The sequence below is a fragment of the Ammospiza nelsoni genome, chromosome 10 (assembly GCF_027579445.1).
Source record: "Ammospiza nelsoni isolate bAmmNel1 chromosome 10, bAmmNel1.pri, whole genome shotgun sequence".
Taxonomy (NCBI): domain Eukaryota; kingdom Metazoa; phylum Chordata; class Aves; order Passeriformes; family Passerellidae; genus Ammospiza; species Ammospiza nelsoni.
In genome coordinates this window covers 11,160,826-11,303,952 of record NC_080642.1, presented here as the reverse complement: position 1 = coordinate 11,303,952, position 143,127 = coordinate 11,160,826, and the positions used below count along the sequence as shown (strand labels likewise).

Genomic DNA, 143,127 nt, shown 5'->3' with positions numbered 1-143,127 from the left:
TACAGCAGCTCTGGGGCAGAGCCCAAGGCCCCTGCAGCTGGGAGAAAGGTTCATCCAGCCAAGGGGCCCAGTGGGGACTGACCCACCCAGAGAAAACCAGGTCCCTTGGATCTTTCTCCTGTGTGAGAAACCTTTTCCCTGAAGTCATTTTAAATATGAACACTGTTTCTGTCTGTTCTTTCTCCCCACAGAAAATCCCTGCTTTCATCAAAGACTTGAAAAGGGAGAGAGAAAAGGGCTGGCCATGTCAAAGGCTGCTATTATTGCTGCCTCCTTGTGACAGGCACAGGGGAAGGTGGCTGCTTAAATTCCTAAGACAGACAGACAATGATAGGTAGCAGATGGATGGACGGGCTCCTGCCGGGAGCAGACAATGAATTTCATTTTGTTACAGCACATCTACTGCAGAAGGGGGATGATACTGCAGTGTGTGTGCCAAGTTCCCTTCGCTGGAATGCATCCTGCACAGAGCAGGCTCGCACACGGCAGAGATTTTATATATTAAACAGCAAAGAAAAAAGGGCTGACTTACAGCTTTTGTCTTCACAATCCATTCACAGTAACAACCTAACGGGCAAAGGAGGACTGTCCCACTTTCTGCGGCGCCAGGAGATGCTTTCCATAGAGCCAGTCCCTCAGACGCTCCCGGCTGGGCACAGAAATCGCTTCTCCCTCAGCGGAGCTCGAACGCTCCTGGATGGAAACTTGGGAGCGCTGAGCGGCCCCGGCTGATGGCAGGGACACGGCTGGGACCCGAGAGGGGACAGTCAGGGAGGGGACAGCCCGGCTGATGGCAGGGACACGGCTGGGACCCGAGAGGGGACAGTCAGGGAGGGGACAGCCCGGCTGATGGCAGGGACACGGCTGGGACCCGAGAGGGGACAGTCAGGGAGGGGACAGCCCGGCTGACGGCAGGGACACGGCTGGGACCCGAGAGGGGACAGTCAGGGAGGGGACAGCCCGGCTGATGGCAGGGACACGGCTGGGACCCGAGAGGGGACAGTCAGGGAGGGGACAGCCCGGCTGATGGCAGGGACACGGCTGGGACCCGAGAGGGGACAGTCAGGGAGGGGACAGCCCGGCTGACGGCAGGGACACGGCTGGGACCCGAGAGGGGACAGTCAGGGAGGGGACAGCCCGGCTGATGGCAGGGACACGGCTGGGACCCGAGAAGGGACATCCAGGCAGGGATAGCCCCGGCTGATGGCAGGGGCACGCCTCGGACCCTAAAAGGGACAGCCCGAGAGGGGACAGCCCGGCTGATGGCAGGGACACACGGCTGGGGTCCCGAGAGGGGACACCCCGGCAGGAACACCCCCGGCAAGGGGACACCCGGTGCCATTCCCCCGTCCCCGGCAGCCCATCCCGCCCCTCCGAGCCGTGCCGAGCTCTCCGGAGCCTCGGGCCGCAGCCCCTCCCGTGCTCCAGCGCTGTCCCCTCGCTGTCACAGCCGCCGCCACCCCCTGCTGTCCCTTCCCCCCGATCCGTCACATCCCGCCACCTGCAGTCAAGGTGAGGTGTGAGTGACACGGGCATGGGGAGGGAGGGCTTCTGCTTGAGTCATCTCAGGCACTGCAAGGCCTTTTAAATTATGTTGCCGCTTTGAAAATGGGTTTAGAGCCTTTCCATGGTAAATTTGAGTCTGAGCACGCTGCTTTGGCTGTCTGAAATACGGTGTGTACACACACATAAATATCTCCAGGCTGCAACCAAGCCCATCCATCCCCATCCCGGGGCTCCCTATTAGCTCCAGAATCCTGGCATGCAGCCTAAAGACCTCTCAAGTGATGCATTTGGGAATGATTGGTTATTATCTATAAGAAAAATAATTCCCTGTGCTGGGGGAGGCAACTCAGCAATGAAGACTAGCATAATCCACCTTTGCCTGCTTTTCAGCTCCAGGATGTTCCCTAAATGACATGTCTGCACAGCACAGAGATGGGCCGTGCTCCTGACCAGTGCCTCCTCTGCAGAGCACCTCATCCTCGTTGTGGCCAGCTAAACCATCCTGTTGGAGCTGTTACTCCTCATATAAAAGCCTTTAAGCACTCCTTTTCCATGTGTTTTATGCTATTAGGATGCAAATCACCTGTGCCTTCCCTCAAAGAACCAAATCCATCTCCCTCTGCAGCCCTTGCAATGTCACTGATGGCCCCCGGCACTGGAGGCTTTCTAAGCCTCACTACTTAGGACCAGCTAAATATCAGCTCTGTGGCTCTCACAGTGTCATTAAAAATACTTTTAAAATAAAATAAAAAGGAGAGAGCTGTCCTCAGTGTAAGCCGTTAACTCCTTCAGCTCTGGAAAGTATTTTAATATTAAGGCAACTCATTCTAATAAGCCCAGAAATGCAAAAATGTGTAAGGCTGAAGGCAAGATGTGGGAGGGTACAGAGGTAAGGAAATTAGCACGGACCTCTTCCTGAATTCTTTTGCAACCTATTCCAAGCAAGATTGATCCCCTTCCTTCCCAAGAAAGGCCCAGCCCTTCTTTTCAAGTCCCCAGACCAACAAACATGGCAGTGTTTGAAACCTGCATCTCGGTCCCCTAACCTGGGAACAGCAGCTCTTGCTCCTGATTCCCACTGGTGAGTCAGCAGGGGAGTGCCTGAGGAGAATGAGCTTGGGGATGCACTGACAGCACTCTCATCCCACTCCAGAGATTGGGCATTCCCTGGGAGGCCCCCAGCACATCCCAGGGAGCGCTGAGCAGCCCCGGGCTGAGCCCCGAGCCCTGGCTGGCCCCGAGTGCAGGGAGGCTGTGCAGCTCTGTGCTCCCAGCTCCCTGCGCTGCAGTCCCAGCTGGGATGGCTCTGTGCCCACCTCTGTGACCTGCCCCGCTCAGTGACAGCCTGCACACCCCACAGGTTAATTACCAGCAGGAATATTGCTCTCCAGAGACCAAAGGCAGCTGCCAAACGGGGACTGCTCTGGTTTGCAGCAGAATTGAGTGCTCCATGTGCACACCCTTTGAGCACATGTCCTACTTCCTATGCCTTTGTCCACATTCCTGCAGAAATCTAACAGGCACTGAATGCCAACATCTAAAACATTGCTGCTCCAAAATTTTTGCTCTTCTTTCCCCTCATACATTGACTGATCATTTGATCCCACTTTTGCTTTGCAATAAAGAGAATAAGGACAATGTTAAAGAAATGAGATGTGACGACTGACCTTCCCTATAAACTCCATGGGCAGAAAACGAGGTTGAGCAATAAATTAGAAAGTACCTGTCAGAGCTGCCCTTCCAGATCACTTGGAACCACAAGGGAGGAATTGCAGCCATCACCACGGCAACTCTGCAGACTCTATTTTATATTGACCTTAAGGTACCACTGAGTGGACGGTGCTAGAAGTGAAAATGGGTATGGATGGAGCGGAACCATATGTACTTCTCTGATTACCCTTCCTGAAGAGACTCTGAGATTCAATGGGGGGGAAAAAATCCTGCTTTTTTTAGTGGCAGTGACCCCTAAGGACAGGAGTGCCTGGATCCTCCAAGTATTTCTCATCCTCACTAGAATGACAGAGGAGTTTGGTGCAAGCTGGCAAGTAAAATATGCTACAAGACATCCATCACCAGTCAGTTTTAGTTGTCAAATTACAATAGATGCCTCACATTTCCATGCACAGCAACTATTTCCATAAAAGAATTAGAAAATATGAACTGCAGTTGCGACACTGTTTGACTTTTGGAAGGTTTTTTTTTTTAATTTTCCTGCTCTGCACAAAGATCTTTTAACTTGCAAGTTGAAGCAATTTATCTTCATGATGCCACCTGCTGACCACAGGGAAAAGGTCACTGCTGTTACCAGTGACAGCAGCCCAGCAGAACGTCCTCTCCTAGCATTTCTCCTCCTCCCTTCCCTCTTCCAAGAGAAGGTCAAGCATCACCTCTCCTCCAGGGAGGAGTGACTTCTAACATTTCCTCTTTGCATTAGGAGCAGTTAATGGAAATGGTAATAAATCACAGTTCATCTGCTCATAAAGACAGCGAGCAAAACCTATCTGCCCCTCTGGACTCCCAACAAGAGCCATAAGATAAGGGGGGGAAAAATCATCTTCTGCACACAAACCTCAATTTTAAATCCACAGCATGACTAAAACTCCTATTCCAAGCCTCTTTCACTCCTGTCCTGGAGGAGATGCAGGTGGAATATTTTGTGTGGCATTGTTAGCTATGTCATAGCAGGGTGTGACTGCTCTGGGCAGAGCCACTGCACTCCACACTCTCACAGACCAAAACAGGGCTATAAAGTGTCCTTTACACTCATGAGCTCAGTGTAATGGACAAGGTGGGAGTGGAAAAACCCACATCAAATGGTTACTGAGATCCCAATGTGAGGCCACACCTGAGCTGGACACATCATACCAACCCACAGCCACATCACTGCCAGCCCCAGACTGCAAAGCTCATCAGCTTTCCTGGACTTAGACCTGTAGCAAGGTGTGGGGGGGAGTATGGAACAGTCCCTGCCTCTGCTGGGGGCTGCAGAATGGGATTATCCTGTTAGTCAGCACAAAGATTGCTCAGGAACACAGGGCAAGAAGATGGAAAGTGATAAAGATGAGCTACATCCAGTCCCTGCTTCCTTTTCCAGACAGATTTTGAACTCAACAGAAAATACAGAGGACAAATTCAGGTGCCTGGTGAAATGAAGATGTGCAAACGTTTTAAAGTCTCTGACAAAGAACAGTAATGGTAGTGCAGTACAGGTGCCAGCTGTGGAGCGCTGTTAATGAATTTCCTTTCCTCTCAGATGTTAATGGATGCCACAGACTGGCAGTACAACATATTTGAAACCCCATATGAGTGTTCATTGCATTTTTAAAGCAAAGCTGGTGGTACTTGTATTTTATCACCTCATTTTTGTTATTATAAGCCATTTCATTTACAAGGTATGTGGCATGAAACAAGATGCACATGGACTTAGGTGAAGGCATATTTAAATAGGTTATGTTTAACCAGCATCTAAGTAGGTGACAGGTTGTTCTTAACATGTTTAAATAGGCTATTTACTTTTTTCAAGTTTAGCACTTAATCAAATGGTTTGCTTGGCAAGTATGGAATGAGAGTCCCCAGGGCAATAGGAGTCAAACAGAAAGCATAAAGATTGCCTCTTCTGGTGCTTCTGTGGTGCTAAAATTGCACATAGGTTTTTCACACACACATTGGCCATTCAAGGAAATCAGGAACCTCATCTGTCCTCACATGCTTGCTTGGTTTCTTTATTTACTTATTTTTATGTGGCAAACCATTTGGAAAGCCAGCTTCCAGCTGAGCACATCCATCCCCTGGCCCCTGGAGCCATCCTGCAGCCCTGGGGTGCTGCCCGCTCACAGCCCAGGCACCTCACACATCTCACAGCCTTACAGAGGGAACCTCCAGCTTTGTCACCACCCTGCTGCACTGGAAAATGCACAGCAAACATCAGTATTGCTCCTGCATTCCCTATTTACAGGTATTTCTGATGGAGACCATCTTCAGTCAGGAAGAGAAGACTCAAATATTGAAAAGCATCAAGGCTATTAGGATCTGTACATCCCACATCAAACAAGATCCCCAAAATTTCAGCTCATCAGGAATTGCATCATCATACATTGGTGCACCCTACCCCTTCCTTGCCAGAAGTGTTCACAGATTTATCAGTTACCTTTGTGTTTATCTGCCAGCACACTGAAAAACGTGGGATTCTAGAAAATTAGTTTCTAAGCAACACCAGCAAGTGAACAGTGAACTAGCTTTAAACAGATGGCACACTTGTATGGTGACAACTAGAAGTGATCACTGACCAGCAAAAAAAACCTCTCATATTTCTTTCCTTTTCCTGACCATTCCCAGAATTCTTTCAGACTGGACTGGCATTTGAAGAGTAAATCAAGGTGGGGGAAGACTAATACAGGTCTGCATTTCAAAAATATTGGATTTAAAAGTTATTGGACATTTGCTCCTGCTGAGGTCTCCTAAACTGTTTATTAGATATTTTACCACCTCCACCTGCCTAAGATCAGATGACCTGATGAAGTTACAACTTCTCATTCTGTTCTTTTCTAATATTTTTTGTCCTTAATTCCAGAATAAGAGTGCTATGGGAAAATTTAAAATAAAAACTTTCTTAGTGATTTTCAGTTTGTACCATGAAAATACAAAGAACTGGTTCACTGATAACAACAGGGGTTGATAATTCTTCTGTTTGCTCTTTCCTTCTAGAATCTCTCTGTCTTTCTCAAAAAAGGCTGTTGTCCCTGACATCCCATGTTCAGTGGCGCAGCTGTGACCCCCAGACTGAGGAAGAGGCAGGAAGGATATTTTGACTTACTAACCAAATAGGAAATTTTGCTGTGAACAGCCTAATTTGTTTCCCTTTGTGTCTATAAGAAACCAATGAATAATCTGCTGTGTTCAATCCCATCAAGCTTTGAGGGTTGATGTAGGTTTCCTCTTGCTTTCCTTGTGTTGCTTTGAGGGCTTATACTAAAATAATGAGGCATTTAAAAAATTTTCAACCTACCTGAACTCATCCATTTCAGACACTTACCTAACTGTGTCCCTTTGATCCCCTCACACTGGGAGGGGAAGTGAATTTGAAAGACAATAGAACTAAAAAAAAAAAAGAGATTATTTTCTGAGCCCAACTCACTTTATGTCCTACTTTGTGGAGAAACAGCCTCTAAAACAGCAGATAAAAGCCTGAGCTTCCTGTCTTGCTCAGGGAATTCTGGTTTTATGGCTGAATTATAAATAGTTTTTCTTATTTTAAAACATGTGAAAGACATCAAAGAGACACAGCCAGTCCCACTCTCTGTGGCAGAAATACAATTAGTAAACTGAATCTTTCCATGGTCTACGAGAGCTCTGCAGCATCTTGGTCACTCAGGGCACTGGGAGGAAACCAAACCCCGGTTCAGCACTGCCATGTGGGCCTGGATGAGCCCTTCCCCTGCTGTTTCCTCTTGGTTTTATCCACATTACTGCAATTCTCAGTTTCAGCAAGACAATAAACTTATGGAAAAGATTGGCATTAACTTCTGATAATGCCTTCAGATGTTTTCAGAAACAGTTTTTGTAAACACCCCTCTCCACAGAGCCTGGCTTTGTGGCTTTGCTTTGCCTTTGGGAAGCAGATCCCTGCTCTTGCTTACAGGCTTTGATCCCATCATCATTCCTCCCCTGCAGGCTTTGCCCGTCCTTCCTCCTGCACAGAAAGGGCTCAGAGAAAGAGGCAGCACCTCTCCTTTGGCTGAGCTCTGAGGGAAAAAGCTGAGTGGGAGCTGCTGAGGACACCCTGACCTTCCCCCTGCTCAGGACCCCATGCAGGAGGGACGGAGGTGCCACCACCCTGCCCTTGTCCCATCCCAGCCCCTGCAGCTGCCACCTTCCTGCCTATGTCCCATCCCATCCCAGCCCCTGCAGGTGCCACCACCCTGCCCTGTCCCCATCCCATCTCATCCCCTACAGGTGCCACCACCCTGCCCTTGTCCCCATCTCATCCCCTGCAGGTGCCACCACCCTGCCCTGTCCCCATCCCATCCCGGCCCCTGCAGGTGCCACCACCCTGCCCTTGTCCCCATCCCATCCCAGCCCCTGCAGGTGCCACCACCCTGCCCTGTCCCCATCCCATCCCCTGCAGGTGCCACCACCCTGCCCTTGTCCCCATCCCATCCCATCCCGACCCCTGCAGGTGCCACCACCCTGCCCTGTCCCCATCCCATCCCCTGCAGGTGCCACCACCCTGCCCTTGTCCCCATCCCATCCCGGCCCCTGCAGGTGCCACCCTCCTGCCCTTGTCCCATCCCAGCCCCACCTTTGCCCTGGGCGTGGGGCAGGTGCTGCTGTGCCCCAGGGCAGGAGCAGGGCACGGCTTTGCTCTGCTGCCCAGAGCCTGCAGCACCTCAGAACTGCCCCTTGCAGAGCTGCCCTTGGAAGGTGAATCAGGCAGAGCTGCTGTTTGCCAGCACCTCTTGTGAGGCCCCTCCTTGAGTCTGAATTGTTAGACAGTTCAAGAGCTATTGGCCATGGGGCCAGGCTTTGGCAGGGCTGCTGCTGCTCAGGCCATAATCTCTCTGCCTCTCATTTGTTCTCATTTGCTCCAGCCAGCAGCTCCCATGACAACTCTGTGGCAGCACATCCTTCAAAGGCCTGCAGCCAGATAAACAAACTGGACTACCAGGTATTCCAGCAGCAAGTCTCAGCCAAGGAAGGAAAGACCTTGAGTCCTTATAATAGGGCAGGAGAAGATAAAGCTTCCATCCTCCCTGCACAGTTTTGACTCTTGAAGGTGGTTGCTATCCTAGAGAGGAGCGAGGATATTTGGGATTGCCTGGACAGGAAGGAGTAAAGTAGGGTGAGCAACAGACAGCAGCAGGAAAATTATGGCATTGTAGGAAAACAGGAAAGAAATTAGAGTTAAGTAGCAGGGAAAATTCCTTTTTCCAGCCCAGCTGTTAGATCAGCATGAGGCAAAGAGAGAAGCAGCAGCACCACTGGAGAATTAGGTGAACAATCTCTGCATTCCAAGGTGCTGGGGAGCACACACATCCCAGGATTGATTATTGCTGCAATTCAAGTGTGAGGCTTCCCCAGTGAAAGCTGCCAGTGTCATCTGCTGTGATTTCAATTCCAGAATCCTCTCCAGGCAGGTGTGATCAGTGACCCAGGCCAGGTTTGTTTGCACTCAGTGCCTGCTGCTGCTGCAGGGCTCCTCCCTTCCCTGGGCATCTCAGTAACACAGGGCACAAATCAGAATTTGTGTTATGGTTTTGCAGTGTAATGCATGCCTGATTACCCAGCAAATTTGGCCTTGGTGTTAAGGTAACCAAAGCACTATCAATTCCTTGGTGAAGGATAAGTCCTTTTTACTGCAAAGCATGGGTGTTCAAATATATTTATGCCAGTTTAATTAGTTTTCAAAAATGGCTTCAAATGTGCTTTAAACTGCTGGGGAAGCCCAATATTTTATCTCTGGGCAATGTGACAACAAATAACCTTAATGCCTATTCTTCCACATTTCTCCATCAGAAATTCCCACTTTCCCAGGGCCAAGCATGTTTTGTATTTATGTTACTGATTGAAACAAGTTTAGTCCAGCTCTCAGTTTTACAGATCTGCCTGGGAGCCATCAGTCCTGCTCAGCTCCATCTCCAGCCAGGACACGAGTGCCACCATCAGGGACAGCTGCATGTCCCTCCCAGGGGGGACAAGACCTTTGGGATGGCAATGCAGGTTCAGGCACTGGTCCACACAGGTCCATCACTGCCTCCAGACCACAGGGCAGCTCTGTGTGATCCCCATGACCCAGCAGGGGAAAATGATCAGAAAGGACAAGCAGAGGAGTGACTGCTGCCCTCAGGAGCACCCTGGAGGGAGTGATGGACCTGTCTGGACCAGTGCCTGAACCTGCATTGCCATCCCAAAGGTCTTGTCCCCCCTGGGAGGGACATGCAGCTGTCCCTGATGGTGGCACTCGTGTCCTGGCTGGAGATGGAGCTGAGCAGGACTGATGGCTCCCAGGCAGATCTGTAAAACTGAGAGCTGGACTAAACTTGTTTCAATCAGTAACATAAATACACAACGTGCTTGGCCCTGGGAAGGTGGGAATTGTGTGGAAGAATAGGCATTAAGGGTATTTGTTGTCACACTGCACACAGATAAAATATTGGGCTTCCCCGGCAGTTTAAAGCACATTTAAAGACACTTTTGAAACTAATTAAACTGGGACAAATATATTTGAACACCCATGCTTTGCAGTAAAAAGGACCTATCCTTCACCAAGGATAAGGCAGAGCACAGCTCACAGGATCCCTGGTGCTGACAGGGAGAGCTGCAGAGCTGCACACTGGCACTCCCAGGCTTTTCTCAGCAGTGGGATTTGGTTGGTGTGGGGAATGCCTCTGATCAAGCCCATTATTCTCCCCATTTCATTATCTAATGGTCCCTGGCTGTGCAGCAGCTGTATAAAGAGTTTGGGGGTGATTTAATTTGCCAGAGATTTCACCTGGCTAGCTGCAAACACAGGGCTGTCATTTCTGTGACATGGCACAGCAGCAGCAGCTGCTCAGCCCCAGCTCTGAGATGGCTCTAGCCCAAAATAAATATGAGGTGCTCACTTACATCAGTAGCAGTTTTGCTTTGGAAAGAAAATAAATTCAACCAGTAAAGCAGGACAAATCCCTCTGACACATGCACAGAAACAGCTGCCTAGGAAAAAAGAGCAGCTGCATGGGATTGTGAAAGAATAGGAAATATTTCCATGGATTGGTAAAGCTAGTCTTCCACTCCTTAAAAGCAAGTCAAATTAAGTCATTCTTGTAGAAAATACTGATATTCTAGGTAACCAAAGCACTTTGGCTGTGTTATCACTGTTCTGACCTCCAAGAGGACCCACACAGAGGCAGAAGTGGACAAATATGCACCTTTAGTGGCTAATTCTGACCCAGTTACACCCTCTGGAAAGCCAGAAACCCTCCAGGGTGAAGAAATCCCTCTGCTTCCCAGGAGTTAGAAACTCTTCCTCTTTACCCAGCGCTGCCTGGAACCACAGGTCAGAAATGTGTGGATGAAATGCAGGCTGAAATGTTCAGAGGTACAGAAAATTCAGCAAACTAGAAAAGGGTGAAACAGGAACTGTTTGGCTTAGAAAAACAGGAGGGGAAGCACTCATTGCTCTGCAAACAAAAGGTTCCTACAGAAAATAAAGTTACAAGTTCATCTGTGGTGGTCTGGGCAAGGAGGGAAGAGTTTGGACTGCAGTAGGGGAAAATCCAAAAGTATTCTTAATATTTAGGCAAGGGCGGAAAAATTGGGAAGGACTGGAAATTCTTGTGCTTGAGAGACCTGGATGCTCCAGACATAAAAATCTTACATGAACAGTTTAGAAAAGGAACTTTCAGAGGCACAGCAAGGTGAGTCAATCCTGTCTTTAAACAGAAGGAAAGGCACCGACTTATGGCCTTTCCAACCCAATTTTCTCTAACTCCTGTGACTTCTATTGTTAGTGCTTGCCCTGCTAAAATGGAGCAGTTTCTCATCTTCCTCAAACATACTTTGTCAAAGACAGAGCAAGGAAAAAAAGGAATTTTAATTGGAATCTTCTCCATTCACCTCCAGTACATCTCCCACAAAACAGAAAAACAGTTAAGTCATCCCTTCCTAACCACATTCTCCCATGAGGTTTTTGCAGAGAGGAAAAAACCCAGATCCATTTTAAAAAAGCAATATTGCTTTTTTATTGAAATGAAAAGAACCAAAATAGTTCTTTTCCCCACTGAAAAATAAAGAGGTGAATGGAGAAGCAGCAGACAGGCTTTATGGAGGCGTTTATCTCTGAACTCATCAAGACATCAGTGGTGCTAACATTGGAGAAGGACAAGGTCCTGTGTGCTCAACAGCCCAGAGCAGCACTGCAAATTGGGGAAGGCTTTCAAGTGCAGCAGCCTCCTGTAACCAGTGAAAACTCTGGCAGGGTGTGGGGGTGGATTTAGCTGAGCAGAAAGCAATTTCCTTCTCAGGTAAATTCAGCCCAGGTGTTTCTGAGGGCCACAAAATAGGCTCCAGAAAAAAACTCCTAAGAAGCAGCTTCAAATGGATTATTCAAGCATTTTACATTTATACTACAGTTTGCAACAAGTAAGGGGGTTTAATATTGTATGTCTTCATTCCAAAAAGAGAGTTGCCAAATTCAAATTGGGGGCCAGATTTTCCTAGAGGAAACCAAGAGATGAGGCTTTTCTGTGGGATCATACTGAAGTAATTCTGAAATTTAATCATGCAAACTCTTTGCAGACATTGACTTTGTGTCTCCATTCTGCAGCTGGCCAAGAAGAATGCTTATAAACTTTTGCATACACACTTACAGTTGTGCATTTTATTTCTAGCTGATCCCACATAAAATCCTTTTTGCAAATATTAATCTGAGAATTCTGGCAAGAAACAAAAGCACCAAATGAGGCAAATGGAACTATAACAGGGGAAAAAAAATAGGAATAGAACTGGAAAGCCACATGAAATTTCATCTGCCATCTCTCTTTTAAACTGCTCCTAACAAAATTCATGACTCTGGAAGATATTGAAAACTCACATGCAAGCACAGTCCACAGTCATCAATCCCAGTATTTTCTGTGCTAGGCAGAGTCTTGGGCTGTAACATTTTTCTCCTCCCACCCATGTTTTGACTGGTGAAGCTATCAAACTTCACCTGGTCCTCTCATTCCTTGGCAAAGCCCAGGAAAAAAGCACCAGGGGAGTCAGTCACAAAATAGAACCTGCCTTTGCCCAGACAAACCCAGAGGATTTTCCATCACCCCTAGTTCATGGAGTCCCTTTCCAGAGGGTTTTGGTACAAGTGCTGAGGAGGCCTTGACAGACACACACCCAGGCTGGGATCTCACAGCATCCCAGAGAGCAGAACCCAGGGAATTCCAAGGACCAGAGCACACCAAGCACTCCTCTTGTTTCCCCTTCACTGTTTTATAATAAAGATCACAGGGGGGAAAAAAAGGGCTGCCACTTATGAAATAAGTTATTAAGAGGAAAGGCTCCAAGAAATCCCTTTGCAGTTTCTCCTGAGGACTCTGAGCTGCCACAGCTGCCCAGATGGATGAGAGACACACCTGAGACAAGAGGCCTCAGGGAAGCACTAGAGGAGCTTTATTCAAGAGAATTGAATGACGTCTGATACAGGAAAATTTGTGATGACCTGATGGATGACAAGGGAGGAGTTCAAACACAATATCCAAGGTTTTCTTTAGCGTGAAGGTAGTGAGACAACGGCACAGCTGCCCAGAGAAGTTGTAGCATCCATCCCTTGCAGGGCCAGACTGAGAGGGGCTTAGAGCAACCTGGTCCAGTGAAAGAAGTCCTTGCCCTATCCAGGGGGCTGGAACAAGGTTCCCTTTCAACCCAAACAATTCTAATATTCTAGGATCACAGGACAGGCAACAGCTCTCTCAGAGCTGGCCAGCAATGTACATCCTCTGAGGCAATGCTCATTCTCTTTGCAACTGCCTCAGGAAATTTTAATTCAACTTTTTATCCTTTTCACTAGACATGTTCCCAGCTGGAACAAAATAAATTACCCTTAGCTATCCAAATGAAAATTAAAAAGCATCAGTAAGACTTGACTAACAGCTTAACACATTCCAAATTTCTTCCAAACCCATATTATCATTCTGAGCAGGGCGGTGTAATCAATCCCCTCCTACATTCTTTTCACTATTCCAAGTAGCCTTTCCCTTTACCTATGGCTGTGGTGTTGCACACTTGCAATCTACCAGAAAAAAACCTTAAAATAGGAAAACTATTTTTGCTCTTTCCCCCATACTCATCAGGCACAAAAACAGCACCAAAAAAACAAATCCTGCAAGGTCACCTTATTCATGTGCCCTCAGACTGGTCTGAATAGTCTGACTCCCTGTTATCCAAAGCTTCAATTTCTGAGAGTGGCACTGATTTCCCTGAACCTATTCCCACAGGTTAAGGACAGGCCAGTGAATGACGGCTCCACATACCAAGACCTTCATCCTGAGAAAGCATCAAAGATAGCTGAAATGGTTCCTAATCTAAGAACATTAGGTTTCTTCAATCGTGAAAAGAAACAACTAAGGGAAGTATAAAAATATCCATAAAACCAGGAGTGGCATGGAACAGGGAACAGGTACAAGCTGCACATGTACTGTCTCCAAATCAGAACTAAGGACTGTCAGACCAAACCATGAGAACAGCTTCAAAACAATCTAAAGGAGGTGGTTCTACATAAATGTGTATTGCAGCCAAGGAGCTCGTTGCTCTGAATGTTGTGCATGACAGAAGTTGACACAGGCTAAAAACTGGAACATTTCTCTGAAGAATAAAGTACAAAGGCACTGCCTTTGCTGTGCAAAAGCCCTGCACCACAGACTGCTGGAAGCAAGACTGTTTAGAAAACTGCCCCTGTACTTGTATGCTGCTGTAAATGAGACACTGGGATAGATCCAGCATGTTTATTCTTACATCCTTATGAGAGTTTTTTGAACAAGACAAAAGATTGCTGGAAGGGAAAAAAAAGGTTAGGAAATAATGTTACTCAATGCTTTCAGTATTCTGCTAAAACCAGAAGAGAAAGAAGTATTACTTTTCCAGAAACTTCAATGGAAAACGGTGCCTACAGCGTTTTATTCCAAAATGCAATCATGCTTCTTGTTCCAGTAGTAACCTTCGTGTCATGCCACATGCTCCTCATCACAGTTTTGAGTGCAGCTTGCTTTGAAGTGTTACTGTGCCATTCAAAATGCTCTTTATGTGTGTTCTCACACAAATCTGCTGGCTTAGAATATATTTCTGCTCCTCCTAATTCCTGCTTGCCCTAAAATTGAAGATCTTTGCCCTCTTCTGTGTGTCACCAAGAACACTGATCACAAAGACACAGCTGAGTACCCAGGGAAAGCCTTCATGAAGGGGTCAGATATTGCATAAGGAGTTTACATCAAGAATTCTGCAAGGATTTTATTGATACAAGTAAGTCACAAGGAAGAGGAGAGCCAGGACAGCTCCCAGATCCCTGGTATGTCTTTGGGATAACAAGCTAGCACAAAACTTGTAAGGAAATATATTTCTAGTTATATGGTCAGGCATTACTACAAGATTTTTTGTGTATGGAAAGTTCTTACTTCTATAAAAGCATGTTCAGATTTGCAATGCCATGTACAAATGTTATCAAAACTGAGGTGGGCCTGATGCTGCTCTCTATTCTAGAAGAACAGGTCTCTGTGGGATGAGCAGGAGATCCATCCCTCACTGCTCATCATTGAGTCTCTCACACACAGAGTGTGAGCTCTTCATGAGGCATTAAAAACAAAGGGAAATAAAACAAATCTACCATTTGGCAACAAAACTTAGGAGAAAGATCTCTCAATTTCATATTGAGGAAAGGTTCAGTTACATTTGGATGTAGCTCTTGTCAACAAGTCAAAATTCTGGCCTACCATTTCTCCAAGATATGGGAAGATGGAAAAAGTTAAAAATAATCCATGAGACTTCAAATTATATTTTTTTATAACTACTGTGGAATTTAGAAGACTTAACCCAAATCTAGGGTGTCCAAATAATACTTCATTTCTAACCACATGTCTGCAACATAAATGACATTCACAACCCTATAAAAACCCTCAACTCCTCCTCTTCTGATTTTCAGATTTATTCATAGGAGAACACTTCAGTCACCCCTGAGCTGTGATTGCCTCTTGGGTGGCAGGCAGCACTCAAACTGCTCAGTGCTCCAGGATGCACCCAGATGAGGCAGAGCCAGGAGAATTGTACCTGCAAAGCAGCCCAAATCCCCAGAGGCACTTTGGCTGCAACTCCCACTGCCACCCATGGCAGCGTGGCCCTAAATAACTGCAGGGAGCTGGGACAGTGCAGCTGTTCCGAGCAGGGTTTGTCAGCGTGCAGCAGTGAATGCCCTGTCCTGGGAATGGTCAGTGTGTCCAGTGAATCCAGGAGTGATGCTGGGCAATGGGAACTTGAGCCCCTTTGTGTTTTACCCCTCCTGCCAGCAGCAGCCTCCAGCCAGAGCTGTTGGGACAATCATGGCAGGGACCAGTGCCAGGGCAGCTCTGCAGGGTAGGTGACAGTGCAGAGGCCACCCCAGTGTCCACAGCAAGTCTGAGCATTGGCATTGTCTGTGTCAGCACACTCCAGCCCTGAGGAACTCACAGCAAGCTGCCAGCCCTGAGAGCCTGAAAAATTCCACTGACAGAACAAAGTGCATAGACAGACATGAAGGGAAGCAAATTATCAGGATTACTATGGTAACAACAGGGAGTGAATGATGACTTCAAGGTCATGACAACATATGCATCTTGTAGGAGCAGCTAATTGTCTGACTCTGCTCACTGACACCACAACAGATTTTTCACTAAATACCTTAGTATTTGAATTTTGCTGCCTCCAGCTACTATTAACATATTTTGCATTCATTCTTTGAATAAATCTCCACTAATGTTTCCAGTTAAAGTTCACAAACATATATTCAATTTATATTTAATGAGACAGTGTGAGTTAAGTAAATGAGTGCTAATTAATTGAAGCATATGTATAGTGGGCTGAGAGGATTAATTTGTTAATGTTTGCAGAGAGCTCTAAAAAATGTGAAAAACTATCTAAACATGAACTGTGCTTTGGAAGAAAGAAGGAGAGTGAGGAGGTGAAGAGATACAGAACATTATACCTAACATTTAATGAACACCTCAAAATCATGCATGGTTTGTCAGCAGTGTTCTCTGCAGTGTGAAACTAGCCACACAGTAGTTAAAATCTGGTTTACCAGTTGTTACTTTGCAGTTAAAAGTAAAATGGGCCAAAGTCTCCAGCTCTGTCTCCACTGGGACAGTGCCACATAACATGACTGGCCAAAGGTATCCAGAGTCACTGGACAGGCACCAAGGGGGGACAGCATGGCCCAAGGGCAGGAGCAGTGTTTGAAGAGATCCCAGTGGTCTCCAGCTAAGTGTAAAACACAAATTTCTCTGATGCTCCCACCCATTTCCATGGCACCCAGCAAATCCCTGAGCTGAGCACTGGGGCTTTGCTCCTCTCTTGTTCCAGGGCAGAAATCACCAATGCTCAAACCTGCTGTGCTGCTGCAACCCCTACACACATCCTCCCTCTCCTCCTTCCTCCTCTCAATGATTTCCACTCCTGGGCACTGTCTGTGTGCTTGGAGACCTGCCTGGCAGCACGAATGAAGAAAAAGAGCTCTTGGAGCTTTCTAGCACAGTCTGCCACTGGCAGCTTGGTCAGAGTCACCTGCCCTGCTCCCTGGGCTGTGCTCAGATCCCACAGCCCCAAACCCATCCAAATCCACCCAGCCCCAGGGCTGAGAGTCTGCCCTGCAGGCATCATTCAGGAGTGATGGACCCTGAGCCAGAGGCAGCCAAAGCTGCCCCATGTGCTTTCACTAGCCCTCCCCAACACTCAAAGGATATCAGGGAATATTTGTGGGCAGACAGCCAGAAAGATTGTGTTCCTTTGGCTTTTGCCAAGGTAGCTCATTTTATACAAAGCTGGAGAGAAGGGGCAGAGCAAAGTCTTTGGGAAGGCTTCTTTAGACAGTGTAATTGATGCAGGGCAGTATAATTGATGGAGGTTTGTATTTTAGAAGAGCTTTCCAGGACAACACACCAGTAAACCTTATGCTCCTGCTAAACAGCCCTAGAAATTAATTTGGCTGTCTGCAAGCATAGAATAAAACAGTCTGCCTGACCTCAAGGTGAGTCTTTCAACCAAAACAGGGCAAGGAATGTGCTCCCCCCTTCACCTCCTGAAAACTTAATAAAATATGATGAAACAAGAGAGCTTACCTGTGACAGGCTGCTCAGCCTGGGCTGGGCTGTGTCCTCAGCAGGCACTGAATGCACAGGAGCACAAATTTCTTCCCAACTTCACATGAGGCACTGAATAAGAGGGAAAACCAGCCCAATATCTGTGAGGGGTCCTGCTGGGGCTTAGGTGGCACTCAGGTGCTGTGGCAGCAGCTCCAATGCACAACTTCCCAGGCATTGTCCTGGGAAAGGCTGAGAGATCAGAGAAAAGAATGATAAACAATTCTTATCTTAACTTGCTGCACCTGTTGTTGTGAACATGTGGAATGTGTTATGGAGATTTGTTTACCATAGGGTGGTTTTTTATTAGCCAGTGGTGATGATGCTTGGATTGAAGGATCAACTGGGTCCGCCTGTATTGTGACTATCTGTAAGGGCAATGGGTTTCTTAATAAGTGTAGGATAATAAAATGATTGCTCAGCCTTCTGAGAATCATGGAGCCAATGCTAATCATTACCTGGGGCCTACAGTGACATGGTACCATGTGTCCCATGCAGGGGAGCTCCATAACCAGCACCCAGAATCCTAAACCAATCATGTACATATTGACCCTGAAGTCAGGGGAAACCTCCCAGCTCTAACTCCCACAGGATGGAACAGTCTATTAAACAGTTTCTGGTCTGCTGTGATCTACCTCAAAAGCCCAGACCCAAGACAACATATCCCTGGAAAGATTTGGTTAGTTATAAACTCCAACAAATGGCAGCCTCACCTCCATGGGTGCCTCCTGCCTGCTGCAGAGAAAGGCAGCTCAGTGCAGTCTCAGGGAGAGAGTGTGGCTGCTGCCCCAGGCACAGCTCCCCACAGGTCAGGAAAAGCTCCTGCAGCTTGTCTGGGTACAATTCTGCAGCAGTACCAAAGAGGAGGAAGGCCCTTGGGTGGCAGGGGCAGAGAAAGCTCAGTAGGCAGATGCTAGGATGCCTGGAGAACAAAGCAGCACAGGACAGTGTCATTTCTAGAATTGAATTTCTGCCACTAGGTTTCATTATCCCCCAAAAAGAGCTGATGACCTGCTTGCAGGATGCTTCTCCTGTCCCACCAGCCACCCTGCTAATTTGAGGGGCTCTCTGGGCAGCATCCCCCAGTAAAACATCCCTGTAAGCACCTGCCTCCAATGCCAGCTGCTGCCAGCATGCCTGGTGTGCTGCCCAGAGGAGAACCATGTCTTCTTCCAGGAGAATAATCTTCATTTGTTCAGTAGAGTTAGGAGGGTCTCAGTGGTAAGGAATGCTGCATGATTTATTCAGCAGTGCCTCTCTCCTGGAAGGACATAAGCCATTCTCTTAGGAGACCTACAAAAATCACATTAACACTAATGTGTTCTTTGATGATTAGAGAGTTTCCCTGGCAACACTCCATCAGTGCAGGCTGGCAAAATATATTGTCATAATTGGAGATAGACTTTTCCCCCTTTTGCATTACAAAGTAATCCAGCTGAAGGACTCCAACTGGATTCTTCCACATATGGTGCCTATTTTCAAATAAAACCATCTCCTCTGAGATTATGGGAGAAGCAAGTTTTCAGGAATTTCCCCACACTGTCAGTTGTGTGCTCATGTGGTTTTGCTTAACACAAAGCAAGAACTGGATCTCCCATCTGTTGCTCCATGGCTCATGCAACATTTAGCTGAGTGTTTTGTATTAATGATAATCACCATTAATAAAACAGTTTGTAGATTAGGAATTTATACCACCTTTATAATTAATAGGAGCTTCTTGCTAAATCTCCTCTATGGTACTTTCTGTCCTAAATTCTCAAAGCACTTTCTCTTCCTGCCTAGATCCCACTGGCAGGCCATAATCTACCATGGGGGACTGGCTCAGCTTCTAATTGGGGAAAAAATGGAGACATGGCAGGGCACCAGCTGGTGCAGCTACTGCAGGAAATCACAGCCATCAGACTTAATGAGAGAGACCACAGCAGCTATTAGAGGAGCTGTTGCACCAAACATCAGTAGAATTTCTACATTCTTCAGTAGATAAGTGCAGTCAAAACCTCAAACATTTGCTAGAAGCATTGATTAAGTTTGCAAGCAGCAGCACCCACTTGGGGATACCAACCTGACCATAATTATCTGTGTGACTAAGTCCTGACAAACACTTCCCTGGGAGAAGATAAGAGGCTTTAGGAACTGATACCTGCCAAGACCTGCTCCATATTCCCAGTCTGGCTACTGAGAAAATTCAAGCAGCTTCAAGCCTCAAAGAAAACTTGAGGCAATCACTGGTGAAATGACAAAGCCTTGATCTCTCCCCAGAAGTTGGACTTGAAGTCTAATAATGGGTCCTGAAGAAACAGAAAGCATAAATTATTTCTGTAAAAAATAGAGAACTAAAGTTATGTTAATAGAAGTCATTTAGCCATCTGAGCAGTCTCCCAGCAATTGCATAAATTACTGACAGAACAAGGAGTTTCAACCAGAGCATTATTTCACGGACAGACCCTGACTGATTTCCAGGCAAGCAATAACAAGCACTGTGGAGGGAGCTGCTCTATCCTCAGATGAATGGAATTAATAAGACACAGAAAGCTGTTTAATAAACAAAGTTCCCTTTTTCTCCGGTGAGCTGCACAGGAACAGACTATGTGAACAGGGAAGCCTTTGCTACTTCTCTGGATTTCCCAGACCGTCTCCTCCTCAAGCCTTTGCCACTCACTTTAAGCCCATCACTTGTAAACCCCAGCTGCTTTGATCTGCAGCAGAGAGCCCATGGCACTGCTGACACCTCCTGAGAGGGTTTGTCACCTCTGTAAATCCATGTGCTCCACTCAAGGCAGGGTTTTGACTGGTCTCTCTCTGCCTCCGGGGACAGAATGGCAGGGTTCTGGTTTAAATCCGTTATTCCCCTCTAAGACTCAGCCATTTGTAGCTCATAAATTGCAGTTTAGCAGATAGATTGAGATGTTCAAGTTTATCTTCCCACACAAGTAACAGCAAATTGTAGTGTGAGCCCTGTGTGCAATTTTGCTGGAGTGCCCTGAGGCTGGGAAGTGGCTCAGGGAAGATGTTTTGCTGGAGATGAGCACTTTCCCAGGCACCATCTTTCCAACAGAAAGCTCTCCTCCCTCCGAAGTGGCTCTGGGAAAAGTGATGGATACACTGCAGGCAGAAGCTCTGTAAATGGCCCAAACTGAAACCAGTGAGCTAAAACTGCTTGTTTGAGAAAAACGTCTCAGAACTTCTTAGTGAGTTGGAAAAAAGGTCATCGGACTTGTTTTAATTGTGCCTAGAATGGTTCTGTACATTCCCAGGGAACAGCAACAGTCCTGCTGAATCACCACGAGGAAAAGCCTGTATCTAGGCAGATCTGGCTTTGCAGAAAAGAAGCTTCAAATTCCTTAGGACTGGAAGGATTTGAAGGAAGAGCCAGCTGTGCACACATGAACCACAGGAGAGCTGGATCCTCCAGCCACTATCACAGTGAAGTTTGTCACCATGGGCAGAAAGGAGTATGGGAAACAACTTTTCCTGAGGCCCTTCCATGTGGAACCATGGCTGCAATCACATTCAGTTTATCTGTAAAGTGCCTGAAGCAATCTCAGGCCCATCCATGTCTCCACAGCTGAAGGCACAGAGATAGCACAGTCTGGCTGATATCACAGCATAGGTAATCTAGATTTTAATAAGACATTAGCTGAAGACTTGTGGCAAATGTTGTTTTTAGGGCTGTGATGGTGTCAGACTGGAAGGAGCATTTCTGTCCCCCCTGAGTTCTCAGTCTGTGCCAGTGTCATGGGGTGACCAGTCCCAGAGGACAGACTGGCACACCTGCAAGGCCACAGGATCCCCTCAGGTCTCCTTGTGACCCCACAGAGCTGGGTTTGCTGTTTGTGTCAGCACACAGCAATTCCCCCATGCCAGACCCCACCAGGCACTGGTGAGGATTTTGGCCTCATGTCTGCTAAGCCTCATCTTCTGCAGGGAGACACCACAACAGTCTGGCACCTTGGCCCCTTCTGTCTCTGCATTTCTGGGGAAAGCAGAGGGAGATGGGGCTGCCAAGGTTTCTGTGGCAGGTTTCAGACCTACAGCACTGGTGGGGGCAGAGCCCCATCAGCTCCTGTGGAAACTGGCCACCCAAATCTTCCTGGTTTTCCAATTGTCTGCAAGTCTGCAGCTCATTACCAGGAACAAGCAGGGAAGGGGAATGGCACAGAGCTCATCTCTGAGGAGCAAACCTACCACTGCTGCTGCTTCCATCCAGCTCCAGCATGACCTCTATCATTTACCACAGTTCTCCACAACCCACAGAGACATCAAGTGGCCAAAGAATCCAGTTGCACATACTGAGCAGACTGCAGACTTGCTGGGGAAGGTTTGGGAGGAGAGTGGAACATCTGAGCTTGAGCAATGTTGGGCCATTCACTGCCCCAGTTCATTGGCCAGTCCAGCAAGGATTAAAAACAAATAGAAAAGAAACAGGGTGATCCCTGGAGACTCCGTGTACACACCCACCAGTCCACACAGACACTGCCCCTGCAGGGTGCGTGACAAAGCCCCTCAACACAACAATCTGCAAAAGGAGACCCTGGCACTGCGGCCTGTGCTCAGGCAAGAGAGGCATCACAGTAAAATTCTGCAAATTTATTTCCTGGAGTCTGCCCTCCCTCTCCTTCTCCCTGTATAAAGTAAATTGGCTACTATTTTTTGGGGGGGGGTTGTTTGGGGGTTTTCCCCCTGAATCCCTGCTGTGATGTTATCAGCAACAGAAAGCAGTACAGAATAGAGGGGAGATATCTTTCTCTCAGAGCTGGAGAAAAAAAGCATTTCAAAGCTAATCCTAGACCAAAATTCATATCACTTGCTCCTTTCTACACCTTCCCCTCCGGCTGGGGACCTTGGCAGGACATCCAGGAGCCCCCGAAGTGCTGATAGGTACCACCAGCGGCTGATGGTGTTGTCAGGAGCCTGCCAGTACCTTCTGGGAACCAACTAATTAAATCTTGTATTAAATCAGTAGTTTCAATCTCACACCAGAAGCTAAGAGGGTGAGGAATTTATGGGACAAGTGTCTGTGCAGGTGTCAGAGGTGAAGGACAGTCACAGCTTTTGCAGGCCAGCCTTGCCGGTGTCCTGTGCTTCAGCTCTGAAACACCACAACAGGGTCTCTGCTCCCAGCAGTGCTATTTCAGAAGAAACTTTTGCTCTCCCACTCCCAAACAACTCCCATCACAGTGTGCCAAAGAGCTGAGACCATGCTCGTGCCTCCAGGTCTGCAGCTTCCTCAGGAACCTTAATTAGATGCACAATCAACCCCTCCTGCTTGAAACAAGTAACTCCTCAAGTTTTCAGTTTCCTAGAGGGAACAAGAAGGAAGAGTCCTGGGACAGAGACCATGGGCTCTGAGCAGAGAGGCCAGGCTGAAGGCTGAGGAGATCTGTCCCCAGCCACAGAGCAGAGCCTGCCTGCTCCTGCCTTGCCCCAGGAGCCACCAAAGACCTGGCTGGGTCAGCTCTGTCTCCTGCTGCTGTGAGCTTGCCAGTGTAAGAGGAGAGCATGTGTGATGGGATTAGTACAGAAAACCTGGGTTAAACCTGCCAAGAGACCTGTGTTCCACACTGAGGTTCAGGCAATCCTTTGAGCCAGCAGCCCTTGCAGTCCTGAAACATTAAATCATGAAAAATTCCCCCTAAGACACACCTTCACTTCTCCTTCTCCCACTGCTGCCTGTGGAGGTTTAATACCCAACTCAAATTCAGCTGCCTGGCTCTGGGGAGAATCAAATGTGCATTGCTTCCTTCCTGAGAGCAGAACATGAAAATCTATTTTCCTTCACAAGCACTACTGTGGTTTCTCCTGTTGAGCACCCAAGCAATGCCCAAGATGCCTCTGAAAAATTTCACTAAAGCTCACCTGTTGTAGGTTCAAAGGGTGGAGGAGCACTGACAGAGTTTCAGCTCAAACCACAGGAAGCCAGGAAGGGATAAAGGAATATCCCAAGAGAATTTCCACAGAGGAGAGTTCCTCCAGCTCCAACCAGCGCCTCCACAGTAGCTAGACAATAACTGTGTTTGACAGAGCAAAGCTGGTTTTACTGCACTTTAGGCGTCCTCTCTGGGGAGACCAGAGCTCCCCAGGGAGCTTTCATGCCCTTTCATACATATTTGGAAATAACATCCAGATCAACCCTTTCCAGCTGGATTTGTCTCCCCAGTTCAGGTTTAGGAGCTGTGCAGTCTGTAAGAACTGACACTGCTGCAGTCTGAGCTGCACGAGGAAATTCCAATTTAAAATGCAAAGTTTGCTTGCCATTTCCCTCAGTTCAGCCCAGGTTCCAGGAGTGCAGCTGGGGTAGACACCACCCAAGGCTGTTCCCTCTTCTGGCAGTGGCACCTCTCTGAAACTGCCCCTGTTTTCTGTAAGCCAGGACAGAGCTGCACAGAGCTGCTCCAGCCCTGTGGATGTCAGATAGACAACTCTATTAAACCCAAAGGACAATTGTCCTCCCTGTGTTTCAGATTGGTCTAAAACTGTGCTATAGGGGACAATTAATCTTCAGAATCAATGTTTTGTCAGGAGGCTACATTTCAGTTGTCTCAGGAATGGTGGTGCTGGGCTGGTAATGCCTGTCTGATGAGGCAGCCTCTGAATTGACTGCCCAAGAGAACACTTCTTATTAATAACTTTGTCACCGACCACAGGTCCTTTTTGTGACTTTGAGAAAACATGTTGGTTTATTTACTGTGTGAAAAACCTCACCCTGTCAGGAGTCAGAAGATTTGCTTGGAGTTTTCATTGCATTGTGAGACAGGGTGTATTTTAAATAAGATATTCCCTTTTCTCCAGGAAAACAAAGCAAACCCTCCAGTTTCTTCTAGAAAAAAACACGATAAAAATGCTCTTTTTTCTTTCCTTTGCATTTGTGGCCTTTCCCCCCATGCCCCACTCCACATTAATCCTGATTTCCCTGCATCCCCCTCTGATTATTTATCCATGCAGTTGTTTGCTGTCTGGCTGCTGTGTTTGGCCCCCAGGCTCTCTCCTTGCCACCATCCAGAGGGACACAGCTCTCAGAAGATCCTTGGAACCCTCATAAGCACCAACTCCATCCATGTGCTGAAGGTGAGGCTGCCCAGGACTGCCCATCCAGCCAGTGCTGGGCTTGGCTCCTACAGCCTGGACATGTCAGGGTTTAATCCAGTGACTCTGTCAGTGCCTGGGTCACTGCAGAGGCAGGACAGAGCCAGGGCTCCCTTCCTCCCAAGGGACACCAAGGCTCCCCCTTGCATCACCTCCCTTGCCCTGGGAGCTCAGCTCACCCAAGCCCTCAGAAGCAGCAGGGCTTGGAGAGCAGAGTGAGATCAGAGCAATCCTGTGTAGCCAGCACACTCTCCTGGCTCAGTGGAGACATGGCTCTGCATCTCGGAGTGCAGGCAGAGGAAAGCCCAGCGTTCCAGCCAGCCTCTCCTCTGTGGCTGCAGAATGCTGCTGTGCTCATGCACAGGGCGCTGCCTGGAGCGTGCCCGTGTCAATGCACTGACCTCCTAATTCATGCTTCTGAACCCCCAGATTTCCCCAGGAGAGCTCTGCTGGTGTGTTTCACACACCTTGCTTGGCACCAGGCTCCTCTCACTGGTACCCTCAACCTTGCCAACACTGAATTCCACTGAATGGAAGATGGCCCCAGATCTCCCATTTTCTGCCGCTTCTGTCCTTCCTGGGGAGGAATCCCCAGTGTTTCAGGAAATTTGGCTCTTCAGGAGCTACTTTTCACTAGCAGAGGGTTACTAATGAATTGAATTGCTTTAAGTCCCTGCATGTTCTTTATTTCCAGCTTACCCAGCTAAAGCTTATTTGATTTCAAAGATAATCCAATAAGCATCAGTTAATAAAATTAACTCTGCAAGGATTGGATTTCCCTCGTGCATAAAACAGATTAAGGGGCAGGCCAAAAGGGAAACAGAGCTGAAACTTCTCTTATAAAAAGGCATTTTTGTTAAATCCTGGACATTTTCCTTTGTGCAAGTGAAGGTTCAAAGGACTCCTGCCTGGCAGAAGGCCAGGCCAACACTGTCTGTGGGTGCATAAATCCCTCCCAGATGTTGAAACAGGCACTGCATGGGTTCTGAAGAACTCAGCCTGTCCAGGCTGGTCCTGCAGGCCCTGAGAAGCAGGAATGATGCTGCAGAAGTTACAAACAAGGCAGACCTGCCAGGTCCCACTCACTGTTACAGGTTCTGCTGTCCCCAGGTTCACTCTGAGCCCTGCCCAGCCCACCCAGGCTGGAGCACACCATGATTATCCTGAGGAAGGAAACAAATGGGAGAAACTCTCAGGAGCAGAATGGAATATGCAATATGATTCCAGGTGAGGACAGCAGTGTCCTGCAAGACCCGTAGCAGTGCTCCTCTGCATCCTGTAACATCTGTATTGCTGCTTGCATTACCTGATCACAGCTGGAAGAACTCATTAAGACCAAACTGAGCTTTCTATAAGCCCTGAAAACAAGGGTTTGGTAAAAGCTCTCTGCTGTCCAAATGTGCTCCTGAATGATTAGCACCAGATTAAGCTCTTTCACTTTTAAGCACAGAACCATTTTCCTACCACAGCCAGTGTAATTTGAGACAGTTAACTCCAAATGGCTGAAGGCAAAACCATCACAAGGACTCTCCTGGGCTGCTGCAGGATTTCCAGAGCAGGTTGGCTTCTGAGCACTGAAACAGGAGTAATCCCTTCAGTGACCCCAAATACATTCTCAGGCACAAAACAGACTTTGACACTTCAATTCACATATCATGAAAACACCATTTATGTCAAGAAAAAAAATAAAAAAGGAGCAAGATGCTTAGTTACAAGGAAATGCCATTTACCAGTAGTCTGGGCTTGCTGCAAGCCTGAGCTCAGTCCATGAAAAATTAAAGGCAACAGAGACCTCTAATGCATCACATATCAGGAGAACCATTAAATAATCAGTCAGCATCCAGTTTTATAGGCATTTTGGGCATAATTCAATCTCAATTCATTTTAGATCATTTCCTTAATGAAGTAATGCACTGGACATAAATATTTCAGTGCAACTCTCCAATGCTCTTTAAGTAGTAAGCAGCTTTCAGTAACACAGAACCCAATTAAGCTCTACAGGGTAAAAACTGACATACAAAAAAAGCTAAAGAAGGACTAGATGTAGGAATCTAGCTGCAGGAATAGTGATGTCCCCAAGTCCACAGGACTCTGGCATATAGATACAGCTGTGCTCCTGAAGAGCCATTAAAGATAAACAAAATCAGAACAGAAGAACAGTCTGGAGTTATAAAGATGCTATTCTACAGCTAGATTTCCTCTCCCTTACATGTGCACCTCAAGCAGTTTGAGGTAAGGATTGCTTTTCTGTTTCAGGTTTGCACAGCGCCAGCACAGTGGGATGGGTATTTTGAAGGGAATTTCCCAGTGGTGCTTTTCCTGCCTCCATGCTCAGCAAAAAGGGAATAGGTGAGTAATAAACAGGTTTCCTTCAGTGCTTTTTCCTGTCATTCACAGCAATAAGTGGTGGTTTTGCTACAGAACATCTCTCTTCCACAGGTTATGGTAAAACATTTGAAATACTTACTAGAAGGTTACTACAGCTGCCATGTCCCAGCCCATGACCCTCCTGCACTGCAGGACAGCCACTCCTGTCCCCTTTGGAGGGGAGGGGAGGCTGCCAGGCCAAGTTCTCAGACAGGGTGCTTGGCACATTGGTGCCCAGTACAGCTCTGCAGAGGTGCCACACATCCAAAGGTCCCTGCAGGCTTCAAAGCTGCAGCCACAGGCTTCTCTGGGACTCACACCACAGTATGATAAGAGTCTTCAAAGCAGAAAGCACTGCAAGTCCAAGAAAACCTTTTACTGCCTTTGAACCACAGGCTGAAGAATTTCACACCAAAAGTTACAACAAACACAGGGGAGGAGGTAAGTTGGGGAATTAATTTTAGCATGTAAGAGTCAGTTTTGAATCCTCTGAAGAATAAAACAAAACACTTCACAACAAAAGGAGAGAAAAGCTTAAATCCATCAGAAGGATGGGAAAGAGTCTTTCCAAGTGTGAAAAAGCCCATTCCCAGGAGAGCAAGCTGGGAAGGGCAGGTGATAAAAGGGAGGAGTCACTGGTGGAGACTGGCTCCCAGCTGGAGCTGGGTGCGAGTGCTTGTGTTATTTGTCAAGCAGAACTCCCTGTTCTTTGGGGACTTTTGCCTTCATGAAATACTTTAAAACTTGTCAAATTTTCTTTTTTCCCCCCAATAATGTCCTAGTAGCTGATGTGTTGTATTGGTGGTGAGCAGCATTCCTGTGGCTGCCACCCCAGCTCTGAGGTCATGGCATCCCAACTCACAGCTCATCACACTGTGAGCCTGCCCTGGGCCTGAGGCAGGAGCCCAGGGAAAGTTCTGCCCCTGATCTTCCCTGGATTGCACCCTGTGCTGGCAAAGGGGCTTCTATCGCTTCAATTCTGCTAACTTTTTAAGAGTTTTTGGGTGTTTGGCTTTGCCACATATTCAACAATATTAAAATCCCCATTTTCCTGCACAGTTTCTGCAATGAAATAAACAGAAGGTGTTCAATACTACAAATAAGAAAATTGCTTAAATACTGCCCTGCAAGCTCTCAATGCTTTAGGCGCCAATGGCTGCTACCACCCATGCTGCCAAATGATATATGTAAAACAAATTTAAAGGAACACGGGGCTCCAAAGACTGCTGGTCAGCCTGGAGAGGAACCCTCTGTGCTGTCAGCTCCCAGCTGCAGGGTGTGGACAGGCAGAGTGGCTGCCCAAAGCGAGCTCTGTCTGTGAGCAGCCTGCACAGCCCCGGGGGAACAACTGCCCCATCCAACAACAGCTGCTCAAGGGATGCTCAGCCCAGCACTGTTCCACTTCTGCGGCGTTCAAATGCCTTCATCCAACACAACCCCCTTGCACTTTTTTGTTTTACCCTGAGGACTTTGCAGGACCGAGTTTATTCCTCTCCCTGCACACCCCAAAATTGTGGGCTGCATTTCCCTGTGCCGCCCTGGTGTGATTAGGAGGCACATCTGTGGGAGGGGAGCCTATGAGGGAGAACACATCTGTGTGCTGGGGCTGTCAGCACCCAAAATCCCAGCCCCAGGGCGCACACACAGGTGTGTGTCCCTAAACCCACATACAGGTGAGGTGTCTGTCCCTGGGCGCAGGTGCAGCACTGCCTCCGCTGAGCTCCTGCCCGTCCTTTCCTTTCTGGCCACTAGAGAGAGCCCTGGGATAGAACTCGATGCTGCTGGAGCATCCCGGGCAAAAATAAAATAATCACTTAAAAGCACAATAAAGCATTTTTCCGCCTTCCTATTTTTTTTCCCCAAAATGGTTAAATTTTATGTTTATTAATCCAAATTGATTTTCAAGCTTTTATTTTTAATTAGCTCTTAATTTCTTAGGGGACAGCTGGATCAAACTGACAAATATCCCTTGTTAAGAAGATTTGGGAGAAAAAAAAAATCTCACGAGGAAGGACTGGACTGCACACCATGGCTGACACTAAAACCGAGTAAAGTTCACTTATGTGAGAAATGCCAAGGTTGTTAATGCACCCAGTAAGTGTGGGGTAGAGGTATCAAAGAATTTCCCTGCGAGTTTGGGAGTGCAGAGGTATCAGTGTGAGCTCTGGTGGAGTTCTATCTGAAGGGAAAATCGGGGTTTTTTGCCACACAATATTTGGATATTTGCCTTGCTGCCAGGCTAGGTTGGAATGCTGCAGCCCTGAGCTCTGCTCACACAGCTCCCACTTTGGGACTGACTCAAAGCCTGCACAGAGCAATGCTCTGCACACCTCGAGGTGATCAGCACTGTCTTCAGCGTGGGCTCTGGGGAACCAAGGAATACAATTTAAGGAATAAAGCCTCCAGCTTCTTGCCTGGCTTTGTACTGCTTTCATAAACAGTCCAGTAACCCACTAAAATAGTGACCGCACTTAAATTTGTTGTTGTTTTATTTCTGCTAGAACTGCCAACACTTTTAGGTTTAGATTTAAAACTTTTAAGTTTTAGATTTTTAGGTTTAGTAGCTCATTTTGAGTGTTTTCTGTTCAAAATTCAGGTGGGCTGGACTGGGTCACAAGGTTTGGCCATCCATATGGTGACATTTTGCCTTGGTCCTGGGGACTTTCTCTCCTTCTCTCCCAGGGGACATGTGCTCTATTTGCACAGCTGAACTGCATGAAATTAGGAGAATATATAGAGAAACAAAAGTTTTCAGCTGAGCACAAAGTGACTTCTAAATTACAGCTGGTGCTGGGGTCCTGTCAAGCAGGACATCCTGACTTCAAGCAGACGTCTTCCCAAGCCCAGCTACCACTGTGTCCCACAGAAAGGCAAACCACCCCCTCTTGGCTTACCTGCTTCCAACAGGAGCCTCTCCTATCAGCCTGGGCCCACAGCAGTCTGGTATTTTCAGAAAACAGAAAACAGCAGGGCCAACAGGGTCAGCTTTGGCTGGCTGTTCCAGCATCCTTGTGGATGAGACAAGCTGGCATTAATGAGCACATTTGCACAGCTGGTTTAATCCTGGCATCAGGAGAGCTGCCTTAGCTCCCCAGGGGAGAAGGTACCTGCAGAACCTGGCTTTCTGTTGCTGTTAGGCCATTCCAGTTTTCTCCAGCAGACACAGACCTGCCCGCCCCAGAGGCCTGCCCTGCTGCTCCTGGTCCCTGTTATCCCCTGGGGATGCTAACAGGACACAGCTGCTGTCAGATGTGCAGTCAGGGCCACCCTGGAGCAGCTGTGGGTCATCTCTGTCTCAGGTGTGCAGCAATGCATTCCTCTGCTCCTGTGGGATGCTCTGCACTGACTCTTGCAGGTTCCCTGTGGCAGCAGTGGCAGTCCTGTCTGTGCACAGGACTCACAGCCTGAGGCTGGGGACTTTTCCAGCAGGACAGTGTGTCTAGGAGCCTGGAAAAGTCACTTGGAAACCCTTGTTCTTGGTGCCTCCCTTTGCCTTTGGAGGAGAGGGCAGTGCAGGGAGCCCCTTCCTCCAGACCTGCCTGATGGGAGGGATCCTCCAGGACATTAACAGGCACTTCAGGCTGGCCTTCAGTGCTTCATCAGTTGTGAGCAATTAACAATTAAATAAAAATACACAGGTGAGGGGCTTGGGTGATGTTTATGTGTCCCTTGGCAGGCTGAGCAGAACCTTTTGGGATAATGTGCCGTGTGGCCAGTAACTGGGGGCCAGTGCCAGTGTGGGAATAAACATTGAGTACATCTCATCCTCTCCCCAAACTCCACCTCCCATTAGCAAACCTCCTACTGCTGTACCAGCACCTGCTAAAGCTTCTTTGCAGTTTGGCTGGGACAAAGCTCACAGACAGTCCCCATGCACATACATGGCCATGTCATCACCCTCTGGACACTGTCTGACCTAGGGAGGATGAAGAGGGGAGGAAGGCAGCACTGTAGAGCACTCTCGGGTGAGAACCTGTCCCAGCTCCAAGCTCAGCCCAGGAAAGGGGATGCTGGTGCACTTCTCCTCACCTGGGTATGAACCCCAGCAGGGAGACACACACACGCTCCTCTGGCTCACAACTGAACCCTGCGTATGTCAGCCATGTTTGCAGTAAAACAGAAACCATTCAAGTCCAAAATAGCCAGGAAAAGCCTGTCCTGTGACGTGGCAGATGCTGTAGACACATCAATAGGAATCATGTGTATCATGGCCTGGAGACCTCAGTGCCAGCCAGGGGCTGGCCTGGGCTGGCCTCAGGTGGCCACAAAGTGAGTCCCTGGTGTTGGGATCTGTCGGGGGGGAAAGGGCAGGGTGGGAGCTATTACTCAGCAAAAGCAGTGCCAGGGGAAAGGAGACTTTGTGAAAACTGGTGTCGTACTCAGAGCTGCCACTCACCAGCAACAACATGAAATAGGAGCAGGTTTTGGCAGAGCTGTTTGGGTGCTTGTCTGGGGCTCTCTGGGGTCAGGGAAGCACTGACATTCAACAAATACCCAGCTGCCAGACACAAGTTCTGTGCTTGTTTTAAACTTGGTTTGCAGCCTGATCCCAGGTCTCATTTAGTAAATCTAATTTTTGCCATTAACTGTGACAGGAATTCTGGCCAGAGTGATTCAGGATTGACTCAGGGCACTGTTCAAGGATCACTAAAGGAATCAGAGTGATGGACACGTGGACCTCAGAGCTGAGATAACTGGTGCCAGGAGCTATCACTTGTGTGCTAGCAGGATGGTGCAAAGAATGTAGGGATTAGCTTTGCTCAATACTGAAATTGAGAAGGAACAGTTTCAGGAATAAAGCAGGGTTTCACATGGCAGAGGGGATGTTCTCCACTTCCAGCCACGTTGTAACCCACCAGGTCTCTGGAAAATGAACTGGGAACAGTGCATACCTCCCATGTGTACTACAGCAAGTCATTTGTGCCTCAGATACCTCACCTGGCTTAAGTTCTGCATCTCTGCAGCTGTGATTTGCCTGCTGAACAAAAGGAGCACGGGTTCCAGGTAGGGAACCCCTACTAGCATGGAGTTGGGTGGGAAATGAGGACCTGGACACGCACACAGACAGGAGACTGCAGCTCCCACCTTGCAGGGCAGTGTGAAGCAGCCAAAGGGGCAGTCAGGCTGGGGGGCACCCAACAATGCTGACTTTCAGCAATCTCCACTGGCTTAACTTTTTTCACAGCTGGAGGATACATGGGAAGCCTTGATCCATCCCCAGTGGCACACTGGATCCACCCACCATGGCACACCCACAGCCTGGGAGCTGCATGCAACTTGAAAACTCAGAAACCAAAGTTTTCTGGTACAGAAAAAAAGTCCCCAGGGGCTCTTCAGTGTTCTTTTCGTGGTCCCCACACCCAGTTCCATGTGCACATCACTGCACCAGGTGGAAGATGTTTCTCAGGGCTCCAGCTGGCCCTGCTCCCACCACAGCCTAGTGCTTCAACAAGTGCCAAGGCTGGCATGAAAGAAGCCTTTCAGAGAAAACAGGCTGACCCAGCCACTGCAGACAAAAGGCTGCAATAGGTTGTAAGTTGGCACAGCTCTTGGCACTCCCAAGAGCCTTGTTTTTACAACCAGGGTCTTCCCCTGGCAGCCATGTGTGTTTTGCTGACTCCTCCTTCCACTCACTGGTAATGCCCAAGGGACTCTGAGATGCAGCTGGTGGAAGGTAAAGATGACATCGAGGCACTTGGAAGCACTGGGCTGGTGCTGTGACACAGATCCAGCCCCAAAGTGAACTCTGTTGGAGTCAGAGCACTCACTTGTGCAGTCCAAGGCCCTGGCCCATAGAGGGAAAGCCCTGTGCTGGGGTGCCAAAGGGCTCCCCGCTCCCCTGTGCAATGCTTATTCTTGGCAAGCAGACACAAATGAGTAAATGAGAATTTAAGAAATGTTTACATTCCAGATGCAAGATCCAGAATTTATATTGTGTGACCTCCTCTCCATTCCAGAATGCTCAGTCACAAACTGAGTTTGTGGGATCAGGTCTGCTCATGTTTGAGCTGCATGTGGCTGCATCCTCAGCTGGTGCCTTTGAAGACAGCAGTCAGTCCCAGGGCATTTGCCATTCCTCCTTCTTACATTCAGTCCCACCACTGTAGGTATGTGTTGTTTGAGGGAATCTCCAAGCAGGCTTTTTGCAAACTTAAAAGTTATGTTAATGGAATAAGAAAGAGCATCCTATCCTTGCAAATAATCATACTGCTTTATTTTTCAGTATCACAGTCTCAGGAAATGAAACAGTCCAGATCTTTTCCAAGATATTACATAGCCTTTTTTCCATCTGTCTGTCAACAAAATAATCAAATTAAATACAAATTTGTTTGTTTGCTACATCTATTACAGTGGAAGAACATAATTGTTGGTAGAAGCAGCTAGGTTCCAGGAATAAAGGGTGGAACAAGGTCTTATTTTCCCCTGCTTCTGTGTAACCCACTCAGGTTTCCAGAAAAGCACAGAGGGACAGAAGGAATTGGTGAATAACAAAATACAGCAATTTATTGAACAAAATGGGGCAAGGCAATGTTCCCTTTACATTCTATGACAATTCAGGAGTATGAAGCAAAACATGCTATACACACACATACAGACATGATACTTTGGTTAAATGTCATTCAGAAGTTCTATGCCAAACCTGGTAAATTATAGAGTGAACAGTCAAAATAAAACCAAGAATAGGCTTGCATAGACAGATTATTGTCAGTGTGCAATTCATATTTAAGGATTAGCTGTTACAATACAGGATACACTTGCAGCTCTGAGGAATTTAAGCCTTCTGACTAATCCACCTCATTGCATGGCTAATATTTAGATTCAACAGGCTGAAAGTTTACCCTGAAGAGCTAAATGAGACAACTGCAGTTATTTATCTGAGGCAATTAACTATATTGCAGTGCACAGATGCAGCTGGAGACAGACCATGGAGTCTACTCAGAGTGAACACTGATACAGTGGAACTTGTTTCCCATGAAGTAGAAAATACTCATTTGTGTGTGCCACTGTCCTCTCTGGGAGTCTCCTGAAGAGCCCAAACTGCCCAGCTGAGCCTTACCCTGTGCTACTGATGGGGAGGAGGTGGCTGGTAGTATCTCCAGCCCAGGAACAGAGGCTTGGGCAGCTCCTGAACACGATATCCATGTCCCACTGCCAGTCCTGGGCAGGGCAGTCCAAGTGGCACCTGTGTGCAGCACAGCCAGTCCCTCCCCAGCAGTGCTGCACAGCCACAGATGTGCTGGAGTGCAGCAAACTGGAATCTCTGCAGGTTTGTGCCTGTCCTCTGCAACAAAAAGAGGACAAGCTACACCCATGGTGTGCTCCATGCAAGGGATATGTCCCATTCCCACCTCCCAAAGCAGCTGCAAAACCAGGCCCTGAACACCTTGGGAGAGTGGGGCAAACCCAAGTGTGCACTGGCTGGGGACAGATAAAGAGCAAAGCTCAGCCACCACCACCCTGCTGGGCATTCCTGCCTGGCACAGGGCAGCCCTGAGCCCAGGCATCCACCAGGCAGTGGTGGAAGCTGTGCCCCAGTTCCTGCTGCATCCCACACAGCCCTGCAGTGCCAGTGCTGCCAGGAGGGACAGCAGGAGCCACCTGCAAACACAGGAGATTGCTCTCTGAAGGAAACAGTGAGTTTCATGGACTGGCTGTGCTCAGTTACAAGAGTGTAAACTAAGTAGGGGAATCCTCACACTGTCTCCAAGTGCTCCCCTTTATACATATATAAATTAGCAATCCACAGTTAGTTTGCATACAGGATAATATGAATTAAAATAAAAACCTTGATAATAAAAATATATAATATACACATTGATGAACAGCAATAAACTGAATGAAAACACTAGAATGTAACAGTGGCTGTAATTTGGCACAAAATAAACAAACAGACATCTAGCACTGTAAAAATAATAACCTATTTTTTTCCATAAGTAGAGAATGTTATCAATCCTGATTCAAATCCTGATAGATGGGAATGCAGAGATATAAAAATACTGTACATACAAGATCCCTTTTATAGAGAGAGAAGCAGACTGCAGCATCTGTAACTTCTATCCTTCTTCCCCAAGAGGAGAAATTCAATGATGAGAATTCATCTATCCCTTAACAGCTGATATTTCCTCACCCCACCAAGTTCAAACTCATGAAGTTCTTTAAAAAAAGATGAAATCAACCTGTTGGATCTATCCCTGTGACGAGAACTGCTTCTTGCTGCAGGAATCTGCACAGTCCCCATTAAGACAGAGTTTCACAGCAAGGTGACTCAGGTCAGCCTGCTGAAGACATCGAGCATCCCTGCGCGTAAGGCACGATCCCGCCAGGTCACCGACCTCTCTTCTGCAGACCATTGTGCTTTGGACAGAGGTGAGGAGGTGGGGAGAACTCTTGCTGCTGAGATGAGCTTGCTAGGAAGGTCAGGAAGTGCCAGGATTTCAAGGAGGTGAATTTTCCACGTGGTGCTGGATGCCTTGTTAATGCACAGAGTCAGAAAGGGATGCAGGACCCAAGCAACCTGGGCAGGGCTCCCAGCAAGGGCTCCAACATGCTACTAAATCCAGAGCAAACCCATAGGCAAAGCTACTGAAACTTGGCAAGAGTAAACAAGTAAAAAAACCAAGGTACATAAACATTTTTCTGTCATAGAAAAGAAATATTGCTGAGTGGTTTTTTAAAGGTTAAGTTTCATTGTGCCGCTTTCCCGGAACACACGTCCAAGGTGCTGATTTTGCATCTCACCTACACAAGCTGCATCTTCTTGATTCTCAGCAGAACTGTGGCTGCTGACCCCAAGGAAAGTGGCTCTTTGTTCATCCATAATCTCAGCTCTTGTTGACTTCAGTGGGACCATGGAAACCCTTTCCAAAAGTGGTCACTAAAGATGCAAGTCCCGTTGCAACCTCTGCCTCAGGAGGTCTCTAACCTGCATGGCTGCATGAGGACCCCAACCTGCATGAGATGAACAACTTATCCCATTCATTGCCTGCTTTCCTCAGCTGCCATTCCTAGCATTTCTCTCCCTTTTCTAGCAATGCCTTAGGAACTCCCTTTTCACAAGGACTATGGAGTTATAAAACAGGAGAAACACAAGGAACAGCAAATGAATAAAGGCAGGCAGAAAGAAAAAAGAATGAGGGCTAAGGGAGGATACAGAGCAAAACAGCCCATAAAGCATTCAGCACTCCTCAAAGGCATCCAGAAGGCAGCAATTGCTCCTGGGATCCTTCTCTTGGTGTCTTGGCCAGAGAGCTTGACTGGCCACTAAGGAGAGTTTACAGCTCCACAGAGGAGGCACAGAGGTGTTCTTCAGACTACCCAGCTTCCAAACTAAATTTATCAGAGTTTTCCCTCACATTTCTACTCACTACCATTGACATCAACAACTTGGATACTCCCAAGCATCCCTCCTGAATTAATAGGTTCTTCAAATGTCACAGAGCTCATGACTTCTCTGACTAGGTTAAGACAAAAGCTACACCAGCCAACTGCAGTGCAAGAAAGTCCATCACAGCCAGATACAGAGCCCATGGAGGGCTGAATTCCTAGCTGGTGATTTCCCCATGCCTTCTGCAGAGAATCACCAGTTTTCTGCAAGCAAGTACAAAGCTCAACCTCTTTCTGATTTGGCAGGACTTTTCTCCATCCAGTTTTCACAAGTGAACCAGGTGGTACAAGCAGCAGTGCCTGGACTAGGGTGTTTGTAGGAAGTATTAATTCTTACAAACCCACCAGGCATCCATTTCACAACAGTAATTACTCTGATGGCAATGAAAGAAAAAAGCCCACAGGAAAAAAAATTACATTTTCAGCAGTAGAAATTTTGACTGTTACATTAAATACAAAAATAAATCCATACAAAATAAAACCTTGGTAGATGAGGTTGCCACACTGGGCCAAGTTATCAAATAAAAAAGAAAAAAAATAGCATCTATGTTGTTTTTTTTCTGAATCCTTTTAAAGAACATGAACACTTCTGAATGGACAGAGACAGAATGAGAAGTGGGAAGAAGGCAAGGACAGTAAAATCCAGCTGCTGACTGGGATATTTCCTGAGAAGCAGCAGCAAGCAAGACCTTGCAAGTCACTTAGGAGCCCATGCAGGCAGATGAGCCACAGTGTGGAAGCAAGGGATGCAGGTAACAGGATTCTGCCCATACACAAAGTCCTACATGGCAAGGTTTTAGGTTAGGGTACCCCTGGAGCAGGGATCCATTGGGGTTATGTGGTTCTTCACAGGTACTGAACTGCTGCCAATGGGCCAGTGGGAGTAGGAGATGGAAGTCTGAGTTACTGGTCAAGGCAAGACATGGCCTTGTTATGTGGTATTAAACCTGCCCTGCAACTTATGTGAAAAAGGAGTTGCCCTGTCTTCCCAGTGATTTGGCCCAGTAATTATCCTGACCAAGAACAGCCAAGGTTAAAGTCTTACAGCTGCCTTGGGGCATGAACTGTGCACTAGAGGAACAGCAGCCAGCCATGCTCTCTTCCTATTTCCTAGAGGTGCTCCCTCCCCACAAAGCTCCAGAGAGCTGCCAAGGCCCCTTTCCCAGGCAGATCAGTGGTGAGGACAAGTTTCCTGCCTTAGACACAGGGGTCTCCCCTCCTCTGCAGAGGCAGAGCCAGAACTGCAGTTGCCAGAGACAACAGAGAGTGGCGAGACAGACTTGGTGCTGGCACTAAGGCTGGGCTGCAGGGGCAAGGCAGCCAAGCTCTCTGCCATGAACTGGGCTGGCCCATGGATAACCAGCCTGCCCTGGCTGAATACACCCTAAGACAGTGTCCAAATGTTCAGCTTTCTAGTTTAAAAATACACCTGAAAATAATGGCAAAAAAATTATTTAAAAGACTAAAGAATTTAAATGAGAGGCGGCCAGGGGGAAAGGCTACTTTTTGTGCAAGAGAAAAATTGTTTTCAAAGAGTGGAGGGAAAACAAGCCAGGACAGAATCACTGCATGGGAAAATATATACAGACAGCAAACCTGCAGACCCTGCTGTGCCCTAGACAGCAATGATTTTTTTTATTCCTGACTGGAGCTGGATGGAGCAGTGGAGAGGAAAAGCAGTCAGCACAGACATTGTGTGGACTGATCAGCACTCTGTGTCTGGCTCAGGTTGCCTGTAACTGTAGATTTTGATGCTCAATGCCCATATGGCCCTCTCTCCAGCAGCCCCATGTTTACAAGACATATCCAAGTTCAGAAACAAGTTACTCTACTCAAGTGCATCAGCAACTGAGCTAAGAGTTACATGAGATCTGACTTGGCTTTAATGAAATTCCTTGGCTTTTACCACACTGAAGCTCAAAGCACGTGACCACAGAGGTCCCTTCAGACACACAGATCTGTTTGTATGAGTTTTCCCAAACCACAGTTCACAGCTTCTTGAACTCCCTGGCAAATCCTAAGTCATGCACGCAAGGTCTAACTTCAGTTGGAATTGTATTTCCTTTTAACTGTTCTATCCTATATCCTAGAGCTAAATGCCTATATACACTCTATTCAGAATGTTGGAAACCCTAGAAAGAAATACAGCAGTTTAAAAAATCTGTTTCATAGGCTATTTCTGCCTCACCAGTCTCAGGGTTTGGCTTTTGCTGGTATATGTTTGACAAGGCTCTCTCCTTCCTGCAAGCTCATATGACTGTCAGGTTGGCTCAGCTGTCCTATCCAACACAGGAAGAAACCCAATTCCTCTTATAGCTCTCTTTGCTAAGTTATCCTCATGTAAAAAGGACTTGTACTTCTGATGTTCTGCTGCATTGCCATAACCCAACTCATTTCTTTTCAATTTTCCTCCATTGTACATGCATCTCAATTTGTCCTATTCATCAGAGCTCCAGCCAAACTTAAAAATAAAAAGAAAGCCTCAAAAGAATGTATGAGGGAGCTGTTGAGCCAGCTGGTTGATTGGCACAGCTCAGTGGCAGCTAGATTATACTGCACTGCTCAAGTCATCACAGATGAGTAAGAAATTGAAACAAACAATTTTCCTTAATATGACAAGACTTAAAGAGATGATCCTGGGAGTGGAGGGTGGGCGTCCCATCAGGTCAGGGATGAAGAAGAAAGTTGCCTGGCAATTCCAGTAATGTTTGCTACAGAAGAGTCAGTACCAAAGCAAAGGCTAGCACAGTTTACTGCTTCCTACGGGAACCTGGAAAACAAAACACAAAGGAAACAGTCTGTGAGACTAAATCCTGGTGAAAAAATTATTGCCTGCAGACATATTTTACCTGGCCTGCCCTACTGTCCATCTGTCTGACTTCTAGGGTACTAGTCAAGTCAAAGGCCAAAATGGGAGCTATATGTTACATGACTGAAGCAAAGGAAGGACAGATCCACGAGACAGGCAGACATGTGCTTTTCTTCTAGGGTGAGAATGGTGCTGCAGTCCCATTGCACAGTCTCACTAAAGCAAACACACCCTATAAAGTGCCATCAACTTTCCAGCTTGCTTGATGAAGACACAACCCAAGTTTCCAAACTAAATTTTGGAAAGGAAAGCCTCCACATTTAAGTCTCACTAGTGGAGTTGGAAGAAATCTGACACTGAGTTAGACTCAGGCTGCCCCCTTCCTTCCCCAGAGGCTCTACAGATAACTCAGACAATGGGCATTCAGATTTAAAACAACTGCAGGGGCAACCCTATCCACACTGCTCTGTGCCAAGTGATTTCAGGAAACAAACCAACAAAGCAGTGCTGAGGTGCTACAGGAATAAAACTAGCCTGCTCTCAGGACAAGTTTCTGTCTGATCATCCCATCTGCTCACCAGACAGGTGAGGTTCTGTCTTGTATTGGATTGTTTGAGAACAGTGAGTCACCTAAAATCCATCATAATGTTGTCTTTGTGACACTTCTTGGTCATTTGCTACCTAGATTTACAGTCATTCATCATTAAGAGATCAGAGAAGACATATAGACAGCACCTTGACAAATTCCAGGCAAACCAATTCAGTTTTTCAGTCTCACAGCCTGCAACATGCTCAGCAAGTCCAACCAAAACACTGCCCAGCATCATCTGCCTGCTGGGGCATTATTCCCCTTTCTTTATTTGCATCACTTCCCATCACTGTCCCCTGCAGGCTCCTTGTGTGAGGAAGAGAGCTGACAACAACCCAAGTGCTGGGCAGCCCTGGCAGACCCTACCTTTAGGAGAGTGCTCAGGTCTGGGGTGGTGGCGCAAGGGGCTGGGCTGGCTCGTGTAATACCGAGAGTGTTCATCGAGGAGAGGCTGTGACCTGCCAAGAACAGTGTCAAAGGAGTGTTGGGAAATAACTCAAAGTCACAACAGTGCAGCAAGAGCAACATCTCAGCTGTCTGGCCTGTTACTGTCAGTTTGATGCAAACCTTGCCTGGCCCAGACCTTCCACCTGCAGAACAGCTCCTCACTGCTTCTGCAGTGAGAAAAGCAGAGTATGTGCTGCTTGCCATGGACCTTTCATTTAATAATGGTTTCAGCTATCAGGAAATAGTTTCCATTATGAAGTTTATTGCAAACTTTACTCAAAAGGGCAGTGTTTTAAAGTGGTTAATGCTTGCAGTTTTACCCCCAGAGTATTTTAATATGATCTCTCTCAATCTCCACCTGCAGCTCCATTTGTTGTTTCTTTTGCAAGTTCAACAAGAATTTCTAGGTTCGTTTCTGGAATGGAAATCAAAGCCACTTTCAGCGTTTAGTACCTCATGAAGAGCATTAAGCCAGAGTATCAAGGGATTCAAAAGCAGCACTGGGCTACAGCATATTCCCAGTTTGGGATGAGACACCCCAAAGCACAGTGCTCTTGCTTGCAGGGTGGTGTTCAAATGCAGCAATGGGAGCTGTGCACAGGGCTCAACTGGGAGCAAGGACCAAGGGAGCAGCTGTGCAAATGCATGGTGATTACGCCTTCCTGCCCAGAGATGACATTTAGTTTCACATCCCCAGAAGCTGTTTAACCCTCTCAATGTTTCTCTGCCATTTAACAAATGTCACTGCACAAGCTCATCAATCTCTGTCAGCACTGGGCACAGGGACCAAGATGGACAAGTGCCACGAGCACAGTGAGTGACGCACGTCACCAACACCTCATGAGCTCCGTGCCCCTTATCGCCCTGCTCTCCACTGAGTGCCCTCTGGGGTGGGTCAGGTTGGTGATCCCACACCTCCTCCCTAGGACTCAGCTTCCCAGCTGTACTCCCCATTCTTGCCAGCCAGTTCAAGCTCACCTTGAAGGCCTGTCACTTCTGTGTCGCTGAGTTTCAGGCCCTTCTCTTGGCCTTGAGCGCGTGGACTCACTTGCATCAGGCTGATGGGAAGAAGGGAAATCAGCTCGTCTGTGTGCCTTGCTAGGCACCAGCCAGGACACTGGGACTGCCACAAATCCACACAGCCCTTTTGTTCTTGGTTTACACACAAAATTAACTACAGCTAGACATGCAAATGGCAATGAGCATCAGGACTCATTTTCAGTAAAAATCCAGCCTTGCCAAGCCAAACTCAATTTCTGTGCTAAAACGTGACAGCAGTAAGGGACAGTTCTGAAGCTGGGCTGAACACAGTCTGGGTGTAGTGATAGTGCACAAGGCTGGGCTGAGCAGGAAGGACCAGCTGCAGACAGCTGTGTTCCTGCAACCATTGAAACTCAGGAAGGAGGCTGAAAACACCAGAGCTACCTCCATCTGGCCCCAAGATTAACACCACATCCCCTTTAGCACCTCACCAGTGCTGACCATAAAATTTGTTTCCTATCCCCTTCCATCCTGGCCAGCCAAGTCTCTCTGGTGTTACTCCTACCACAACCAGGCATGATAAACTCAGAACTTTCATTATACAGCCAGTTATGAGGCAGAGTGACAACTGAAGCAGCTGCATTGCCCTTACACAAACAGAACCAACTACTGCTTTTAAAGCCACAGTCAGGATTTCAGCAAAGGAAAGGTCCTGCACCAGGGACTGACAGTGCTTCTGGGAGGCCACAGGGTGCTGTGACATCCAGTGCCATCCTCCAAGGCCAGAGCCCCAAGGACTACTTTGCTTGAGGCTGAAGCCAAAAGCATCTAAGCAAGGAGGTGGCTCCAAAAGGCTTGGGAAGCAGCTGAGTAACAGACAGCAAGACCCTTCAGACGCATCACCACCTTTTGCTCCCACCATACACTCACCTCCCTCTGAAAATAGGAAAAATGTTATAGCACCTTATCTGTGGTGCCTCCTGAAGCCTGCCATACCTTCCAATCTTGATCATGCCTCCTCCTTTCAAAGGAAGACTTTTCTCTTTCTTTCTCTTTTCTTAAAGCCTTTTTCTCCTCAGCCATCAAGAGACGAGCAATTTCCTAGAAAGGAAACACAGGCTCTGTCAGACAATTTTACTGCTCTTGTGGGTTTGAATAACTCAAAACTTTCCCATGGACAGCTGCTGAATGGGAAGGGTACAAATCCAGGATTTCATCCATCTGTGATCAGAAATCAAGGGACAGGGCAAAATTAAGACTGGCAGCATGCAGCATGTCCAATAGCTGATTTACCAGAACTGCATTTGCAGAACATTTCTGCCCTCTATCCCTTCTCCTTAAGGGGGTCAGTGGTTCTTCTCACAGCATCTTGGATAGTCCCCCTTGGGTTTTAGTTACAAGAAATGCTCTTACAGAACCATGAACTTCCTGCCTTTGTCATGGTTGCAACAGGCAGTGCAACTCTCTGCTTGGCCAGTCCATACACAAAACCCATCTGGGAGAAATTCCCACTAGAGCCTCAGGCTTTCCCTACAAGGAAAGAAATTAACAGCTAGAGGGTCAGAGAAAACAAGGGCTGTTTAGCAGCTTCTGCAAGTAAAGGAATTCTACAAGTATTTGACTTGTTTCTCACCTCATCTTGGGCTACTTGAGCTGCCTTCTGATCTGCTTCATTAGCCTGGAGGGAGGGAAAAAGGTGGGGAAGGAAAATCAGAGACAAAAAATTACCATCTCTGAATTAATCATACTCATCAACCTACTGGGCAGGGCAAGTATGTGCCCATACAAATACACCATCATCCTCTGCAAATACACTTAGCTACCCCCATACTTACCTCATAACCCAACTCCAATCTGCCATTTCAACTTTTCAGCTGAATTTTGCCCTCATGTATCTGCCTGACCACACCACAATGCATTTCCCACTCAGCTGCCTTCTCTCTCAAAGACAGGCAACGGCCTGTCTCCTTGTGAGCTGCTTACACTGACTACATGCCATCTTCATCTGCCTGGAAACATCCATTTAATATCACTTTGCTTCAGCACTTTAATTTTGGGGTGCTTATTTCAAAAAATAAGGCTTATTAGTTGGAAGCCAGCTGTCACTCCATATTTGTGTGTATGGAAGACAAAGGTAATTAGCAGAAGGCACAGGAGCAAGACCTTAGGTCTTATAGTCACTCTTATACATTAAAGGTTTACAAAGCAAAGTTGTCTGTGCTGGTTGCCTTAGTTCCTTTGAGTTGAGCAATGCACCCTCTCTACTTACCAGGAGCTCTTCCTCCTGCAGCTTCCGAGCAATCTCTGCATCAGACAGCTCCTGTTCCATCCGGGGGGCATCATACAGGCCTTGTGTCCTCCCCCTCAAATTAGTGCCTGCAGAATTGAGAGAAAACAATCAACTCAACCATTCTCCACATCCTTTGGGAAGGAGATCCCCACCATCACCTCAGCCACCTGCAAACCCCCCATTCAAGAGAACCAGAGATCATTACAGTGTACCTCCTACACCCTGTCTCAGACAACAAATGCAACTCCAGGGCAGAACAGGCCATGTCCCTTAAAGCACCATGTCCCTATGGTGACAGCAGTGCTAGCAAAGGAATTATAACTTGTCACTCTCTGCATTGATACAGATACAGTGGCAAAACTGGGCAGCAGAGAGCAGCCCAACATTTGATATGAGCACAGCAAAGTCTGAACACACTGCTGAAGCAGCATGGGCTCCAAGGGTTACCCAGGACAGGCTGACATGAGTTTTCAGACAATTTCTTCCTTGGCATGACCAACGAATTTTAAAATTCAATGAGAAAACAGAAAAGTAAGCATTTTTAAAGTTCACATAATGTTCAGTCTTGTTTTAAGTATAGAGTTCTGTTATTTCAAAGCTAAACCTTCCATTTCTCTAAGGAAAGTGTTTGTATTATGAGGAAGAAGAATAACTGTCCCAGTGTCTTTAAAAGTAGAATGATGGGTCTGGATCTTTAAAGCCAAGAGCTTGTTGAGCAAGAACTACACAGGTACACGTTTCTCAGAAAATTCCACTTGCACAGAATTTGGCAAGAATCTTGCAAATAGAACCCAGCTGGATGCCCAGTGCCACTAGTGAACTTTGCCCAAAATTAATTAAGTTGCAGCAGGGTTTTCAATAAGAAGTGGATGAAAATTGCTGGGTTTTTTCATGCTTAAGCAGTGTGCTCACTTACAGTCCTGCATCTCAACTCCACAAAATACAACCATAACCTAACATTCAGGGGTTTGTTCCCTTTTCTTCTCCTGTACAAGGAGGCCACCGCACAAAATGTATTTTAAAAACAAAAGCTGGGTGTTGGCTGGAGTTTTCTGGGGGGTCTTTCTTTGGGGATGGTGTGGTGGTTTTTTTTTGGTGAGGGGAAGAAATTTGTTTTCTTAAACGAAAGGATACCAAAGGCACCACCTCCAACAATACCTTCTTATTCATCCTCTCCAATGCCATGGAACATCAGGATATAGAGCAAGAACATTAATGGACAAGAAGAATCCTGCTAAATCAGGAAGAAACCCGGGCAAGATTCCCTGTGTACACATTGCAGGTAGATACTGGAGAGAAGCATCTTCAAGGAAGGCAAACATATCTCAGACACCAGTATGGGGCCCACAAAGGTCCATCCCCACACATTGGCACACGTTCCCCATCACTCGGTTACCTGGGTCTCGCTGGCTGTCTCCAACCTTCCCCTGGCTCACAGCATGAGGGGAGGGGGAGTGTCTCCTGTGTCCTGCCCTTTTGTAGGCTCTTGCCTCACCCCTCCTATGGTCATCTCTAGATTCAGCATCATAGAGCTTTTCATCCCGTGCCATCCTGTGTGACGAGTGGCCCTGGTGGTGAGATCTGTGTTTCTCAGGGTGCTGTCTGCCACCCTGATGCCAGGTCTCCTGCTCTGCCTCCAGTTCCATCTCAAGGAGGGGAAGGTGCTTTTCTCTGTCTTTCCTTGGTGGCTTTTTGCTGTGCTGTGCTTCCTCTCTGAGTCCATGCTCCAAGTCCAGGTCGGGACTGAGAAGTCTCCTCTCCTTCTCCCTGCCAGCTCTCCTCCTCTCCTGTGGCTCCCAGCTGTTGCTGTGATCATAGGCATGGTGCTCAGTCTCTCTTTCCAGGTCAAGGCTGAGATGTCTCCTGGACCTTCCCTGGCTGGTTGTCTTCTGCTCCTGCTGCTGGCCATTTCTGGCCTCTCTCAGCTGAGGAGACCTTCCACGGCCCTCTGAGCTGGAGTGCCCACGTGTGGGGGCACGGCTGGGCAAAGGTGAGGGGGGTCCTCGGTGCTCTCTCTGCTGGTGCCTGCCCCTGCCAGGCCTGTGTGCTCTGGGAGCTTCAGAAATCTGCTCTCTGGGCTCACCCCAGGGCTGCTCTGAGCAATGGGGGGACAAACAAGGAGGGGGTTAGTGGTGCAGGGGTTAATGGAGGTTCGAGGCCAGACTCACAGCAGGGAGAGGAAGGAGCTTGATACAAGGCGCTGAAAATGCAGGCAAAGCATGATGAAAGAAAGAGTAATAACAGAGACAGATAAAGCTGGCAGGGTACAAGAGAAGACACAGTGAAATGGCAGCCTGGCTAGCAGGGCAGCACAGGAGGCAACAAGGTTGGAACAGAAAGCACAGGTCCAATGCAAAAGTGTCTGAGCACTTCCTAGACAAGGACAAGTCAATACAGAGACAAATGACTTTTAATGATGCCACTGGGGCTGAAAAACTGCCAAGAGAGCAGCTCATCTCCTGATGACACATCACTGCTGCAGGTCCTGAAACCACCTGGGGAAGATTGGCAAAGAAGGGCACAAGATACAGGAAAAGTTGGGAGACAATGAGGAGCATAAGGCCAGGAGGGGCCAAGCAGAGTGGTCAGGTTGGACCCTGATTTATAAGCACAGGTGAGCCTTGCCCTGGCTTCAAGCACAAGGTTTTTCGTAAGAAAAACCTAACTGGGGGAAAAAACCCACATAAAGCAGAAAAGAAGTAAACAGGTAAGATAGAAGGTTTTTTTCCCTTTAAAAGCAAGAACAGGATAGCTGCAGCATCCAAACATCCTCCACCACAGACTGTCACATATCTTTTGCAGACCCTCAAGTTCAGGGCCTGCACTTACTCATTGTCCAAAAAGAAGTTTCAGCTCTGAATGCAAAGGCAGTTATGGACCGAAATTTTAGGGCAGATTAAGACTTCAGAAAACCCAGGCTCCTGACCTCAGCATTGTAGCTAGAAAAGCTGCTTACTTGGCATTTTGGCGGGATTGTTTCCTCTCTGCTTTCCAGAAAGCAGGTAGAATTTTTCTCTGCTTTTAGTTTCAGTAATAAACCTGAAACAGCTATGAGGATGCAGCAATCTGCCTGCATACAATTTACTAATTGATTTATTTTTTCAACTAACCTATTTGCTAAGAAAAATCATTGCACAGAGTGAACTGTTATCTCTCTACAGCAGCTTTTCAAAATAAAAATATGCCTTGAAGCAGAGATTGATCTAAAACAGAATTACACACACAACCCCCACCAGAAAAACCCTGCAGCAGCAGACTTTCCTCAACTGTCCAGAGTTTGTTTTACAGTATCTCAAAATATTTTAAATAAATTTCACTGCACATGAATTGCATTTTTTAATGAATAGCTCTGTCTCACAATCTATCTAGATTTCAGAGGGAGAAAAACAAACCTTACACCAAAACTGAATGTTCCCTTCGAGTCATTCTATTCAGAAAAAACTTTTTCAGAGCCAGCAAAAATAGAGCCTACAGAAAATCCACCTTCAAAACAAGTCTGTGTGACTTTTATCCAGAACAGGTGTTTTTTTAAAAGTCCAAGGACTGTAACAGGAACTGCTGTGGTCACTCTTTAACTGGTTGGGTTTTTTCTGTTCAGTTTTAGATCATAAATATGATTTACAGAAAGCAAATAACCAATCAACCAATCCAAGTGACTTACTGAACAACAGAGACCAGAGCCTGAAAGCAAGAGTCAGTTTTTGAACAATAGTCACTAGGATCAAAAAATTAATTCAATTTTGTCATTGAGGAAAGCTCAATAAATACAACAGCAGAGAGCAGGAAAACACAAAAGAGCAAAGCCTGGCTGTGCTGGGAAAGGATTGCTGCAGGTAACACAACCATGCCAGACAACCCAAGCAGATAATTTGCTTTTGGGGTATCTCAGGGTGATTAATTCATCAACAGGTGCTGGTTCCTCTGGCACCTTCCATGAGGGCCATGTAAACACTCCACAGACCCTGGTGTTACTCTCTGAGGCAGCAAGTGACTGAGTGAATACAAAAATGTTTTTCATGGCACAGGCACTGCTGGGAGGAACTCTGCCTTTTCTCGTGTTTATTTTTCCACTTTTAAAGAGCTCAGGTTGCTTTGGAGCAATCGGCCTCATCCACATTCCTCCTGGATGTGGATAAATTTTACCTCAGTCTCAAGCAATAAGAAAAAAACTCCAAAAACACACTCCACCCTCACCAAAACAAAAGAAAACTTTAACAAAGCAAGGGCTTTTTATTTGTTTCAATTCACAACTAATGAGGACAATACAAACCAAGGCTGCAGAAGCCTAATCAAATGGTGCTCAAGTAATTAAGAGTTCCCAGAACAACAAGCTAGATGATCCAGGCATGAAATCCACTCCAGTCCTTTATAGCTTTTAAGGAGCACAGATCAAGAGCAGCACTGCAATGACTGGCCAGGCAAACACCTCCTGCCTCACCTTCAAAATTATGGATTATTGCAGGAAGAAAACAGACCCACAAGATATCCTACCCTTCAAGTCCAAATCACAGTCTTAACTTCAGGAAGTCATAGGCTTTGTCAGCTGATTTGTTAAAAAAATACATCCTGTCCTACCATCTCTGCATGCACACTTCTGCCTATGTTGTATTTTTTCAGACTTCTCCCACTTAATTCTGAAAACCTGACGAGTGGCTTGGCTGTAGGACTCCAAGATCAATTTTTCCCAGCTTTGTACATGTAGAAGGACTTGTGATCATGAAGTTTCCACTTGGTTACTGTTTTGCACTTTTGAACTTTGTGCTTTGTACTCTCTTGGCTATCTTTGAACTTCTTCCAAATTGAAACTAAAATACTTTGTGTAAGTTCAAATAAAGGACTTTAAACTGCCAATGGCATTGATGTTAAAATGAGAAATGAGGTTTGATCTTCATCTTCACAATCTGTTAATCAAAAGCAACCCATCTTCCCCACCACATTTTTGAAGAAAGAACACAGGAACCACCACCAGCGCATAGCAAAGCCATCCCCAGATTGCTCCATAATTAAATACACCCTGATTCTCTCCTCCCAGCTTAAAGAAGGTCTGTATTCAATCACAGAAGCTGACCAAAAGGAAGCAATAGAGCACTGTGGATCAAATAATTTCCACACTGTACAGTCCCAGATGATCACAGCAGAGACATTCTGTAGAGATGACCTTGTTCTTCAGTAAGTCATTCAAGGCAGTTGTGCTAGTTTTACAGCTTGGGTACATACCTGCAAGGAGCTATTTTTGAAACATCTCCATGAACCAGCATTCATTCCTTCATGTAGCCGTGCCAGCATCACAAATGAGCACATGGAACTGTCTCTCTTCAAATGCAAGCATGGAATTTCACCAGCATTTCTCCCCCACACCCCTGGTGTCACACAGCAGTTACTACCTTATCAGCCACTGTCTTTTTCCACAAGCACTTCTAAAACATGCATGTGTGACTGTACTTGCACATTCACAAACCACATTACCTATGCCTGTCATTTAGGCCACTTTCAAGGACAATAAAAACTATTCAATTGTCTCCTCTGCCTTTTTTTTTTAACTAAATACTTCCTGATTAAAAAATAATCTGATTTTGACCCCAGAAACTGATGTAATGCTACAGTGCTAAATGCAGGTCTGTAGCATAAAGTTGAGTCTGAGGGATAAAGAGTTGTCAGACCACCAGGTCCACCTACACTGTCATGATCCTGGCTTTTATCTTGCAGAAACATACCTCCATTTTGTGCATAATAGCTCTCTTCATAGCCTGTGTGTCCCTGGGACTCTGGGTAGTGCTTCTTGTGCTTTTTTTCTTCCTGCTGCTGTAGGAGACGGGCAATATCCTGCAGAGATGGAAGAAAACAGACATTAAATCACCACTAAAAAGTGTCTCCACATTATTTTGATCAAATTCTTTATTCAATTACTAAAATCCTTACAAAAAAAAAAATTAACTTTTCAGACACAACAACAGTTACTCAAATTCAACCCCTGGACTGGATGAAGCTTTCAAATTAATGGGTGACACAAGGGACCATGTCAGCAACCAGTAGTCAACTCAGCCCAGTACTGCAATTCCAACACCATGGCAAACTCCCAGGTTCCTGCTCCTCCTGCACACAAGCCTGCTAAGCCCTAATGGCCAAAGCAGGGCAGAAGAGACTCTGTGTGCAACCTCAGGCTTTCCACAAGGATTTGGAAGTCACAGAAGTGCACAGCCAGTAATGGGAGTGGGCTTCATCTCCTCCCTGCACTCTACCAGGGAAAGGAGAGCACAGAGGCAAAGACTGTCCAGCTAAAGGCACTTCTGACTGGAAGGAGTTCCCCAAGTAAACTGTGAACTCACTTCACACTGGCTGTAATTTGCAGGGACTACAGGATGCCAGGCAGGGAAATGCATCAGTTTGACAGACAGAGAGTTGAAGGAAAAGAAAATCGAAAGGACATTAGGAGGAGCAAACTAGGCACAAGGCAGGAGCACAGTGGGGACTGCAGCCATTTGTCTCCTGTCACAGTTTTGGTAGATATGCCAAAGAGAAGAGCACTCCATTTTCCTAATTGGTTTTCCTTCAAGATGACTAATGGGTCAACAAGGCCTAGGAACCACAAACAGCTCCCTGGGGCCTGCTCCTCTGAGGCCCATGAGCTTGTGAGTCAGTGAAGCCAGTCTGGAGCTAGGGAGCAAAGCTGGGAGACACCAGCAGGTCATGCTGCCCCTCTGGATGCTATTCATTTAAGCCTTCCTAATCCTCAGGACCTTTACAGAGCCATGCATGTAAAGTGGACACTGCAGGCAGGAAAGGCATGGCTGAAATGCAAACTAAGAGTCAACACCCTCCAGAGCCAAGCCAGCACTGGAGGACCTTGGATGGCTGCTCAAGTACAAACTATTATTTCAGGATTCAGGGAAGATCTGCTCTGAAACCAGCTTTGTGGAAAATCTGGGGATGCCACAGGCTCTTTCAAAAAAAAACCCAAAAAAACCCACAAAAAACTAAACCTCCACAAACTCCTTTCCCTGACAAGGTTAACCTTTCTAGCAAGTACTGTAAGTCTATAAATATATGAGCTAAAGCACATTATCTCCAGGACTGAGACAGCTCAGGACTTGCAAATCCATACAAACCACTTCTTACAAACAGGATTCATCAGCAGGCAGGGCAGGCAGGCTTAGTGCTTCATTTAAAATACCTGCACTCCAGAAAGGATCTGCCTCAGTCCTCAGCTACATTTCAGACACACTTGGGAACTTCCCATGTACCAGCAGGAAGAGAGAGAATATTTATGACTTCTCCTTGCTTTAAGGCACAGTCAGCTGGAGCCTGCTCCCAACTGCACAAGATGGTCAGCAGGCAGGTTTGACAGGCTGCAAGGACCTGTGGTTAGACTGCTGACATCCCTGCAGTTCTCTATATAAAGCAGGAAAGAAAGGTGCAGTTCCACAAGTCAACATTAGTTTTGCATCTCCTTCACCTTCCTGATAAAAATATGACAGATCAGTACCTTTTAAGCAGAAATCCTATAGCCAAAGGGCTCCTTCCACTCAAGCACAAGCTCCTCTGGGAAGCCAAGCCATCCCATCTGTCTGGGCAGCCTTTCAGTACTTGCTTGAAGTAGGTAGGAGAAGAAAATGAAGTCTTGCAAAAAACTCCAATGCATTTGTCAGGCAAGGGCAGATTCTTATTTCAGGCTCTGCCAGGAAATACAGCCTTGTGTTCCAGCTCTTCCTAATACAGAGAATTCTACCAGGTGCCCCTTGAACATCTCAAGACAACCCAGGTTCCTCAGGAAACCATCTGAAACTGCAGGTTCTCACAGGTGTTCCTCTACTCTGTGGGTTTATTGAAAACTCTATCTGACAGGCTGATCCATTGAGGCAACCAACAAGCAAAACCCTTTGTACACTATGAAAAAAACCACACCACCCACTCTCAAGCAAAAGGAGCAGAGAAACATTCTGAAGTCACAAAAGGAATCTGCTTACAGGTTCCTTACAGCAAGAAACTGTAACAGGGTGTTCAGGCTGTGAAATACTAAACTGAAGAATGGAGAAGCCAGAAACAGATGGCTGGGCTGAGAGTCTGAAATCTTTGCATTAAAGACAAAGAAATAATGGCCTAGGATTCTCCCAAGAGCAGTACCTCTCTTCTTGCATTTCAGAAAGCAAGCAGGTCTCAGAGTGTATAAACAATTACAGCTTCCTCCAACAGGGCAATAAACACCTCAGCAAGACTTACCTATTACTTGACCTCTTCATTAGCAAGGCCACTGGCATCAACAACCCTTATGACCCTTGAGTGTGAGGACCATGACTGTATCTTATTCCTGTAACAGGACTCCCCAAAATGTCTGTGCATACAGAGCTCTGTCATGACAAGGACTGCCACCATGCAAGCCAACTCCTGTGGCTACTGGCCAAGAAATGTCTGCCCTGAAAAGGCTGCTACAAATAGCCCTGCCATCCATCCCTGCAGCTTTAAAGGTTACCTCGTCTTTTTCCTCTTGCCTGCGGCGCTCCTCCGCTTCAAACGCGAGCTTCACTTGGATTTCCTGAGCAATCTCGCAGTCCTGGCGTTCCCTGGAAGGCAAGGAGACAGGGATTATAGGCAGCTGCACTCACAGGCATCAGTCAGCCTGGAGAAAGGGATAAAAGAGCTAAAAAAAAATCCACCCAATTTACACAAAAGAATTATTACTCAGTGTTAGTGCAGAGCTATGAATCCTCACCAGGGACCAGGACTCCCTGTACTTACTGGCGGCCAAATTTAGAAAATACTTCCCAAAACATCCACGGAGTAAAATGTAAAAGAGATTCATGGGCAGATTGCTAAGAAAGGAGATGGGTACCACAAAATAGGGCAGGCCAAGGTAGTGCTCAGGAGTCTGCAAACAGCCTAATTCTGCTGAGTTTTTGTCCATGTGGTATCTAAGGAGAAGTTCAGGGGTATGGTTAATGCAGGCACTACTGGGAAGTGGCTTTCATGTGTAAGCCAAGGAGAAAGAAGTGCAGGAGTACGGTACATAAGCCAAGTGGAGGCTGGAGGTGTCAGTTCAGTAATGAATGAGAAATGCCACTGAGGTGAGACAAGACACAAAAGCAGGATCAGTGCCCAGAGGCAAGGGAGCAACATGTGTCAAAACAAGGGGGAAAGGAGCCACTGCCACAGTGCCAGTGTGGATGGAGGAACACAAGACTGCATGAACTGGGGACAGGGAGAGATCAGAGCAATTGAGACATGAGAGGTTTGGCTGTGCAGACAGACCAGGAAGGCTGAAAAGCATCTGCAGGAACAGTGCCACACTCAGCAGCATGCTCTGATGTGCTGGAACAATGGCCAAGGATTCCTCAGGGCAATTCAGAAATGGACTGGGGGATCTGAAAAGGAAAGCTAAAAGTTCTCTCTTTCAGCACTGTTGAGATTGAGTTAAAGAGCAGCTCTAAACATGGCAGGAAAGTCAATCCCCACAAGTGCAACTACTGAGAGGCAAGGCATAGGAAGAGAACAGCTGTGAGCAGCAGCAAGCAGAGCCTGCCTTATTAGAATACAATCATTTGAAGAATACACTGACAATGATCAGACAGGTGATGAAAACACTACCAAGAGTGGAAGACAAGCAAATAACTGAAGCACACTGAGATATGTCAAAGCTGTGCTATGTGGGCTGGAGCAACTAGTCTTAGGTTTGAGCAAGAATCTGGGCATAAATGACCTAGTGAATCTGGAGGCAAAGGACTGGGAGAGAACCTAGAACATGAGAAGAAGTTAAAACACTCAAGTGCAGACAAGCACGTTTTGTTGCAAAAACAAAAAATGTGGCATGGCTGGAGCAGCCTGTAGCACAACAGAACCTTCTTTTACAGAAAGTAAAGAAGAAGGAGAGAAGCAGAAGGGGTGGATATGTGGCAAGGATGGAGAGGAAGAACATTGAAACGACAGGGTTTTAGAGGACAGATGTCACTAAGGAACAGCTCATTTGTCATAGGCAACAAAAAGGTACACACAGCAGGAAGGAAAAGAAGATTTCTGTCAACAGTTCCTTGGGAGCAGACCTCTGGACTGGAGTTATCAATAGGTCAAACATTTCAGGACACAAGTTTCTTCATCCAGGTAATAAAACTTGGCAATTTTTGTGTGTGCCTGTGTGTGTTTCATTTGACTCTGGGGACAGATCTGTTCAAAGCCACAAGAGTACACACAGTAGCAAATCTAGTTCTTGAACTTGCTTTTTAAAAAGAGACTTTGGCAAACCTGGCACCAGCAGAGAACCACAGCTCCCAGGAAAACAATATCTGAATAAGCAAATCCCAGGGAGCAGGCTGTCAGTGAGCCTGGTAGTGGATCCTTTACAACCCCAGGCTCTGAGGACATGAAACTAGGTAGAAAATAAGTTAGAAAGGTCAGACACATCAAGGCATTGCACGTCTCCATTTCCCCTGGCACCTGTGAGCAGAGCTAAGGTGCCAAGTTCATCAGCACAAACTGGCTTGCTAAATGCTTAAAATACATCCTATTGAAAACAAACAGGACAGAAAAACAACTAATCATCTTTCAGCGCCAAGGCAACAAGGTCATTGCCTCTCCTGCTGGTGTTACCAGAAAAGAACACTGAAGTATTGCAAACACAAAAGCATTTTCTTCTTTCTGATGACACATCTTGGAATACACCACATTAATTCCTAAGAACAACTGTTATAGAGGATTAGATTTGGAGGTTTATTGCTCAGCAGTAATTAAATACTGAGACTCGATTACTTAGTGAACATGAACTAATGTATTAACTTGTGTGAGCAGAAGAAAATAGGTTCAAGAGTTTGACAGCTCTTCCTGCCCTTCAGTTTCCTTAATGTGAGCTCAAGCACCAATCAGACCCCAAAAATCAGCCAGAGCAACATAAATATCAACATTCCTGAACATCCCACTCATGTGTCCTTCCCTCCTGGGCAGCCAGGAGTGCTAAGAAAGTTGGGAAAATTCTACATCAGTTTAGAAAAAAGAGAAAAAAACCTAAAAGTTTTGTGATCAGAAAGCTCCCTCCCATTCACAGTGACTGCAGATACTAGTTGTTGCCAGATGAGGAGAAAAAAAGGGATTGTTTAAGGGAACTGTTCAAAGGAACTGTTCACATCAGTGCAACAGAACTGAGAGCAAAACAGGGAAAGAACATATTTTCACACTATTTTATTTTAGTAATCTTGCTACTATGCTTAGCAGTGTGCAGGCTGCTCAGCTAGATGCAAGAGATGCTTTTAAAGAAGCATGAAAATCAGGTTTGATGCTTCCCTGAATTCTTAAAAAGATATGTTTCTATGCTCTCATTTATCTTCACAAAGTCCTTCTGAGAGAAATTAGAAAGCCAATAAATTTGAAGAGCTTTTTTGTTTCCTGTTTCTAAAGACGCCTTAGTTCTGCCCTCTTACTCCTCCCATCACCTTCTAGCTTCAAACTGTCCCACATGACACAGAAAGCATCAACAACAGGGATTATTTTGTTGCCAAAACACGCTACTCTTGGACAAGGAAGAGACAGTGGGAATGTACAAAGAATTAAGGAAGAAACAGATCCAACTACAAAAGGATACCTCCAACTTCTTTTACTATTCTTGCAGAAGAGCTCCTGCTCTCAGAAGCAGAACTGCTGCTGACATAACGTTTTACATCAGCAGTTCTGCCTGTGCTTTGGCTCACAAAGTTCATAAATGCAATTTTAGAGTCCTACAACAAGAAAATTGTTTTCAGTTCCCAGCAAGTAACAAAGAAGAATCATGTCTGCCATACAAAATCAATTTTTATGTTGTCATTTACTCACTCACATCTCTAATTGGTAATAAAGAAATAGAACTATTGAAAAAAAGCACAGACTTAGAGAGATACATATGTACACAAGGTCTGTCCCAGTGTGCTGGGAACATTGAGAACAGTGGCTGATCTGTCACGCCCCAGCTTCAAAGCTTTCACGAGCTGCTGCTTTGAAGCCAGTGCTGTATCTCCCACATCTGCAGCACAGAGCTCTTCTGCTCTGTCACTGGTCCTGCCAGATGAGCCATCCAGGCTCTGTGATCCACCCCCAACTCACCTGGTGGGTGGCATTCCAGAACCCAACAACAGTCAGGAGGCAGCAAAGCTGCTGGGAGATGCATCCTGCCTTGCAGACCTTGTGTTTGCAGGGACCCCCATCCACCCACCTCTCATGAGTGGAATCTGGCTGAGCCCTGTCCCATGAACCATCTGTTACACCCAGTGCTCTGCAAGTTCACTCTGGACTGGAAAGCACAGTTTGTTTTGCCCTGTGCTGCCATGTTTCACTTCTACACCAGCTCCACAGCTGAGAGCCACGGTACACAGAGAGCCAAACCACAGACCACAGGGTTAAGATGTGGCGTGTGGGGACTGAGCAAACCTGCAGAGCAAACTGGATCAGTCATTAAACCCTCCCACAGTTACTGCAGCAGTCAGTGACTGCAAGAGAAGGCCTGTCCCCCAACACCCATCCCCATCAAGCCACCCTGGAGCAGCAATTCCCCTTCCCAGGTCATTTCATGCTGAATAGCTGCAAGCACACACAGGGGCTGTCAGTGCAGCAGGACACCAAAAGCATCACACCCAGCTCCTCAAAAGCATTCACCAGGCACAGGGCAAACACACCAATATCTGCAATTTCCACACCATAGAGACAGTCCCTGTAGCACTGGGTATTTCTGTGGCACAGTTCCTTCAGTCTCAAACTTCAGCCAGGGACAAGGTCAACACAAGTGGCCAAGTTACCTCATTTTCACAACAAGCAGTAGAATGGGAAGGCTCCTTCTCATGGACAGGCAACAGTATCTAAGGCAGGATGGGCTCCAAGACCACCCCACTGCTCTTATTCCTCTGTGCCAGAAGCTGGTATCACTACTTTCACAGCAGCGGACAGGCAAAGAAAAAAAGATACAACAGCAGAAGGCTGATGAACCCCACATACTGTCAGCTCAAAGCAGCTGCTATTAGTGCTCTGACCAAATGGGACTAGCATTCCCATTCCAAGATCTCCAGCACAAACTCACAAGTCTTTTTGGTGTTTCTGGATTTGAGCACGGGCTTTCTTATCCTCCTCTTCCTGCAGCTGCTTGGCCATCTGCAAGTCATGTTGCACCAGACGATTACGCTGAACATTTGTGGCCAAGTGATGCTCAACTGGAAATAAACACAGACAAGAAGCCTCAAATCAGGGTGCAGAACTTCACTGAGTGAACAAGATAAACCCAGTGGGAGGGAGATTCCAGCCCAGAAAGGAAGACAGATCTTGGCAGGGAAACACCAAGCAATCTCTCCAAAGGTGGGAAAGTCCTGAACTGAAATTCTGCTAGCAGCTTGAGATTGCCTCTTTTCAGCACTGTGGGGGCTGTATACGGGTCTGATACCAAAACAAGTTCTGCGTATCTTAAACACATCCAGGTTTATAGGGAATGGTTTTTAGGCTTTGAATTTCATTCTCTGACCACAGAAAATCAACACAGACAAATGAAGTGGGTCTGGGAGGGACCACCAGAGGCCAGTGAGGATGAGCTGAACCTAAACCACTTATTATGGACACTTTTCTATTTTGTTTTCAATAACCTCTACAGAAGAAAACTTCTCTCACTCTCAGCAGAATCAGTTCCAAAAATCTCCCTACCTTTATATTTAGCAACAGAGCAACTTTGTGCTCCAGTGAGTCCTTTACCATACATGGATATTGCCTGCCAGAAAAAATGGCTACATGAGCTGCAGCCCAAAGCCCTCTTTAATTCAATGCTCTCAGGTTCCAGCACCAAGGAATGAGCAGCTGCACCCTTGGTGGAGCAGCAGGAATGGCATTAGCACCTGGTACTGGCAGATACCAAATCCATGAGAAGCTGATTAGAGAGGCCACCACACCTGAAACTAAAACAAACATACCCAAACTAACAGATAAGCATGTAAAAAAAAATTAATTAACAAAAAAAAAGCACCAGCCACTTTGCAGTTTCTGGCTGTCCTTTTTTTCCTCCTGTATAAACTCTTCTAGTGTACAGCTGCCCTACCTCAAAATGTCTGAAAAGGAAGGCTCCTTTCAAAAGGCAGACACTGGTAATTCTGAAATAAGTAAACAAACAGACTCTTCTGGTGGTACTTTAGGTCAGACTATAAAACTTGAAGCTTCCAAAATTGCTAGTCATTTCTAAAAACCTTGCACAGCAACAAAACCCCAAGTGCACTCCTACATGCAATTTTATCATAAACGGCACAAACAAACTCAACTCTAAAGGAGAGCTCAAAATTGAAATATAAAATGCAACTATCTCTGGGGTACAATGTGAGCTGGAGCAGAGTGAAGTGTAGTGCTACAGGATAGTGAAGACAGCAATAATAAAATGTATTCCATTAAAAGGAAAAAAATTGAATAAAAGCAGGAAGCATTTTTCTTAGCAAAATCAAATAAAGCCAGCTATCTGCTGGGACAAGCTTGCTTCAGTTTGCTCTGAAGATTGTTGCTACTTACTCTCTTGTTCCTGTAAATTATGGGCCAAGGTATGATCTTCCAGAATAGCGAAGTCTCGACAAACTGAACAGGGAAACAAAGTAAAGAGAATTAGCACCAGAAAAACCTAAATCAAACAAAAAAAGCATCAAACAGGCTATGGCAGCCAGGGGAGTATATGAACTTCTGACAGTTTCTACTTGCCAAGGTCTGGAATTGTGGTTTCCCCCCCCCCCCCCCCCCCCCGCCTCCTATCATCATGTCTATTTTTGTGTGCGTTTATTTCTTTGTCCTTGTTGGCATGAAATGCCTTCTCCACTCTCTCCTCAACCTCTAGTTCAAGAACAGAATAGTCCATGCTACCACTGGATCAGACCTTATGTACAAAGCTCTGCATTCCATTCCAACAGAATATATATTATATATATAATATATAATGCATTCTGCATTCCAGAATATATATTATATATTTTTACCAATGCCCACACTGACTGCATTCAGCTAAAACCAAGGGCAGGCATTTGTGTTTACTGTGACTTTCTGTGCCAGGTTAAAGAGTCTGAGAATAGTATTTTCATGGCACAAAGGGCAGGTGCACACTGGCACGTCTCCAAAGCTGAGCACACTGAGCTCCATGGCTCTCACTGCATTTCTCTCAAGGCATTTCTACCAGCTCAGGTATCATTTTCAGTTGTTTCTTGTAAGCTTCATTGACTAAAAGCAGATGCTGGATTTGCACCTAGAACCCAGATATGGGATCAGTCACAGCATTATGGGCAAGGATAACTACAGCTTCTCCAAAAGATGCTGAAAATGACCTTGAGACAAGTGAAATGGGAAACAGATGAACTGCCTTTGGCACCAGTTTAAAAGCAGCAGATTTTTGCCAATGCCTATCACTTTCCCACTTGAACTTTCAAAGGAATGCTCTACCTACACTGTAGAAAAACACCAGAGTATATTTTTAACTTGTTATGATAGGCAGTAGGGCAACAAAACACAAGCCACACATACTGGGACAGGGACAGACACACAGCATCAGGCTCAGCCTTTTGGTGGCAGGTTCACAGCAGCTTTTCTGTGAACCAAAGACAGACAGTGACCTGTCCCCCTGACTGCAGAATGGGGCCCCTTTTCACAGATCTCCCAGACCTGGGGTTTCTGCCCGCTTTGAGGGGAGTTTTAGGCAGTGGCACCAAAAAATACACTATAGAGGTCTGTCATTTATTTCTCCCTCAATGTGACAAGCTAAGAAGCTTAACAGCACCCACAGAGGGGAATATCTCCCACTTGAAACACATCACAAAGCAGAGAACGACAAGATGCTTCTGAAGCCACAAAGGGAAGTACAAACTCCTCCTGCTGCACTCCACTGGCAAAACCTCTGGGGAAGACCAAGATTTCTCTTTAGCAGAGCACAGGCACAGCCTAAAAGATAAACTGAAAATAACCCCAAAACCCCCAGAATGTATCAAAAGTACAAGGGGAATTTATGAGGATCCTGTTTGTGAAAGGGTTCAGAGTCAGAAAAGATAAAATGTTTCCACTGCCACAAATGAAATTAGAAAGTAGCTGCATTTCCTAAACCACAATCCCACAAGCCTTCCCTTTTCTCACAGGTGCACATGCTCCACTAGAGAGGCATCAAGACATTACTCCACACCCAGGTGTCCTCACAAAATATCTGGAAGAGTTTCTAGTTGCCTGTACCAAGAAATCAGACAATGCTTTACCATATTCAATGGAGTTTTTGGTCCAGTCTGCATTGAAAGGTGTTTTAAGATGACAAAAACTCCTAACAGCCAGAGCAACACTTCAGGGAAGGACAGTGACACGCAGCAGGGTGGAGATGAGGACAAAGGTTACAGTTATATGATCCCACTTTAAGCATGAATAAATCTGGATGGTGTAATTAAGGTTTTGCTGTTGCTTTTTTTCATCACAACTTCTTTTAAAAAGGGCAAGATGATATGAAACTCAATAGCATTGGAATGCTTCCAGTGGCCATTTCTGTACAAAGAAAGAAACGTTGCCTTGAGCCACAGATCTGGAAAAGCCACAGCTGAGTCACAGGCAGCACTGCTATTCCCAGGTGACAAACACGGAGTGCCTGGTGGTCACCAACACCTGCTTTTTACAGGACAGGGCAAGGGAATCTTGCCCTAGAGACTAATTCTGTGATCCCTAATACTGCTTCAGCTTCCTAGAATGATTGTGGAACAACCACCTTCTGCTCACAAGAAACATCATCTGGCTTGCTGGAAGAACCATCCAGCACATCCAACTCAGAGGTTTGAGCCTTACCATGAGTTCAGAGCTGATCAAAGACACCTCAGCACAGAGCCAGTCTGCCCAAATCTAGGGCTGTTATTACTGCCAGGTATTCAAGAAGCAGCAGTTGCTCTTGACTGTTTAAAAACAAACAAACAAACAAGAGAATGGTAGGATGGGAGGGAAGTGTTACTTTTAACTGCAAGAGGTCTCTGAGCAAGTCCTCAGCACAGCTGCCTGAACAGCTGGACCAGCAACACAAGGCATGCAGCACAGGAGCAAGGATGAACATTTCAGAGCTACACATTTTTTGCATAAGGATCACTGCTACAAGTAATGCTTTAAAAAGTACATCCTAGCCCTTCCCAAAGCCATCCTGCACAGGCTCACACACTGCTCTCATCCCTCTGGTATTCAAGAGCTCTGACTTGTCAGTCAGTCATGGTGCTGATGGTGCTGGCAGACCTTTGCTTCACCCTCCCCAGAGAGGCACTTGAGCCTAGGAGGACTTCAACTTTGTTTTTGTTTGTTTTTACTCATTCTACCCACACCAAACACACTTCTCTGTTTGCAAAAGTACACATTACAGAAACATCTTGGCACATGGGCAAGAAAGTGGGAGTGCCACGGTGGAACACTGCTCCTTGTCTTCTGACAGTCTTGCACTAACCCCAGAAAAGTCTCACCTCTATCACTGAGCTATATTCCTATGATGCAGCAATGATTGTTTAACCATTTTGGACTGACAGACCACTAAAGACTTCCTAAAGAAAGCATGGGCTCAAAATAAAAAGGCAAAGTCCATACAGACTTGTGTTGCATAGACAGGCCTGCTTCTTCTAACTGCTCCTGCAGAGAAGTGCTGGAAGTAGTCCATGGGTGTCCAAACAAACTCCTCAAATTCTCACTCAGTTCTTACAGGCTATAGCTGAGAGCTGCTGGATGTCACAGACATGAAGCAGGGACAAAGGCTCCTGTTTAGGTTGGTTTGAAGCTCAGTGACTGGGCCAAGAAGCACATATAGGCCAGAGTACCCTGGTGCAACTTCCAACTCCTAGCCCAAAGCCACCTAGGCCCAGTGCCATCCCTAAGATGGCCACACAGCACCCAGACCTGGGGCTGTGCCCTGCCCCTGCCTGTCCCACATGCACACAACACTGACAAAGCAAGTGGGCATGCTGCCCTGGGATGAGCTACCAAGTTGCAGGGCTTGGACATGAATAAAGGGGCTGGGTCTTAAACCAGTGATATTGACCCACCAGCACAGAGAGAGGGAAGCTGGACAGTTACCAGTGATGTGCACACTGGAAACCTCTCAGTGTCTGGGTTCCCTGGTGCTCCCATCTCACAGAGGACAGACACAGCATGGAGCAGACTGGTGGGGCAGCAGAAAGCCTTGGGTTTGTTCACACATTTGGAATTATTTGAGCATTGCTGAAGAAGCCATTTGGCTGCACACACTCTGCTGTTACAAACCCAAGCAGACAGCTTGAGCACACAGCCCTCTCTTTGTCCTGCTGTGGCTGCTGGCAGGGCAGGCAGCACAAGAAACCTTTCGTCAGTGTCAGAAACTTGGCTGGGCTGGCTGCCTCCAACCCATGTGAGCACATTATCCTCAAGTCCCATCAGCCTGAGAACAATGTGCTAAGGAAGATGAGAACATCCCATTAGGAACACAAGGAAGCGCTGTCAGCCAGCCAGGTGGCAAAGGATGGGGACACCTGTACCTCCCTAGCAGATTTGGGGCTGATGGCAGTGCAGAACATTCCCTCACAATCAGACCCAGTACCCATGGCACCGAGCCAAGCATGACAGCAGCTGCAAGTGAGGCCAAGGAAACCAACCCTTGAAGAGTCACATCCAACAATGAGGCAACTATGAAATTACTGGAGATGTGGACAGGCCAGGCATGGTCTGAAATGAAGTTTCATCAGCACTAGTTCTCATTCCCTGCCCAGTCTCACCAGGGTACAGCACAATCATTACTAGGTTCTGTGTACACTGGGTTTGTGCTGAGAAATAGGATGGCCCCAAGGACAACAGACTCAATTCCTCCTCTCTGAGAGGCTTTGTATTTAAGGGAAAAGAAATCCATTTCCTTGCTTCCTAACTGTATGTCTAAAAAATGAAAGGTGAGATTAATATTACCTTCACTGTTGCAAATTAACTTCACTTCCCATCCCTGGGCCCTGGCTGGGAGCCACCAGGCAGTCAAACAAGCAGCAGGGGTGCAATGAGAGCAGCTACAATTGGCAAGTCCAGTGAAGCATGGAACATTCACAACAGGTTTACCAAGTCTGATTGAGCCAATCTACCTTGGCACAGCAGGGAGCAGACCAGAAAAACACTCTGGCACAACTGTCAATAAAGAAATGCCTGCCCAGGAATCCCAGTGGCTGCTATGGCCAGCAGTGGTGCCAGCTGGGGAGGATGAGGGCAGAAGCATCAACCTTAACAGTGATAGGATCCAAAATCCATGCATGGAAGAGGGAGCTCACTTGTCTTGAGGAATCCCTGAGAGCCTCTCTGCAATCTCCAAGCACAGGTATCCTCTGGTAGTTCTCACTGGAAATATGCTTTTTGTGTATTGGTGCATCTGAGGCTCCTGGAAACGTGGCTGCAGCCCTGCCTTTATGGCTGACATAAGAAAGTCCCTAGGTACAACAGCTCAGCAAAATTTCATTAAATAACCTCTTCCATTTTATATTCTGCCACCCATATAACTAACTTTCTCCAGCATTACCTCAGCTCCACAGCTCAGCATTTCTAACACCCCAAACTGTTTCAAACAGATGGAGATAACCACCAGAGAGGAGCAAAGACAGCCTTAGATGTTGCTAGTGATACTCAGGTGTGTGACAAAGAGGTAGGTAACACCCAGGAATGGGTGCTGTGGTGCACTGTCTCAACAAGAGGTCAGCCCCTGCTGGCTTGTCAAGCAAGGTTCACAGCAAAACACCCCCCTCACTCTGCCTGAAGTCTTACATCATGCTTTGACATCCAGCGTGGGTCCCAAGGGCCCCCTTGGTTCACGTGGCCCACGTAACGTGTCCAGGATCCATGCCAGTTCAATGACCCAGGGACCACAGATGCATGTTCCAAGCATTTCCTTTTGGGTCTTAAAAACCATCTCTTGCTCCCCACCCCCTCCACTCCCAGCCTTTTCCCGACAGTCCTGTGTGCTGGGTAATTCACAAAATAAACTAGGCGTGAGTCATGCCTAGTTTAGAGCATCTGCAGCTCTTGAATTCTAATCTAAAGGACAGGAGGGAGAGGAAAGACAAAAGTAACATGAAAAAGCAGTATCATCAGCTAAAAATCAGTTTTAGGCCTACAGAGCTGATAAATTGATGGCAAGTATCAAATGCAGCCTTTTATAAGCCAGCAGTCTCAGGAGGATGCCTGAGTTCTGTATATTCCTGCAGATTAGAAAGCAAGTTGGGTTCTCTTAGAGACTCTTACCAGCAGGGACTGGTCAGGCCACTCCAAGCCAGATAAGCCATCAAAATTTGGGAATTATTTCCTTGAAACAAAGCCAACCTGACCAAGTAGCCAGCCAGCTGGAGGTGAAGGGCTGCCCTGAGGGCAGATAAAACCTGCAACTGGGTTGTTTATTGCCAGCCCCAGCAGAGCTGCTCTGTGAGACACATGGCCTAGCCTCAACAATTCCCATTTCTGCCCTGCCTCTCCCATCACAGCAGGAGCTCCTGCTGCCACACAGGGGTGCTGACAGAGGCTGGCTACGACATGTCTGGCTGCTGCAGTTACACAGATGACATTCCTAGGGCCTTGCTCACAGGGCCTCATCATGCCAAGGAAATCAGAAAACCATGCAGGGAGAAGGTGGATCCCAGACAGAGAGCAGGTCTGGGCAGTCTGAAAAAGGGAACAATTTCTGCTCCTCAGCCACAGCACCAAAGCATCACACATAGCTGAGAGCTGTCAGGCAGCACAAGGAGACTGAGTGACTCTGTGGGGAACCAAACTGAGAGGTCTCAGCCTAATTCTCAAAAATGTAAACATGCAAAATAATAATAATTAAAAATAAATAAATCACCAAACCACTATGTTTTTTTACTAGCAGTCTTGGCCTGGAAGCTAAGAACATCTTGGGATTTGGGAAGGAGGTTATCCTCTCTGCTCTAAGCTAAATGCCTTGAGGTCAAGGCCATGAGATTTTTGTGCTCTGTCTGCACCACTCTCCAACATTAAGCTCTCACCTGCCTAACAGTGCTTTAAGAAGGAAGACTATGCATTTTGGAATCAAACCCTCAGAACTTCATTACATTTTTTTAACCTGCCTTAGGACAGAAATCATCAACATTCACAAAGTGCCTTCCCCGAGCTACTAGTTTGGCAATTTCACTTCTGTAAAGAAGCCTGCACACTGTACCATAGACCAGTCCCAAAGCTGAGAGAGTATCTGCTGAAGACCTCAAAGCAGAAGGTGATGTGTTTGCAGTGTAAACAGGAAGCTGGAGATACTCAAGATAGTGGAAAAATAGCACAAGGCACCTCAAAAGGTTATCCTTTGAGCAAGCCTCAGTCACAAAATATGATAAGATTTATCATTCTGCTTTTCTACAGAAGCCTTCCATGTTTTTCATCACTGGATAATTCCACCCTACCTGGTTTCATCTCCAATGTTTCTAAATAAGAGCAAGTCCTCTTATTCCCAAAGCTTAACAGAACCCATAGGTCAAAAATATGAAAAACAATCTCTTCGACTTCCAGAAGAAATGCTGAGTTGGTGCATTTCAATCACAAAACCCTAGAATAACTTAGGTTGAACAAAAACATTAAGTCATCAAGTACAACCACTGATCTGGCACTGCCAAGCTCACCACTAAAGCATGCCCCTTAGTGCCACATATACACATCTTTTTAGCATCTCCTCCAAAATACTTTCCTGTTTCAACCACTGGTCACTCTTATGCAAATGTTTTTTTTTTAACATCCCATATAAACTTCCCCTGACAAAACTCATCTTGTTCCATCACTTGGTACTTGGAAGAAGAGGCTAATGGCCACCTGGCTGCAACCTTCTGCCAGGGACTTGTAGAGAGCAATAAGGTCAACCTTGAGTCCTCTTCTCCAGGCTAAACACCCCCAGCTCCTCAAGGACTTGTGCTCCAGACCTTCCCAGCTTCACTGCCCTTCTCTGGACTCATTCAGCAGCTCTGTCTGTGCTGTAGTGAGGGAACCAGAACTGAGCACAGGATTTGAGGTGTGGCCTCACCAGTGCCCAGAACAGGGTGACAGTCACTGGCCACACCACTACTGACCCAGGCCAGGATGGCACTGGCCTTCTTGGCCACCTGGGCACACACTGGCTCATGTTGAGCAGGCTACTGACCAGCACCCCCAGGTTCTTTTCCACTGGGCAGCTTTCCAGCCACTCTGTGCCAAGACTTTCAGATGTACCTAAAAATGGCATTGAGCCTTAAGAAGTAATGACATCCATGCTTTGAAAATTCACCCTTTTCAGCCATGTCCAGTTGGGTCCCCAGACACAGAGTACCCTGAGTCACAAGAGCTGTCCAATACTTCCAAGTCCTACAGCCAACATTGCTGTTACAGCTTCTGCTTTCTATTGCAGGGGCTCAACACACAGAATATATTAACACTTTAAAGCAGAGAGCAGATAGATGATACGACATGTGTTAATGTCTGCAAGTCATTACCTGCCAGGCTCAGGTAACTCTCAGCTCTGTAGAAATTTCTTGATTGTTCCAGTGTCCATCTACCTGTCCAGGACTGCCTACACCCAAAAAACCACCAGTGAGCTCAGCCATTGCATTGTGGAGCCACCAGTAACACCCAGGTGGGTCTCTACTACAAAAACTTCAAGGTAGGGATGGCTTGGCTGGTTTGACACCACAGGCAAACAGCAGACCTCAGGCAGCCAAACCCTTCACTCACAACATCTGAGATTGTAACTGAGTCTGTGTATGGAAGAAGATAATCTCAACCATCAGTGAGAACAAAAGCTGTTTGTGTAGTTCATCCTGTCCAGCATTGGACACAGCCTCAGTTGACTCAGCTAATACCACATGTGCAAATGGAACAACCAACAATAAAGGCAGGGAGTTTTCCTAGAAGTCAGTTTTAACCACTACCTCCCAACCATGGACCACATCAAAACAAACAACACTTGAGTCCAACAGCTGTGCTTTACCCTTTACCCCAAAGGCAAACTACCATACACATCTCTGGAGAGCAGGGCTGGAGTTGCCTTCACCAGGAGAGGTCAAAATCTTTGGCCCATACAGGCCCCGTGAGCACCACTGCAGCTCTAAGACACACCTTTAGCTGTGCCCCATGGATCACACAATACCTCTTTTCTGGAAGGTTTTTTTTGTTTCTTTTGCAGACAGAATGTCATGGCACCTTTAAACCCAGCTTTAAACCCAACACCACTCATTTAAAATTGGTGTAGGGGAGGGGTAATAGAAAAAGTCTTTTATCAAGTGCAACTCAAAACAGCCACCCACTCGGAAAACTGCTGGGCCATGGAACTTGCATCTCAAGAGATTTGCACTGTAAGTACACTCCCTTACCCCACACCCATCTCCAATAGCAATCACTGGATTCTGTTGTTTTATCTATTTAATTCAGCTTTTATTTCAGCATTTTAACTAATTTTACACCACACAAAACTTTCAGAAGGACACATTGAGTTTCCCGGATAAGCAAAATTTCTGTTCTGTGACACACACTGTTTCCCACATAGGCAAAACTTTCATTCTCTGATGAATGCACAGCTAAACCCCTTGTTCAGTTCAGCAGTTTCTCTGCAGAGAGCTGGCAGGCCCACTTTGTGGTTCAGGATGGCTTTCAGGAGCCATGGCACCCTGGATTGCAGATATTTCACCAGCATTTCTCAGCCCTCAGGCTGTGGTGAATAACCTCACACAGCAGCTCCAAAGAGGCAGCTGGGAGCAGAGATAATGCAAAGTGTCAGCTCTCACAGGGTTCTCCTCTAGCTTAATCCTGAAAGATAATGTAGATAAACACAAGGGAGACAGGATGCAAGAAGGGAGGTTTGAACACCCCTCTGGTACAGCTTCATGCCCTGACTCAGTTTAGTGACTGCTTTACAAAAGGCTGACTGCTGGAAACCTCACACCCACACAGAAGCTGCCAAGTGCCAAAAAAAGGTTCAAGTTCCTCTCCAACCCCACAGTGTGCTTTTACATGACAGTGACCTGCAGTTGTACAGAGAAACAATAACCTCTGGAAAAAACAAGCAGAATAAAGAGTCCCCTGAGATGCCACCTTCTCTTCAGCCTTTGGACGACTAGAGCCAACCCTGAGACTGCTCCATGGCCTGTAGCTGCACCAGAGCGGCAGCTGAAAGGGCACACAACAGTGGCAGTGCACATTCAAACCAGCCAGGTTTTATTCCTCCAGATCAGATACTAAAAGAAGCCAAGCTCCAGCAGGATGGGCCTCTGAGCAGCCTCCCAGCCTTGATGGAAACCCTGCCAGCTGCTGCAGTCGAAGCAGAAGGTATCTGAATTAAGCCTGCAGTCAGCTCCAATTCTTGCACAGATTCCTATCAGCTTCCTTTTCCCTAGAAAGGTGGCTGCTAGGATGCAAGCAAAGACTCCTGTCAGCCACCCGTTCAGCTGCTGCCAGCCCTGCAAAGCTGCTCTGCAAGAACAACTGTCCTCTACCCAACCAAGGTTGTTGGTTTGTTTCAAAACCCTTTTCCTTTGCTCCACAAGCTCCTCACGGGGACTCTCCCCCCTTGCTTCCTGTGTTTAAGTTCTCCAGGTTTATTAGTCAGCTCTGGGGAACACAAAGTACCAAAGCTGGCCCCAGATCAGTCAAAATTCCACATCCATCTACAAGTCACAAATCAGTAAAGCTACAGCACTAACAATACATGTTCCCTTTCCTGTCACAACCTTGAGTTGGCACACAGCCCTAAGTGCAACTACAGATTTACAACACTGGCATACAAGGGTAAGAATAAGTCTCTGGCTTCTGAGACCAGAAGGACAGGGAGGCAGAGCTCCCTGCATCATTTTGAAACAAACTGCTTTGTGGTATCTGAGCCCACAGTTCATATACATTGCAAAGCATGAGGAAGAAGCAGGCTGGCAGCCTTTTCTCCTTTCCGAAAGCACTAAATGAGCTCCAGGTCAGTAAAGGTAATTGTTTTTTTTTGCTTTGGGAACAATATCACCTTCAGGTGATATTGCATACTCTCAGCTTCTTAAAAACGAGAAAAAGTAAAAAAAAGAACAGTTAAATCAGGACCAAGTTAAGTTCACCTGTTACACAGCCAGAATTGATGCTGTGTGCAATGCCAGCTGCCTGGAATACCAGCTAACTGAGCAGTGAGCTGGAGACAAACCTGCTTTTTCCACCTTGCCTCGGGGATGTGTGGAATCCAGGCAGGGCTGTGCAGCCCTAGCCAAGGACTCAGTCCTTCCAGCACTGCAATTAAGGTCAGGAGAGCTCAGCCTCTTCCCAACCAACTTCCTCTGGAAACCTGGCGCCAGGCAGATGGCTTGCAGGAGAGCACAGCCCTGAGAACAGCAGAGCTCTGCCTGCCATGAAAACACCCTGGTGTTTGGAAAGCCAACACCCTGGTGCCTTGGAAGATTCCCAGGCCTGCTCCGTGCTGTGCTCCACCACCTCACCTCAGCAGCACTGCCAAAGGCTCCACGAGCTGCTGCTGAATTTAGGTCATAAATCCTTCCCATGCCACCAGCCAGCACCTCAATAACAAAACTAATACCAGAGCAGAAGGAGAGGCCATTTCTTTGCACCAGGATGCTACAAGTAATGCTTGCTGTAACCAGAACAGAGAGATATAATAAGCTGCTTTTGCAGTGCAAAGTCATTGTGCTGTGCAGAGCTTTCCATCCACACCAGGGGAGGCTTCCCTGAGCCAGACCAGCATTACCCCAACCATGTGCCAAGTCAGTGGCAACAGTCCCTCTGTGAGGAGCATTTCCAGCCAGAGCACACTCCAGCCTCTTGTCCTGTCTGGATGTAAAGAGCCAATGCTACACATATAATGCAGAAAGGAATTAAAAACCCTGCCTTCTCACTGCCAGGAAATACTCCTGTTTGCATAAACTTTCTTCCTCCCTTCTGCCCCATTACTTCTCATGTCACTCCTGTCATTGTCCTTATGGAATGTCTGTGTCTCAGTGTTTCAAATATTTCCTCACTTATGCCCTTTTCCCCTTTGTCATCACTTACTGAACACCACACACCGAGCCCACATAACATTTCTGCTGAGAGCTGACTCCTCTGGTGACCAAGTTCTGGTTCAGCAAAAGGGCTCAGGAAAGGATGAACAAAAATGCACACAGGCACTCAGTTTCACTGCACATGGCTTGTCACACCTCTTTTGAAAAGGGAAGTGAAGAAAAGTGACTCACTCACAAACCCACTTTGACTTTCTGTCCTGAAGAGCACATAATGCAGGGTAGAGCTACCAAGTGCACTCAAACCAAGCCAAGCCAGGCTGAAGACAAAAAGATCTCCCTATTTTGGTTTGGCTGACAGAGCATTGTGGCGGTGACATCGTGGGTTGGTGTGCAATTAAAATAACCATCAGCTGAGCTTCAGGAGCCTGACACAAAATAATTGAGCAGGTGCAGATGGGCTGTGCTAGGCTCTGAGCAAGCTTTCATCTACACCTTTCTCCCCAGCAAGAGTAACAGTTCTGGCACTTCTGGTTTAATTCACAGGGTGCCTGGGGTTACAGGGTAAATTTTATGAGCACTAAGGCATGAATGATCCTCTTTGCTCAAGGTAAGGTTCACAACAGGACTGCCTTGCATCCTTTATGCTGCCAGCCTGATGCTGCACCCTCCTGTTCTCTTCCCAGCCCAGCTAAAACATCCATCCCTGCAGCCATACAGTATCAAGGCCACACAACACTCACTCGGTGAGCTATGTGGTATCTTCTCAAGTACTGAGAAAGAAAACAGCAGGAAGGCTCCAATTTCTACTTCTCAAAAAAGCAGTATAAATTAAGTGTCAAGGGACTTTCACAAAGTCCTATACATGTTCTGTGGAAAAGCCAGTGCTGTAAGGTGAACAGAGAGCATCGCTGACACACATCAGCCTCCAGGGAGACTGCAGCTTTCCTGGTGGAAATGTCCAGCAAACATGCCCTTTGCTCCCTGCAATGCAGCCAACCAGCAGTGAACAGCAGCTGTCCGTATCACCTTCTGGGAGAACAGCTGCAGGTCAAGCCAGCAGGGAGTGTCATGCCAGAAAATGGACCTAAAGCAAGTTTTAAGGCAATTTCACCAACAGACCAACCTCCTCCCTCAGCCCTTCAGCCTTCAAAGCAGCACTACACAGGAGCAGCAGTGAAGGAGCAGGGAGCCAGCCAGCTGGGGACATTCTGGAAAGGGGAGAGGGAAGCAGGCAGGGAACTTGTCACTTTGTCCTATAAATCAGCACATTCATTTGAACTGGATGACTCTGAGCAAGAAAAAGAAAGCTTATTTCAGCAAAACAGAAGTTTCACACAGCTCCAAGGCACATCCCATTGTTTTTCTGAGTGGTGTTTTTCAAGCACCAGAGAGAGCAGAACTGGCCTTTCCTGCTCCTTGCAGCAGCCATCTCCAACTCCTGCCTGGCACCCTCTGACGTTTCCCATGGCCACAGGAAATGGAAGATTAAACAGAGGCCCATGGTGACCATAAACACACTGCTCAGTTGGGAGCATTCCCCAGAGGCCAGCAATGGGCAATGGACGAAGTCACGATGTCATATCCTAAACGGGAGAAAACCCCCGCTGCAATCCCTGTGTCCCCAGGAATCAGTGCAAAAATAGGCTGTGTCCCTCTTACCCCCATCCAAAAATCTGTCAGGAGCCAAGGAAACATCTCTGCAAAAAGCATCAATGGGACACTTGGGGTGTCTTTCTGCCAAAGCTTTTCGAGCAATTTTTGCCTCAGCAGAACCTCCCCAGCAGTTCACAGCAGACAAGTGTTAAGGATTTGGGGATGGGAGGAGGCAGACCTGCTTGTTCAGCTGCCTTTCAGAGCCAAGAGCATGAAATATGCTAATCCTGCCTACCTCTGCCAAGCACTGCAGACCCAGAACCACTGAATGCAAAAGAAAACTTTCGCCCATCTTCAACCAGAAGTGAAATGAGTGCCACAGCCTCAGCTACAGAACTCATGCATGCTGGAAAAACAGATCTCCTGTTACCCAGAAGAGCTGGATGTGAGCCAGTGACCTGTGTCTACATCCCATCACTCTCCACCTCCCCACTGCCCTCAAGCCATCCATCTTGCCTGAATTTCTCAGAGCCCTTAAACCATAAAGGAAGTCACAAAGCAGAAAACCATGATGCTGCAAGGAAAGATCCCAGCTGGAGCCAAAGGGCATCGGGCAGGTGGCTTCACAATGACCCGGCTGACCCTCAGCTGCTCTCAAAATTGTTGCCCTGATTATACTAATCCAGTTAAAGGCCAATGCTTCCTTCAGATGAATACAGCTGACAGCTCATCCCTCAAAACCATTCCCCTGAAAAACCCCTAAGCAGAATCTTTCCTCATCAGACACCGTGCCAGCCATTCACACTTCCTCAATCCTCTTCCACCTCTGACAGACATCAAATTTCTCCTGTCCACTCTCATGTTGCTGAGCACAGACAGGCACCAAAGGCCTCATTATAAGCCAATAACCTCAGTCTGCACCATGGAAGCCTGACACATTGCACCTCAGACCTCATCCCCCTCCCCAGTCACTGGGAGGGTCAGTAGCCAGGAGGTTTTTATTGCAGGAGCCTCAGCAGAGGTCATGTTAAGCTGCAGAGGTCAGCAGAAAGGTCTGTAGCTGGGAGGAAGAGGAAGACTGATGCTAACAGCAAACTTTTATTCAATTTATGCTAAGGCAAAAGAGAGCCAGCCAGACTGCCTGGCCCAGAGAACACCGTGCCAGGACAGAAAATATTCAAGCTCTTCCTGTTTCCCCAAGGACACAGTCAGAGCTGTATCTTTTACTACCACGTTTTGGATACTGGCCTCTCAGGCAGCAGATTACAACCAGCAGCATTTGAATGTACAGCTCCCGAAAGTCAAATCAGGTGTTGAACAAAGAGTAGGAAGCAGTGTGAGCATTGTTGTATCTCTCCATGCACAGGTGCCACAATCAGCCCTTGCCAAGGCTGGAGTGTCAGACAGGAATGGCAGGGTCAGTTGTAATCATCAGCCCAGACATACCACCCTTGCATTTCCTTACAGTACTACTAAAAATAAAATTCAATAAAAACACTTCACCCACTGAAAATTTCCACAGTTCTCCAGAGCGGCACACTACTGGGACAGAGTTTAGAGTCCTCCCCCATCCCACCTCTCCCTTTTCTCTCCTCACAGAGAATTCAAACTAGCAGGAAGATGAGGAGCCCCTGAGAGAATGCCCAGACCTGGGTTTTTTCTGCTGCTGCCAACAACTGATGACTCTTGGAGACAGCAATGAATGAAGGACTGAGCCTCAGCCTGAGCAGGCAGGCATTCCCTTCACAAAGATGGTGCCTCAGACCTTTGGAAAGGCAACAGCAGACAGGACCAGAGGTACCTCCTCCAGAGAGGGGTATGGTTTGCACAGCTCCTAAACACCTCCCCTGCAGCTCAGCCCGCCTGCATGCAGCCAGAAACACCTCTCAAGTCCAAGGGCTCACCCACAGCAGGCAGCCAAAGAGGGTGGAGCCCTTCCCAAACACAGCTCCTAGGAATGCATCAGGTCACAAGAGATGAGAGGCAGTTAGAGATCAAACAGGGCCCAAGACAGTTTTATTTGCTTTATTAGTAGCTAATCAAAATAATGTTTCTAGGATGTTTTTATCACCAAAAGGGTCACAAATGAGACCTCTGGTAAAAAAGATCTACACACACAAAGCTGAGCAATCTCCTGAGGTAGGTCAAAAGAGTAAACAGCAAAGGCTGCTTTGTGAAAAGCAAATATATCACAGACACTTGGGAGATGAACAGAAATGCAGGCAGAGAAGCACAGGCCACAGACTGCAACTAACACCAAAACAAATAACTTACACGAGGTTTACTGACCACAGAGGTCAGATCCACTCTACTACTCACAGAAAAATGGGTCTGTAACACCAGGCTGCAGCAGCAAGGTGTAGTTCATACTAGGAAAAATGTGTTTTGAGGGTGTATTTTACACCAGTAAAGCCCTGCCCACAAAATAAACTGGACCAGCTGAAGTGGTTTTCACCAGCAAAATGCCATCCACATCAGGCCTTGAGCTGATGTAAATGCTTTTAGAGATAAAAGAGGAAAGTAAACATAGGAAGCAAGACCTCCTGCAGCACCTAGCTACAGTTATCAGATCTTCACTGCCATTGCTGCACTGAAATGATCCCACTTTCAGAAGAGCTTTTGAGATCACTCCAGAAGAGGAGGATGACGCTGTCTTTCAGCAGTCCTGGCTACCTGCACGCAGGGAGAACCCGGACATAACACCTCCTCTCCTGAAGCTGGTGAAGAACAAAGTACTCAAACCAAAAGGTTCTTCATTGTTAATGAATGACTCAGCCGACCTTTACCCTACACAAAGAAAGTGAATGCTTTTTCCAGAAAGATCAACAGTGATTTCTCTATCAGGAACAATAAATATTTCCCTCGGTATGGCAGGCAATGCTTTTCTTTCCTTGGCTGGCATTGACACAAAGCACGAAAAGACCTAATCCAAACCATAGCTCAGTCTCAACACTTTCCAAAACAAAAACAAGCGATGCCATTAAACTAAAAGCGTGACACATGCCTGAGGCTTTGCAGAACATGGCTCAAACCTCATCTACTTTGCACGTTGCTCTGGCACACTACTTTAATCCCATTGCTATCAAGTAACAACAGATCGTAGTAACAGGACACTCTCGAAGCTTAATCCACACTATAGCATAGGTGCAAATTTCCCAGGGACTGGTTGAGTTACACTGTAATGCTGTACATGTCCTTTCATTCCGCATGTAAACCACCTCAGCTCAGCCCAGTTAGTTCAACTCAAAAAACTAATAAAGGCAAATCAAATCCAGTCTACTTAAATTGTGAATATAAGCATCTACACAGGGTTTCTAATTCACTTTAATCAACCCACTGGAAAGGTTAATTGGATTCATTTTCTTGAGTTACCAACCATGTGTGGACAGACTCTAAGGATGAGATCTCTACCACACTAAAATGGCCAATAACAGTTCTGCTAATGACTTACACAGGAGGAACATTAACCCCTAAAACATCAGCTTCAGCTTTTGTTCCAGTAACACTGAGTGAAGCATTAAAGGATGACAGGAGGTCAAAAGGAAAACCCCAGCTGCCTGCGCAGAAATAGGTTTTCTACTCTTGGCTAGCTAAATCATCAAATTCACAACTGCTGTTTTGTAAGAATTGAAATTTGAAAAAAAATCACCAGTGGCAAGGGAAACAAGTTTAAGGAAGTTTGGTTTCTTTTAAGCCGGAAACCATTGCCCTCTATTACTAGAGAGTAAACCTAAACTAACTTGATTAGGACAGAGCTTCTACTGGTTTATATCACAAATCACTGTCAGAAGGAACAAACTATCTCCTACAAAGCTTTCTAAACCCAAAGCAGCTCCAGGGCACATTTAATTGAGCTCAAAGGCACACGTGTGAGGCAGGCACTGCACTAGCAGGGAAGCCGAGGCCTGGCAGAAGGTGAATCCGTGCTCTGAGCACAGGCCAAGCCAGCGGGACCCCTGGAACCGAGGGGGGCACCGGGGTCTGCGGGGTGGGAGCGGCTGCTTGGCGCTCCCAAGCCCAATGCAGAGCAGCGTTCGTAAAAACCAGTACGTTAGTGTTTGTAACCGGGGCCTCAATATCACCAGTGCCCCTCAAATCGCCAAATTTGTGGATATCCACAGTTCTGATGCCATTTTTCCAACGGCCCGAGCGGAGCCTCCGGCCCCGGCCGAGCCGTGACTGCCAGGGACGGACAGACAGACAGACGGACAGACAGACATCGCTGCTCGTCCATCTCCCGCAGGGTGCTCCGGCAGCCTCAGCCCCCGCGGGAGCGCAGCCCCGGCCGGCGCCCCCAGCCCGGCTGCCCGGGCGCGGCGGGGGGAGCGCGGCGGCGGCGCCGGCGGCAGCCTCGGCCCCGGCGCAGACAAAGGGCTGCGCCCTCCTCCCCCAGCGCCGCTCCTCGCTCGCTCCTCCCGGGGAGCAGCGGCGCTGCCAGCCCGACCCCCGCTGCTCTGCCGGGGAGGGGAGCCGGAAGCGAGGCCAGCACAGCGGCCACGGCTCTCTGTCCAGCGACTGCGGCTCTGTCCAGCCACTGCCGCCGCTCCGCCGCCGGCCTCCGCCTCTCGTCCCCTCCCGCCACCCGCCGGACACCCGCACCGGCAGCGGGACAGCCCCGGGAGCACCGGAGCCACGGCCGGAGCACGGAGCGCTCCGTCCCCTCCCGCTGACCCGGCTTCCCGCCAGCGCCGCGAACAATTTCCAGCGGCGCCTGGAAATTGTAAAATGATAACGTTTAAGAAAAAACACCCTAAACCAACAGTTTCTCTTCTTGCCTCGCTCCCATTTCCCCCACAGCGCCCAGTCCCGTCCAGCGCCCCCTCCTCCCCGCGCCGGAGTGAGCCGCACCTTCCTTGACTCCAGGCAGCTTGGAGTGGTCGATGCCGATGCCGGCCATGGCCGGGCCCGCGCCCCGCTGAGGGCGGCCCCGCTGAGGGCAGCGCGGCGGTGCCGCCCGCGCCCCGCACCACAAAGTTGGGAGCGGATGGAGCCGGCGCGGCCGGGCCGTACGGCGCGGGAGAGCGGACAGAAAGCGCCGGGCGGGGCGGAGCGGGGCCGCCTCGCCGCCCCTCGCCCCCCTTCCGGGGAGGCGGACGGGGGCGTCCCGGGCTGCTTCCCCCTCCCCTTCGCCGGCGGGGCTCGGGCAGCGGCTCAGCGCGACGGGCAGCTTCCGAGGGCAGCTATTTATACATTTGGGGATTTTATTATTACTGTTATTATCATTATTATTGTTTTATTGTTTGAAGGGGGTTGAGGGGGTGTTGGTTGCTTTGGGGCCACGCCGGGAGGCCGGGGCGGCTGTCAGAGCGCTCGGACAGCTCCGCTTCCCCGGCGCTCTCCCGTACCGGGTCCGGCTGCCTGTGCCCCTCATGGCCAACCAGCCCAGCCCCTGCTCGCACTGTCCCGCCGGCCTGGCAGAAGCAGACGTGTTCCGGGGCAGCCCCGGAGCCATTGCCCAGCGGTGCCATGGCCCCGCACCTTGTTCTTCACGGCTGGGGCGGTGTTGGCACGGGCACCTCCTGAGGAGACGCGAGAGATCCCCGGAGCTCTGTGTGAGGCCTGCGGACCCCGGCAGGGCTCTGCCACACACGGCTGGTGCCAGCTCTCGGTGGGCACGGAGGATTTACAGCTGCTGCCCACCTTGGTTTGCCGGCAGCAAAGAAACAGAACGAGACGGTGTTCCGTGGGCAAAGGGGAGAAGATAAGAGGAAGAGGATTTGGGGTTTAGGGATGTCTGAGCTTCTCTGGGCTGTGCTCAGCACAACCAGTCACTCGTCAGCTGTTATGTTTGGTCATAATGTATGGTGCTGAGGACTGTGCAAGAAGAAGTAGTTAATATTGTCATATTCAAAATTAGTTACTCCCAGTGTCTGTTCCAATGAGCCATGGCTCCTGTGCCTGGTGGGCAGGGGATACAGAGGCTGAGCCCATTTCCTGCTCACCCTCTCCAACAGGCTCTGGGAAGCTCTGCCCTGTAGGTGACTGTGATGTGAGCTGAGAGGGAGACAGAGTAGGATGTCAGAAAAAACATCAAAGGGAATAACACTTCCATTTTATTAAAAAGCAAAAACATTGAAGAAAATGGCCAAAAAATTACTTCCAGAAGGTTAACCTTGTGCTACTCCTGAATTTTCCAGTCCTGTTTACTGAGACTCAGCAACTGTCTCGCCCAAATTTTTTTTTTTTTTCAGTTTCCATGCCATGTCCCTCATATCTTCCCCTCCAAGTTTTGTCTTCCTCCTTGACTTTTTCCCCTGCTTTTGCAACATCTGTGAGCTTAGTTTTGGCCCTTTGCAATGCACCTCATTTCCTCAGTGCCTAATTTTTGGACTCAGGGAAAGTTTTTTTGGTATTAAATTTTTTTACATATCTATGCCACGTCCCTGATATCTTCTCCTCCAAGTTTTGTCTTCCTCCTTGACTTTTTCCCCTGCTTTTGCAACATCTGTGAGCTTAGTTTTGGCATGGTTTGGTCCTTTGCAATGCAGCTCATTTTCTCACATCCTATTTTTTGGTCTTAGGGAACGATTTTTTTTAATTCCTGGGAAGGAATTAAACAGGGAATGAGTTCCTGATGTAATGCTAGTACTGAAGCAGCATCACATCTTAGGCTCCCTCAAAGGGCTCCTCAGTGTGGTTGATCTCAAATCACCCTCCCAACCCTCACTTGTGTCCGCAAGCTGCAGCTTCTATGCAAAAAGCATGAAAGGTGTTTGTTCTGAGAGTCTGTCATCAGCTTTTCCTCTGCAAATTGTACAGCACCTAGCTTGACAAGTAGTACATCTTGCGGTGGGTAGGTGAATCCCAATAAAGCTGGGAAAAGTAACCACTTTATGTTATTGAAGATAACAAGACAGTGACCCTTCACTCTTTTATAAAAGCAGGTACTTATTCTCACAGGACCTTCTGTTGGAAGAAAAATCCATATTGTTTCTCATGAAAAAAAGCAGAATTTGATCTGATTTTAACTCTTCTCTCATGGAGTAATTTAATTCAGAAGAGATTTTGCAGGGCACTAGTCCAACCCCCCGTGCAAGGCAGGACTGGCTACAAAATCTTATTAGTTTGCTCAGTGCCTTCCCCAGGCGAGGTTCGAAAACCTCCAAGGGTAGAGATCACACCACCTCCCACTATGATTTTTCTCCCTGTGTCTTGGTGGACTTCTGGCCGCAGCTTGCAAATGTGGACCCTGGTCCTTGCACTGTGAGCCCAGCTTGGCTCTGCTCTCCATGGCAGAGCACATGTACCAGGCACATCTGTGAGGGGCGGGCTCCACCAGACAGCTGGGACAGGGGCTCAGACCTGGCACTGCAGCTGGACTGTGCCGCCACACAGCTATTAAACACCAGGCTGCTCCAGATACCTGCATCCAGGCATCTGATCTGCCCCTAAACACTGGAGTAAACCCAGACTGTTATGCAGGTACACCACACAACATTTTTCCAGTTTTCACAGCACTGAAAACACTCCTGAGAGGATGCACAAAGGAGAAGTTGGGATACTTAAAAATAGAAAAAAAAAACCCAACACAATCTGGACCGGCCCTCAGAAAAGTCACAGTGAGCTTTGATGAGCAGGAGCTGCCAGACAGATCTCTGGGACTAGGAGCTTTATTGCTTTATGCTGCTAAGATCTTTCTCCAGGCAGGCAGAGACTGTTTTGTGCTTGCTTCTTAAATAAACTGGGCACCTCTCCAAGTCTCCTGCTGTCATTTTAGGTCAACAGGATAACAACAACTGTGAAATAAATTAAGTCTCATCAAGATGTTCACTTTTGACAGAACAGTCTTTGTTAAAGTCTCCTTAATGACGGCAAAGCTCACTTCCAACTGATGAGGCTGCTGTCCGGATAGACACAGAGGATAATTATCCTACAGGCAGGAGCTTGTGCATCCATTAATGCTTAATGCAAAGGGATGGGGAAAATGGTTCTAGGTCTCTTATGCTATCAGGCATTGCACAAGCCCATATCCAAAACTAGTATTTAAGAGGTGACTGATGCTGGGGAACTTCCTTCTGGGGACATAGGCTCTGGTTTTTCTCTCCAAAGTCAAATTCCTGTATAAAGCCAGGACTCCATTCCATCTGCAGGAGGCCTGAAAGATGTGAGTGCTTTGTTCCCCACTGTGATAAATAAAAATCAAGAACAGAACCTGCCCCCAGCCCAGAGCAAGGATGCTGCAGGGCCTCCCAGGGAGGGAGACAGGTGATGTAGTGATGCAGGGGAAAAAACAGACAGGGGGAAAAAAAAATAACACTTCATACATCAATCTCCCTGCATTTCTAAGCTAAGACACTTCAGGAGAGGTTTGAAGTCCTGTGCCAGAAGGGGTGGAGGAGAGGAAGCTAACATTACAGCACTGGCAAGGAGCGCCAAGAAGCAGGTGCGTAATTTCTGTAGGTAGCTGAACGGTGCCTTTGGGAATTCAGGCTCCCTGAAGAACAAGGAGAGCAGAAGCCTGCAAGGATTAAGGTATTATAAAGCTCACCAAAGGTAATGAATGGGGTGATTGCAAAGAATGAGCAGAGGAAACATAACTTGTGCTTACATGTAACATAACGAGGAGCACTAGGAAAATCATGAGCCATGCCACAACAGAACAAGGGGGTTTTTTGACTGTCAAGTTGGAGAGTAAACATGTGCAATCTGAAGTGAGATACGCCTTCCAAAAATCTCACTTAGAGGAAAGTATTATTAAAAGTGTTACATAGTAGATGAGAGAAGAAGAAAGTAGCTAAAAGTGTCATTTCTTACTCTTATGTCAGAAGAACAGAACCCACCAGAATAATACATTATTCACTTAGTGCACTGCAGGGAGCTGCCTGCAAGCCCACACAATCAAGGCATAAGAAGCATAACAAATGCAGCAGCTAGTGATGAAGCACCTTGGTCATTCTCAGATATTTACAGCCACTACTACCTGGATGAAACCTCAACAGACTGATGTTGTAAGAGGGAATTTGATGAGGGCTGAAGTCGGTGCAGTTCTTGCCTAGCACCAACTTTGCTATATTCCACTAAGAAAAATTTCTATGTCTGCCTAAAAAAAAATTTACTTAATATGATTGCACCTGCCCCTCCTCTTCTGGATTAAAAAAAAAAAAAAAAAAATTCCTGGGTTATCACTTGTGCCAGCTTTGCTTCCCAAGCTGCAGGGTGGTAAGGCATGAATATGTCCTATAACCTCAGTTGGAGCCCACATTTCAAGACACTCAACATTCATTCAACAAAACACTCTTTTGCATGTGTAGAACTCCCACAGACTCTCAGTAGATCGGGGTGCAAATGAAAAGCTAAGTTAGAAGACAGGCTCTCCAAAAGGCAAAGTTTATGATTATCTGCACAAGTTTCACCAAAACACTAGAGCTCTGTGTATGCTCCAAGTCATCCCTTGGGTGACTTGTAGTGACAGTTTTCCAAAAAAAATGGGCAACATTTATCAAAAACCAAAACACCAGATGGTAACTGAGCAGGAAGAGAGGGAAAGGGGACTGACAGTGAAAGCTGGCACTGTTAGCAGATAGAGCTGACCTCCACAACCTTAAAAGTGCCCTTACTGATATTTATAGCAGGAAATTACCCAGCCTTGTCTTTACTCATAGCAATACATGCACAAGCTATATTCATCATCCAGGATGAACTTGGGGCTTGGAGAAGGCAAGTCAGAAGAGAGAGGGGTCAAGCTCAGGGTAAATCTGGTGGTTTAACCAGGTCATACCAGCTCATATCTCTTCAGGACACTGTCCTGGCATGGAGGTCAGATTAGTCAGATTAGATTACACATACACACCAATATTTACCATTCAGGAGCATCACTGGAAGTGCCTTTGAGTCACAGCATATTTCAAAGCAGATGTTTCCACATTGCCTTCCTCTCCTCACCAGGAGCCTCAGCCAAGTCACCTCAGTCAGTAGGGAGGCTGAGGTGGAGGAGGTGCTTCAGCTCAGGATTAAAAGGCAGAAGTGAGAACTGGGGCACGACTGCCTTTGCTCCTTGTTTTCTCCCCAGGCTGCCTCATCCCACATCCAACACCTTCAGAGTCCTGATTTACTCTTTCACCCCCTCACTGCAGGGCAACACTTTGGAGCTGCCTTGTTCCCTGAGAAGTTGAATGGTTTCCTGGCAAACCCTGGACTGGAATCAAAAGCCAGACAGCCCAGCTTCACTCCTTACCCTCCCCAGCCCAAACCTCAAGGAACTGGTTCTCTTTAGTACGATTCCTGTCAGATGTGAGCTGGTAATGCTCCCCTCTGTGTGTGATCCTTGGTTGCCTGTAGTGAGGGGGCAGCTGAGCTCCTCTACACTGCCTTGGACCTTTCCCTTTTCTTTCTCCAAGCAAGGATACAGTTGAACCACAGCATCTAATTTTATATCAGTAACAGGCCAAGCAACAGCTGAGCCCCAAAGACAAGCACATAGAAGGGGGAACAAATTGCATGAGTCAGACTAAAAGCTTCATAAATATTGACTGGTTTTAACAGTCCCCTAAGGAACAGAGAATCTCATAGAATCTTTATAACTACATCTCCCTCCCCATTATGCACTCCCTCCTCTCAGGAAGCTGCAACAGGAGTGAGTCTCCTGGCTTATGAGCACAATATTTTAATTCTTCTCTGCAGTCAAGTTGCTCTGGCTGGGACTTTGCACCACACATCAGGAGGATATCTGAGCACCTTCCAGTGGTGCTTTAAATAACATTCTGGAGTGGGCTTTGTTCTCTCAAGTTGGCTCCAGCATAGAAGTGACTTGGTTCGAGGAGAAATCAGACATTAAATGTGTAAGAGATGAAAGCTGATGAGCACAGGGTGCATTTCAGTATCTGCTCCTCTGATTCCTACCAGATAAAGCACAGCTGGAGACTCAGAGGAGCAGACATGCAATAGGAATGTAGACAGAAGAGATAAATAGTAATAAGTGCACAGTGGTAATACAGGCAAGAAAGGCAGACACCATAGAAGAAAGGAAGGACTTGACTACAGAGGATGGATACAGTTTGTTGTGCATGTGAATAGACAGAGGGGACAGAGGCATGTGGTGGGACAGGTGGGAACACTAACCCACTGCTCAGAATCCCAGGATGGAGAGCAGGATAACTCTTGTCTTTCTGACATTGTGCACAAAGCTCACTTCACCCCTGCCATGACGGCAGCTCTCCATTCTTGCCTGCTAAATGCTTACCAACTTCTCCCTGATTTGTTGGCACTGTCAATCCCTCATTCTGTTTTTCCCTCTACAAGGCATGTCCACTCCCCATTTCCAATTTCTTCATTGTTCCTTATCCTCATCCTATTCTTAGGATCATTCTAGGCAAGAAAACAGCAATACATGAATCTCTCCATATGTACCACACAGAGAGAAGTCCTGTCTCCACCAGCTGAGGCTTCCGACTTGCAGCAAAGTCACACACTCAGTGCAGAGGTCGTGGCACTGTTCATATGTGCTTTCTTAAGCACCTTTAGTAAAATCACTTCCCTGATAGGTCCTTTCTCAGCAGGTTGCTTGCTTTGGGATGAAGCGGGCTATGGTTAAGTGGCGTCCATAAGACCGTGACAAAATCTTTGGATGCTCATGAGGGTCAGCTGGAATACATGGTGTTTTATGTGTTCTCAGGAAGCTCTGAAAAAAGAGAGACTATAGTGGGGTTTTTTTCCTTCAAACCCCAAATGTGGTCTGGAAACCTGCCACTGCAAGCTGGCTCTGAGAAACAGCCCTTTTATGTTGTCCTGTTTTCAGCAGCTCAACACTGCCTCCTGCACCAACTCACTCACCCCTGCACTGAATTCCACCTGCCTGAGGCTTGCTGGGGAACAGCAAGGGTTACTGCTTTGAGATTAGCAAAGGTTAGGTTATTTGGAGGGTGCAGCCCTACCTTCATTAGAGACAACTGCAAAGCACAAAGCGACTTCAGAGAAACTGGAATTTTATATAACATACCTGAAAATCTTAATTGCTGCAAGATCTACCCATCCACCTGGCAGGGAAGAGGAGTCCATGCACAGAGAGAAGCTGAACATTTTGAGGAAGGTGATGTCAGAGAGCAGAAAGGGCCAGCTGCTCCCTAAGGAACAGGGAGCCAAGTGCAAGCAGGTCAGGATCAGAGACTGCAGCCAGGTTCAGTCAAGAGCCCCAGGACTGAGGGAAGCCCATGAAGATGAGGCAGATCTCAGGTCAAGATGGAAGTCAATACACTGGTCAGCATCAGGCCTGATGACAGCAGTCAGAGCCAAACACAGCTCAGTGAGCACCAGACAGGGCCACAGAGACAGGACATACCCACAGCCAAGCAGGGAAGTCCACCTGCAGGTCTGGGTCCAGATCAATAGGGACCATAGGCAGGCAAAGACAGCAGACCTCCAGACCAGGATTCCTCCAGAATAGCTCTGGGAAGAACAGGAGAGCAGGCTGAGATTAAATGGGTCTCATGAGCTGATGGGCAGAGAGGGTGGAGAGGCCCCACCTGAGGGCACTCAGGACCATTAACACCCTTCAGGCACTGACACATCTCTCTCACACTGAGAGCAGGTGCAGCTGCATTTGGTGGCACTGCTTGAACCAAGTCTTCTCTATTCCTGCCCTCTGGGCTGTTGATCCTTGTCAATTTTCCATTTTGGTTGTGTTGGGTTACCTGAAGTCTGAGTAGCTTTGTGGAAAGAGAAACTTCTACATGAAGGAACAGACTGGGATCATGGGAGGTAGAGATGGAGCTCACATCTTCATGTTCTCATTATCTTTGAACTCCAGACACAAATCAATGACATTATCATTTATCAGACATTATCAATGAGGGAAGTAATAGAAAGACTGTGGAGACTGCATGGATTTCCTATGGAGAATAAAATACATAAGAACAATAAAATGTGGTATTATTTCCAGCACCTGGACTAATGGGGAAAAAGCAAAGGAATTTTCCTGGTGGGAGCCTTAGAGAAGCCCAACAGTACAAATCAATTATCCCCTAACTTCAAAACATAAAGAAATCCACTAGTGCCTGGCAGCAACTCTGAGGCTTCTCTCTACCAATCCATCCCATGAAAGCATCCACTCCTCACAGCATCCAGATATCTTCCTTCTCATACCTAAATGTAGCATGGTAGTTCCACTCCTTCACCAGAGCCATCACTTGAAAGGTCTGGCACACTCTCTACATGAGTTGCTTTGGGGCTGAACAGTTGCAGTGATCCAGAACTGAAGATTCTCTGCAGTGAAAGAGGAAATCCCAGGAATAGCTCAACTTCCTGAAAGAGCCTGCCAACAGCCCATGAGATCTTGTATCCAAAGGTAGGGAAGAACAGTCAGAAATCTGTGGATTTTGCATAAACTTATATAAGATGGAGAAACTCACCTTCTGTATCTAGGCAAAGTCAATTTCACAGCAGATCTCAAGACAGATTGAGATTAATCCATTTAGCACTAAAGTAAAATAGACTTGATCTTCCCTTAGGGGTATAGTTTTGAGCCAGAGCTGCTGTTTTCCAGACTGGACTCCTGTGCAAAATAGTGTTCATCAAGTTATGGCCTCTGCTTCACCTCTGACCAGTTTGAAACTGGCACCTTAGAGAGATGGAGGTGGCTGGAAAAGTGTTCCAGTGGGACATATGTGTCCCTCATTCCAAACAGAACTTTGTGAAGAAGGAGAGCACTTCAGATAGTTCACTAGTTCACAAGTCTGAGGGAAACTACAAATTTGGTTAATTTGTACATATCATATCTCCAGGGAAAATTTTGGCATGTTTTCGCAATAGAGAACTCTTCATTAATGAAAGCATCACATTCATTTTTATAGGCATTCCCAAAAAAAAAATCTGAACCTCTCCCACTCAATTTTGGGTTAATAATATATTAAATAATAAAATATTACAAGGGTTATTAAAAGGCTTGTCATTCAATACCTATCCAAGGCACAGAACAAGTTGTATGGGGAGCTGGGGACCTGAAGCCAAAAGCCCAAACATGGAAATGATATTGTATTTTAGTTAGAAGTACCATCAGATGAAGCTATCTTGGGTAATCTGGCATGATGTAGTGTCAAAAAAGTACACACAGTGAGTCACTAGGAGTGTATGTACAAATCAGAGCTTGCCCTGATCCTCTCCCCATCCCACCACGGGGGGAGTGAGCTGGCAGCTCTGTGGTGCTTTGCTCCTGGCTGGGCTTAAACCACGACAAGTACAGATGATTCAGTTCTGCAGGAAGTGAAGAACAAAGCCTAGCACTGTTACTATTACAGCATTTTTCTTGGTAAGGTTGTTGTGGAAAAGTAGTAGCAGGTCCCTGATCAACAGTGATGGATAGGCAACAAATGGAAGTCAAACCAAAATGCAGTCAGTCATGGCCTGAGAAGATGTGGAATATATGCACTGTCTCAGTACTTTGCTCTAAAATTATAAAACAAGGCTGTGTAGCCAGAACCAGCATCTGACCTTCCACTTCTTTTTTTTCCCCAAGAAAAAAACTGAAGGCTCTTGCCCATCCTTGACGTATTCCATACCTACTGCCAAAGCTGCACTCCCCCACTCAGCCATAATCCCAAAATAGGGTGTGATGCCTTTCCCGTTGACAAAGCCATAAGTCACAGCGAGCAAGACACACTCAACATTCTCCAATCAATTAAATGAAAAGAGCTCTCCCCCTCTGTTTCCCACCACTTCAGCGCTCATTATATCTCACATTAATTAATATAGGCACTGGGAAGTGAGATGATAAATTACAAAACCCCATTAACCCGATTCTGTCCAAACTGGTAAAATATGGCTTGTACATTAGACAAATCTTCCTTGCTAACGTGGGAGTCCTCATGCCTGAACTCTGTTAAAGCAACAGCCATGAAAAAGTATTTTTAATGTGTGTATGTATGGAATGTATATCAACGTGCGTGAACAGTGCACGCCTGTGGGAACATCAGAATTCATTAGATCAGTCTGATATGAGAGATATTGAACAGGTTCCATCTGACTTATGTTACTGGGCTGTTCTGTCCACTCCCAGTGGAGTGAATCATATTGACAGGTTGAATTATATCTCAAGAGATATTTTTCTCCCCTCCTCCAAAGGCCATTTGCAATCACGGCACATCCACTGCCTCTTAAAAGTGAGCTCATCTGGCGCTGGTTGCATTGAAGTCCTCCACCGTGCCTGAAGGAAGGATGCTTCTGGGCTCTGGGAGCGTGGAGAAGATGTGGTCTGCCCAGCTGTGTCTGGGAGTGCTGACCATCCTGACCATGGCTCTGTGCGTCCCGTCAATGTGTGGAGACCCTTTTTTACTCCAAGGTAAGCTGGAATACAGGCTACATGACACAGGTACGTGGTTATCTTTTTGCTTTGCTGCTTGCCATGGCCAATGCAACACTCTCTTCTCTGGGAAAGAAAGGAAAATGAACCTCGAGCTGTACCGTGTGTTAACATGGGTGCTAGCGAGAGGCTTGTTCATATTATCATGAGCCAAAGGTGTCCTTCTGCTCTGCAGCTGGCTGTATGACACCTCCTGCTAATCAGTGAAAATATCAAATCTGGTGAAATCTGGTAAGGGTAGCTTTTTCTCTCCCATAAGAACATTAAAAAAAAAATTAGAATATCAGAGAGTAGCAACTCCAGAACGTACCATACGAGATTTGACAGCTCATAAATGTCAGTAGTACGGCGATGCTGAACGTTTTTTTCTTCACAGAACTTCTTTTTATATGTATTTCTCCCATAATTTAAATTAATGTTAGCTTGAGTTTATACTGCAGGGAAATGTCAATCATTAGTGCTCTTTCATAAAGAGGCTTGGCAGTGGAAAAAAAGAAAGAGTCTCTAAGTATAGGCTTGAAAATAACATAGCTTTTCAAATTATTTTTCCTCTAATATCACCTATTTATTTTTGGAATTACAACCAAAACATTCCCCAGGCCACTCTATCTAAATCCTGCTTCTGTTTAGCTTTCACTGGAGTGTTTATAGCGTTGGGGTTTTTTTCCCTGTAGCAAATCCCCAAAAAAACTTAAAGTAGCTATTTTAAAATTATAACTGTCCTTCATAGTTAGGAATGAGGTTTATGGCACTCCATGCTAACTGCAGGTCGCTCTGCTCGCTCCCCTGGGTTTATTTCCAGAGATCACAATCGGGACCAGCGGCTTCAGCTGCAGCATGAGGCAGGCTTGAGCCTGGCCAAATGCTTGGAGCATCCCTTTGGCCAGCATCCCTTTGGCCAGCATCCCTGAGCTTCTGCAGGTTTATGTGACATTAGCTAATGGAGCTGATTCCCACACGCTCTTGAGCATCCTTCAGCCTCATCTGGTACAATGTTTTGTTTCATGTGTACCAAGAATAGTTGCATTCATCCCCTCAGAGGGGCTGATAGCCATATGTAACTGCATTGAGGAGAAGTCCTAAAGGTCCTGGAAGAAGAGAAAAAAAAAGCCTTATAAAAAGCCTTTCTATATAATTTCTTAGTATTTTCCATGGAATTCTGTAGGCATCTTCTAGGGCTTTGTAGGGTCTGGGTGTGGTGTAGGGCTGTTCAGACCAAAGAGTTTTTTGAATGCTCAGTCTCCCTATAAAGTCTGGCTCCTATTCTGTCATTCTCAAAAATTAGTACAACATTTGGTCTGGAAATCCATTGAGCAGAGCTAGGAGGGTCTCAGAGCCTTCAGGGCACTGAAGAGCCCCATCCCTTGTGTCTGTTGGTTTCTGCTGAACCCTTGACCTTCACAACCATTCATTTGAGGGCACAGCCACAACCACTAAAGTAAAACCACTGAGAAAGTGCCCTAAAGGGGCCTCTTAGTGAGCTCCAAATTACTTTAGGACAGCAGCTTGGGAAGGTTTTTCCTGGAAAAATTCTGCGTGGTCTTGCTTTAAGTTCCTCCACACTTGAACTCTGTTCAGGAAGAGCCCTTCAGTACCGCTGGGAATCAGAGAAATCTCAAGAAAGGGCTGTGGGGCTGTAGGGCTTTGCAGCAGAGGTACCCACACCTCAGCTCAGTGAGGAGGGACTTCCCAGCTCTGTCAGCCCTGGGAAGGTGCATGGAGTGAGCAGGGAACTCCTGCCCTTTCGAGAAGAGAGGATGTTGTGGGCTCGTGTGTGGCTTTGCGGAGGCGCCCGCTCCACCCGCCTTGCAGAAGGGACTGTGTAAATCAAGGTGATGGCTCCCGCTCTCTGCAGCCTGTCGTGCTGATGAGGCTGCAGTGGAACTGGCCAGCAGCCCAGGGCTGGCAGGGAGGGCTCCCCATCCCACACCCTGCCCCTGCACAGCCATCACTGCCTGGACATTTTGTTCTGTGCTTGCACACCTTCCTTTTCCACCAATCTCCTTCCACCCTGATGAGTGCTGACAGGAGACATTTTCCTTCCACTTCTCATCCTTCTTAATTTGATTAAGAGATTAATTGCATCAATTGATTAATTGATTCTTAATTTGATGAGATTGAGAAAGATGTGTTTTATGTGCTGCAGAGAACCGAGTGCTTCCAGAAAGAGAAGACACAAATCATGAGAACACATTGCTGACTCTGCTTCTTAATAAGAAATTCGCATGGCGGAGGCCAGAAAATATTGGTAAGTGAAGGGGAGGGGAGATCTCTGCTTCTTGAATCTGTGTTTGCATGAATGCAAGGAACCTGCTTCTCAGGTTCTTCAGAAATACCAACTGCTCAGAAAGTGGAAGCAGCACCCAGTATGATGCCTACATGTGATTAATGTCAGATGCTCTCCAGCATGGGGCTCCAAAAAAAAATCTGCTTTTGCAATGCAAAGTAAAGCCACCAAAACCCGTGTACCCTAGATCCTCAGACACTCAAGACTTTGCTGGGAACATGTGTGTGTACATAAGTAAAAACAAGAAAATTTTCTGCTGAGTCCCTGTGGCCCTACTATCCCTTAGGTGTTGTGTGCCTTGCCTGGGGCATGGACCAGCTTTGGGAGTCACCTCTCTGCCCACACAGCCCCATGTGCTTTTGAGAGACAGCAGCAGCTTGTTACCATTTGGGGCAGGGGGATTTCACCAAGATTTTCCAGTGAGACCCATTGGGGTCAGGTGTACTTTGGGACAATAGCAGGGGGACCTCCTGCCTGGGCCTAAGCCCCTGCTGCTGCTGGAGGAGATTGAGACATCTGGCTTTTCCCAGCCAGCCACCAAAGATGGGCCAGGGAGAGCCTCTTCCTGCCTGTGCTCTGTGAACAGACACCAAATTTAAAAGCCACCCATCTGTGGCTAAACTCAGACCTGCTGAAGGGAAACTTGGGCATTCCTGACATGAGACACAGCCATCACAAGCACCAAAGGGATGGCAGAGGTCAGCTATTCCCACAGCCTCTGCAGCCAGGGGAGGGCTTGGGCTGATGTGGTGGTCTCAGAGCAGGAAACTGCCCTTCCCTGTGAAAACTGCTGAGAGGGGGCCCAGCAAAATCCTTGTTATGAAAATCCATTTATCAAACTCACTCAGTGCTCTTCCCCAGACCCTTGTTAATGCAGCAAGGCAGTGGTTAAACAAGCTTGGGACAAATAAATAAACATAAATAAATCAAGCTCTTAACTAACAAAGGCATTCTTCTTGCAAAGGGAGATGCATTCAAGAAATAACATTTTTATGATAAGTTTATGGATTATTGCACTTATTAGTCCTAGAGGAAAGGCTGCATTTTATGCCAGACAATTGAATATAATGAATCTCTGAGCAGAGCACAGACAGAGGATTTACAGCAGGCAGTTTCTCAAAGCTTCATCCATAAATTAACTTCCTTCTCCCTGTCTGAGATAATCTGTTCCAAATTTCAGCTGCTGTTAATTTTGTATTCATAGCAGCCATTGGCCAAACTTCCAGTTTGCAGAAAATCAAGCCAAAACAGGCACTTGAAACTCTAAAAGAGGTAAAAATGTTAATAATAATAATTCTTAAGTGACACTTTTGACTTATAGATATGCGAGAGTCTGTCTGTCTCTACCTTATGGGTTTGTACAGATATTCTTAGGAGGAGTCTGCTTGAGGGCATTGCTGATAGTGCCAGGAACAGTGCCCACACCTTCTGATTCCATCCCCATCCCCATCTCATCTCTCAAATTGAATCCTGATGTAATGGATTTGCTTAGGAACTGCTGCTTTTACTGTTGGATGAATATCAGAAAATATTCAGGATTTTTCAACAAAACTGTTCCTTTCTTGAAGGAGGAACCAAGAAGGCAGTCAGCTCTTTCTTGGCACCCTCCTGCTCAGTTTCAAATGTTAAAAAAAAAAAAGAAAAAAAAAAAAAAATCCAAGTCTGGCAATGTGTCGGTGTGCTGAAGTCTTATCTGAAATCTGACATCAAGGGGAATTATGTCTTAAATCCCCCTGAAGATCCAGACCAATGCCTGCTGCCACACTAGGGACAGAGAAAAGAGGCAGCTCCAGGGCTGCTTTTTGGTTTGCTTGTGGGGCCCAGCAAAAACATTCTTTAGCTCTTTCCTGGCTCTTCTGGTTATTTTACTGCATTTTTTCCCCAAACTAGCACTTAAAACCAGCTGATCATTTTGCACTCCCCTCCCAGGAGAACTACTGTAGCCAGTCACTCAGCTTTGACTGAACTCATCTGTCTTATTAAAAAATTAACTGGTTTTGACATCAGTTTGGGTCTGGAATAAAGTACCTCAGTCCTCAAGAGCAGTGGGACTGAAATTCCCCACCCCTGCAGCTTTCCCTATTGCTATTCCAGGCTCTTCTCAGTTCAGCTGGATATTTCTTAGGCACCTCTCCCCTCTTTCTGCATGGGCAGTTCATTCATCCACCTGCACAGCTTTTTGACAGCAGTACAGTACTGACTTGCCTTGACATCTCTGAGTCTGATCTGTGAGGCTGGGCCCCAGCTCCTCACGCTTCCCTAAGGTTCAGAAGTGTGGAATCTGTGCACTTACTGCTATGTGACTTTTCTTGTTGCTCCACTCTGCCAGCCTGGATCTTTGCTGACTTATAAATCAGTAAGTTATGCTAGGCTAAATTTGTGTCTTCTGACTTCTGCCTGCATGGGTGATGTGAGGATAAACAAGCCTTGATGAAGCAGTGGGATTTCATATAAAAAGCCAGTGACAAAAAAAAAGCCAGCATTAGAGATTTGCAGTTAGCAGGATAAAAATTAAAAAGCAGCAAAGAGTTTCACCTGAATTGGTATCACACAGTAAGTTCCCAATTCCCCTATGGCCTGGTGAGCAGTGAAGAAGCCTCCCTCATAATGGAGAATTAGGATAAGGTCCCATAGGATTCAGCAGAGAAAACCTGCTTTTCTCTCTGTTTCCGCTGTTATTCATTTGAAGGTCACTAGCAGGAGTTAAATGATAACTAGGTCTTTGCTTGTGGACCTCTGGAGAGGGCAAATGAAGACATGTTTTTTAATTTAAGCTTCAGGAGGCCATGCAGATACTGATGTTACTCTTTTCCCTCTTGCAGACTGGGAGCTGGCAAAGAAATTTGAAGAGCTTGAAGAGGTGAGAGGAGCAAATGCACAGACACATAGATGTATGAGTGCTGGAGATCCTGCTAAGTTCCAGATGGCACTTTAATTTCAGATTGAAAAATCCCAGTGCATCAGGCCAGACAGGGGGCTGCCAGGTCCTCCACTAGGCTCTCACTCCAGTGCTGAGGGACATAAGCTCTGACTTTTGAGAATAGCTCTGTCAGAGCAAAAGTCAGGATGGTGCCTATAGATGTTCCCAGTCCACAAGAAGAGAGCAGCTAAAGATGATGAAATTATAATGTGGACAGCAGACTGTCCACTTTAGAACCTAGGGAAGGTAGTGAGAACTGTGAGGGAGAGAGAGGAGGGACAACCCAGGGCAGTGGAGAAGCAATGTGCTCTGCTGCAGTGTCTGGATGCCTGGAGAGCACTGTCCTGTCCCAGCACTGTCCTGACTCTTAGTGCTGCAATATCCCTCCCCACAGCCTCCCTTCCACAGGGGCTTACACCTAGGCTGGGGGGGATGAGCATGGAGTGCCCACACCACTGCCACCAAACAAGCAGCTCAGTGAAGGAGGGCATGAGGACGTGTGGGTGCTCCAAAGGCAGATCCTCTGGGAATGGTCCTGCTCCAGGGAACCCTCTATCCTTCCCAGTGAGGCTGCCAGCCAATGTACACGCAGCTCTTTGCCTGCATTTCCCAGCACTCTGTGGAGCTCCTCGTGGTGGGGCCCTTGTTGACTGCTGTGTTTCTGTTCAAGCAGCTGGAGAAGTTGAAGGATCAGCTCTCAGCTGAGGACGGGTCAGAGGTGGCCTATGCCTTGGAAAGCCTCTCAGCATCCCAGCCCAAAAAGCGCGGTAGGTTCTGAGTTTGAGCCTTGCAGCCATCCGGTCCACCCTCATTTCCAGGGCTTCCTTTGTGCAACAAAGGCAGTCGCAGTAAACATGCCCCAAATATGCAGAAAAGCAGCTGGTTGGCAGCTTTTCAAGCAGTCCTGGCCCTCTCTTAAGGCTGGCTGGTTTAGCAGCTGCTGAGGAGGATTGTGTCCCCAGCCCTGTCTGCTGTGGAGGCACACACACCAGCTCTGCACACCCAGGGCCCCACAGAGGCAGGCAGTGTCACCTCCTGCTTTTCACAGAGGACTGTGGGGTTACATGAGCCATGAATGCTGCCCTGGAGGGGGGCAGTTCTGCATGAACACGTCCCCACAGTGCACCCCTCCTTTGCTCTGGCCTCAAAGCAACTGCTGGAGGCAAAATGAGGCATGTGGACTGCAGGCATTCCCCTCTGCCAAGGTCAGTGCCTCCCCACAGAGAAAAAAGGAGCACTTGTCTGCTGCTGAAAAACAGCTAAAAAGGACGTGGAAATCAACCAAGAATGCAGGGAACTAAGATCTGGTATGTCCCTCAGTTGGTCTCCCAGCTTTGTTTGTCCAGTCTGTATCCAGTGGCTCCGGAGCATTTTGCACGAGTGCTCCTGTGAAGCTGCCCCTGACAAGCGCATGGACAATGCTGCTCGTGCTGGCTTTCAATGGATTCCTCCACAAAGCTGTAGCAGCTGTGAACCAGAAGTCACTGATGGCAGATCTGGCCTAAAACCAAAAGAGCTGGTTCTGCCCTTAGCCCACATGCTCTGTGCACGTGGAAGCTGAGAGCTGCCAGAGAGCCAAGAGAAAATCCCTTTGTGCAAGGCTTGCTTAGATGCTCAGGTGATCTTTAGGCAATATGCAATTTGTAAGCACCCCTGGAGGCTGTAATTAATTTGGCTAATGTAATTCATGCCCCCACCAGTCTGGAAGGTTTAATGTAGATAAAGCTACTTGCTGGTGCCAGGTTTAAATCAGATTCTGACAGAAATGAAAGCGGGGAATCTTTGCCTTCATCTAAAGTCCTTCCAGTCTGGGAGGAGCTCGTGTCTCAGCATGAGCACTGCTGATTCAGTAGGAGTTTTCTTCTAAGATCCTGCTTTCAAAAATCAGGTATAAATCTCTTTTCATACTTGAGGAAACAGGAAATTCACATGGGACTCATGCTGGTTGTGATACAGTTACTTTTTTCAGCACCAAAATATACATCCTTCCCTAATTTAGTCTTCTTAGAAGATTCTACAGAAATCCATGTTGTTTGTAAGATGGTTGATAGCAGAGTGGTAGTGACTGGGTTTTAAAAAATTAAAAACCAGATCTAATCTCTCCAAGTGAGTATCCTGCTCTTCCAGTCAGCCACAGGTGCAAAGCCCTGCACACACCTCTGAAGCAGCAAAACTGCTGACCGGGAGACAGGAAAGAAAAAGCTAGTTCCTGACATTGCTGAAGAAGAAAAGGAAACCTTTTAAATCAAGCTACATGAAGACAACTTTTAGACCCCATGTTTACACTATGACTACCTAACAGAAACACCTTCTAAAAGTGTTATATGAACTCAGAGCTGGTTATTGAGATATTATTGACCTTTTCCAGGGCTAGAGTGGGAAGCTGGAAAAAGTCACTTGTATACTGACATCTTCCTTTCGTATCCCTTCACAGCCTGCTTTTGGAAATACTGCATCTGAAGGCTTGTCAGGACTGGAGGACGAAGATGAGCCCTTCCCCAAACTGCCTTGCTGGGTATTAACACGTCAAGAGTTTGTTCTGTTCCCTCATCGCGCTGCTGATCTGGAAGCCATCCTCCGTGACTGCACCACAGCCCAGAAGCCCAGTCCAACCCAACAGGGGCCGTGGCAGGAGCTGGCAGCCCACTGCCACTCTCTGCTGTCCCTTTCTTTCAGGTTTAACCTGCCATGATCTTCTACCCAGAAGATGCTTCCCAACTCTCTGTGCTGTCCTGTGTGTGCCATTCAGGCTGCTGTCACTGTGCACTCTCCCCCTCCTCACCAGGTCCCTGAGGCACTGAGCACTAACTCAGCTTCCCCGGGCTTGGGGCTCTGCCCACACCTGCAGACGCTGCTCCCAGCACTGTCTGGGTTATTCCTGTCCCCTCCTGAGCAGCTCTGTGCTGCCCTGGTGGCCGCTGCTGGGACATGGAGGCAGGCTGGTGTGATGTGGAGGGCTCAGGGCTGGGTTGCTGAGCCAGAGCTGCTCCTGCCGTGTCCCTCAGTGTGCACAGGGGAGGGCAGGCAGTGAGCTCTGGATCCTTTGGATACCATTCCAATAAAGATTTTCTGTTGCACAGAAGCATGTGTTTCTCAGTGTTTGCTTTCTCAGCCCCTGCAGGGACCCAAAGTGCAGCACATTTCCCTTGATGTTGGCTCCTGTTACCTTAATGGTTCATGTGGAGTTCACAATGGAAGAAAGGCTCCCATTAAACACCTAGGGGTTTAATGGGCCTGAGAAACAGATATCCTTTTGGCCAGAACAGGAATGAGAGCTGGGTCTTTTTCATAGCTATTTATGGGATACTGTCCTCATTGGACTGGACCAGACCCAATGGTCTCTACCTACTCACCCCAAAGAGATGTTTTGAGCAGAGATTTGTGGTTAATCTGGCTGCTCAATGCAGGTGCTAGCTGGCCCTTTCTACTGCAGAATTATATCTGGCCCTGTTCAAAAGGAAAGATCACAATCCATTAGTGATTCCTACGTATATTCATCTCAAGTCACATTACCCACATTTATTTGCAAAAGCAAAGGACCTCATTCCCAAAAATGTAAATTCAAAATAAATCCCAATGTTAACTTTGAGGTTTCCAACAACCTAAATGAGAGCAGGTTCTGGTAGCCACTGTGAATGTGTGGAATGATTTTGACTAGCATTGAACTGTCTCTCCAGCTCTGTTGAGCCATGTGATTTAACCACAGCTTACATATTACATATTCTTCCAAAGTTACCTCTCCCAAAGCTGTAATTGCCATCCTACGCTCATTGCCTTGGGCTCTGGCAAGAAGCACACGCTTACCACAGCAGCACCTTGCATACACTTCATTAACAGGAATCCTATTCATCCTTTGGAGGCCAAAGCCAGCATCTAGGGAATAAGGCCAGCTTGCTTGATTATATCAATGAGTTCTAATGACAAGCAAAATACAGTTTCCTGTTACCATTAGTTGTTTTTTATTTCTTTGGTGGTGATTCAGAACCCATTTCCCATTTGTTCTTTGTTGCTTTTGTGTGAGTGAAAAAGTATGTGGGAACACACTTTCACATACCCTCACACTGGCACCAGATCCAGGAAAAAATCATAACCTATGGACAAGAATAATTTCTCTCTTCCTTTAAAGGTTTGGTGCTCCAGCTGAAGGGGAGGTGTGTTCCAAGAGCTGCACTGAGTGCCCCAAGGTGGTGCTGAGCTCAGATGATTTCAGCTTGCAGGAAATCCCAGGGTGAGGAAAGGCCAGAGCAGCAGCTCCATCTGCCACCTGCTTGCTGTAGCCATGCCTTCTTCCTGAGCCAGTGTGACAGCTCAACAGCAAGTCAGGAAAATGAATACTGTGTCTGCAGATATTTAACAGCTTGCTCTGACCCTGGACAGGAGTTCCCTGGAGTGCAATGCATCATGCTGCTTAGTAGTGATTTTCTGCTACATCCTATCAGTGTGGTTATTTAAGTGCTCCAAACTACCCCCTATTTCCTGACAGGCACTCCATGCTGCTGTATTAGCTGCTTGTGCTGCAGACATCAGCATGTATTGAATGCAATTTATTAACTAATTAGAAGCAGAGGTGGTGGTGTTCTCCCCAGGCTTACCCTCTACATGGCAGTGTGAGGGTCCTGTCCTTTCTCCTGAATGCCCAGAGCAGAAACCTTCACCTCCACAGAGCGGCTGCTCACACACCCTACACATGCTTGGGCAGTCACTCTTGCTAAAGTTAATGACCCACAGGCAATAATTAAAGGGATTTCCCTGAGACATTCCAGTAGATCATGTGGATTTATTAGGAGAAAATCCTCACAGACATCTGAATGGATTTGCAAATCCAGGCAGCACAGGGCAAGTCTAATGTGCAACGGATGCTGCAATTAATCCTCATTTCACATTTGCTGATCTCCATGCTGTGCACTAGGGCTGGAGCCATCCAACATTGTCTAGAAAATCAAATTGTGGTGTTTGGCCTTTCAGACATCATCAGATTTACAGATTTTAAAGAGTACTTCTTGAGCCACAGGCAGTCTCAGTGTGCTCTGTGATGGTTGAAAGAACAAAAGAACAGAAAGACTCTTGCTTTCTCCCAGGTAATCCACACAGTGGGGTGGAAGCAGGACTAAAGCTTCCAGCTCCCAGTTCTACCAACACCACCAGAGACCCCTCTGTCCTGCTTTGCTTTCACATTTCCCTTCAGATGAAGGCCATTTCTGCACACAACTTTCAGACTTAAAACTCTGCCTTCTTTTTGGAAGCCCCAGCTAATACCTGCCAATTATTAAATACTTCTATGATCCAGCAGTGTCTTTGCAAAGCTGCAGTATGTTTGCACTGGATTCCTCTTCTCTCTCTCCAAAAATGTGTCAGGCACTGACTCTGTCCATGGCTCTTTTGGCTGGCAGCTGTTTGAGTGGTCAGGTCACCACTTCCATAATCTGCCCATGCCCCACACACATGGCTGCCCTGCAAGCTGATTATCTGCAGCCTGTCTGGATGAGCTCAGTGCAAGAAGATAAATGTTCCCTAAACTGCAAGGCAGGCTGAGGATGGATGGTGGCAATGCACTGCAGAGGACTGCCTGGCACTGCATTTGCAGGCTTGCTCCTAGCATGGGCTGAGATTCTCGAGTCAGTCAGTCTACATGCACTCACCGAGCCCACCTCACACCCTTCACCCGGAGGCTTAAGGGCAGAAAATTAGCAGTGTGATCAGGAGAAAAGCAAGAAGCAAATACCCAAGATCATCACATATGGACTTACAGGCCTTCTTCTTTTCTGTGACGTCTGACAGCTTGGTTTGGAAAGCATCTGCAGCGCTTCAGCTCACACACAAGCACGGACAGCTCACCCACCAAAGGGGGAATGGTCTCCTAACTCAGCTGCAGTGCTCTGGCAGATGGCAAAGACAGGGACACCTCTTGATTTGAGTCACTGGTTTGTGCTGCTGCTCTCAGCAGCATCAGCCTATATTAGAAATATCAATAAAAGTGAAGTTTCTTCCAAATTTTCTATGTCTGGGCCAGTCTTGGTCTCTGGGCATGACTGCAGGCAAAGAGGGAAATGGAAAAGGCCCCTGCTGTGTCTGAGCACATGATTTAGATGTCACCTGCCCTTCTGAGTGGGAGCCTCATCTCTCACTATGGCTGAACCAGGACAATTGTCCCAAAGTCCCAATCCTTACAATAGCTTTTAAGTATACTTTTAAAATCTTTTAATTTTTTTTTCTTTTTTTTTTTTGCTAGCTGATGACCAGGTGCTTTGTGCCTCATACAAAATCAGGAAATTAACACTTAATTCCCATCTCTAGCATTGCTTCCTGCCTAACACAGGCTGTTTGGCAAGAATAACTTTTTTTTCCTTAATCCTGCATAATCCCTTTCTCAATGGATCTTCTTCTGCAATGCTAAGGACGATTTATACCCCAGAATAGCAATCCAAGGAATTTAGCTGATATGGACCAAAGTCCAAGAAGAAGAGAGAATGTGAGGTTTAGAAAACATCAGTTAGGAATCTGAGCATTGAGTTGTCAGCACAGAGCTCTTCTCAGCTGTATTTTATAATCTGGAAAGAAATGAAAAGGATGAAAGAGGAGTTAACATAACCTGTTTTACCCTGAAATGAAGTGGAGAGGACATGTTTACATTTTACCAGAGCGAGAAATACTTGAACTTTTAGAGCTGGATTCTGACCATGCCCTGTGCACACACCAAGAGGCTAAAATAAGGCATAAGATGCAGATGGCCTTGGAAGTGGCTGACCTCATATTTGGACGCTATCCTATGTTATGCATAGGGAGGGGTGAAATGTATTCATCAACTAAAAGTCTCACCACATTTCAGGATCTGCCATAGGATGAAAACATGTCTAAATATGGTGCAGAGATAAGAGAGAAACTACTCAAAACATCAGGACAAATACTAAGGTCCTGTATTCAGAGTAGCTCCTAGTGAGGGCAGAAAACATCTCCACCCAAACAGCAGATCAAAAGCTTTGTCCCATAACTGCCATATCCTCCCTTCATCTACTGATCAGCTCCCCTCCAGAAAGAGACGTGCAAAGCAAAGTCTTTGCTTTTCATGGACTGCTGTTGGCATCTCTGGAAGTTTTATTTTCAATCCAAAAAACTCAGTCCTGCCTGGGATAATAAAATTCTGCAAGTTTAACAGATAAATGCCATGCAATAAAAATATATACATATTCTCTGTTCCCTCCTACCAGTGACACAGTGCACAGCTGTGAGCATTCTGACCTGATGAACTGAACATGTTATTATTTGTAAATGCAACGTTTGTAAAATGCAACTTGAAACAGATTTTGTGGGAGGTCAATTCCTTGAGTGCTGTATCATTAGGCAAAGAAAAGACGTGCTGTGAGGCATCTTCCAAAACTCTGTAATGTTTCCAATACAGCATCACTCATTCAGAATAGAAGCATCTGCAGGCAAAAAAAAAAAAAAAAGGCAGTAAACATTACATTTTCCAATGTCAGCAATGCAAGGCTTGGACAAACACACTGTAAGGTGAAGTGGAGGAAATCAAAATGTTAGGAATACTTGTTTGTTTGTCTGTAGAGAGGTACTCAGTGGGAAATTAGGGCATTCCATGTTATAAGAAGCCATCATTCCCCAAGCCTGCTGCCATGACTGAGTTCCTCCAGCAGCAGAGAACATCTGGGTTCTCCAGTCTGCCCACAGCTGGGATGCTCTGGCTCACCTGCAGGAGCTGCTAACCCCTGGTGTCACCGAGCTGGCTCACTCCAATCCGGTCCAGAGGAACTCCAAACCTTCTCTTAGGCAGCTCCAGCACTTTCCTGCATGAGGAAAACAAGCAGAGAGGGAGGGAAACAAATGGGAAAAGACATCTATGAATAATCAAGGTGTTACTACATGTTTGATTCCTGCATTCATCCCACTAACACCTTATTGTTCAGACAGAACAGTGGGCAGGAGCAGCCAAAGATGTGAGGGTTTAAAAATAAGATGCTGCACTTGTCTTACAAAAGGCTGCAGTTGCAGCTGCTTTACAGTCTGGCTGAGCTTGATCCACTACCCCTGTTTTTATTTGGCAGCAAACTAACTTCACAGGTTAACTGCTGTTCATAAAAGAAAGGTGATACACTGCATTTATACAGGGGAATTGTTCCCTGCACAGTAGCACACACTGCAGGTGACCCATCACCTGGGTCTCTGAAAGCTCCAGGGCCAGCTGGGGCCAAGATTGGCAAGGAGGTGGAAAGTATTGCACAGTAAGAGGGGAAAAGTCAGAGATGGTCTAACAGGGTTTTTCAATAGGTTCTTTGGCAATATAGTGTTCATCAAAATTCTATAGGAGCAGTCCTTTGATTGAAAATGGGAAGATTTAGGTGTTGATTTTTTTTTCCTGTATATAGTAAATTTCCTGACAATTTGATGAATTGGGGCATGAGGAATGTGTGAAAGAATTTCTACAAAGCTATATTTTTTGTAGTTCTTTTTATATAAAATAATAAGTTTTCCCATCTTAATCCAGCATTTCTGGAGCATTTTTTCCACCAGCAAAAGTTATATTTTAATTAGCTGTGGAAATGGCAAGAATTCCTGCAGCTGAGAACGACCTCAACTTCTGCCCTCAGAAATACTTGTCAGTGAAATGCAAGTCCAAGAGAAGCCCTGGGAGATTAATTCTTTATCGGTCCTTGTTGAGGAACATAAAAATCAATTTTATTCTGTAAGTTGGCAGCTGCAAAGTAACAAGCAGGAGAGAATGCTGTGGTGCACTGGAGACTAACTTGGTGCCAGCACTGCTGGGCTGCCTCACCCTGGGGCTCTGGGGCTGTGCACACCCACCCAGAGCTGTGCAGCCCTGGGGCTCACTGAGCAGGCTCCTTCCTCACCCCTCTGGGGCAGGGCTGCATCCAATGCACCATTCCAGCATCCAACACATCATTCCAGCATCCAATGCACCATTCCAGCATCCAACACATCATTCCAGCATCCAATGCACCATTCCAGCATCCAACACATCATTCCAGCATCCACAGTCCAATGCATCATTCCAGCATCCAACACATCATTCCAGCATCCAATGCATCATTCCAGCATCCAACACATCATTCCAGCATCCAATGCACCATTCCAGCACCCACAGCCCTGCTGGCTCTGTCCCAGCTGCTTTCCACATCAGCCCAGGGATTGGGAATTGGTGCTGCATCCCCTGTGAGGGGAGCATCACATCAGTGCTAGAGAACATCCCAAAGGAAGGGGAGCTTTTGTTCGGCCTGTCCCTTCCTCAGGCATCCAGCACCGCTGCCCGAGCCCCAGGGAAGGCAAAGGGAAGGCAAGGCAGGATGCTCAGCCTGGCACCTCGAGGGAAGAGCTGCTTTCCCCGCGGGTGGGAGGCACAGGCGGGACCCTTGGGCTATCAGAGCCATCCCGAGCCTGCCTGGAGAAAAGGGGAGAGAACTCCCCGGAATGGAAGGGGATGGCAAAGGTGGGGTGGGGCGGGGTGGTGCTTCTGCCTGTGAGCTGTGCCAGTGCCATGCTGTGTTCAGAGCAGGGATGAGGAGCTGTACCAGTGCCCAGAGCAGGGATGAGGAGCTGTACCCATGCTCAGAGCAGGGATGAGGAGCTGTACCCATGCTCAGAGCAGGGATGAGGAGCTGTCCCAGCGCTCAGATCAGGATGAGCAGCTTTAGCAGTGCCGTGCTGTGATCAGAGCAGGGATGAGGAGCTGTAGCAGTGCTCACAGCCGGGACGAGGAGCTGTAGCAGTGCCGTGCTGTGTTCAGAGCAGGGATGGAGCAGTCCCAGCGCAGCCCATCGTCCCCTCTTGCGGCCGCCCCGCGCCACCGCAGCCCCGCCGCGCTCCGCTCCGCAGCGTCCCCGTGCCGGGGCGTACCAGGGACAAAGTGGCTTTTTCTACTTAAAACAGCCTTGTCTAGGATTCCCGCAGGTTCTTTCTCTCTCTCCTGCCTCCTGCACGCTTTCCCCGTGCTTTTCAAAGCGCTACAAAGCGATGTTGATGCCAGACCAGGATCTGCGCTCTCTGACATCGGTGGGTGTCACGACAAGCTGCGAATGGACTAACATTTGATCTGCTTTTTTCCAAAATTTTCTGCTTTGTGCCAGGCACTGCGTTGACTCGGGGGGCTCAATCTATTTATCAGATCTCACAAATTAATTTCCTGGTCTCTAAAGGTGACCAGCTCAGCGGGTACAGGAATGAGCTGTGATCTGCTGGTTGAGCCCCTGTTACAGGGTGGTCAGTACTTTGCTTTTGCTGTTGTTTTGAGGAATTTTTTATTTGTTTCTTTGTTTAGTTTTTCCCTTGTACTGCATATAGAATGAAAGATTTCCATCCAAAAAAAAAAAAAAAAAAAAAAAAAAAAAGAGAAAAATTTGGAACACCATGTACCTTTGCAAAAAAATTACAGCTTCAAAAATTACCTTTTTTTTTTCTTTGCCTGGAAAGGGAAAACATGCTAAAAAGCAAATGAAGAGTGAGCTGATTTTGATATCTTGAAGAGGCAGACAGAACAGAATAATTCTACTTAAGGTTTTAAGAATTTTGTATTTTATCACTTTTGGCTGCAGCCAAACAGTCCTAGTGGCAGACTGCGTGGATAAATGGAAAAACAACAAGAAAATATTGCAAAACTTTGTTTGAAAAAATACTTGTAATATTGACTGGCTCTCATGAATACTTTCCATTTCCAGATTAAGCTTTAAGCATGTTATTAAATACTTTGTGGCATTAGGGATTCCATCCAAGAGAAGACAGTTACCAGAAGAGCAGAACAAGACAGGCAGGCTCTGTCAGACACAGGGAGCAGCCCCTAAAGCTGTGCCCCAAACTCTGTCTCTCTCCAGCCACATTGAGCATCATTCTTTGCTTAGCCCTGTTATAAACAAGTTTATCTTCAAACACACATTGCTGCATTGTTTAAACCCTGACTTATCCAAAGCTAAAGGAGGTCTTGAAGCTCATTCTGCTGTCTGCCTGCCCATTTTCATGATGTGTCCTTCATCTTTCTGTTCAAAGCATCCACTCCAGCACACCTCCTTTCCATCCCAGTCTCAGGAGCACCCAGCCCTGCCCCTCTGCTCGTGAACCTCAGGCACATTTCTTGCTTTAGCAAAGGTCATGGTCAGAAATGTAGTTTTAAACTACACTTTAAAGCTAACCCATCAGTGTCCAGAGCACCCCGCAACAGCCTACCTCCAACTTTCTCACTGGCAGGAGCATTTAAGAGCTTACCTCTGTTTGCCTTTAGCATTCACAGAGGATGAAGAAATTCTGTCAATGGGGCAGTCAATTCCTGGGAAGCTTCTTTTCTTCTTGGTCTCAGTCACCTCGTTCTCCAGAGACACCAAGTCATCAAGCAGGAACAGTTTGGCTGCCAGGTTGGTGGCTGATTTCTCTTCACTGGCAATGGGAGGGTCTCCCACACCCAGAGCAGCAGGAGGCTCCAGAGGCTGCAGAAGAAAGCAGGAAAATTTCAGTTTGCTGGCTGCTCAAGTCCCAGGAAATAAAAGAATTCAACCAGTGTCATAGGAGCAGTCCTGTAAATACAGAACTACCAGGACACCCACTGAAATTGGGACAATGATTTAAAACAAATTTCCTTCTCTGAAATGTGGCCTGTTTCCCCAGACAGGATTTTGCTGTCAGAGTCTGGAGTTCTTTTTAAATAGAACTGAACTTGCTCTCATTATTATTGCAAGAAATATCAAAATGTGTTACTTCACAAAGCCAATTTCTGCAGGCCATCCCACTATTCTTATCTCAGCACTGTGATTAGTATCATTTATAGCATGAGCTGAGTAATTTAATCCTTCTGAAAAATGCAATCACCATTGCCCGACTCCAATATCCATTCCGATAGTTTTCAATAAACTGATTTTTGTTTTTTAAATGAATGCTAATAAGTAGTAATGAAAACTTCTACAGAAGTTTCCATCCATATATGACAAATTAATTAATTAATTGTTATGCAAAAAATGCCCCCCAAAAAAACTTTCTCAGCCCTGGCATTCAAAGAAATGATGCAGTAACACTACATGGGGAGAAGGAAAGGAAAGAAAATGCTCTTGAATTGACACAGCAGTTTGAACCTTAATTCCAACATTAGGCTTAACACCACTTCAAATCCAAACTTTGCTACAAGAATAGCTGAAAATACGGGGGTCTATTGAGAAAGAAATGAAACTAATCAAGGTTAAATTGTTGCTTTGCATGTGGCAGAAAAATACAGGGCAGCAGACAGTCTACAAAAGCAAGCTCAGATCTTTGTCCCTTGGAATGAAATGCACCTTCTTGTTCACTTGATCTTCACAGAATTAGAAATATTACAGCTTACAGCATCAAACAGGTTTTGTTCTCTTTTAGAAGCACACTGCTATTGTTGTTGTTCCTGCATGGTGGGTTTAGTACAGTGTGAAGGAGGGCAGCACATGGATGATGCCATATCCTTGTCATCTCCAGTTGTGGGGGGATGTTCCCCACTGCTCATGGGGGGCAGGCAGGGACGGAGTGCACAAAACTGTGACCTTCATGTGAGGAGGAGCACAGGAGCACAGTGATCACACCAATGGTGTGAAACCTTTATAAAGGATCTCACATTGTCCCCTGACTCTGCTTTTTGTAAGCCTCAAGTACAAGAACAGTCCTTTCTGCTCTCTTTTAGGGTTATAAAATTTTCATAGAGGTTTGCAACCAAATGATGCCTTCAAAAAGGACTGAACACTTCTTTCTGGTTAAGGGGGATAAATACCTACAATAACAGTTGAAACTAGAAGGGCAAAGAGCCTTTACTCTTGAACACCTTGCAACTCCACTTACTTTGTATTCAAAAGATGTAATGGAATTGTAAGAAGTAAAGTGACAGCTAAAATCATAATAAGAAGTAGAAAACAGTTTCCTTCTGGTAAACCACTGAAAAAAGTACAATTTCACAGATAAGCAGAGATGAGAGTGGGTGTAGGTGGTATAGTGGAAGGTTTGCAAACTTGAGAACAGCAATGAAATGAATAAAAACTAGTAATTTTTTTCCTCAAGAGAAAGAGCTTCCCAGTACACCCAGTGAAGTCACCAGATGGTGGATTTAAAATAAATATAAAGAGTTACTTTTTAAACACAGCAAACAGATGAAGAGAAAGCACTGGTATAGATTGTTGTGGATACTGAAATTTTAAACTGGTTCAAAGACAGATTCTGGCCCATTATAAGATAAACATGCCCTGGTCCAGTGAAGGTCTCTAGATCTACAAGTCTGCAAAGATTTTCTGTTCTTATATTCTTCTCACAAAAATCTATCACTGATGGAGGCAGGATACCAGGTGTGTTTTGTAGAATCAGGTCATGCTTGTGTGAAAACAGAGAGCAAGGCAGAGGGATCAATCAGTATTCTTCAGTAGCCATCTGATGTTTAAGTTGATCTTAAAACCTATGTAAAAACCCTAGAGGCAAACAGTGCAACTTTCAGTTAACTTTTAGATACTTGACTTTTTTTTTTTTTTTATGGCATGAAACCATTACATAAATACCTTTTCTGCCAAATCTGCCTTATGTCAAGACGACATAAAAATAGGGAATGCAGTAGAAGTATTTTCAGGTGCAACCCCTACATATCATCCTGGGTGAAATGTGAGACAACCCATCCATTTCATCTGCTGCTTTCCTTTGCAAGGTTAGGAAAGTGACTTTGCTCCCTCCCCCTCCTGGTCTACTGCATCTCCTTTAATTTGTAATTTTTGTGCAGGTGATCTTCTCCCAGGGATCTCTTTATGGCTTCTGAAAGCTTCAGCTTTCTCATGCTATTATTGTAAGAAGAATAATTAAATTTTCCTTCCAGTGTTAGAGAAGTTTGCTTTCCCCCCTTCCATCACCTCCTTCCCCTCTTCAGGAAGTTCTCCATCCACTGGACAATGTTTTAACACACAGGAAATCCCCAAGTGTTCGGGACAGTCTGTGAGAGTTTGGGTGAGGCCTCATTCAGTCTGTTCCCCTAGAACCTTGCAATTTGCATCTCTCTCTTCTTGAGGCTCCTCCTTGGCCCTTACAGGGTCAATTCTGATCCTACACCTTCCAACAGTGTTTGGGTACTCCAGTGTCCTCCTCTTCTGTGGCTAAGAATGCCCAAGGAAGAGCAGGAACCTTCAGGAACCTTCACCTACCTCTGGAGCTGCCTGTGCAAGGAGCACAGAGCTGGAGTTCCACCACAGCAGGGCAATCACCAGGGCCAAATGCGCCACCACCAGCTGAAACTGCAGCATCTGCAAAGGAGAACAATCTGTAAATTACTCCACAGCTGCATCCCCTGAGGAGTCTTTCTCCACAGGTCTTAGAGAAGTAAAAAACAAAGGGAGACTCTCCCCATGGCTGTTAATAAGTTTTATCTGTCAGAGTCACTGCATGAAGATAATGCCAGCTGAATGTTCCTCAGCCTTGCATGCAGCATCAGCTCCCTCCTCTGCTCCTTCCTACACAGCCCTGCCAAGCTTTTGATTCCTTGCTGCACAGAGGTGCAATCCTTGCAGCAGCAGCAGTCAGGAATGCAAATTTGCCTTAAAACCAGATGAACTGCATGATGTCTTGTAAGCAGGGAGCCTTTGGCTTTGTAGCCCAGGCTGCCCCTGTGACAGAAGTCATGTACCCCTCCAGCTGTATTTTGAAGGCAAGGCTGAGTTTTGCTAGTCCCCAACATGATTTAGTGGGAGCCACAACCTCCAGTGGCATCCTGCAATAAAATTATTCACAATGAGCTTGCAGAGGGATGGGCTGCTGAGACTGGTGGCACTCTGACCATGTGTCACAGCTGCAGAACTGCAGATGCCCACCAAGCCTTTAAATAACGCAGGTTGTTTTGGGAGGCTCAGGATGGGGAAGGTGCTTGATTACCTCTGGACACAGGTTTAGCCTACATTGTTTAAGTCCTTGTTTGGATCCAGATCTTAAAACCTGATCTGCCTTCAATTCCCCAGGCAGGAGTTTTTCAGGTGATGTCAGGAAGAGCTGGGCTGGGGCCTTTTGCCAAAGGCAACTGCTAATTTGCTGTTTTCCCTGTCTCCAGGTCCTGCCCCAGAGTATAATTCAGACTTCCATATTCATACTTCAATTTATAATTCAAGTCTGATTCTGCAGTTCTTTGCTGAGTCTCCACTTGGCAGAGCAGAAACACAAAGAGTATATGAATATATATATGCACACAATAAATTATTATTATTATTATTATTATTATTATTATTATTATTATTATTATTATTATTATTATTATTATTATTATTATTATTATTATTGTCTATAGGGGATGGGCAGTTAGGAAGAAAGCTGCTGGTTACTCTGCAGGGGTGAGGCAGACAGTTCACTGGAATCAAAGGACAAAGTCAAAGCACTAAGCCACCTGGTGCCACTGTCTCTCAGCCCCATTGCTTGACATAAACACAGAGGTCTGCCTGGGTGTTTTTAAAGCTGGAACCCTCCACAATGTATATTTTTGTATGTGGGTGTGCATTGAAATTTGAAGTAGCACTCTACTACCTTCACAGATAACCACATCCTGATTATTTGGATACAGAGATGTAAAAATAAAGGGCAAGGTTAAAAACATTTATTTATGGTTTATTATGGTTTAAGATCTGTGCTGGTATTCATTCAAGCCAAAGACTAAAGAGCTAAAAATAGCAGCTGGTACACTAATGAAAATAAACAGTGAGGCACCTGCAACACTAAAGACATTTGATTAACTGGTCAGAACTCGACGCCAGTGAAATTAGAAGCGGAGGAAATTTTAAGGACTTAAAGCTTGGCTCTACTTCCCAAAGAAATAAGGAGCTAAAGAGGTGGTATTACTGACTGAAAAGGGAGCAAAACTCGAGTCCAGCAAGACCCTGTTGTGCTGATTTTCATGCAGCAATGGGACCAAGGCAGGAGAAGAAGGCAGGGTTATTGTAGTGGAATGGTTTGGCTTTAGAAAAGCAATTGCAAAATAATAATGCAGGGAGGATTATGTAAATACAATTAAAATCACACTTTCTTCTGCCAGTCTGGGACTTAATTTTACCTCCTTTAGCCATGTCATAGGACCTCAGTTATTAAAAGAAGTTACTGGTATTTCTCCTTGAACTTGTTGCAATTGGCCAAGCAGAGCCCTCTGGCCAAAAAGGGGTTTTCCCAGCCATGCACTGGCTATTGCTTCACCCCATCCATATTTCACCTTGACACATTCCAAGAGAGGATTTAAGAGAGGCTGGACAGTATTTGTTCCTGAAGGAGACTAAGCAAAGTTCTGACAAACTTTTCAAGATGCACCCTGAATTGTATTGAAATTGTATCCTTCCAGAAAATTCTTCAGCGCCAGCTTCACAGAGCTAGGTCAAGGGATAATAATTCCATGTCTGTAATATCTCAGGGTCTTGTGTTATCTGACATAAAATATGGTTTTCCCTTCTCTAAATGTAATTGCAAGTCTGAAATTGAGACATATTTATGTGTCTTAGTGATACTTTAGCTTGAAATGTGTCAAAACTAAAATTCCTCCTATAATTAGGTATCTTTGTTGGCAGTCCAATTAAAATAAAATTAAAGATAAAAGAAAGAACAGTATTCTACCTTATCAAAGCAGGATAAACATACAAAACTTTTACTTAGGAACCAGTGCAGAGCCAAATTCCAGGAAAATATCACAAGAAAGCAAAACGCTTTACCGAACAGAAACTGTTAAGTCTCCAACATCAAACCAAAGGACTTAAAAGATTTTTTTCTTACAGGCAAAAAAACAAAACCCAAAATGACATCCTGAAGATAAGTGGGCTGAACAAACCTCAGACAGAATGCAATTCATCACCAAGCTCCAAACCCATTGCCTGTCAAAAGCGGTAACAGCCATCATTGTTCTTACCCATTTGAACCGCGATATTTCACATCACTGTGGAGATTACTCTGCAAGCATAAATCACAATGGACTTATTTTTCTTACTGGCCTGTTAGCAAGAGAACCGAGGCAAGACATCATGCCTGACTCTGCAATCCCTCACTGCAGTGTGTCCTGCTGGCTGTGCTCTGCTCTGCGACTCCAGCACGGGACATGCCCAAGGCGCTGCAAACCAGGACCTTGCTCTTGCAATCAGCACCTTGTGGCCAAGCCTTGAGGTTTTGCCTGGATACCACCAGAATGAGAGCCAAGGCTTGGCTGTCTCACAGGCATTGGGAAGCTCCTGGCAGGGCCTCTTTGGCCTCCAGTGCTCCTCCTGCAACACTGGGACAGCACTGGGAAGTGATGAACTTCATCACCTGCTGGCCAGGAAGGTCTCTGGGACTGTGCAGATTCCGGCCAGCTGGGGAAATCAGGTCTGCAAACCAGTTACTGAGCTATTTTGTTACTGCTCCAGCACCACAAAATAGAATGTTAACTCCTGCTACCTATCTTAATTGAGTTGATTAATCAAATTGAGTACTCACAGTGGTCTTGCTATGCTTGCATTGCATGCCCAAATGGAATATACCTTGACCAAAAAAATGATGATGGATGATTATCTTACCAAAAAGAACAACTTAAAAATGGCTTGTGTAAAGCTCTAAGAAGTCTGCTCCTGCTGGAACAAATTTTCCTTACTTTTAAAAGTTGTAAAAGGTATCCTCTGATCATATATATCACCACAAAGCCAAAAGTACTGCCCCTACCACCAGTGCTAGTGATTTCAGAACTGCTGAAGGATCCTGTGTCTCAGGTGCAATCTTGTACTTATGTAAATGTCAAGGAAAAAGGATAAAAATCAAAACAAATCCCACCCTCAGAAAAAAAAGCAGATCTTAAAAATAGGCTGGAGTGGTGTTTTTGTTGTCATCCCACAGAGGAGATATGGAGCATTTCTCACATATTGCTTTCTAAAAGATGCTGCAGCCACACATTGAAACATGGGGCTTTAGTGACAAAATGAAATGTAAGCTGCCAGTGTCAGGCTCTTTATGTTATTAATAATGTGTTTTCTGGAGTAGGCATAGATTTTTAAACAATGCCATATATTTTTTTATACGTGGCACAGACACTGACAACTTCTACAATGTATTTTTCCTTCTATTTTCAGTCTCATGACTATATAGATATATAGAGGCAGATAGGTTTCATCTAGTGAAACCAGAGAGAACTTGAAATTCATAGACTTATGCAAGAGGCTTATGATTAGCTATTTTGAGATAGCTAGGCATTTTTGTGTCCCACAAGAATCTTTTTGTCAGACAGAATTTCAAGGCCAAGCATGCTCCACTTCCTGAAAATGAAGTTCCTTCAAGGTTTCTCAAGGTAGTCAAGATTTGTTGATTGATTTCTAAAGCTTTCATTTCAGTAATTGTATTCCCTGTACCATGGTTTCTGGTGCTCAGTCCTGACATGTTCTCCTATCACCACGTTAGTCACCTTTGCCTTTTTTGACAGCTGTGCTTTGGCTCAGAAGTTGCTCGAGCACACAGCTGTTCTTGCCACTTGTACTCACATAAAAAAGAATTTTATGCCATGGTTTCAGTCATAGTTTAGTCACTGCAGGGCTCACCTGGACCCTGCCCACAGAGGACACAACATCTGTGGGAGCAGCACTGGCATCATGTGAAGGAAGGATGGAAAGGTGACCCTCTAATTCCCATGAGGAGTCCAGGAAGGGCATAAATGAACACAGCCCTGCCAGGGCACCTTTGCTGGACAGACACAAGCATGATTCAGGGACAAATTAACTGACAGAGGTGAGCAGACACTTGTGAAAACACAGTCATGGTTCTCATCTCTTCCTTTGAAAACAGGGCATGAAACCAAATGGCCATACACAACAAGTGAGGACAATTTTCTTTAGAATGGGCAGCAAGGACACAGGTTGGACATCCTGCAAAGCTGGCTACACATTTACACTATTACACTGTGTAATAAATCCATTTTTAGCAACAGATTTCAAAAATTAAAAACCCCAAACTCACATATATACCATAAAAGTAGGAGACCATGAAGCAACAGACAAACAGAAGTGATGAAGCCCATCTAGAAAGGGCTATTAAAAAAGAGGGATGCTATGAAGTGTAAAAAAATATCTCTTAGTGGGAAAAACCTATTTACACCTTTCCTCAAAAGATAATTGAGTAAGCTGCAGTATTCCTGGTATGTACAATGGAATACAAAACATTATTAGATTATTCTTCATTGCCAACAAACTCTCAACCCTACACTGTTTATATATATACTGACTAAACATGCCAACTTTTCTTAACATTTCCAACAGTTTGACATTCAGCTTTCTTTCTTCTTTTCCACAAGAGCCAAAAACTTTTCATTGTTAGAGTGCCATCTTCAGAATTTGAAGCAAAAATAAGAAATCTTTCCATCAAGAAAAATCATGAAATAGATTGTGGTTTTCTATATTAGAAAATAATTTTTTCCTAACAGCATTGAAGTGATAAGATCTTCACACCAGGTATAAAGAGTATATTAGCAAAATAGGTTTTCAATAGAAAAGCAGACCATTTAAAGTATAATAAAAATATCCCTCAAGATAAGCTTTTCAGAGACAAGAATGGCATTGGAATTTCTTAACAAGATTCACACGCTGATACTGATTTACTCAAAAAACACTTTAACATTCTGATCCAGGGTATTACTTGAAGAAGAAAAGTCTTGGGGGAGATGCATGGCAAATGTAAATTGGAGAGTAACCCATCTCTCTGAGTTAGCTAAGAAGAGAAGGAAAGCTGCAAGCACTTGCAATCTTTGTCAGGGTCTAATAACAGAGCTCGTACAAGTGCTGTGTGTTTTAATTGGCTATTCAAGAAGCCCAGAAAGGCACTTGTCATTCATTCCAAGAGTGAAAACAAAGCCCTAATCTCCTGAAATCAGATTGGCAGGTATTTATAAAAAATGAAGAATGCCTGGTCCAGTCAGATATATTTTGCAGTTTTCCCATAATTTACACCATAGATTTGCTTGGTTTGAGCTGGGGGGTTTTGCCTGTTATTTCTCATAATGCTCAAAGTATTTTACAGAAAAAATGGGTTGAGCTGCATTTTAGATACAGGTGAGCAGAGACAGATAAATGCAATAATAAGTTTCCTGAGTTAAGCAGTGGGCAGAGGCACAAAATGTTCTCTCACCTCCTCAGGTTTCAGCTCTGCACTCCCCACGAGAGAACAATCATTGCAAATTGAAACACCAAGTAAGGAAAGCTAAGGGCACTGCGTGCTAGTGCTTCAAAAATTAGTGGATTCTGAACTTTATTGTAGCCTCTGGACATCTAAACCAAACGTTATTTGCATGTATTTACTTGTACAACTTCAGTGTGGGAGGAAAAAAAAAAACCCAGTGAAATAGTTTTGAACTCAGAATGGAGAAATTACAATGACTATCACAGAATCAGAGTCTGCCTTCCATTACAGGGGTACAAAGCTGAACTAGCCAGATCACTGGATAATGATAATTACTCTGTTAGTGTAGGAATGTTTTTGCAGTTATTCTATTATTGCAGGAATGCAGCAGAATCTGGATCAACATTTGTCTAATATGGGATATAGTAAAACCCTTTTGCAGATCCATAAATTAAAGACTTTTCCTAAATAATTTATCTCATGTTTTCCAATATATTAGATGTAGCAAACTTGTCTACCACATAAGATATTTAGCAATGCAAAAGAATTGTTCTGTCACAGCTCTTCGGCTTATTTTAAGAAGTAATATGCATTTGACAATAACTTACACAAAAGGAAAATCCATAACAATATAAAAAGACAGCAGTTTACTGCAAAGGACTGAAACAGCATAAAAGTAATTTGTCACTGTTGCAAAATGCACTGACACATTCTGTTTAAACATTGGCTGATTAACTGAAGGAAATAAGTTTCCACTGCATATTTGTAACTCAGTTTTACTACCAAAAATCCTAGGTGATAGGCACCTATTATCTTAATTCCAAAGTAAAAAGTACTGGGATAAGTACTTGTGCTTTTCCCATCAGATCTTTATACCTTTTACATGTCTGTTAATTAAAAAAAAAAAAGGAAGAAAACATCAAAAAGAGGAAAACACAGAAGGGAAGAATGCTTCTGTAAAGAGAGCAGAAGACACAAAACATCCCCAAGATATTCTGCCCTTACTCTTCTTACCTTGCATTGGATGCAAGTAATTCCAACCTTAATGGTCCTGCTATGTTCTTCCTCCTAACTTATCCTTAATGTTCAGCTTTCTTTCAGAGTTTTTATAGTGTCTGGTGTAGGCTACAAACTCCAATCACTGCCTTTGCTTTCTCTTACATCATTTCTAAAGATTTTCCACTGATCCTTGCCCTAAACCTTTCTCTGTCCTGCACTCTCACACACAAACTTGCCTCACATTTGTTATATTTATTGCTGTGATCAAAATGATTAGGTTATAATTAAAGGTATAGGAGTTTGTTCTGGTTTTATTTTTCCCTTTTATTCATTTAATTTCAAGATTCAGACAGTCATGGGAGTAGAAAAATTTTCAGCAGCAGCATCACCATTCCTCTAAACTCTCACTTTTGTAAACTGCAGTAGAGAAACAATGATGTCCTGACTCATTACTGAGGGTTTTTTAAAATTTTGTTTCTTGGGGACATCAGAAGGACTGTATTCGCTTCAGAAAGAAATTACCATGTTTTTAGTAGACCAAGCACCACTGTAAGTTAAGCATTAGAAAAGGATTGTGCTTTGTAAAGCAAGTGACAAGAACTTAAGTCTTTCAGACACTTCATTTCTGTTATTGAACTGTTAAGTTATTGAATTGTAAAGCATAAGCTGTGGAGATGCCTATCTTTCCTAGGCAGTACCAGAGGACTTATTTCTTTCCCTGTTTGCCTCCCTAGAATAAGCCTATCTTCCTTTTTGCCCATTTTTTAAAATCTCAGATTTTAATAGATTCGTGAAGCATTTTGGGGTTTAAAATTCTAACCGGTGCAGGCTCCTTAAGGGTTAACTCACAGTAATTTTATTCCCTAAATAGAAAGGCACAGCACTCTGAAATTAGTTTTTACTCTGACTTGCCAAAAGCTGTTCCTACAAGCCATGTACAGTGAAAGGAAATTTGCAGTATGTGGGAAAAAATTGCTAGCCAGGAAGCAAACACTGATTTCATTTGTCTTGGTCAAAGTGAACCAGGACAAACAAGAGTTTGGTCGTATTGGGGCAAAGCAAGGACTCCTGCCCTGTATCTGGACATGTTCCTGGCCAGGCTGGATGGGGCTCTGAGCACCCTGGTCTTGGGGAAGGTGTCCCTGCCCAGGGCAGGGGGGTGGCACTAGGTGATATTTGAGGTCCCTTCCAACCCAAGGTGTTCTGTGTTTCTACAGCATCTCCCAGAGCAGATCAGCAGAAATCCTGCAGAAACACAGAAATGAGCTGGCCACAGGGGCTGCCACACCAGGGTCAGGCAGGCTGAGGCTCTTCTCCACTGCAGGTCCAAGAAAGCAGTGATGGGGGCTGCAGAAGCCCAAATGGGCTCGGAGGGTACTGGAGGAGCAAGAGAATCAAAAGAGCAGAGCCAAACACCACCAGACTGAAACACAGCTGGAAATGCTGCTGCACAAAGAGAACTGGACAGAGGCCCATTTTGCTGCATTTAGGTGGTGGTTTGCTGCTGGAAGTCCAAGGACACAACTGCCGTGACCAATGTGTCTAAAACAAGCAAGCAGGATCTCAGAAAAAATAAATAAATAAAGATCATGACAATCTAACAATGAGGTATGATCAGTTTATGGGCTACCTTACCTCAGTGACAAATGACCACAAGGTGCTACTGACCAGCTACTGCAGCTCCGGGCACTGAGTTTCTTCTTTCTTCTGTTGGAAGGACACAAGGTGGCACTCACAGGCATTTTCTCCTCTTGGGAGTTCCTACAGGTCTATCTTAAGGTCTTCAAGCAGAATTTCTGCAGGATTCCATTCTGCCATCATGCTTGGTGTTGATGTGGATGGTAGGAGAGCTGGGCTGTGACACTGGGAGCAAGCTGATGACAGAGAGCTGAGTGCTGGCAGTGAAGGTGTTGTGGTGTTTCCCATCACAGGGGAGAGCCTGGAGAACAGCTGAGACTCAGCCATCTACAACTCAGCACCTCACAAGAGTGAGGGAGAGGGGGAGGACTGCGGAAAAAACAGAAGTGCACCCATAGTGTCACCTCCTTTGGCTCCAAGAGGATGTCTACGAACTGGCATCAAAATTTTCTTTTATCCTCTCCATGGATCAGTGATGCTATAGCAAGGCTCCAGCCACTTTTGGACCTACCCTACCCTCTGAGGTTGAGGGTCTTCCTTTAAGAAAATTTATTTTCTATTTCACAATTTATCACTGTGTCCTTCCTACAAAATGTAAAAGATTTCAGAAATGGTTGCTGATACACACAATTATAATCAGCTCCAACTAGGAAGTGTGAAAGACTCAGATCCAGGTAATTTGTCATCTTTATGGGCTGCTTCTGACCTTAGCATAAGACATTCTACCAGCACACATATGGGTTTTCTCTCTGGGGAAAAAGAAACGCCAACAAACCGACCAACCAAGCAAGCAAAGAAGAAAACAAACAAAACAAAAGAAGAAATACTACTAATAAAAATTAATAGTGTGTTAGAGTGTTAACATCTAATTTCCTGCTTTAAATTGACCGTGATTTATTAACACTTTTTTGACACCTTCTGGTGAAGACTGCCAAGGAAGCTTCCCAGAAAATGAAAAAGGTAAATGGTGGTTACTCTGCTGGCAGAGCATCTAAGGAATGCATATCCTCAGCAACACTGTGGTTTAATTATACTTACAATATAATTAAGTTCAGGCAACCAAGAGTTTGGAAGGAGTCCTTATTGTCTTAACAATGAATGAATAAACAAATATAATGTGATTTTTATCAACTATGAAGAAAAAAAAAAAGGAAAATTGGAGGAGGTAAGGACACAAGACATGAAGCTCTTTTTGTTACCGTCCAAGAGAAAGACAAACTTACCTCCCTACTGCCCTCACGGTCCCACAAGAATTCCCATAAATGTTTCAACACTGGCTTGCAAATCAGTGGAGCTGGCTGTTTTCCTTAAGTAGCCAAGTTCTGATTCAGAGAGCAGGAGTTAGCAGGGGCTCACTTGTGTAAGTGTTGAGCAATCTTGCTCTTCAGCACCCTTGCCTGTGGTGACTCTATTTGGGGCTGTCAGACCTTGTCTGTAAAGGCGTGGGAATGGCACAGGAATGCAATGCTTGATATTCCTGCACTTTCAGTCCTTCCCTTCTCCCACTAAAACGTGCAGCAGTGCTGGTACATCCCTGGGACCTGAGCCACAGGAGCCTCCTCATTGTGTCACTGAGCTGTCCCATGGGAATTTCACCTTCCAGCCTCTTCAGAGGGTGCAACCCTTTCCAGCAGCCACTGGTTCCTCATACAACATCATAAACCAATGTGAACCCCATAAATCAGTGTGAACAGGGAGGGTCCAGCAGGTGCCATGGCCAAAGAAAAGATCTGTGCTCAGGAATTTTTGATTGATCTGGCATGGAGTAAAGGCTTGTGACCCAAGGCATTCTGATTACTTATGATTATCAACATTATACATATTTTCACTAAGCACTGAGTGTGTCATCAGGAACAGTCCAGTTCTCAATTTAACATGGAAAAACAGCACCACACTGAAGTTAGCAGAAGTGGGCATTTTTTCAGATGTGCAAGGTTTGCCCCACAATTTTAAGAAAGAATCCAAGTGCTTTTTTTCTTTTCAAATTAAAAACTAAATTCTTTAAAATAAAGAGCTGATTTTCATGAGCCAGGTGGTCAGCTGATACTGATTCATATAGCTCTGAGATAAAAAACTGAGATATTCCAAATTACAGTGACTTCAATTTATTTTTACTTCTTGAGACAATAAACTCTTCAGAAAAAATTGGCCCAATTCTGACACTAGTCTAAAAAAGGAATTGCATTCCAGCAGATTAATAAAACCACAGCATTTTTACAGCTACATTATTGGTACAGGGAGAACATCCAAGATTACTTTTGTTGCATTTACATTCATATCTTGTCTGGAGAATGGGAAACATTTAAAAATAACCACCCCAGATTTTTAGTCAATACAAAAGAGAGAATTTCAGAAACAAAGCTAATTCCCACCTATTTGCATGTTGATACAGAGAGCCAGAGAGCAGATGACTCACTGTAAGCCAGACTATGGAAAAGAGACCCTGCATTAACAATGTGCATGAATGTTTTCCAATAGAAGGTACATTCTACCTTGGAAGGAAAACCTATGTTAAGACAGCTATTTTTAAATCTGCAAACTATCAAAGTAGGCTTTGCTGTGTCACTTCCATTTAAGATGAATCCTTGCAGCTAGATAGAGTTGGAGAAACAAAGCCCACAAAGTGAAGGTAGAAAATAGCACTGAAGACAGTAACATTCTTTAGGAATGTTAGGCTTCTTACCAGAAGTTTCTATATATGTGCCTTTTTAAGTCCTTTGTGCTGGAATTATGTGTTTGCCATAGGTGCTGGGTCAGGACATGGATGAATCCATGAAAAGCTCTCAGAAAACAAAGCAAAAGTCCCAAAAAGGACAGCTTATTGAAAGGCAAGGCAGGCTCTGATGCAGAAGGTTGTGTTTGGAAATAGAAGATGTTTTATCTCTGGTGCCCATGCCATTGGCTCCCAGCCCAAGGTGGACGTGAGGAGTGAAGATGGCCAAGAAAAGCAACAGGACCTTTTGTGCTATGGACACAGTGGTCCATGAGCTAACGGACAAGGGGTAACAAAAACACACACATGTCTCAATGTACCAAACAAGCAGTAATAGCTCTGGGACAGTGTCAGCCTGGTCCTGACTCAACTGGCAACACAGAAATGAAAATTAGTAGATTGTGTTTCCATCCCCTCTAACTGTGCTCCTCGGAGTCAATGCTAAACATAAACTGGGAACCAGCCTCATCTCTCTGTGCTAGGAGGGAAAAGTGATGTTTTCACACTGCCTGCCTTGTCAAAGATGTGTGCTGATGGCCCCTGCCACTGAAACAAGCTCTTTGTGGCCCATGAACCCTGGTGCCACAAAGAACAGGACAGCAGAGTGTGCACCTGCACAGCACACACTGCAGCTCCAGGGCCAGCTACAAGTGTGGCCATGCAGCACAGCCCTCAATGGGCAGCAGCAGCTCAGGTTTAGATGTGTTCAGAGAGAAAAAAATGTGTCTGCCCTGAAGCTGTCCTCGCCTCAAACTTTATTTCAAACAACTTTTCATCATTTTCTTGCAGAACTGAGAAGTGTGGTGGAATTTTGTTTATTTGCATCAGGATGAGAGGTGCAGAAGAAGCAAAGAAAGCAGCTGACCAGAAAAATGGTGACAACAGGGGAAAAAGAGGAAGGGTAGATATTCTTCAGTCAGATGCAGAGGTGTGGAAGCTGGGCAGAGCCATGTGGACCATTCACAGCATCACAGGATGCTGCAGGAAATCCCACCACCTGCTTCCTACCTGACATGCAGGTAAAGGAAGCCATGTGAAAGGTGAGGCTGGGAAGTTGTTTCTCCATGGAAACGGCTCCTGTACCAAATTAATAAGGAAGGTTCTGTCTCCTCATTCCTAGCAAGTCCACCTCTGGGATGGTGGATTGCAGTGCAGGACTGTGCTATGCTGGAATCCAAACAGAGCATGCTGTTAGTGTCAACCCAGGAGTTCAGAGCAATTTGTGCTGGCTGATTTGATTTTTTTCCTTCTTTGCTCTAATATAAATGTGCTTATGGATTGGTTCTTTCAAGAGAACCAGCAAACAAGGGAAATAGCAAACCTTCATTACAGAAATTAAGGTCTCTGGTATTTCTCAGAATTCACCATCTCACGACAGTTTGTAAATTCATCCTAACACTTGAGCCAAATTCTGGTACATTACTGGTCCACTTCAGCTCCTCTATCACTCCAGCTGGACAGAGAGCTGACTCTGCACCGTTCTGCAGGTGAGCTGCATTCCCTGGGCAGCTGGATCAGCCCGGGATGTGCCAGAGCCATCCCGCTTTCTGCAGTCGGTCACCGCCCTCTAGGGGCGGCCGTGCCGTGCCGTGCGGGGCTGAGCGGGGTGAGCTGCCCCCGAGCCTCCCACAGCCCCTGCGAGCAGCAGCAGGGAGGTGCTGGCAGGTTTGAACACATCCAGGTACTCCTATGGGTGCAAAGGACTGAGCCCCGATTCCCAGCTCCCCCCTTATTCCTTGCCTCTCAGCTCCGAGCTCGCCCTGCTGGCAGCACTTTCCCTTTGTGCGTTTTGCATTGTGCCATGCAGAGAGGAGTGAGGCACAGAGAACCATAACGCACAGCCACAATAAAAAGCAGTACAAGTAACTGCCAGACTTAACTTTTGTTACAGATTATTTTTTTCACAAGCAATGTACGTGAACTAAACCAGTGGCACAGCTGTGAGAATTGACTGTGCCCACATGAGCTGGATGTGCTGTATGGGAAAAGCAGCAAGCCCTTCTGCACAGCTACACACTCACATTACCTTCCCTTGTCTGGAATAGCTTGGGAACTTTAAAGAGAAGAATACAAAGAGTCATGAATAGTAAGTAACCTACCACATAATCAAGTGATGAATCTACTGTTCCTTCTGTGAAAAGGCCCTCTTTGATTAGGTAGGTGAGTGTTAAGGAGAAACTGCTCTGTACAGAGATTTAACATAAAATCCTGGAGGCAGGAATAGCACACAGCCAGGTTTCCCCAGACACATCCTTCCTTTTTTTTTTTTTTTCCAGCTGGAAATTCTGTCTAGTTGGAATTCAGCAATCTTTTGCATTTTCTTCTGACAGGCTGGCTGGATGTGCTGGTTTGTGCAATCCCTGCATATGGAGGGACTCTGCAGGTACCCATGCATGTGCACACACCACCTGTGCATGTGCAGCCTGGTCACACACTGCTGTTGGCAGTATTTAATCAAAATAGAGCAGATGCCCAGGATCTAGTAAACATTACATTTCAAACCTTTCCCTGGGATTCAGGAGAGCTGTGTTCTGTTACAGAATCACAGCATGGTAAAGTTTGACAGAGACCTCTGGAGATTGATTAGTCCAACATCCCTCCTTAGAGAAGGGTCAACAAAAGCAGCTTTTTGCCAGTGCTCTCCACAACCTCTCTGGGCAGCCTGTTCATTTGTTAGTCACTGCCACAGTAAACCATGTTAACCAGCCGCATAAATCACCAGAGATTCGTGTGAGCTGTGGAATCCTCTGGGCCTCAGTTACTCACACCAGGCTGGGCAGGGTCCCAAAGCCACACTCTGCCCTCCCTGCAACGTGGCTGCTCCCTGGAGCCTGCCTGGAGCCTCTCCCTACCTGTCCCTTGTCTTCTCCACATCTTTTACAAGGACCTGAGAAGAGGGGACAAACCCACCTCCCCTGCACTTGCTTGCCTCATTAATTAATCCCAGGCATGAATCCACGGAATTGTGTGTGGAAGGAGGTTTGCCCTGTACCTCCACAAAGGCAGGCACACTGCATTTGTTCTTACTTTACAATTACACTTGGAAGCAGGCAGCAGTAATATAACATAGCTCCTTATGTAACCATATATTTATTTTGGTTACGTGTGGCTTCGAGACAACTCTGAAACGGTGCTGGACCATGCTGCTGCCCTCAAAAGAAGTTTGTCAGCAGAGTAACAATAATGTTCTGCTCCTGAAAATGATGTGCTGGGCTTTATGGTCAGCTTTTAAGTTTGAATGCTTTTTTTCCACTTTGATATTTGAATCCTCCCCTCAAACAATTCCTTTGAGTGTATACACAGCTCTCCAAGCAGTGGTCACGGGAGGACAGAGACAAAGCACCAAAAAAAGATGGTGATGGCATCTGAAAATGAGTTACAATCTCAGCCACAGGAGCTCAGTCTCATTAACACAGTCATTTATATGCTTAGGATGGGTTTCCTGGTGCTCTTCTAGACATTTATTTTGGAATTTTTAGGTATCCAAAATACATTTGGAACTACCCAACCAGAGGAGTGAGATGGAACAGATAATGCTGACTAAGCACCCCAATCCCTGTCTCACAGCCCAAATCAAGCACATTGCTACCAGGCACACAACTGCAGTGACCAGTCAGAGAGGATCTGGAGCTGGGTACTGAACTAAATCATGTAACACAAGCTGGGATGTTCCATCACAAGAGGCTCCTTCTGGGACCTGAAGCATCTACACTTGCACAGCCCAGCCCTGCCACAGCAAAGCCTGGTTGTCTTTGAGAAAAAAAATGGTATTGGGAGAGTATGGAAACTTTGAACATCAGATGTGCTTAAGGTAAACATAGAGGTGGCTGATCTTTTTTGCAAAATCAGCAATAAAATAACAGATAATAAAAGTACATTATAACATAAGGAGAATATTAAACAAAACAACAACAAAGAAAAAAATAAAAAAGTGAGGCAGGCTACTAAGGCTGCTACTGAAGTAGTGACAGATCTGGCACACTGCCACAGGTAACTCACCTCTGCTGATCCCATGGGGCAGAGCCCCTGCCCTGGGTGCTGCCATGTCAGGCTGAACACAGACACTCCTGGGCACACAGCAATGCCACTGGGGTCAGCCCTGCCCATACCAAATGCTCAGAGAGCTCCAATGCTCCAGGAGCAGGGAGTGCCTGATTCCCTGATTTGTGGAGAGACGAGTTTAGTTCTCAGGAGACCAAATAAACAACCAACAGGGAGAAAAACCAGCCAGCCCCAGCCATCCCTGGTTCTTCCCAGCCCAGACATGGGACTGGCTTCTATTCAGGGAGTGAGCAGTGGAATAACTGCTCTCAACTCAGCACCTTGACAGCAGAGAATGCTGCCATTACACTGAGTCAGCACTGTGACTGACACCAGCACAAACAAGCCAAAGCCTGGCTGCAGAGACTGAGTGGAGAACTAGTCAGACCCCTTTTGTTCAAGGCATTTATCACACACAGTCACTGTCTGAGGCACCTCAATCCTGCTCCCATCTCTTTTTTCCACCTGGTCTGTAAGCTCCATGGACCAAAGGGAATTCCCACCACACAAATAACTCTGTGTGAGCAGCACCACCCTGAGGAGCAGCCAGGGCTCATGAAATGAAGCCTCTCCCTCCTCCTGCTGCCTGCCCAGGCTCTGAAGCCTCTGGGCAGCCAGGCACATCACCCAGAGGCTCTGCAGGCTGTTTGCTGGGGCCGTGGGAAGCCGTGTCAGGAAGAGCCGTCTGAGCTGTGAGCCCCACGTTGGGTTAGGGAGAGAAACCCCAGCCCAGGGCTGGCAGTGACTGATGACTGCAGGGGCTGTGAGAATTCAAATGTCAGCAGGTAACAGTGATGTTATTAAAGCACCGCAGGAGGGCAAAGATCTGTGTAAACTGAGAGGATAATCACCGTGCAGGCAGAGCAGAAGCTGTTTGACAGTGTTGAAATTGTTCTTTGGTAGCTCTCTGATTTGTCACATGACTTGATACACTAAAAACACCCATATTGTGGTTTTTTATGTCCATGACAATTGCTTTTCCTGCAGCAGACAATGATTTGTAAAATGACTTTTCTTGTTCCCAAACCACTCAAAATTTTGCAAATTGTTTTCCATGAACTAAAAGGAGTTTAGAAATAACCTTGGCTCGGGGAATGGCTCAGTTATGGGGCTTTTGCTGCCACGACAGCCAGCTGGGAGAAGACAGTTCTTTCTAAATTACTCTATTTCTTACATTAATATCTCTTTTAGAGCAAAACACAGCAGAAGCAGAATTATTTCCATTGTGTGCTCTGAAGTAGGACTGGTTCCTAGGAACCACAACTTACCATCATCCCATCACAGGCATCCCTGGCCATTTCCTATGGCATTACATCCCCTGAATCCCCAGTCCCAAGCCCTGAGATCACTGTGGGGCTACAGAGGCAGCTCCTTTTCTCCTCTGCACTGGGAACTGCCACAGAAACACAGATCCCACTTTACAACAGACAGCCTTGTGTGGACAAAACCCTGCAGCCCAATATCATAGAATGGGTTGGGTTGAGCTGGGCCTCAAAGGTGATCTAATTCCAACCTTCATCACAGGGGCAGAGGAAAGGGAAAACTCATCCATGCAGGGGCTCAAACCCCAGCTTTTCAGCTATGAGCTGAACATGCTGATGGATTGCACCCCAGAGACTCCCTAGTCACAACTCTCTTCATAACAAAAAATAACTTTCCTACCTAAGTAAAACTACTTTCTGAAAAACACTGATTGTAAGTGGCAGAAATATCACATAGACCAAGGTAGCCTTGATCATGACATTAATAGTGGTTCAAAACTACCAAGTCAGGAGTTCCCCTTTCCCAGAGCCCCATCAGCAGCTTCCCTATCTGCAGACTGACAGCTCAAAGTGACAGCTCAGAGTGACAGCTCAGGCACCTCACAGGATTAGATCCCACATTCTCAAAGCTCTTGTTCCAGTAGCCAGGACAGAAATTTGGTGTCTTCTGAGCACACTGAGGACTGAAGCACTAATATGCCTCAATCATTTCACTGGGCTCTTCACATTTCAAGAGATCAAATGTGCAATCTTAAAGATTTCCAGAGAAATTAAAGAAGTGATTTAATGGATCACTTAAAATTTTAAAATTTTTAGCATTTAAAGAGAAATGCAACATCTTATTAAGGTGGGAGCAGAAAGTGGGGAAGGGGAAAAGGAAACAAATGAGGAGAGGCACCAAACTGTATTCCAAGTACACACAGTGGAAAATGCAGGTCAGTGCCAGCAGCCTAATAATCGAAATTCTCTTTCTATGCACTGACCTCTTCTGAGTAAAGGAAAGAATTTAAAGGCACATAAATGATAACTGTACATATTCTGGAAGCAAACCTAAGAGTGCTGCCAGGAAAAATCATCCCTCTCCACACAGAGCCATTAACAGATTCCCTTCCATGGGGGCAGCAAAGGTCACTCCTGCTCTGGAGGCAGAGAGGGGATGCTCCTTACCTGCCACACAGCCAGTCCTCAGCTCAGCAGAGGGATCAGCATCACATCTGAGTGGCAGAGGTGGATCCCAGGGCTGGCAGGACTGATGTACACACTGAGCATTGGCACCCAGGCAGGCACTGCAGCTTTCTGAGAGGAGTGGAACCAGCCCTGCCCCTGCAGGAGTGCCCACCAGACACAGTGCAGGTCACCTGCCCCTTCCCCTCCTCAGGGAACAGCAAGAGCTGCCTTGGTACTGCCCTCCAAAGGGCTGGCAACTAAGAAAATTGTCCTAAATGCGTTTATTTTTTTTTAATTGACAAGTTTCATACCTTTTGCATGCTTCAGATCGCTGTAATAGCAACAATAATTCATCAAAATACCAGCAGCTAGATCCACCAATAGTATAATTCTGTACAGGGCTTTATTTTCCCTTGTTCTTCATGCAGATAAATGCCCACGCACATCTCTGCATTCTATTTCTCCTTTCATGCTGTTCAATGCCTCCCCTTGGCCCCAGTGAAATGCAAGTCCCACTCATTTTGCACACCCACTTCATACCAGCTTTGTTTAGATACCTTTTCTGGCCAGCTTACACACCGATTGGGTCAAACTTGCACAAAGAGGATTGCAAAATCTGCCCCCAGCATTTCCAATGGAGAATATTCTTGCCTACCCCAGCTTTGCCTTTGGCTCATCTTCCACAGTTGTTGCAGGGCTGAGGCAGTGTCAGTACTGCAAGCAGTGTCAGTATTGCAAGCAATGAACTAAATGTTCTTTAGAGGGGATGAAAATCCTGAGAAATTCATGAAAATCAATGGAGATATTCCAGATGAGGGAGGTATATGGCTCAAAAAAAAAAAAAAAAAAAAAAAAAAAAAGCAGATAACACACACAGATGCAGGAGATGCTGTGCAGACAGTTCAGCTACCCTGGCTCAGTGTGCCAGGAGCACAGCCCTTAACACCCATGGCAAAAACCTTCTGCACTGCAGCTTAGCCCTGTCAGGCCCCAGACTGCTCCCTTTGCTGGCTCCTGCTGACTTGCAATGGCTTGCAATGGAGGAAAGCTTAACCACTGAAATTACCCTAAAAACACAATTTGGGGTGCTCATTTTGGGGTACCCTGAGTGCCCCTGGGGGTGGCTGCAGAGCAAACCCTTGTCAGGCTAACAGGGATCACTGCCAGGGCAGGCTTGGGGCAGGAGCACCGGGGACATCCTGCTGGGCACGGGGAGGGACACACAAGCACAGGGTGAAGAATAAAGTACCAAAATAAGTGTATGGTTTCTTGTATCTCACAGTATTGTTTTGTGTTGTAGCTCCTCTGTCCTCAGTAGCATTTATTTTGGTGTAACTGGAATGAAAATGTGGCTCAGGAGGATTGGAAGCCTCTGAGACCTGCTGAAAACTGAGAAAACACTACTTTATTCCACCAGCTTAAGCAGCTTTCCATGGGGCACATATCCTGAAAGGGGAAACAATTCACTGTACAGAGCTGCAGAGATTTTCACAGTGACTTTAAATCAACTAAACCTGCCAACAGCTGAGATTTTGGGCCATAAACTTGGCTGGAATCCTGCCCTGCAGAGGGCAAGACCCAGGTGTGCTGAGAGGTTCCCAGGGGACAGGGGCTGAAACCAAGCCAACAGCTCCAAACAGAAAACAGATCTGGCTGCAAAAGCATCTTTTGACTGCAAAATATCCTGCAAAGGTAAGGATACACAGAGGAGGGCAAGACAGGGCTCTGGCCTTTGGACAAGAGCAGCTGGACTGGAGAGGTGAGCTGGGTGCTCACGTCTCCTCTGGGAACAAACACCTGAATTTAATGTGCACACATCTGAGAGCATTTGGGAACATTAATCCAGCACAACAAAAACAAGAGAAGTCACCAGCTGTGTGCTGATGAAACCAGAGCCTTTGGCCACTTCAGGGAGTTTACAAGGTGTGCATAAATAAACATGGAATTCTTCACTGCAGCAGTTTAACAAAGTGCGAGAATCCCTTCTGAAATCTTTATGGGGTGAAAATCAGTAAGCAACCTCTGCAAAACCAACTGACATTTTTCAATTTATGAGGCTTCCCATGTCACAATGTCTATTATTTTACACAAAGATTTTAGCTAAAAAACTGGCTCTCTGAGCTATGCTGAGATCCTGGGCTGACATCCCAGGAACCTCAGCAGAGTGCCTGGTATTCATAGTTGAATTTTCTAATGAGATGGAGCACATTTCCAAAATATCTCTTCACAAGTGTCCATTGGTGGAGTTATTTTCAGGCAGTGGTTCAGGAAGGCACTTCTTGTGCCTGTTCCAGACATGCCTTAAGACCCTGCTGTGAAGAGAGACTTTTATGGCAAAGACAGCCCCAGGATCACTTACTGCAAGAGATTTTTATCACTTGATTTTCTTCTCTTTGTACTGGTGTCAATTAGAAAAACAAAAATTTCTGAAATTCAAGAAGTTAGCCCTGGATAAAAGAAGCCTGAAGCCTGAGCCATATAAAGCAGCTTCTGCCTTACAGCATTGGTATTTTCCACAGATAATCTGCACTAGAATGGATGGAAACAAGCATTTTCTGTGTCCCTTTCCAACATGACATTGTCAGGGACAGCTCTGGGGCAGCTCTGTTCAGGGTGCAGCCCCCCAGGTTGGGGTGTCACAGTCAGTGTTTGCAGTGCCAGGCTGATCTGAAAGCCCAAAGAATCTCCTCTGATCCTCACTTCAGGGCTCTGAGAGGCACATGCCTGCATCCCACCATCCCTCACCTCCTCTCTCTGGGAATCTGACTCATTTCCTTGCTTTTGTCTTTATCTCTGCTCCCTGAACATTTTTTAAGTTAGGCTAAATGGTCTTGAAGTTACTGCTGTGGGGGATTGATTTCCTTTTCCCTTCTGGAACTGCAAAATCCTTCAGCCACTGCTGGTAAGTCTTTCACAAAGATGCTCATGAAGATCACTATTTATGTTCCCTAAGTGTAAGGTAGAAAATCCAGGGAGCCTTAAGGTATCTGCTGTTGTTCCTTAAGAACACAATGGAAATAATTTTATTTCTATTTTTCACCATTAGGCAGTATTTCATCATTCCTTCCTCACTGCTCAACTTCTGTAAGAACATTTTGTGATGGACTTTGTCACAGGTTAAGGGTACTGCAAACAAATCAGACCAGCTCAGCCACCTTTAATTATTATTTTCCAACACAGAAAAGGCCAATCATTTTCACTTGGGAAAGAAAGTACGCTAAAATTTGCTCTGGTGCCTTTGTCATCTGTATAAGTGTGAACTTTAACTGCCCTCTTCTATGGAAAACAAACAAACAAATCAGAAACAGTGAAATTGTAGCTTTTACATGGTCTCCTACTTGTGGAAATGGCTACAGGAGATGTACTTTGGAGAATGAGGAGCAGTGCCCCACCCACACTCAAATTCTGCCCATGCAGAGTCACAGCTGGTGTGGGAAGGACATGGCAGCAAGGAGCAGAACTCCTTCAGGATCTCCTCACACCCCCTGCCCCAGCCTTGCCCCACACACATTTCCAAGATGATTTAAATTCTACTTTTTTTATACATAAAATGAGCTTCCTGCCTCCCCTTATTTCTGTTTCTACTGCATTTCAGTGAAATTTTAATTTGTCATATTCCCACAAGAAACTTAATGGAGTCTGGAGAGGGGACAGCAGAAATAATGCTGGAAGGCAAAATATAAACAGCAGGGACAAAGTAAAGGGAGACACTAGAATTATTTTAATTCCTTTTCTACTGGCTATTGGAGTCTCCTGCTTCTGTTGTTATTTATTTTCTTTTATGCTGGGGAAAGACCATCGTGTGAAGAAGGAGCAATGCTTCCTGGCACACCTCAAAATTCCCCCTTGCTGGCAGGCTTGGACTGAAATGTCCCTGCCAATGCTGCTAAGGGGTGACAGCTGCCCTGCTCAGAACTTCTGAGATCCCTTCTCTAACAAAGATATTCCCTTCCTTTAGAGCTGGAGAGGTTAAACTGACTCAGCAGAGGAGCCAAGGCTCTGGAATATATCCCACAGAGGGTTGGGAGCCCCCAGTGCCATTGCAGGGGCAGAGGAGGCTTCACCCCAAGCAGGGGGGTGGCTCTGTTACCTCACAATTCCTTCTCCCCATTCAGGTGTTCCTACACCTGCCTGACAATCCTCCATAAGGGAGCTACAGAAGCCACTGGGACACTCTCGTGAAGAACTGTCCGGAAAAGGGAATTTCTGATCTGTGGGAAGTTCCAACATTCTGAAATTTGCTTTTCTTCCGTGTACAAATGAGAGGCCAAAATTCCATGGGCTGTGTGGAATGGATCCCCTGGAGAGGAACAGGGGGAAAGAATGGAGGAGATTAGGAAACTTCCTTTAGAAGGAAAAAAAAAATAAAATCCTGTTGATACTGTTTTGGTGAACTTTGCCACTTTTTAACTTCCACGGGGATCAAACCAGACCTCTGAGAAGACTCTCAAAGTTTGCAGGTCACAGGGAAACTGGGAGAGATGCATGAAAAACAAACAAATAACTAATGATCAGTCAAACCCCCTGATAAAGAAGTTATTTTCTAATTGCTTTTACATTTCAAACAATTCACATAAATTCAGTATTTTCAGACAGCTACACAACTCCTCAAAGAGTCCAGCAAAGCCTTTAGGTATGGTTTTCCATTTCAAAATACGTGTCCCCACTGAAAACATTTACTCAAGCATGTACATTGAAGGTTCATTTAACTTTTTCCTGGACTAGTTCCTATTCATTCTTAACCCAGGAACATTATTTTTACATTTGATACAACATCCAACTGATTTCTAAGCAAGTTTCACTCACAACTTCAGTCAGCTATGGGTCTGCTGTTTAATTTTTTTAACCAAAATATATTGGCCTTTGATATGCCAAGTCATCCCTTTAAAGTTACATTAATAAAAGGTACTTATCTTTCATTGAACCAGAAAATCTGCAGTTTTCCTTAATCATTGCTGCCAAGAATCTGCAGCATTCCCTTTTACATGACTCATGAAATTTTGGGATGCTCATGGGCATAGCAATATGCATATTCCTGACAGCCCTGACTCCCACCTTCCTCTTTTTTCTCATATGAAGTGGCTAAAGCTGCTCAAAAAAAAAAAAAAAAAAAAAAGAAAAATCTCTTGGTATTTTTATCTTGAGAAAAACAAGCCTTGTGCAACAATCTAGAAAAGACAGAAAACATTTAGAAGAGAGTTTGCTACCAATAATTAGGTATTCCAAAGTATTAAGGAATGATTATGGAAAACTTTATGTGAAGGTGACAAGATGGTTTGTCTGGCCCAGAAAATGGACAGATGACATTGGGGGTCAATAAATGTGAAGTGATGCACACAGGAAGAAACAACCCCAAATCCTTCTACTTTGCCTGCACAGCAAAGCGCTTTGAGCTGACTGCTCCTGATGCAAAATGGGGACCAAGAGGGGGTTTGGCAGGGCTGGCTCCCAAAATTATTGGCTCCAATGTAACAGCTTGGGATCTTGAATGGAAAATGACAGGAAATATGCTTAAAAACCGGAAAGGACCTCTTTTTAACCAGCGTGTATTTTAACAGTGGGACTCCTCACCAAATTACATCCTAGGTGCCAAAAGCTTACACAGATTCAAAAACAAAGTCACCAAAGGAAAATCCCTCAAGGACTATTAAAAACAAAATATTGTGTCTGGTTCTAAAATCCCTCAGCCACAAATTGTTGGAGACTGGGGGAATATTTGAAGGAAGTGACAAATATATGCTTGCAGGATATACTCTGTCAGAGCAAGTATCCTGAGTGAGACAGATGCCTGGGCTGACCTGGTATGACTGTTCTTGCACTTTTATATCACATTTTCCTGTTGCCTTGTTCTCAGAAAAACCTAAAAAAAATAAATCAGTTTAGAAATTACCATTTACATTCACACACACCCCATATTTTGTTCAATAGATGGAGTTGGCATGGAAAATTTAAACACAAAGACCTAAAGTTTAGTAAATTCAATAAGCAACCAAAGGAAGGGAAATGCTAAATGCTTACAAGTTAAATAAGAGACAGAGCTATCTGCCCTACCTTTAATTTAAAAAAATATATCTAGAGTTCAACTGGGTAGCACATATCAACAATTTAGTGTAATACAAAATACAGTAATTATATAACTGCTCATGAAGTGAGCTAAAGAAATTCAGAGAAAGTCTTAAAATTTAAAGGAACTCAAATATGCAGACACACAAAAGTAAATACATATTACACATCCAGACATAGTGTGGTGACATTTGCAATGTTTCCCACAGCCTAAAAGACTCTAGTGGTTTTAGAGATATCCTTTGCAGTAAAAATTCAGAATCCTAGTAAACCTAATACTTGTTCCTCCATTTGGTTGGAATTTCTTGTGCACACATAAAAATGCAATGTCTTTATTTGAGAGGCCAATGCCAATTAAATGTAACTGCTGCTTCCCCTGTGGACTTAAATAATGGCTGGATGCTAAATTAATGTACTTCTATATATAGTCTGTTTATAAGCAATTCTTCTTCAGCAGTTGCACCTTTTCCATGTAGTTTAGAATAGAAGCTGCCCTTGTTCTCAAGCACAACCTCTACCATGAAAGCACCAGAAGAAAGTCATTACATTTAGCAGGCACCTCCCTTGTTTAATGGTGTGTAAATGTCTTGGTGCCAGTCCTGTGCTTGGCATACAGGGAAAGGTTAAATAAATTCGACATCTGCACCCAGCTAGTGAAACAAACACCAAACACCAGCGAAATGCTGCAGGACATGTGATAGCCACAGAGAAGCACTGGAGAAATGGAAACACTAATGATGGAAGGATGCTGTTTAGGATAATTCGTAGTCATAGAATATGCTTTAAAAGTAAGTGCAGGGAAAATGATGCTGGAAATATTTCCTAATGGGGAGACCTAATAGGCTGTGGAATAATGACCCAAGGGAGAGGAAGGAAGTCCTTTTGACTGAGTCATTTCTTTCTGGACTGGGCAAAGCAGGGAAAAAATGTGCCGGCAGACAGAAAGACTACCAGCTCTGCTCTTCAGAAGCCTAAGACATTTCTGTTCTCAACAGTAGCAGTTTTATTCACAGCAAAACCAAGCCCACGAAAACTTTTTAAATTGTGCATGAAGAGATGAGTGACTCCTGTAATCTCTCCCTTCTCTTCCTGAGATTTAATTCATTTAAATACATTTATGGCTCCTTCTTAAACTGCATTTCCAGAAGAGAGGTTTCCAGGGCTGCAGTCCATCTGATATGTGTGGCAAGAACAGATGCAGCTTTATCAGGAACTTGTCCTGCTCAGGCTCTGGCCAAGCATGACTAGTTTAATGTGACAGATTATAGAATGAAAGGAGAGTGAGAAGGGAGGAATAACAAGTGCCAGGGAAAGATTAGATTCTCCACATTTCTGCATTTATTGACCTTTTCTTCTTCAATATACCATTAGTTACCCAGATTTACAGCTCGAGATGGCAGGCAAGCTGTCAGGTGCACTGCTTAGGTCACTGATGATGTTATGAACTCTACTGGAAACTGATTTCATTAAACAAAGCTATGTGGCTTGGCATTTGACAGAGCAAATATCTGACATTTTTAATTGCTCTTGAGGTCATTTTAATAACTTCTTAGGGACTTTAAAATATTAAAAATTGCATGTTGGGTACCAACAGCTGGTACACAGCATCCATCCCTGATAAACAGGCAGTGTATGTGAGTGCAGTCTGGCACCACTGTACATAAATCTGTACACCAATCTGCAGAGCAGCAATATTTTATACTGAAGTTTCCTGAAGGCTCACTTCTTTGGTTTTCTTTCAGCATCCTCTACATCAAGTATTCTGTCATAAATTGGACTTGAGTTGCAATTTACTCGTTAATAAAATTCCACCTCTGGGACTTAATCCAGGGAGAAAGTAAAGAGCCTAGCTGCTGCTGGCCAGCAGAAAGAGTTCAACATGCAGGACACCAGTCTGAAATGATGAAATACCCTACAACAGTGCAAGCAGGATTTCCTAACCTTTAGACCCACATTTCTGAAGGAAAAATCTATCCTTTGTTTAAAGCACATGCAGGTCTGTGTCTTTATTCTGAGCCCAGGCTGTTCCCGTGTGTTCACTTTACTCACTGCTGTCCTGGTTTAACCCAGCCAGGAACAAAGAACCACAATCACTCATTCCCTGATCCAGCAGGGGAAAAAGAAACTTCCAAGGGTAAAAGTGAAAAAACTGGTGAGCTAAGATCAATTTTATAATTGAAATAGGATAACAATAATAAATTTTAATGAAAAGGAAATTAACAAAATGAGAGAAATAATGCTCAGAAAGGACAAGTGATGCAAATGAAAACAATGGTTATCATCAACTGACAGATGCCCAGGCCCTCCCTGAGCAGCCTTGCCTGACTCTGACCTTCTAGCTCCTTGCAGAGCATAATGTCAGATGGTCTGGAACATCCCTTGGGTCAGCTAGAGTCACCTGTCCCAGCTGTGTCCCCTTCCAGCTTCCCATGCACCCCCATCACTGCTGGGCAGAGGTGAGACAGAAAAGCCTTGGCTATGTGGAAGTGCTGCTCAGCATCAGGGCTCTAAAACATCCCTGGAATTCTCAGAACTTCCCAGCACAGGTCCAAAACACAGCCCCACCCCAGCTACTGTGAAGAAAATTACCAATACTTTAGCCCAAACCAGTTCAATTGCAGTTGAAGCAATGGAGTTACAGTGATACCCAGATCCAGTGGTGGGGATTTTGTGTAAGAGTTTGATCACAGCTCAAGTGCAGCATGCTGGAGTGCACATTCATCTTGTAAGAACACTTTCAGGCTGCAGCACACCTCCTAACCCCAAACAGGACAGGAAGGGGAAGGGATCCCTTCTGCAGCTGAGACTGTTTTGGATAGAGCAGATGAATGATCCTGTTGAACGCGCTGTCTCCTGCTCCCACAGGGGAGGTTCCAGGCCAGCACACTGCCTGGGTCTGCTCCACAAGCTATGTGCAAACAGAGCTCTCCCCATCACCTCTCTGCTCCTGAACACATTTGAGGGAGCCACAAGCAACTTCACCAGGATCAAGCTGATTGTATCACCATGCCATGAGTGCAGTACACATTTCATTCACCCCTGCAAAGGAACCAGGGCACTGTAGGCCAGCAGGGTGGGGCTGGCACAAAGCAAAGGGGGCACTTGTCACCTTAAAAGCTCTTCCACAAAAAGTGCCTTATCATCCCCCCAGCTCCTGGATTCTCAGAGTGAGAACAGGTGGGCACATCCTCCCTCTCTCCCAGGGTAGAAGGGGTCAGTCCTTGCATAGCTCAGGCTCAGCAAAGCAGGGTGTATGTATGCAAACACAATCACACAACACTAATATCCAAATGCTCCCAAACCCAAATGACATCAAGAATTTCTTTAATTACTGTACTTTTAAACCATTGATTTTCTCGTGGCGGAGGCCTAAGAGTAATTGGAGACCTTGGAGGTGGAGGGGTGCCAAAGACAATTGTGGCCTGGGAGCATTTGGCAGTTGGACCATGTGATTTATTTTTCATTCTCAATTTTCGGTTTCCCTGTTCTCCTTTCAGATCCTCCATTCTGGCTTGCTGGGGTCTGCAAATGCCCTGATCTAGAAACTGCAAACCCGATTGCATTGCTGCATCAGTCCCTGCAACTGAGAGCCAACAAAATTGCTGTTGTTCCTCTTTGTGTGCCTCCTCTCTGTTTTAGCCTTCTTCACTGGTATGCAACATATTTCTATCCAAACAGAAATCCTAAAATGCAACTGCAGGGTAAGATATAAAGTGCCCTACGTGATCAGGACATGAACAACCACAGCAAAAGTTGCTTGCTAACCCCCTACCACTCAGCAGAAGAACTAAAGTCAAGAAGTCGCTTCCTTCCCCTCACCCCATGCCCTCAGTTTTCCTTTTCCTAGAACCTGTACAGCTTCTACATACACAGTTTCATTTGCAGGAGTTTTTAGTTCATCCATCAGGGTCACACATCTTTGGGTGATACCAGTACAGTTAAATACTTAAATTGTGGGTGTTTGCACTGCATTCCTGTCCAGAGCAAAGCTCCTGATGGCATGCAGCCTCCATCAGCAGCCATACATTCTACAAACTGCCCAGGCATAAAAACCAGATTACTTTGCTATCTTCTGGGGCTTTTTCTTTTCCTCACAAGATCTGTTGTCAGAGTAAGGGAGTTCAGAGCTTATTTCCTTCCACCAGTGGGCTGGTTTCACTTTGCCACATTAATGGGAATTGCAGGTGCACTTCAACCCAAATGTTCATTTCTTCAAACAGCAGAAAAGGCTACATGCACTTGGGGAGGAAAAAATATCCATCCGTTCGTGCAATCTTAGCTTTCAAGGGGAAATGTGCAGTGGTAAAAGAAGGAATGATAGGGGAAATTAAATTAAAATGCAGGAAAAAGAATATTAGTAACAGGAGGGAACTTTTACCTGTGGTGCTTGCCAAAAGGCTTTCATGCTGCTCAGTGAGAATACACAGGTGTGCAGGAAGCCCAGCAGACTACCCAAATACAATGTCAACTTGCCAGGTTCCAGGGCAGTTGTCCTGCAACTGTAGCCTCAGAGACCTTCGCAGCTCAGCCAGCTGTGGTCTGGGTGGCTCTGCTGTCCCTTATGTCCCCAGGCTGGCAGGACAGCCCCTGGGGCATTCCTGCAGTAGCTGCTGGCTCTCCTGCCAAAGGCGCCTTCAAAGGCAGCACAGGGCAGCGCTCGCTGCACGCACAGGGTGATCTGGTCAGGGCTGCACAGGCACTTTGTGACAAACAGCATGGGAGGCTGCTTGCTCTGACAGCCCAAGTCAGACCTGCAGAACTGCCCAAACACTGCCAGGCCACGCTCAAATAATTTGCAGAGTTTTACTGCTGTGCACTGCAGCTCCATCTCCAGATGTTTCACCAGTTCCTTGTACAGCAGCATGAAAGCATCCCTATTTCCACAGGTCACCTGCCTAAAATACCTGCATTGTTCTTACATTGGCAGAGAACAGCCAATGTTTGAACACCCAAGGCTGCACTGCTGATATTTCAATTCATATAAAAAAAAAACCAGAGAATTTGCTAAAACACCAATCACACAAACACTGTATAAAAATTATTTTCCCTCCTTTTCCACTCCTTCCCATAAGTGCACTGGAGTGGCAAGGTTTCTGATACAGACACCAGCCCTTAGAATAAAACCTGGCAAGTTCCACATCACTCATTTCATGCAGCACAGTGCTGCATGACATTAACAGCTTCCAGCCATACCATTGACAAGAGGAAAATAATTCCTTCTGTTAGCAGTGACCTTCCAAGGTAGTGTGCTAACAGTCTTCCTTTATTTAATTGATTTTCCCAAGTCATCATCAGAATTTCTGGTAATAGGTTCATTAGTCTCACAACGAAGAGATGATTAATACATCCACCCAGACAAGAGCAGGAGGAGCTACAAAGACCATGAGAATAAAAAAAGAAAGCAAACCAACAAAAATTTAAAAATTGATAAAAATTGTACTGAAATAACAATTGCTGATATCATGGTATTGTAACCTCTTGAAGACTTGGACCAATGCCACCCTATCCATGCTTTCATTCCTGCATATGTCTAATTTCACTCTACTTTATCTATGTCCTACCAGACTGTGGACTCTCAGTGCTATTTTTCCATTTCTCTTACAGAGAACAAGCATCACAACAAACTCCTCTGTGCATCTGAATCTCGAGGAGACAGGAGCACACCCATCACAACAAACTCCTCTGTGCATCTGAATCTCGAGGAGACAGGAGCACACCCAGAGCAAGAGGCCCCAGGCTCAGGGGACTCAGCTGTGCCATCCGTGCTGCTCTCCTACCATGGCCATGTTTAATGCTTTCCTGGAGCTGCACCTGCATGCCAAACTGGACACATTCACACCCTCAGGACTGGAGAGAAGCAGTTTTAGTGCTCTCGTGCAATCTCCTTTGGCTTGCTCTTGCTGTTTGTAGTATCACCATGGAAACCAAATGTGACCCTGGTGATCTTTATTCAACATGTGCCTGCCCCAGACATGATCTCAGCAAACTTGTGTATCACTGAAGCCCAGCCCATTCTTTCCCATACAAACACCCAGGAAACCAGATTGAACTGGAAAGCAGGTGATGATGGCTTGAGGATAATTTTTGAGTCCTGTCCATGAAGGCCTCCAGGCCTTTGGAGCTGCAGCACCTGTGATGCTCACACAGTGCATGGTATGTTTGTTATAAAGATAATAATAACAGCTCTTGCTTGAAGGTCTCAGTGCACTTGACAGCAATGGGATGTAATTACCTACTAGAAATGGAGACAAAGGGATGAGATGTGCCCCCTCTAAGGTCATCTACCTCATCTGGAACAGCACCAACCTTACAGTTCAGGACCCCCATGTCCCTACCTAATGCTTCCTCCAAGTGAGCCTGACAATAAAACACACTAGACCAGATGAAAATACAGCCAATTCTTTCCTAAATCCAGGCTCTGCTCTACCCTTCCATAGCAGCTGACACTTTCTTTTTAAAGCACTCACCTCAATTTCTGAATAAGTTGATCACTGAGGGCCAGTGCTTGGTGTTGGTTACTGTCTGTGGAAAAGCAGGGTTTTAGTTTTGTTAAATTGCAGGGTGGACCAACAAACCAACCAAATCAGAACTCTACTTTTGATTCAAATTCCTCCAGAAATTATTCTGGTCTGCTTGTTAGCCTGTGAGCCAACAATGGGTAAGGGATGAATTCTTCACGGCAATATTAAAAGTACAATTAGCATTTTCTGAGCTTGATATTTTCTGCACTTTCCCTCACAATTAACCTCTTTGCTGGGGATATGATATGTAATGCAGAGGTGGATTCACACTGAGGCCAAGCTCTGTGATCACCCACACAGCTACAACTCACAAAATTAACTGATTCACACAGAGAAACACCAGCCATGCAGGGCAGACCCTTGGCTTATCCAGCCACAGGCTGAGGCAAATGTGAATTTATGTCACTTTTCACGCAGAGTGGCACCAGTAAGCCAGGCTGCACCCCCAGTGTGGAGGAGCACCCCTGTGAAGGCTCTCACCTCTCTGCAAGTGCAGACCTGTCAGATCCAGAGCATGCAATAAAGGAAGATTCACTAAGGCAACAAGACCTTACACAAAGGGAGAGCTGAGCACCTGCATCAAAACAGGGATCATGACTCTGTGATCTGCAATAATTTGTCAAGTCACAGCAATGTGAGCATCCATCCAAATTCAAGTGATTTCCCAATAGTTACAAAAGAAGCCCAAAGCACAACAGAATGAAAAGCTTCTCTGTTTCCCAGAATCTCAAATACCAAGCCCAGGTTCCCCTCCCTCCCCCTGATAATAAAAAATAGCATTCAGGTGTATCCTTTTATCAGAAAACCAGTACTTCTCTAATTGCTCCACCATAAGAGTTTTAAAAGCATCATTCATTTAAACAGCTCCCAAAAGCACTGAATCTGTACTAATGAAGATTAATAGCAGATTTGCAATAACAAAGCTTGGAAAGGGTACTTTTACAAATTAACATCTCACCAAAAATACATTTTCAGCTCTACATTGCTAATTCCATGGCTGTCCACTGCAGAGTTTCCTGGACTTCAGAAATAAAGGTATTGCAGGCTGTGGTGTATAGGACTAGAGGGGACCTCAGTGTGGCAATTTCTGTGCAAGACAAGATTACAGGATTTGCCATGTTCTCAAAGCACTTACGCAATCTCTTGAAAGGGAAATATAGTAGAGTTTTACACAACTGAGAATCATTATTCCACCTTGCAGCATGAAGCTGTTCTGCACAGGTAAGTGATCAAAGGGAAGAAAACAATTCTGCCATTTCTGGTGACATTTGGGTTTACAATGCTCATTTCCTACACGCATATTTAAGGGTGAGACCCTGAGATGGAGCTCTGTGTTAGGAACTGTGAATTATATGAGTCAGAAGTCAGAGGCTTCCATCATACCCCAAAGTTATGTGAGGCCATGAAGTGTCTGGTGCCACTCTGAAGGGTTTGCTACACCTCATTATTCATGCATATTCCTTAGGGGTTACAAGAACTTAGTGTTTAAGAGCTCCCAGTGAAACCCAGCCCCACTGCACAGGAAAAAAGGATAGGCATCAATATAGAATTTTCCAGAAATCTGAACCTAAAAGTTTTCACAGGCTTTGCAGAAAGTAAAAAGAGTGAGGGTAGGATGCCCAGCAGCTGCCAGTCCCAGCACACACCAGTTTTGCTCTCAGTTTGCTCTGGCCCAGCCCAGCAAATGCACAAATGTAGGGTGCAGAGGAGTTTGAGTCTCAGCCTTTGCTGGGAAGGAGCAGCACTACTGACACAATAACATCCTGCAGGCAGCAGCAGAACTTGCTTTGGTAAAAGACTTGATCACAGGCAGAGCTGGGGGGTCTTGCAGCCAAATGTTACCCTGAGCAGTGAGCAGTGAATGCCTGACAGGATGAAGTGGAATTGGAGTGAATTTCCATGGAAAAGATCTCTGTTGATACAGATATACAGTTCTCTGTGTGCCTGGGTATGGCAGAATTTAACCCCCAAGTTCCGCCAGCAAACCCCACACTGCTGAGAAAGGACCCATGACAGGGGAAGCACATGAACAGCAGCTCTGCAGAAAAGGGATAAACAATTTCAGCTTGAACTGCAGCAAAAGGAGATGGGGTGACTTGGCCAAGCACCCTGTCCAATTTACACTGAGAGCCCAGGGCACTTACTGCAGATGATATTAGAGACAAAGACCATACTCAGAGCTTACCTCTGGATTTCAAGTGTGCTCTAACTGCAGAGCTCCTACACAATTCCCCTTTTCAGGTATTCTGCCAAAGAAATCCAGGTACGGATTATGGGACTGGAGAAACAAAGAACTGCTAGATATTAAAGGTGGAAGCTGATTTCCCTGTTTCTCTTGTTGGAGAGGTCAATTCACCTGATTTCTCCCACATGTTGCTCCTGCTCAGGCTGACACTTGCATCACTTGCAGCCAAAGAGGAGCATCAAACTGGAAATCTTCCATGTTTGGCAGCAAACACACAGACAGCGAGGCTGACTAAATGCCCTCAGTAACTTTTGGTTTATGTATGAGTTGACAGCACCCTGACACTTTCAGGAGGTATTAAATACCTCATAGAATTGGGCCAATAGCCAGGGCACAGATCTGGCACATGGAAAATAATAAGTGGAGTATCTCCTTGTAACCACAGCAACTTGAAAAACCCCATGAAAACAGTGCATATCCCTGCAGAATTACTGAAAATGAACAGACATATTTGTGAAATAGTAAAATAAATATTATAATGATGCTCCTGAATTGAAGAACAGATCCTACTTCATGCAGACGAGAATGTCAGAAATCCAGATGCTGTCTATTGATAGTGAAACTTCCTATAATCCCCTAAAATTTGTTGGATAACATACAGGAACTGATTGTACCAAAGCTGAAAGGAACAAGAACAGCCCTGACACTTACACAACTAAACACAGGGTAATACTGATACTATTTCAGAACTTGCTCTTAATCAAACTTTAATTTTTTTAAGGCATATTTCTTTACTTCCATGGATGGTGTGGTAGAGACCTCATCCGTGCTACCAGAGTTTGCATCAAGACAGGCATGGCTTCAGAATATAATGCCAAGACAGAATGGTAATTGAATGTCTTGAGATAGGGACTCTGATGCAGAAAATATGAAATTATTACACACTCCATCAAGCTCCTCAGAACAGCTGCAGAGCAGAAATTATAAACTAATTCTTGGAGATAAAATATGTGATCATAATTAAAAAAATACAGGAAGAACATGGCCAGAAACAAAGTGACAATGGTTAGTGGAAGGTTTTCTTGGGTCTTGCTGAGTTACAACTTTCTCATATTGTGCCCATCTAGTGATGAGGCCAGAGGAATTATTTTCTGGATCAATCAGATAGTACAGCAATACTGAATTTAGTCTACCTGAAGTTCCGCATTGAGCCTGATTTTCTTGTCACAGTCAGGGTGGGGACACATTCAACGAAAAAGAGGATGAAGCTGAATCTTTATCCAAAACTTGAATGAAAGCCATGAACTTTTCACCAACAATTTCTTCCCTAATGGTTAAAATTTCTGTTTGCATTCCTTGATTTCAGACATTACTGTTATTAAAGGTAGGCATTACCTTGAAGATAAGAGTAGTATCAGGTTATGAAGAAGTTTGCAGCGGTACAGAGCTCTTTAATCTGTGGATTTCCCTAGAGACTAAAAGAAGCCTCAAATACCCATAAAAAACTAATGATGATAAATAACCTGTGCTGGGTTCAGTTTACAAGAAAAAAACCCAGTATTTCAAGAAAATCCATTTGTGAACTGTTCCATGGTAAAGGCAGGGAAACCCAAGGGCATGGCCTCATTGTGCTAATCACTCTTTGTCTCAGTTTCACAGCATCCAAGATAAACAAGGGCCAGGAGGAATCCTAGGAGGTCAACCTGATCCAGATACCTTCAGTGCTGCAGATCCCAGACCCCTCTTGGCCAACTCACACTTGAGCTTTGCTGCCTTTCCATAAGAAACCTTTGCTGGGAATTGCAGCTCACACAGGACAGCAATTTGCACATATGTGTTGCTGTTTCACACTGGTGAATCCACTCCAACCTCACCAGACCCTTCCAGGGGCTCATAAAAGAGCACAGAGATCCCTGCTTTATGGGAAATGGACACTGAGAGACCAAGTGAGATTCCCAAAAGAAAACATACAGCATGCAAGAGAGCCAGAAAAAGAGTCATCGAAACTAAGCGTTGTCAGGTGTTCATTGAAAAACTGCAGTTGTTTCCCCCACTGGAGAGCTTGTGATCCTAAACCAGTGATCCAAGGGGAACACAAACGCCACATGCTGTTAACAAGGTCTGTTTCCATCATAAGCATACATTTATCTCATCACCCTCTCTCTCAGACCTGGATTCTTTCACTGTAAGTCACTAACATGTCACAACAATTTCCTGAGTTGATGCCAAAGAAGCAGTTGCTTGTGATTGCTTTAAATATGTCAAAGCTCTGCCTTGGTTTTTGGTGTTTTGGTTTTTTTTTTTTTGTTTGTTTGTTTGCTTTTAAAAAATATATTTTACCTGATAGCTTTCGCCTCAGACATGGCAGTTCAGTAAGAAAACAGACTAAAGCAATTTTTCCAACATACGAAATGGAAGTCCTTCTTAATTTAAATGTTGAAGGAGCTTTAAATGGGAAGGAGCTGCAAGCAGAGCTCAGAGCACAAGGGCAGACAGTGCCTCTGTGTTGGCACCCTGTGGTAAGGAAAGCAGGAAGTGCCAGATCTGATCAGTCCAACAGATGATTCCAACCACGGCTCACAGGCTGGGACAGTGAATCACCAACCAGCCCAGAAACATTTCCTTCCATTAGTCAGGGGAAAGCCTCAAGAAAGAGTTTATTCCACTTCCGGTTTTAATTTCCACTTTGTGGTTAGCCCTGAAAAACTAATAAACATTTAGTATCTCTACCACATAATTCTATGTTTGCCTGCCTGCGTAGGAGCTGTAGGGAGCAAACACTCATTCATGACAGACTTTAAATCAAACTGACAGTCATTTGTCTGCACCAAAGAATTTTTTTTTTGTCCAGTGACAGCTTTTCAACCCCTAATAAATTTGAAATCAATTACATAAATGTGAAAACAGAACAGAAAAATAAATTTGCTAAAATATATGTGCGTGCTTATGTGTGAAGATTCAACACAGGCTGGAAGTCTTCCCACATTTAACTAATTAATTATAAGTGCTTTCCAGTTTTTAAGAATGCTGCTCTCCTGAAGCCAGTCCAGCCACACAGTTGAAGGCTCCTGGAATTACATCAGCCCATTTTTGATCACTTCTCATGTATTGATACTGAAACTCTCTTAAATTACCAAGATGCTGCTATTCTTCAGTAGCCTGCAGGTACCCCTCAGGCTAACAGCCTTCAAGTGACCTGTACTTAACACCCTGAACAGCCAAAAGCCCAGGACACGGTTTGCCTTAGCTGAACACCCCTTCCCACTTCCACATCTTCTCTTCCTCCATCACTCACAAGCCTAAATAATACATGACAGTTCACATTAAGCTGTGACAGTTCTGAGATGGTTCCTCAAAGAGCTGCAACTCCCTTTGTGCAGCAGGTTTTTAATGAGCTCTAGGAAGGGCTGCACAACCTCTCAGAATCAATCTGAGCCCTTATAACCACTTCTCAGTGACCTGCTTTTCAAATAAAGGCTTGTGGCTTTCAGCTGGGAAGATGCAGAGCTGTGTTACCTAAGATATCTTAGTTATCTAATGCGTAGTTATCAAAAAACAACCATCAAACAACAACAAAAATAATACCAAAAGCCTAAAACCAGAATTCTCTGTGTTTTATGCACTCAAAAGAACTTCAGTCAAAGAACTTCCTCAATAAATGAGCTGCACCTTCATTTACAAAACTCAGTCAGGTTCAGAGCAAGTCCTTGCAATAACCTGGGTGTAATTACAGCAATAGAAAACAATGATTGCAACACTATAGCGTTACACATTCCTCACTAAATATGCAACAAAGCATCTGCAGCCAGTCCCAGCACTCCAACCCCATCATTCACTGGAGCTGGATGCAGGCAAGGTCTTTATTAACATGGCAGATTAGGAGGTCTGCAGGTGCCTAGCATGCCAAGAAAGCATTATGCTTTGTGCCACTGAATCTGAGAGAGGTGACACACATTGCAGTAGACTACTGCCATGCAGAGAAAAGGCTGAGTTACTCACAGCTGCAGATACCATCCCACTCTGGAGCACACTGTCCAACAAGGCAGCAGGAAAACAGAGGTGGATATTCAGCCAGTCCCCAGTTAGATGTATTTATAGCTTAAATAATACAAAATGCTGCTTGCTGTATATTAAAGCCACAGAGTCTTCCCCACGGGTCTGTTGCTCAGCCTTAACACACAATGGATCCATGCTCCTGCCTCAGTTTCCCTGAGCTTCCCTGAGTTTCCCTGCCTCAGTTTCCCAGGTGAGCTGGCTAATCAGAATTATTGTACATCTGCTTATAGATAAAATAAGTGTTTGAACTAAATTACAGTTTGCGTTTTGTGCAGAATTTTACACTGACTATAAATGCTGCTTCTACAAATGGCTCCAAAAACAAACCTGTAGCTTCACACTTCCTGCAATTCCTCACTGACTGGAATATTGCTTTAGCAATTATGTGGATGCTAAACGAGGACAAGCCAAGCACATAGTTTGGGAAGGGCTTTAAAACTGATGAAATCTGATTCATATTTTAACATTAGTCAGTCTTGCAGTTACGTAAATGTAAAGCAAAAGGATCCCTGAATATGTGTTTCCTACACAAGAAAGTTACCAGAACAGTGATTCAGGTTTGAGTACCAATGAGATGTTGCACAATTCAAACCTGTGTTTACCCCAGGCAGCTCTCAGCACACAGCAGAGCAATGTAAGGCAAATGGAATTCTCTTCACCCCTTTGACATGTTCTATACTGCACAGCAAATTTCACCCCCTGGATTTCCACTTTTCAGAGTTATACTCTGAGATCACTTTAGAAAAATATACAGAGGAATTAAACTCTAAACTTGATGGGCTGCTCCAGGAATATTTCCTTCCCAATAGCTTCCTGTGCAGTAATTGCAAACCCAGGATAGCTGAGCCCTGTGCTGTCACCCTCGGATGTGCTGCAGTTAAGTGTTCCTGCACATGGGCCCATCAGCCAGGGATGGAGATCCAGGGACTCCTGATGGGCAAGAGCACCTGAACGTGGCTGCTAGCAGCAAAGTCTCTGCAAACTCTTTGGGGTTTCATGGCTCCTGCAGTCCTCATTCCCCTTAGTGGAAATACACAGGATCCTGCTGCCAGTGAAGAGTGGGTACCAGAAAGAACACAGCAAGGGAGATTGGGAAAAACAAGGCAGTC

At 45.8% G+C, this 143,127-nt stretch overlaps 3 protein-coding genes and 1 long non-coding RNA gene across 7 annotated transcripts; 1 reads left to right on the top strand and 3 right to left on the bottom strand.

Moving 5' to 3' along the window:
- Positions 1-25,107: 25,107 nt before the first annotated feature.
- On the bottom strand, positions 25,108-30,072 carry LOC132077696 (uncharacterized). 2 transcript variants are annotated; one of them, XR_009419097.1, is made up of 4 exons: positions 29,912-30,072; positions 29,699-29,812; positions 26,905-27,158; positions 25,108-25,600 (listed from the first exon to the last, which is right to left on the bottom strand). It is a non-coding gene; the product is annotated as an uncharacterized LOC132077696 (long non-coding RNA). The 2 variants fall into 2 exon arrangements; XR_009419096.1 differs by lacking the exon at positions 25,108-25,600 and having other exon boundaries at positions 26,110-27,158.
- A 2,921-nt stretch (positions 30,073-32,993) lies between these two features.
- CCDC50 (coiled-coil domain containing 50) lies at positions 32,994-75,802 on the bottom strand. 3 transcript variants are annotated; one of them, XM_059479698.1, is made up of 12 exons: positions 75,647-75,802; positions 57,783-57,845; positions 56,326-56,455; positions 51,772-51,862; positions 49,019-49,127; positions 44,701-45,399; positions 43,284-43,390; positions 42,648-42,692; positions 42,011-42,115; positions 41,012-41,091; positions 39,953-40,044; positions 32,994-38,958 (listed from the first exon to the last, which is right to left on the bottom strand). In XM_059479698.1, exons 1-12 carry the CDS (start codon positions 75,693-75,695, stop codon positions 38,939-38,941), a joined length of 1,590 nt encoding a protein of 529 aa, XP_059335681.1. In that variant the 5' UTR covers positions 75,696-75,802; the 3' UTR covers positions 32,994-38,938. The 3 variants fall into 3 exon arrangements, with proteins under 3 accessions (XP_059335681.1, XP_059335684.1, XP_059335682.1); XM_059479701.1 differs by lacking the exon at positions 44,701-45,399; XM_059479699.1 differs by lacking the exons at positions 39,953-40,044; positions 41,012-41,091.
- Positions 75,803-85,936: 10,134 nt separating this feature from the next.
- Positions 85,937-93,818, top strand: UTS2B (urotensin 2B). The gene is made up of 5 exons (XM_059479608.1): positions 85,937-86,066; positions 88,234-88,335; positions 91,197-91,234; positions 91,968-92,061; positions 93,729-93,818. The coding sequence occupies exons 1-5, from the start codon at positions 85,943-85,945 to the stop codon at positions 93,752-93,754; spliced, it is 384 nt and encodes a 127-aa protein (XP_059335591.1). The 5' UTR covers positions 85,937-85,942; the 3' UTR covers positions 93,755-93,818.
- A 4,545-nt stretch (positions 93,819-98,363) lies between these two features.
- OSTN (osteocrin) lies at positions 98,364-112,433 on the bottom strand. The gene is made up of 5 exons (XM_059479605.1): positions 112,388-112,433; positions 105,433-105,531; positions 102,515-102,732; positions 98,994-99,090; positions 98,364-98,715 (listed from the first exon to the last, which is right to left on the bottom strand). The coding sequence occupies exons 2-4, from the start codon at positions 105,529-105,531 to the stop codon at positions 99,006-99,008; spliced, it is 402 nt and encodes a 133-aa protein (XP_059335588.1). The 5' UTR covers positions 112,388-112,433; the 3' UTR covers positions 98,364-98,715; positions 98,994-99,005.
- Positions 112,434-143,127: the final 30,694 nt, after the last annotated feature.

Bases quoted from the DNA above. Each gene is read 5' to 3' on its own strand.
- CCDC50 (XM_059479698.1), bottom strand. From the start codon at position 75,695: ATGGCCGGCATCGGCATCGACCACTCCAAGCTGCCTGGAGTCAAGGAA. The intron at 56,456-57,782 runs GTAAGTAGCAAC...GTTTATTTCCAG, and splicing joins TAATTTACAGGAACAAGAGA to TTGAGCATCACTTGGCCACA. The intron at 43,391-44,700 runs GTAACCGAGTGA...TCAATTCTGCAG, and splicing joins AGACAGCCAGCGAGACCCAG to GCACTAATTTGAGGGGGAGG.
- UTS2B (XM_059479608.1), top strand. From the start codon at position 85,943: ATGCTTCTGGGCTCTGGGAGCGTGGAGAAGATGTGGTCTGCCCAGCTG. The intron at 86,067-88,233 runs GTAAGCTGGAAT...TATGTGCTGCAG, and splicing joins AGACCCTTTTTTACTCCAAG to AGAACCGAGTGCTTCCAGAA. The intron at 88,336-91,196 runs GTAAGTGAAGGG...TCCCTCTTGCAG, and splicing joins GCGGAGGCCAGAAAATATTG to ACTGGGAGCTGGCAAAGAAA.
- OSTN (XM_059479605.1), bottom strand. From the start codon at position 105,531: ATGCTGCAGTTTCAGCTGGTGGTGGCGCATTTGGCCCTGGTGATTGCC. The intron at 102,733-105,432 runs GTAGGTGAAGGT...TTTCTTCTGCAG, and splicing joins TTGCACAGGCAGCTCCAGAG to CCTCTGGAGCCTCCTGCTGC. The intron at 99,091-102,514 runs GTAAGCTCTTAA...TTCCTCATGCAG, and splicing joins AATGCTAAAGGCAAACAGAG to GAAAGTGCTGGAGCTGCCTA.